Source organism: Dromiciops gliroides, chromosome 1 (genome assembly GCF_019393635.1).
Source record: "Dromiciops gliroides isolate mDroGli1 chromosome 1, mDroGli1.pri, whole genome shotgun sequence".
Taxonomy (NCBI): Eukaryota; Metazoa; Chordata; class Mammalia; order Microbiotheria; family Microbiotheriidae; genus Dromiciops; species Dromiciops gliroides.
This window is the reverse complement of record NC_057861.1, coordinates 22409201-22530409: the sequence shown is the minus strand read 5'-3', so window position 1 is coordinate 22530409 and position 121209 is coordinate 22409201. Positions and strand designations below refer to the sequence as shown.

The window sequence follows — 121209 nt, the reverse complement described above, 5'->3', positions numbered from 1 at the left end:
CATTCAAACCTAAATATGTGTATACTCCAAGGCTTTGTCTTGCCTCTTCTCTGTCTTTTCTTCTCTCTCTCTCTCTCTCTCTCTCTCTCTCTCTCTCTCCTTCCCTCCCTTCCTCCCTCCCCTCTTTCTGTCTCTCTGGTGTCTCTCTCTTTCTGTGTGTGTCTCTCTCTTTCTCTGTCTCTCCCTGTGTTTCTGCTTCTCTCTCCTCTCTGTCTTACTCTGTCTCTCTCTTTCCCTGTCTCTCTCCTCTGTCTGTTTTTGTCTCTCTCCTCTCTGTCTCTCTCCCTACCCATCCCCATTTAATCATCATCTCTATGAAGATGACTCCCATATGCAGATCTGTATGTCCATGTCTCTCAGCCCTATATCACTAATTGCCTATTGGCCATTTCAAATTGGTTGCCCCGGAAACACCTCAAACCCAACATTTCCAAAATAGAACACCGCAGCTCAGAATTCCTGTTCTTAATGTGATTTTAAAAAATCATTTATGAAACATTCAAACCTAAGTGTGGGAGTAGCCCAAGGCTTTGTCTTGAACCCTATTTTCTTTCTATTCTCTTTCTCTCTTGGCGATCTTATCAACTCCCCTGGACTTAATTACCATATCTATGCATATGTCTCACAGATCTGTATGTCTAGGTCTGGTCTCTTTCCTGAGCTTCAGTCCTGCAGCACCTACATCAATGCCTATTGGACATTTCAAACTGGTTGCCCTGGAGACATCTCAAACCAGCATTTCCAAAATATCCTGTATGTGAATAGCTGTTTGAATGTTGTTTCTCCCCCATTAGACAGTGCTCTCCTTGAGATCTTAGCATAGTGCCTCACCCATGGGAAATGCTTAAAAAATATTTATTGATTCAATTTGACATTTTCTCTATTCTGGACTGGGCCTGACTCAGGCCAGGCCCCTGGTAATATGTCTTATACAGCAACAAAATGCCAAAACACCTGTATGCCATTCAACATTAAAAAAAATAGAAAATAGAAAAAGATGGATATTCAAAAAGGATAAACAATGAGGACAAGTTGATTCCAATGAGTGAAGCTCTCTTCCCAATTTTGCCTATGATTTTTCATCAAGTATCGAAGTGCTTATGGAATTCCCTCGTGGTTGCTTTGTACTAAGATGACCAGGAAGAGATGGCAAGTATCCAAGTCTTAGATGAACAATATATGTACATATTAGATTTCCTGATAAAATAAATCCTCCTCCAGAAAGATGGTTTCTTTTTTTTTTGGTAACTACCCCTAATATTGAGTACAGCACCTATACACTGTGCATGATTAATAAATATAAGTTTACTAATTGACTCCAAGCCAAGTCTTCTTCTGTAGCTGGCTTACTATAGACATTATTGTTCAGTCATTCCAGTTGTGATCCTATGGTTTTCTTGGCAAAGATACTAGAATAGTTTGCCATTTCCTTCTCCAGCTCATCAAACAGATGAGGAAACAGGCAAATAGAGTTAAGTGATGTGCCCAGGGTCTCACAGCTAGTAAGTGTTGAGGATGGATTTGAACTCAAGAAGATGAGTTTTCCGATTCCAGGCCCTTTGCTCTATGCTTTATGGTGCCCCCTAGCTGCCCCTGCTAAACATTATCCTACACTATATTGCCTATCATCTTTTATCCTAGTTCTCTATAGTAGGGGCACTGACTCTGGAGTCGGAGGATCTGGGTTCAAATCCTGCCTCTCATACTTACTGTCCCAGTGACCTCAGGCAAGTAAATCATTTAACCTCTCAAGGGCTCAGACTCATCAGCAAAATAAAGGTGGTGGTGGTGAGGGTTGTTGGACTAGAATTCATAATTCATAGGTGTCAAACCCCGCCTGAGTGCTGCCTGAACCAGATTAAAATGTAATGGGGGGGGCAGCTAGGTGGTGTAGTGGATAAAGCACTGGCCCTGGATTCAGGAGGACCTGAGTTCAAATTCTGCCTCAGACACTTGACACTTAACTAGCTGTGTGACCCTGGGCAAGTCACTTAATCCTCATTGTTCTGCCCCCCCCCCATGTAATTGGGAAATGTTTAACAAAATAAATACAAATACAAAATAAAGTTAATCTGTGGTTTTCTAAGTCAATATGCTGCCTGCAAGGATCTCTTTCTCTTTGAGTTTGACACCATTGAACTGAGTGATTGCTGGGGTCCCTTCCAGGTCTGAATCTGTAGATTCCATCTTCTCTATAAAATGAAAGGGTTGGATAAGAATAGCTTTCAGGTCCCTTCTAGCTCTCATTCTAGTATGATTCTAGAAAGTGTTCTGGAGAATTGAGAGGTTCAGTGATGAACCAGGGTCACACAGCCAATATTTAGCAGAGAGGAAAGTCTTTCTGACTCCGAGACCACCTCTGCATTTCACAAGGTTGTCTCTGATAGTATTTCAGTAGAACCTAAACCCCTTGAGGGCAGGAGGGTTTATTCATTCGTTTGTTCCCTTGTTCATTCTTTCATTCATGTCTTTCTGTCCTACAGCAAGGTGTCTTGAATTTTTTCCCTTTTCGCCCCAGAAATTTTTATGCAACCCCGGGTATATAAAATAGGTATACAAATCAAACATTTACTGCCAAATTTTTTCTGACCCCCACATTCAGTTACCCATATAGGGTGGAGACCCACAGTTTAAGAAGCTTTGGCCTAGAGCACCATAAACAAGCTCATAGACTAAGAAGTGGAAGGACTTTTAAAGGCCTTTGAATCTCTACCCTCCCCCCCCTCCCCAATTTTACTTATGAGGAAACTAAGACCCTGGGAATCAGTGTCACCGTTTCCTAAATTGAGACCTAGAAGAGGACTTTAGAGTTCATGGAATAAAACCCCCACATTTTTCAGATAAGGAAACAGGTGTATATATAGAGAGGTGACTTGCTCAGAATCCAGAAGCGGAAGCTCAAATGTGTATGTGGAGGGGGGGGGACAAGATTTGAATTCAGGTCTTTCCACAACTTTGCTGTGTTATCCATCATGCTATGAATAACGTTTGCTGCATTAGTCTAGGATAATTCCTGCTAGCACTTGGAGAAACTGGGAAGCAGTGAGGGGGTGTCTGTCCAGGGCCTCTGGGCTTAGCTCAGTGCCCAGCACACAGGAGGAGCTCAATAAATGCAGGTTGACTGACTGACTAACACGGCCCAGCCTGAATTCCCATCACACCTCCCCTTTCCCTCACCCACGCTCCCTGAGATCCACGGCTGAGCGCTTACAAAGCCCCGCCCCCTTCCCTCCCAGGACTGACAGCCCCACCCCCTTCCCCTCCCAGGTTTGATAGCCTGGCTGGTCTCGCGCCCGCTGGGTCGGACTGCAAGTATCAGGCTGCAGAAGCGCCAGGGAGGTGGGAAGGGGGCGGGGCCGCGGCCGCGCGTGCGCCCAGAAACCTCCCGGAACCCGAGGACTTAGGTACCACCCGCGTTCCTAGAACCTGCCCGGAACCAAGGGCCGGGGCCTCGGTTTCCGGCTCTGGCGGCGGATCCTTGTTTTTGAGGGACAGTTCCGGAGGAGACCGAGGAAGACGCCGTCGCTGCTGTTGAGGAGACGCCGGCGCCGGCTGGGGGCGGGGGCCCGACCTCGGGGGCGCAGCAGGGACTTGGGGGGGATTCATGTGGGAGCGAGCGGAACTAGGGGCGAGGGAACAAAGTGGGGCCGGCCGGGCTTGGGGGCGCGTCCCCTCTCTGGGGGGTGGTGGTCCCATTTTGGGGTAGATGGAGGTCCTTTAAATTGGGAGTGAATGGGGGTTCCCCTTTTATCTTAGGTAGGACCCCCTTGTTCTCGGGGTGTGGGCTCCCTTCCTGTGATTTCCAGGTGAGGCGTCCCCCTTGATCTAAGAGTGACAGCTTTCCTCTTGATCTCCGGGTGAGGGTCCCCCTTTATCTTGGGGCGAAGAGCCCTTGATCTCATGGTGTGGTTCCCCACGTTTTAGGGGTGAGGAGTCCTGATCTTGGGGTGAGAATTCACCTCCCTTTAATTTGGGGGTTAATTCCCCTTGATCTCAGCGTGAGGGGTCCCCTTGATTGCAGTGTTAGTTCCCCTTTTGATCTCGGGGTGAGGGGCCCTCGATCTCAGAATGAGTAATCCTCTTGATTTTGGGGTGATGGGGTCCTTTTATATTTTACTGAGTTTCTTTCTGTGAGGACCTCCCACCCCCTATGGCCGAGGCCGGCCTGGAGGAGTTCCGCCGCCGCTGGCGGGAGGAGCTGGCCCTCCGAGAGGGGCCGGCCAAGAGGCGGCGGCCGGCGGGGCCGGAGCCGGAGCACCAGTGGCGGCGGCGGCGGCGGGGGAGCGGGGCGGAGGCGGCCCGCGAGCCCGAGCCCGTGTCGCAATGGAGCAGCTGCGGGGCCGTGCGCGCCGCCCCCGGGGGTGCCCCTGCCCAGCCGACGGGGGCTGCGGTCGGCTACTTCGAGCTGGCCAAGAGCCTCCTAGAGAGCGGGGAGTGTCCGCTGGCCCCGCCCCCGCCCCGGACCGCAGGAGGGCCCTCCTGCTCCAGCACGGGACGGCCTTCCCCGGCCGCCGAATCCCCCCAGCCCGAGCACCCCGAGAACGCCGGCGGCGACCGGCTGCTGGAGCAGCTCATCCGAGACCTGGTAGGTGCCCCCGCCTCTCCGGCCCTTCCCGGACCCGGCCTGGGTCGGCCTTTAAAACTCCCTCCCCGCGCCCCCGCCCAATTGGAGGCGGACAGCTAGCCCCGCCCCCTCCTGGGCCCCGCCCCTTCCCCCGCCCGCCGGTGGAGGACGACCAAAGCAAACCCCAGCATTCAAATACCCTAGAATGTAATAGAATGTAATGCGTGTTGTAGGATAAGTGTCCAGAATGTAACCAACCTGACTTAAAAGAAGCTTCATCCACGCGCTTTGCTTTTACGTTACCTGCATGTGTGAACGCGCCTTTATCCACGTTCATGGAATAGGCTTCCTCTTGTAACAAGTGTTTGGCAAAAAACAGTTCGGCAAAAGCGACCCACAGCACTCACAGAATGGGACATGCCGCCTGTAGCACCCCCCAGCCCAGCCCACCGAAATGAGGGAGGGGCATCTCTCTCCACTGCCCACCACCACCCCCTTGGTCGTTCAGCTAGGTCACCCTTTACACTGTTGGAGTCTTCCTAACTTCTCATGTCTTAATGCCTTAAGTGCCTGCAGCCTAGAAGGTGCTTGATAAATGTTTATTGACTTAATTGGTTATTAATGTGTTTCTCAGATTTCCTCCTTTTCATTTTGTTTTTAGCCCAATAGGAATCTGTTACATTCATGTAGCACAATTTGTTTAACCTTTTGCCCAGTTGTTGGGCACCCCCTTCGTTTCCAGTTCTTTGCTGTTACCCAAAGTCACTATGGATATTTTGATTTACATAGTGCTTTTCTTTCTGTTTTTGACCTCCTTCTACTATATCCCTATTGGTGGGATCTCTAGATTCTTTAATCTAGGTATCGGACATTTTAGTCACTTGAAAGCTAACATGTGTGCTGCTACTATATGGAAACCTCCATTAAAGGTGTGGTGCATTTTAAATCAGAAAGACCTGGCCTTTAACACTAACTCTGTGACCTAAGGGAAGTTATTTAGCCTGTCAAGCTTCATTTTCTTCTTCTGTAAAATGGAGGTAATAATATTTATCCAGTCCAATGAACATTTGTTCAAGGTATGGCTTTGGGTGCTGGGGATAGGAGATGAAGAACAAGAAGGAACTTAGCTACTTTTATTCTACTTGTAGTTACTCATTTCACAGAATGAAATGATATATGTATGTTAAGTTCTTAAACTCAAAGCGCCATTTATTTTATTTTTAAAATTACAAGTTTTTATTGGTCTTTTGCCTTTTATAGCACCATAATTCTTCAGTATCTCACCCTCCCCACACCGAAGAGCCATCCTATATAATAAATTTTATTTTAAAGACCAAAAAGAGAAAAAGAAGAAAAAATAAGCACAGTAGATCAACATCTGGGAAAAAAACCTAAAATGTGCAACACCTGGGCACCTCCCACCTCTCTGAATTCTCTTGTACCTGTTCTTTTGAGCCCTGCTTGATCTTCATTTTACAACATTTGCTTTGACATTTTGGGTATGTGGTTGTTCCTTCCATTTCAATTATTGCAAATGGTTGTGTATGTTGTTTTCTTGGCTCTGCTGACTTCACTCTGCATCAGTTCACATAGATCTTTGCATGCTTCTCTGTATTCCTCTCATTGATCATTTCTTACAACATGGTAATATGCCATGTACTACACTTGGTCTAGTTATTCCGAAATTGAGGGACATCTCTTTGTTTCCAATTCTTTGCTATTGCAAAGAGTGATTCTATCAATATTTTGTATGTGAATGGGGACTTTCTTCTTATCAATGCCTTCCTCTAAAAGTGGCTTTTAACATTTAAATGTTAGTGATGAAGATGGCAGTGATCGTGGTGGTGGTAGTGATGACCCAGAGTTCCTGAAGGCTTTGCTTTTGGAGTTCAAGCCTTGGAAAGTCCAGCTGGACCCAACAGGCTTTGTATTTAGTGATCCCTGTGAATATTTGTCGGAGAATTGTAGTTGAGGTCAGACCCTTAGCCAGAAGGTATGTGGCACAGTGGAAGGAATGCTGGGCCTGGCTGGAGTCAGGAAGACCCCGAGCACAAATCCAGCCTCAGACATTGCATGGTTGTGGGACTCTGGGCAAGTCATTGACATCCATTGGACTCAGTTAACATGCATTTATTAAGCACCTGCTATGTGCCCAGCCCTTTAGCTGGGAATATAGCAAAAGGTAAAAGACAGCCCCTGCCCTCAAGGAGCTCACAGTCTAATGGGGGAGACAACACGTAAACAACTATGTTTAAATAAGATTGATACAAAATACCTTTTAAATGAAGAGAGGAAAGGCACCAGCATTCAAGGGCATTGGGAAAGGCTTCTTGTAGAAGATGGCATTTTAGTTGAGACTTGAAGGAGAAGCCAGAGCAGTTAGGAGGTTGAGATGAGGAGGGGAGAATCCCAGCCATGAGAGACAGCAAATACGAATGCCTCCATTTGCTCATCCGTACAATGGGGACAGCACCTACTGCAGGAGTTGTTATGAGGATCAAAGCACTTTGGTGGTAGAAATACCCACCTTGTAGAATTCCTGTAATGCAAACTCTTCTAGGACCAGGACTATTTCATCTCTGTGTCATGAGCACCTAACCCATGCTTGTCATCTAAAAGGCACTTCATACAATTCTTGTTGAGGTTTGGCCCCAAATAAAAGATAGGAGGAAATACTGCCCCCTCCCTCTTTTTGCAGAAGTGGTGGACCACTAGTGTGGAATACTGCATATAATTTTAGACTCATGGATGTCACTTGGTTTTGCTGAAGTATTTTTCTTCCTCTTTTTTTCTTTCTTATTTTAGGCAGTAGCTCTCTGGGAAAAGAGGAAGAGAGGGATACAGTGAGGAGTGTACCCAGGTGATATAAAAGCAAAGGCTAGCAATACAAAGTTATTTAAATTTAAAACAAAACTTGTTGAATGAATGAATTTTTCCATGCATCTGAGGTAATGGGGATACAGGGATGAAGTAGGGTAGTCCTTGTTCTGAAACAGCTTATAATCTAATTATAGGGAAATTACTTGTGGACACACATATGACTATAATTCAGAGCAGACTGTGATGGGTCAGAGGTAATATCTAGAAAAAGTCCTCTGAGATTTAGGACTGAAATTGGCAAGTTACTCAAAGAAACTGTCCTTTAGGGGAGGAATTGATTCTGAGGCATGCCTAGCTGTGGTCTGTGTAGTAAACACTACAGTGGGTAATATCTAATATCTGAAAGTTATTAGTTATATTAAGACTTAGTGACCTTTAGTAGTGCCACTCTAAATGGAAATATAACTCTTAGAGAACTGTTGTTATAGCTTAGATGATCCTGGACTTGTTTGATTTCTTGAACTTGGGTGATAATATTAAGAGGTCTTGCTTTTTTCTCCATGTTTTCTCTACCAGAGAATCCTTATTTGAACCATTTATGAAGTGGAATTTATTTTATTCTTTTTTTGTTTGTTTTTTGGGGGGCAGGGCAGTAAGGGTTAAGTGACTTACCCAGGGTCACACAGCTAGTGAGTGTCAAGTGTCTGACTATGGATTTGAACTCAGGTCCTCCTGAATCCAGGGCCAGTGCTTTATCCACTGTGCCACTTAGCTGTCCCCTATTTTATTCTTAAAACTGAAAATACGTATTCCTTTTTGGGTCTATATAGAAACATCAGGGCAGCTAGGTAGCACAGGGGATAAAGCACCAGCCCTGGATTCAGGAGAAACTGAGTTCAAATCCAGACTCAGACACTTGACACTCACTAGCTGTGTGACCTCGGGCAAGTCACTTAACCCTCATTGCCCCACCAAAAAAAACCTCTTGGGTATATAGAAACATCAATAAAGTTGATTCTGGTGAAATAATGAAAGGAAATTGATCCCCATTAAAACATAATTGTGCATATGTAAGGTCCTTTCTCTAAAGTGCTTTCATTTTCTTTTAGCAGTTGTTGAGTTGTGTCTGACTTTTTGTGATCTCATTTGGGGTTTTCTTGGAAAAGATACTGGAACGGTTTGCTATTTCCTTCTCCAGCTCATTTGATAGATGAGGAAACTGAAGCAGACAGGGTACCAGAGTGACTTGCTGGGGGTCCTGCAGCTAGGGAGTGTCTGAGGCTAGATTGGAACTCAGGTGTTCCTGACTCCAGGCCTGGTGATCTATCTATTATGCCACCTAACTGCCCTTCTTTTAGTAGTAGAGAGACCCTGATTTTGGTTGTGAGTATTGTATGATTTTAAAATATATTATCTTTCAGGGTAAGGTTTTTACTAGACATGAAACTGCTAACATGGCAAAATAATTAAGCTTTTTTTGAGCTTTTATTTTGCCACTTTTGAGAACACGGGCAGGTCTCTGTAACTTGAGAGCTGTATCTTCATGGAGTGTGCTGTTGACTGGGAAGAGCTGTGTATTCAGAGAGGGACAGGGCCTGGATAGATAGTGACAACTCCATGGGAATGAAAACTCAGCCATGACTGCCTTTGAGTGTTGTCTCTGCCCATGAAGCTTTTAATAACAGCAGCTGGAAATCATCTCATCTTAGGTGGTGAGTTAGGAATATACTAAGTGAGCAATTGATCTTCTTCTTGGTATTCAGTTACTCAGATGGAGAAAAGACAGCCACACTCCTGGGCAGAATGCCACGGATAGCATGCGCCTTCCTTCATTTGCCCCTTTTCTCTTCTCTCTCCATGTGCACCTAGAAGTGTTGGGGTAGCCTCAGCAGAACTCCAACCCTTCTGCCTGCTTCCTCCTTCCCTCCCTCCATCCCTGCTGTGGTGAATTCTGCCTGCATTCCCCCCTTGCATTTTAGGCCAGTCAATGTGGGAAACAATGAATGAAGGAAATTGTTTATTATCATTATCAAAGTGTTTGTGCTGGGAGGGATCTTAGAGATCGTTTGGTCAAATTCTCATTATACAGGTTAGGAAACAGAAGCCCTGAGAGGTTCTGTGATTAGCTCAAAGGTTACACACCTGGAAAGCCACAGCACTCCTGTTTGTACTCGATATCTTCCAAGGTTCTTGTCATGAATAGCATCTCAAAATAGTATATGAGTGTGAATTGTTGCTGCAAGTGGAGGTGTACTGTCAAAAGTCCTAAAACCCACCCATAGGCTTGTTTATGTCCTTAAAATGTATGACATTCAATACAAACCTCCTTATGCCTGGGTACTAGTCTTTCTCGACCATCAGTATCATACAGAAGTTTAGGGTTAACATTTTAGAGCCAGGCAAAATATTTTATTCTAATTAATAAACACTCTTCAATATCAGCCTCTGAGAATACTTGAAAATGTCTGTAGTAGTAGAACATATCATCAGCATATTTATGATTGCAGATTAGAAAGTTAATTTAATTGTAATATTTGTCCATTCCTGAGGTAGAAAGAAATTATTTCCTTAACTTGCATATTTTAGAAATCACTTACAGGTCTGGGTGGTGTGAAATAAAAAAGTAAACCAATATTAATGATGAAACAAGAAACAATGTGATAATTTCTATCCTACATGCAAAGTTTTGCCTAACTCAGATGTCACCCTCTCCATAAAGCTTTTGCTAAATTCTCTAGTGCACGCTGATTTTTCTTTCCTCTGTAATCCAACATGTAATGTTTCTACTTCTTGTTTGAGTGTCATGTACAGGCAGTCCCTGTACTTATGACTCGACTCGTGAGTGGGAGCCCCTTTGGCCCTTCCCAATACCATCCAGTTGTCCTCCGAAGCCCTGGCTACAGCTTCCTCTACTCTTAGTGCAAGCCAGTGTGCTGGAAGCCATTGCCCTTTCCCTGGAGGGCTCCTGCTTCCCTAGAAGTTATAGCCCACTCAAGTCCTGCTTACCTACCTCCTAGGGAGACCCCATCCCACTCTCATCAGTTCCAGTGGAAGCAGTTGTGAAATGAACCCCAGGATTTTCTACCCCAGGACCCTTACTGGACTGGAGCTCCACCCTTTTTCAGGTGTCATACCTCTACTCTTCCCAGTCTCCTATGCTCTCCTCTCACCCTAGGAGGCTCCTGCTGGAGGAAGGTTGGTTTATTGGGACGTGTGTGTGTGTGTGTGTGTGTGTGTGTGTGTTCTATAGGTATGTGAGAGTTTTTGTGTCTTGGAAGGAATAGTATTGTGGTAAGGGAAGATATGTTCCTGACACCTCCAGGTGGAAATGGGAAAACATTTTCTTCTAGAAAGTGTGGAATGGTGATTAGGTTCTTCTGTATTATGAGTTAAATAGGCTTCGGTGGGCTAGCCTTGAAATGTAACACACACACACACACACACACACACACACACACACACACACACACTTTTATAACATTATTTCAGTGGTCCAATTTGCAAAGTTTGGTAAGGGAAATATATTCATGATTGGGGATTACTTATGTTGCCTTATATTCCAATTTAACTTTTGAAGTGTATACCTCTTGTTCACCTAAATTATAAAATTCCATAAATTAGGAATCAATAAATTAACAAGTATGTAGTAGGAATCATAGCTTATTCTTGTTCTGTATTGCTCAGAGCATCGAGCTCAGTGCTGAGCACATGGTAAGTACTCCATGTGTACTTGTTGAATGAATGAATTTCATCTCAGTTAGATGGCGCAGGGGGCAGAGCCCTGGGCTTGGAGGAAGGCCTGAATTTAAATCCTGGCTTCGACACTTACTGCCTGTGACTCTGGGTAAGTCACTTTGCTTTCTCAGCCTCAGTTTCCTCATTTGTAAAATACGGCTAATCAATCAATAAACATCTATTAAGTGCCTACTATGTGTCAGGCACTGTGCTGAGTACTGGATAATGCTAGTACCCACCTCACAGTGTTGTTGAGAATCTAATGAGATAACATGTGGTGCCATATAAATGCTGGTTGGCTATTTCTTTGAAGTAACTCTGTAAGTGGTGTGATGGAAACATATAGAAACTTTATTTTGACTGTTTGGGCCTTTTGCTATCCTATTGTTTTTCATCAGCACTTAAGAGGAGTGCTTTGGGGAGGCTGGCTTCATCCATTACATCTGATTGTAATATCATGCTTCCTTAGCTTTTGCCAATAGTGAAAGTAATCAAGATAAACTGCCTTAGAAAGGAGAAGCTTTTAGTCACATAGTATTTTATTGTAATTGCATGAACATTTTTTGATCATAGTTATAGTTACTTTTCTCTCTGTCTTAAAAAAAAAAACAAAACACTTAGGGAAATTTTCTCTTTGTCCTGTTTTCCCTGAAGGTTTACATTGGAGAAGAAATTAAGAAGAAAGTCAATTTCCTCATTTCTGACTGATTTGGCTCTCACTAATTATCCCTTTTTAAAAAAAAATGAGGGGGCAGATTAAATTTCTGACAGTAAGGCACAAAACTAATCCATTTACAGAATTAGTATTACATTAGCACATAGGAGTGCAACTCTCTCTCCCTGGGGATGGATCTATTTGCAATTTCTACCAAGCCTTTTGGAATAAGGCCAGTCGACTTTGGGAAAATCGAGTACTGAGTGACTTTGAAATAACAAAGTAACATTATCCTTTTGTGTTTTTGGCTTGACCTACCTACACAGGAAAGACTGAGGAGGCTTCTATACCTTTAAGTACAAATGTAAATGTGTTTGATTTAGGAAGAGAATAAATATAGGAGTCATTGGACAAAAACAGATTCCTTTTTTGCCATCAACAGTTAACATTTGGTGTATGTGCCACTAAAAATGTGTTTTTCTTAAGTTTGAAGAAATTGTCATGATCTAATGAACCCCTATAATTTTGATAATTCTTTTTTTTCTTTTTTTTTTTGTGGGGCAATGAGGGTTAAGTGACTTGCCCAGGGTCACACAGCTAGTAAGTGTCAAGTGTCTGAGGTTGGATTTGAACTCAGGTACTCCTGAATCCAGGACTGGTGCTTTATCCACTGCGCCACCTAGCTGCCCAGTTTTGATAATTCTTAATGTAACAGGATGATATTGATAGTAATTTCTATAGGTGTAATCAGTGTTTCATACACCTTATCTCATTTGGTTCTCCCAATAACCCTGGGAAGAATCTTCATTTTCCTGATGAGGGAACTGAGGCTTGCAGTGGTTAAGTGACTTTTGGAGGCAGGATTCAAATCTAAGTCTCTCCTGACTCCAAGTCAAATACTCTTTTCATCACGCCATGCTTGCACATATTCCTTAGAGGGATTAATTATTATTATTCCTCAAAAATATTGTGGTCACTGATGTTTTATCATGTGACCAATTGTCACTAAATGACTGTACTTAATAGCTCTATAATCTTTTTCTCTTTCTGGAGTTTTTTGGCTTAAAAAATTGTTGATTTTTTAAAGCTTACAGTTACTGGTGTCACCATTGGCTTGATGGTGTCTGTGGTGGACAGCAGTATGCTTCTCTTGCTCAGAAATGGTCTGAGTGGAAATGTGATAGGTAAATAAAGGAAATGTTTCTCAGAGCTAGTATGTGTAACAGAGACCCATATTCCTGTTTGTTGAAATGTAGCCCTCAGAAGCCACCAGGATGTACAAGACTGCCACTGTTATAATTTACTTCATAGTCTGGACCACAGCCTTGTTATGGGAGGGAATTCTCATGATCTTTTTTTTCAGATTGGTCCATCTGTAGTTGATAGAGGATTCTGGAAGAGCAGAGAACCACAAGACTTCAAAAAATTAGCTCTTGGGGCAGCTAGGTGGCGCAGTGGATAGAGCACTGGCCCTGGAGTCAGGAGTACCTGAGTTCAAATCCGGTCTCAGACACTTAACACTTACTAGCTGTGAGACCCTGGGCAAGTCACTTAACCCCAATTACCTCACTAAAAAAAAATTTTTTTTTAAAAGTTGTATTAAAAAATTAGCTCTTATAGCACTTTTCCCTTCCCTTTCACCATTGGGCTTTATGCATTGTAGAACTATAATACCTTTCAGATTATTATTATCTCATCTTTTCATCATTTTCTATGGAATTCAGATAGAAACAGTCCTGGCAGAAGTCACTATCCCATTTTTATTCTTTTATATTTAATTTTCGATGGACTATTTCACAAATGTATAAAATAGCTGCTTTTGTAGTTGAATATTAGTATGAAGTAAGCTCCTCTTCTGGATGCTCACTGAAAGCATTCCTAGTACAATCCCACTAGCACATAGGGCAACATGGATGATGTTCAGGTCCTAATGGACTTCTCACTTGATTTTGAGCTTCCTTGTTGCAACTCTATATTTTGCAAGTTTTTCATTCTTTGTCATTTTGAAATGGAGTATTTGGTGCAGTGAAATTTGTGAAAACATTCTTGAGGTATTTTCTTAAGATTAACATAACATTTGTATAGTGCTTTCAGGTTTGCACAGGGCTATATTCATATTGTCTTGTTTGAACTGAATTTTGGATTACTCAAAGTCAGTGACGGAAGGCCTCCTGTCTCCCAGTATAGGAACTCTGCTTTGCTTCTGTTAGACTCAGAAGAGATTTTGCTTTTTGGATAGGGAAGAGGAGGAAGGAGATAGTCAACCTTCAATAGAAGTGTTACCTGTTGTAGTGACCGGCCTGGTTCCTTTACCTCTTGGCTCTACTCCAGGCTCTGGTATCAGTCAGTACCCTAAGCAGAGGAAAAATGAGGACCCATGGATTTATAACTCAGGGCTCGATGTCAAGTAAGCCTGTTGCTAGTCTCATTTTGACCTTGTGTCCTAGCCCCAAGATTGAGATTCTTTTCTTCTTTCATCTGACCAAGTGTTTATAGCCCAGTTTTCAAAGTTCCTGTCTTATTGCTTCTCTGTTTCTTGCAGGACTGAGGCTTCTCTGCGTGGTAGGAAGTTCTTCAAAACTGAGGCCCTACCTTATTCTCTTCGGTCTTCACAGGGTTTGGAGTGTTATTCCTGAACCTCATTCTTGTAGCTCAGTCTTTATTGACTGTTTTCTTCTTTCTTCAGCCTCCTGCTTGCCACCACCCACACCCAATATTTAAACCCTCCCACTTTCTGAGATAGCTACCAGGTACTCATCTTAGACTTCCCGATGTCAAGCAACTAACTGCCTTTCCCTACCTCTTTCTGCTGCTGAGTGCTCCTAATCTTCTACCCACTTGTCCAAAATTCTTCCTTTTGCCCACTACTAGGATTTTCCTGGAATGCTTCCCCAGTCTCCAGAGGCTAGGCTCTGATTCTGAAGCCTAGTCACAATCAAGGGATTTGAATTTGTGAGTTGGAAGAGATCTCAGGAATCATCTAATTCTACCCATCTCAGCATTAGAATCCACACCAGATCACTTACAACAAATGGTTTTTCAGCCTCTGCTTGTAGAACTCTAGTGAGCCCATCCCCTCATGAGACGGCCCACCCCTCCTTGGGACAGCTGTCATTGTTGGGAAGATTTACTGACCAACCTAAATTTCCTTCATTGTCTGCTCTATCCCACTGCCAGCTAAGCTCCCGGGTCCTGCCATTAGTGTAAGGCGATCATAGATCATAGACCTGAGGGAGAAGGAACTCAACTGAAGGGATCCTCCTGTTTAATCCATCATTTTATTTACTGTGTGCCAGACACTGTGGATTAAAAAAAAAAGGCTGGAGCACTTCATGTCCTCAAGGAGTATTTTAATGAAGACAACTTGTCACTTATAGCTACATACAAATGTATAATGTAAGTAAGAACATCGAACATTTCCAGGAGCCTTTCAGGTTTGTAAAGAACCTTCTCTAGAAATATGTATATTATTTCATTCGCATTAGCATCTGGCAGACTGGGGAAAGGCCTTTGGTAGAAGGTGATGCTTTGAGCTCAGGCTTGAAGGAAGCCAGGAGTTGTAGGAGAGCATGTCAGGAGGAGCAGGTGAGCCAATTGGCTTTATCATAGCACAAGCAGAGGGTAGGACATTGAAGTCGAGAAGATTGGAAAGATAGGAAGGGGCAAGGTTCTGAAGAGCTTTCAGTGCCAAACAAGTGTTTCTCCTCAGAGTAATAGGGAGCTACTGTAGTTTATGGAGTAAAGGAGAAGGAGGTGAAGAGGGAGACATGGTCAGACCTATGCTGTCAGCTGTGTGGAGGAATTAGAATGAGAAGAGCCTTGTGGCAGGCAGATCCATTAGGAGGCCATTCCTGCTGTTTAGGCAAGTAATAAGGACTGGAACCGAGCAATGACTCTGTAATGGAGAGAAGACAGGAGTGAGAGTTGTTGTGAAGTTGGCCACAGTAAACTTTGGAAACAGGATACGTGGGGTGAGAGAGAGTGAGGATGTGAACCAGGGTAACTGGATGGATAATGGTATGTTCCAAACAGGAAGTTCAAAAGGGGAATGGGTCAGGGTGGGAGTGTGGAAGAAGAGGATTTCTCTTTTGAACATGTTAACAAGCCCAGAACTTGTGCTGGGTAAGCCACTTTGGAATAGTCAGTAAACATTTATTAAGCACCTACTGTATTTCAGGCACTATGCTAAGTACTGGGGATACAAATTTGAAAACTGAAAGGCAGTCCCTGCCTTCAAAGAGCTTACAATTGTGAGAAACAGGTGCAGACCACTTTCTCAAAATAAGTTCTTTCAGAGGCAGCTTTGGTACGACAAAAACCTTTTATTGCATTCTTATGAGAATGGGGCACCCACAGTAAAGCCAACTAGTGAGTGCCATATTTATCCTAAGCTAGGACTCGGTAAGTCCCTCCCCTGAGTTACTATAGGTTGCTAGGCTCAGGTTCACAATCTTTCTGGAAGAGTTCTAGCTAAATCCTCCTTGATATGTTACCCTCCCATACACATAGACCTTCCTGCAACCCATGATAGAAAATTTGGTGCAGATTTTAGACAGGGAAGGAGAAGTTAATATTCATAAGTCTATTAAGCAAGCACAGTAGTGACTACAGTTGAACTTTTACTAGAGCACTGGCGAGAGTCACCTCAAACTGGTTCCTATCTCTTTTCTCTTTCTCGAGTTGACAGAATTCACTAGATAATATTGCCCTGCTGTTTCATATATGGGCCTGCTTTTCCTTTTGAAGAGTCCACTATGTATCAAGTTATTACTGTTTCTCACACAATCTAATTGGGGGGGGGGAGGCAAAACAGGTGTGGGGATAGAGGAAGGAAAGGGGGAGGAGAATGGACGAAAATTGGGGACTTGGCAGAGAAGTCTCAAGGTAGAGCAGCCAGGTGAGACATGGGAAGATGGGCTGAGCTGAGCTCTTTCCTTCAATGGAGGGTTTAGAGTTCATGGCCCCACCCACCCATGCCAATCTCAGAGGCAGAGGATGCTGATGAGCTCTTATGGGATGATGAGGGTATCCCAATAATGAGCTTCTTGGGGCATGGTGGGGAAGTTAGAGAAATCCCAAAGTAGTGCAGTCCTGTGAACAATGAAGACTTTGGACGTAGATTCTCTGTAGGCTTTGATGAAAGAAGGCAGAGGCAAGAAAGCAAGCCCAGGCTTATCTACAAAGAGGGTGATGGAGGGACTTCCTTCAGCACATGCCCTGGTCGTATAATGAGAAGAAACATTTTCCCACCCTTAATTCTTCCCTAGCCTAGAGTTACCTGGGCAAGTCACTTAACCCACTTGCCTTAAACATCTGGGGCCATCTCCAGTCATCCTGATGTATCTCTTGCCACTGGACCTGGATGGCTCTGGAGGAGAGCGTGAGGCTGGTGACTTTGCACAGCCCTTCCTCACTTAAGTCCAATTCACTGCAAGTCATGACATCACCCAGATGGCACGGTTTTCTTTGGGAATGAAGGACAAACAACACCCTGAGTTAGAGTGGGGAACCTGGGGGTGTGCTGGTCAAGCCCAGTACTTAAGGAAAAGCAGAAACAGGGTTCCCTCTAGTTCCTGTAGTAGGAATGAACAACTGCTGCTGGCTTGGTGTTTTTTCCCAGAGGCCTAGGCTAGCTTTAGTAGTAACACAGAACATTCCTATTTATTTCCTCTACACATTTTCCTCTCTCACACGTGGACCCCTTTGGAATTGTTTTCTGACTCTCTTGGGGGCTAATAAAACAGTTGGAGAAACACTGCATTTCATGAAGGACTTCCCATGATTTTTGGTCAAGGCCCTTCCTTTGGCTTGTGATACATTCTTTTCTTGCACACCGAGTTCTCTCTCACTACAATATCTCTCTTCCTTTCTACTCCAAAACTTACTGTCAGATCTTTTTCCTTTCTTACTTGGCTACACCTTCTGGCCTGAATACTTGACCCTTTATGCTTTACTGTAGCAGAATCTTATTCTTTCCAGCATTCCTGGATATTATTTCCCCTCCTGCACTCGGTGATCCAATCAAACTGGCCTGTTCTCGTTTCCATGAACACAGCTCTCCTCCTCTTGTCTCTGTGCCTTTGTACTGCTGGTCCCACATGCCTCAGACTCCTACATGAACTGGAACATTTCCAGGTATTCTCCAGACTTAAAAGTGAGGAATGTCTGCTTTAGAATCATATTTTTTTAAGTTCACTTTAAAATATATATATATATATATTCATTTTATTAAATATTTCCCCATCACATGTAAAAACATTTTTAACAATTGTTTTTTTTTTAAATTTTGAGTTCCGTATTCTCTCCCTCCCTTCTACTCCTTCCCTCTCTTTGAGAAGGCAGGCAATTTGATATTGATTATACATGTGAAGTCATGCCAAACATTTCCATATTAGCTATGTTACAAAGGAGAACACAAAATAAAACAATAAAAATAGAGTTAAAAAATCCTTAAATCTGCAGAGTCCATCAGTTGTTTTTTTTTCTGGAGGTGGATGGCATTTTTCATCCTGGGTCATTTGGAATTGTCTTGGATCATTGTTTTGATCAGAGTGGTCATGTCTTTCACAGTTGGCCATCCTTACAACATCGCTGTTACTGTGTACAGTGTCCTCCTGGTAGAACCAAGTTTTCTTAAAAAGCTGAGACTTTGTGTCTGTTTGAAGCCTAGAGCCACGCAGTGAATAAGGCTATTTTCCTTGTAATGGCTTGGCGTGATGATAAAAACCACCAGTCAGCCAAAGCTGATTAAGATTGTATTTTATTAAGCATATACTTGCTGGTGGACTGAGAAGCATGATTTTTGCCCCGTATAAAATGAAATGAGGCAGGTGTGTGTAGAAGAGAGCATGGGATCTATTTGTCATTCTGTTCTGACACTTTGGTTTCTCTGTGCAGGCAGGCACCTCATGACAGCCTTTTCTCTCAAATAAAGCCTGTTACCTCATCTCTAATTGCTTAACTAAAGACGAGCAAGCTCTAATTTCTCAGCATTAATAAATGACACAGTAGAAGAAATGCTTTGTTTGCATTGGCCCACTCAGGTTAACCAGTGTAATCCCCTGAGTGCATTAGGAAACTGTGCTCTTCTAGCAGCAAAGGGAAGATGGTGTTTACCTCAATTAAGAGTAGCATTTTATTTATTTACTTTTTATTCCTTTTCACAACCCCGCTCTTTTTTTTTTTTCCTAATGAAAACACTTAGTGAATTAGATCAGCCTTTCTCAGTGTGTGGGTCTTACCCTCCAAGTTGGGGGTAGCAGCAGTTGTCTTGGAAGCCAGAGCTGTTTCTTGCTCTTGGATGCCTGGATTCTCAGGCCTCTTTTCTTCGCCACTGGCTACTGCAGCCTCTTTAGAAGCAGGAGGCGCTCCCCCCCTTGAAGTGGGTGAACCTTTGCATGGACTCCTGCCGTGCTCCCCAGCTTGTAATGTGGGAACCTGCTCTTGCTTTTTTGAAGCACTGTGGGAACGGGTCTCTAGGATTCTGGAAGTGCACAGTGGGGCTGGCCAGGGGCGATCTGAGAGGTCGGGATTTGAAAAAGGTTGCTAAGCCCTGAATTAGTTGCATACTTCTGATCTGTAGCATAGCAAGAATTTGTGTCTTCACTTAGAAAACAGCATGATCTGTAGTGTTTCTATGTAAGAATGGATGCCTAATAATTACCTGGCCACTAATTATGAGCTGTTTTCATACTGTGGAAGATGAAGTTTATGTTTCAATGCTTTTATTTTGTCCTTTTCAGAATGAAATCAACGAGATCCCCTTCTTTGATATCCAGCTACCTTATGAACTGGCATTAAAGATATTTCAGTATCTGAGCAGGACTGAACTCGGAAGGTGTGCTCAGGTAAGCCCTGCCTATCCCATGTAATTTTTCCCCAATCACAGGGATTAGCACAGATACCTGAATAATTTCAGTTTTGTCAGAGAACTCTTGACATTATTTTTCTTTTCTTTTTTTTTTTATTCCGGGCAATGAGGGTTAAGTGACTTGCCCATGGTCAAACAGCTAGTAAGTGTCAAGTATCTGAGGCTGGATTTGAATTCAGGTCCTCTTGAATTCAGGGTCAGTGCTTTATCCACTGCGCCACCTAGCTACCTTCGTGAGAGAACTCTTAAATAGCGTTGGCTCTATTCAGTAACATTTTTCTAAACAATTAAAAATTTATGGAATTAATGAATTAATGTGAATGTATTCTAAGGAATAACAGCCTCTCTACATTGAAGAATTTGGATATTCCATACTACCTCTTTGTCGATTCAATTCAGTAAGCACTTACTAAGTGCCTAGGTGGTGCAGTGGATAGAGCGTTGGGTTTGGAATCAGGAAGACTCATCTTCCTGAGTTCGAATCTGGCCTCAGACAGTTACTAGCTGTGTGACCACGGGCAAGTCACTTCAGCCTGTTTGCCTCAGTTTCTCATCTGTAAAATGAGCTGGAGAAAGGAATGACAAACCACTCCAGTATCTTTACTAAGAAAATCCTAAATGGGATCATGAAGAGTCAGACACAACTGAACAATAACAACAAAGCACCTACTGTGCATTTTACTTACCATATTGTCAGTGTTATAATGAGCTGTTTCCATCTCGGATACCTGTTCCCTTTGTTACGTGTGTTACAGCTTAACTAAGGTAATAGAAAATACATGACAACAATCACTATTTTGTAAGGTTCAGTAGCTTGTGCTGTTGATGTGCTAATAGTCCCTAATGGAGAGATGCCAGCCAATAGTTAAACAAAATGATGACGGGAGCAAAAATAGCACAGGAACAGGATTTAAAAAAAAAAAAATCATGGTCAGGCAGCCTGTTGACTAACTACCCACAGACTCTGGAGAGAATCTCCACTGCCAGGCAAGAATTAGGCATTTCGGGGCAGCTAGGTGGCGCAGTGGATAGAGCACTGGCCCTGGAGTCAGGAGTACCTGAGTTCAAATCTGGCCTCACACACTTAACACTTACTAGCTGTGTGACCCTGGGCAAGTCACTTAATCCCAATTGCCTCACTTAAAAAAAGAATTAGGCATTTCCATGGTATGCTTTATTTCCTTCTCCCATTCCTGATACTGTAACTGTTCATGTATTCCCAGGAAAAGATGTTACCATATAGTATGTTTAAACAGTGGGGAATTATTAATACAAAAAACCCAAGGAATATGAAGGTAGAAGTATTAAAAGGGTTTGAAACTTTAAAGAGCTTTAATGACTGCTACTTCTGCTATGATTGTACGTTGGAAACAATCTGGCAAGTCTCAGGGCTAGAAAAGTACTTCTGAGATTATCCAGACCCAAACACGAATTCCTTCTACAGCGCCCCAAAAGCGCCAAGGCAGAAGGGTCAAGTGACTTGCCCAGGGTTACACAGCTAGAAAGTGTCTGAGGCCAGATTTCAACTCTGGTCTTCCTGACTCCGGGCCTGGCACTCTATCCACTTATCGGCCACACAGTAGAACACAGATAATGTTAATGTGCGATGTTCTAAGTCCACATGCCACCATTAGGGATCCTTTATGTATGGTTTAATGGCCTTATTTCTATTTGGGTTTGATGCCACTGTTTTAAGCAACTCGTCAAGAATGTAAGACTCAGAGAAGCTACTGACCTGCATCAGTAGAGAGAGTTTCCTCACCTGGGAGTTTCCTATCCTGATGAAATCACAGGCCCAGTTCCCATGCCTATCCTGCCCCTTTATTTTAGAACAGTACTGTTTTTAACATTTTAATGGGAAGTTATGATTTTTAAAACATAAGTTTGAAAAGGTTTACTATATTCCAAAAGGTCTTTAAAAAATAAAAACAAAAACATCAGGGCTGGATTTTTGAATTTGTAGCGAATTCATACAGATTTTTTTCATAGCAAAAGTAGACAGCCTCTGATGACCCTCCCAGCTGTAGATCTGAGATGCTGTGAAGAATGCATCTTCAGAATATGATGAAGATGGGTTAGAAAAGAAGATTCATTTACTAGAAATTTACTTTATGGAAATCCTGTTGGAACGCCTCTTTTCCATTAGTGAAGAGAAACCTGTCCTGACTTTTATCCTCCTTGGACTTTGGATTTGTTAGAGTCTAACTTTACATACTGGCTCTCTTCCCAAAAGCTGAAAACAAGAGGGTGACTAGAAGGGTCCTGGTAGCTGTAATCTTGGGATGGGGTTTAATAGCCTCTTTCTAAAAAGTCAGCAGTAGAAGATCAAATCTTCCTCTTGATAGGGAACTGCTGTTTAAGAAATCATTTCTTTGAGCATTGCTTTCTGTTCTTCTGCTTTGTAGAGAGAGGGCCATGTGGCTTTCACATCTGCTGCTGCTTCTCTCGTCCAAAGAGTTTATCAGTTACAGATATCATCTTGTAGAAAAAGACATCCCCCTTTCTAGACAACAGGGCTGCATTTCAGGGTAGATTGGTTATGCTGGTGAGATTATTCTGCAGGTGTGAACAAGCTCATTTACAACACAGTAGTCCAATTGTCTACCAGAAATCTTCCCCCTTTGGCCAGTTGGATTTACTTCTTTTTTTTTTTTCCAGTCTGGTTTGGAGAGAGTATGTATAAGAATTGGAAAATATTCTTGAATACAGCTCTTGGATAATGTGCAGTGCCCCAGGTGGCCAGGATTTTGTGAGGCTTTCAGAGTAAATGCCTACTGAAGGCTTGTAGTTCATAGAATTGGCTTGCTTTTTGAATGTTAAAATAAAAGGTGAAGTAATAAAAATAAATAGCATTTTCATTTTTTCCCATGGCGTTTTTGTTTTTGAAACAAGAAAAAACCCTTCTGTCGGATGGAATGTCCTGCTGCTTTATATTTTTATTGTAGAGGTCTTTTTTATTTTTTATTTTTTATCAAGGTCCCTGGGGATTTTAATGAAATTGAGCCAGTTTTGTCGAATTGGCATTGTGAACTATATGAGTGCCCTTGGAGAAAACCTGTTTGCTCAGCTCTTTATGCCAAATTGGTAACTGACTAACAGTAAAGTAGCCTGATTGTGTAGGCCTTTGGAAATTCAAGTGTGCTGAAAATTAAGTAGTTGGAGAAATCCTTTTCCTTTGATTTTTGTCTCTCCTGTTCTCCCCTCTGTTTCTGTTTTATTGGGTTTTATAACCTAAGGTCTTACCATTTTGTGCTGGCTCATGATTTGTGTGAGTCCTAGACGGTTCACTCCTGAGGCCTTGGCTTTCTCTACTTGAGGGCTTAGTGGTCTCTAAGGGAATTGTGCTCTGTTGAAGAGAGGATTTGGTGTTGAAAAATCCACTCAAACAATCTCCATTTTTGTGGAATATGTAAATTTGCCAACCCTTTAAACTTCTTTGTTGGATTATTTATCATTTGTGTTACTCATTTGTGTAGTGCACACAGGATATGATACTTTGTTGACTATTTAAAAAATAACAGAATAACACAGTTCATTCATCAAGCCTCCATGAAACACCTACTGTGCACAAATGTACTTTGCTAAGCTCTGTGGGAGACACAAATAGAAAAATAAGCCTTTGGGAAGCTCTGGGTCTAGTAGGGGGATATAAGACACATCTATTAGTCAATCAGCAAGCTTTTATTAAGTGCCAACTATGAGCCAGACATTGTGCAAGGGGGCTCAGAAAAACAGACTATATATAATGTGATAATGGAATTGTCATTTATATTGTTTTCACCCTGTGTGAAAAATTAGAATGTTAGTTTAGCTGTTAGAATGCCAGGTAGTGCCGTGGAGAGTGATTTTCAGGTGTGTGTTGCCATTATCCACTTACATGAACTGCAGGTGTCAGTTCTTCTGTTGGTAACCACACCTGCATTAACACCTGTGAGGCACTCTAAACTCTAAGCCTGAAAATGATATGTGCAATGTCTAGGTCCACCTTTGTATATGAGAGAATTTAATTTCTTTGAGCTTAGCATAAGGAAACCAATAAAGAAAATTAAGGGATGTTAGAGAAATTGCAGGATCCAGTGATGGCTGATAGAATTGAAGAGGAGCAGATGAATCACACCAAGATAAACAAGCTGTTAGGTTTCTGATGTGAAGATATTACTGTTTTCTAGATAGAAAAGGCTGACGCATGAGCCTCTCTGGGGACTGCTTACTGAAATCTTTAAGTTAAGGAAGAACATCAAGATCAGATCAAGGCCCTGCTTATTCTAGACCCAGTCTTCTGTTCACATTGCCATAGGCAGATAGGACCTCAAGGGGATTAGTGATCTGTCGGCACTTAACTGTCCCCTCACACCTCCCTGCAGAGCATGAAGGGGGCAGATGCAGGGACCCTAGAGCCGACCTTTAACTTCCTGAGCTCTGACTGTGCCTCTCTTTCTGGAGGATCAAGTGGACCTAGCTGAGAGCCTCGAATTTGGTGGTGATGGATTAAGGGCATCCTCCTCCTTCTCTGGGGACAGCCCCAGTGAGCAGGTGAGGCTCTTAGGTGACCTTTACTGCCCTTGTTGGGTCTGATGGCAAAGCTGGCTTGTCCTCAGTGAGCAGACTTTGTGTGTGTGTGCATGTATAAACATGTAACTAGAACAATGGTTTTCTGCTTGCTGGGCCGCATCACCCCAACTCAGGCAGAGCTAATCAAGCTGATCTGGAGCCAAGGGCTGTTTTTTAACACAGCAACTCACAGTGGGGTTGTAAAGTGAAATGCTGGAGACATTTTTATTAGAGACTTCTTGCAGCTGAGGCTCGCTCAGTGGGGCTTTTACAGGGGAGTGTCGGGCCAGTTCTGGTGCATTAAAGAAAGGTCAGGTTAGGCCCTTTGGAAAATTTAAGCTTGTAAACTGTTTGGATTTAATCTAATTTGATTTTTAAAAATCACAAAATAAGACAGATTTCTTTTGGGGGGAAGACTTTTAAGCATTTGTGAAAGCTTTAGAATAATCTACATTTTTTCTTTTCTTTTTTCTTAATGGCTTAAAAAAACCCCTTAAAATGTATGTATTTTCTTTAAAAAGTTTTTTTCCTCACTCCTGTCCAGTTTATTTAAAAAGTTGGCAGCATTTTGATATTTGCAAGACTCATCTTACCATTATCTGGGAGTCGACTACTCCTAAAATGCTGCAGATTCTCAGGGGCTTGCCTAACAAAACCAAGCCACTCACTCAGCTCCCAACACAGTCGTAAAGTCTGCTCCCTGCTGAGCACATGAGTCTCCTGTCTCTCTCAGCACCTAGTACAGTGATAGGCACTCAATAAATGCTTGCTGTATGACACTTCACTGGAATGGAATCCTAGGACACATGCATTGATCTGGGCAGACCCCACAGTGGGAGAAAGGAGGGGGAGAACAAGGAGAGAAGGGAGGAGGGAGCTGATAAACCCATTGTACTTTGCCCTGGGCAGGCCACCCCTTGGAACTGTTATGTTCACATTTGAAATATTGTGGATGCCACTTTTGAGAAGGACATTCAGGATGGTGAGGACCAGAGACCATGCCAGACAAGCATCAGTTGGAGGAATTAGGAATGTGGGTGTGGGTTGGGGAGATATAGCTGTTAAGTATTTGAAAATTATGTGGAAAAGGTCCTAGAACCAAACCAATAGGTACAAGTCACTGGGGATTAGATTTCAACTCAACACAAGGAAAAATTTCCCAATTAGACCAGTCTAAAAATGGAATGGCTGCTTTGGGGGATAATGAGATCCCTATCACTGGAGCTGGAAGTTTGCTTGTTGGAGATGTTGTGGACAGAATTCATAATTACGGCATGGGTTAAATTAGACTGAACCTCATTCTGACTCTAAGAAAACAGATTTTCTCTGAGGGTCTTTCTAATTCCTTGAGTTTCTTTAAAACAATTATTTGATCTTTGGAGGCAGCAAAGTCTTAAATCTATCTGCCAGGTTTGGAAGTTTAGGTCAAGAAAGTGATGGAAGTAGCCTGAGACCCCTGCCTTTGCTATGTTCCTCATCTAACTTATTACAGCTTTTTTTTTAACTCTTTTTTTTTTTTTGGTGGGGGAGGTGTGAGGCAGTTGGGATTAAGTGACTTGCCCAGGGTCACACAACTAGTGTCAAGTGTCTGAGGCCAGATTTGAACTTCTTATATCTTTTGTGTTTGTTTATCTTCATTCATCTGTCTCACACACACACACGCACACGTGTGTGTGTGTGTGTGTGTGTGTGTGTTCAAAGTCTGTCTTTAAACACAAACACTGATTTTGCAGGCCCCATGTGAAAACCTGCTTCACTGCTTTACTTATGCCTTATATTTATACCCATATTCATATAGAAGGCTTTTTTTTTTTGGTCTTTCTTCATATGTCCTTTATTTTTAATTTGTGTATTTTTACTAATCAAAATTACTTAGACACTCAAAGTCCTTCTTAACACAATATTGCTGTTGCTGTATACAGTGTTCTCTTGGTTCTGCTCACTTTCTGTTCTTCATCATTTCATGCAAGTCTTTCCATGCCTTTCTAAGATCAATGAGCTCATCATTTCTTATACAGCACAGCAGTATTCCATCAAACCATGCTCCACAACTTGATCAGCCATTCCCAGTTGATGGAGATTTCTGCAGTTTCCAGTTCTTTGCCCAACAAAGAGAGCTGCTATAAACAGCCCCTTCACATTTAAAGTTATGATTACTGGGGCAGCTAGGTGGCGCAGTGGATAAAACACTGGCCCTTGGATTCAGGAGGACTTGAGTTCAAATGTAACTTTAAACACTTGACACTTACTAGCTGTGTGACCTTGGGCAAGTCACTTAACCCTCATTCCCTGCCCCTCCCAAAAGAAGAAAGTTATGATTACTATTTGTGAATTGTCCTCCATTTTATTTTTACTCACTATTTTCTTTCTCAGCCTCTCTTTTTACCCTGTCCCTGTTACTTTATCTTCTCCCCCCACCTCCTATTCCCCATCCTTCCCACCCTTCCAAGAGTCCCCCATCCCCTCATCTCAATCCACACACCCCTCCAAATGTCTACCCTCCACGCTCTCCCCCACCGCAAAAAAAAAAGAGAATTTGACAAACTGAAAGACTTTCAGGTATTTGTAACAAAAAGACCAGGACATAGAAGGTGTTTTTTTAAAAAGTGACTAGTGTCCTGGTCATTACAGAAGCCAGGGTAGGGAAGGTGATTTAGAGTTTGCCCTTGATTGACATTGCTTTGACATACCTTTGGATGCCTCAGACGTTATAATTCCTTTTATTCATTAGCTTACCTTTTTTGGTGTTTAATAAGTAGTTTATCGGTAAAAATATTTCAAACTGAGAGAGAAATGTGAGATTTTGCATTTTGATCTTCCTGTGCCTTGTTGGGTGGGTTTCATCCTGTGTCTTGTCACAGTGTAGGCCATGGATTGGCACTGTAGATACCAGTTCAACAAAAATCTCCTTCCAAAAAAATATTTCCAAGTTAAAAATAATATTTGATGTAATAAAACTTCAGAACAACAAAGGAATTTTTAGGAGTTATTTGGAGTTTATTGTTAACAGGGTTTGACTTGTAAGCAGTGTAGATTCCATCTCGCCTCGTCAGTTATTAATAATCACAACCATTTACATGACACATTAAGGTTCGAAGAGCTCTTTATAGGAGTCATCTCCTTTAATCCTCCATAATCCCATAAGATAGGCACCATGAATATTTCATGCCCATTCTACAGATGGTTAAACAGGCCTTGAGCCTAGGAAGTAGGAGCCACTAAAGCAAACTTCAGACCCAGATCTTTCTGATGCCGAGTCCTGCTCTGTTCCTTCTAGACCCCAGTGGAGAGAGTATGGCAGGGAAAACCCTGTAGGCCACTATGGGGCACCAGAATCGGGGAGCAAGTGGGGCAGTGCTGGAGGCAGGAAGAGTTGAGTTCTCATACAGCCTCAGATACTAGCTGTATGACCCTGGGCAAGTCCGGTCACCTCTGCCTCATTTTCTTCTTCTGTAAAATGGAGATAATAACAATATCTCTCAGGATTGCTGTGAGGATCAAATGAGACAATCTTTGTAAAGTTCTTAGCCAGTGCCTGATACCTGGGAGGTTTCCTATTCCAGCCCCCCCCCCCCCCCTTTACTTGGAATCAGGAGACCTTCATTCAAATCCCACCTCAGACACCTTATTATGTGACCCTGGGAAAAGTGCAGAGGCTCTCTGAACTTCAGCTTCATTTTCTATAAAATGGGCTTCCCTCATGCAGTTGTTAGGAGGAAAGTGCTTCGTGAAACTTGAAGTGTTATAGAAATGTAAGGTAACATTGTCATCCCCCACACATCCTTTCCTTGACAGATCTTGTGAGACTTGTTAAGGCAGGTGTTATTATTTCTACCTTCTAGGTGAGGAAATTTAGACTCAGAAATACTAGAATCTTGGCATTTTTAAGTTACAAAAGTCATTAGAGATGGTCAAATCCAAACACCTTGTTTTCAGAGATTTGGAAAGAGAAGTCCATAAAGAGGGATTAAGTGATTTATTTGCTCAATATCGTTAATAATGAAAGCTCTGAGACTCAAGCCTTTTCCTCATCTAGTCATTTTCTCACCATCCTACTTTGTTTTCTGATAATGCAGTTGACTTTTATATTGTAGCCAGTCAGCCAGCATTTATCAAGGGCCTACTATGTGCCAGGTCCTCCTGCTCTCAAGGAGCTCACAGTGTGATAGAAGAGACAGCAGGCAAACAGCTACATATGACCAGATAGAGACAGAACAAATTGGAGATAATCTCACAGAGAAAAAGAGTATTGGGAAAGGGTGAGGTGGCCCTGTGGCAGAGAGTTGAAAGATGCTTAGAGGCAGAAGAACACTGTTCCAGGCATGGGGGACAGCGAGTGACAATGCTGGGAAGTGAAAGACGAATATGTGGCCACGCCTGCTGTTACTGCGCATTGCTTTATTGAACTTCACCATTAGGTAGGGTTTTGTTCTAAACAAATCGAAAGTTGGCAACCCTGCGTCAAGTGGCTCTGTCACTGCCATTCTTCCAATGGCCTGTGTTCCCATCGTGTGTCTGTGTCACATTTGGGTGACTCTTGAAATGGTTCAGCCTTTTTCATGGTTACGATGTCTGGGATGGTCTGTGATCAGTGATCCTTGGTGTTACTGTATGGATTATTTGGGAGTGTCATGCACCATGCCTGTATGAGATGGCAAATGCAATCAGTAAACATGTGTGTTGTGACGGCTCTACCGAGCTTCCGTTCCCCGTCTCTCTCCCTGTTCTCAAGCCTCCCCATTCAGGATATTGAAAGTGAGGCCAGTGAATAACCCCACGATGGCCCGAGTGTTCAAGTGAAAGGAAGAGTCAGTCGATCCCCAAGCTTCATTGTTGTCTTATTTTAAGAAATTGCCAATGCCACCCCAACCTTCAGCAACCACCACCTGATAGAGAGTCAGCAGCCATCTGCATTGAGCACAAAGATTAGGGCTCAGTGGAGGTGCAGATGATGGTTTATTTTTAAAATAAGGGATATGCATTTTTCTAGACATGAAACTATTGTACACTTGATAGATTACACTGTGGTATAAATAGAGTTTTTATATGCACTGAGTCATGTGACTCACTTTATTGTGATACTCACTTTGCAATGGGCTGGAACCAAACCAGCAAAATCTCTAAGCTCTGCCTGGACTGAACACCTTCCCACCTCCCTCAACCTCCTCTCTCCTCTCATTGGAAGGCTGGTGGGCAGAACATCCAAATCTGCCCAGAGCTTTCCTTTAGCGAGGGCCATACGTGGCCTGTGCGGTGAGCTGCATGTTCTATTGGAAGCTCTGCTTGGTCTGAACTCCATGGAACAAGACGCTCCCAACCCTGGGCGCCCCCGGTTATTTCTCTCCGCATTCCATCCAGCTTCTTTTCCTGTGCTGCCTTCCTCCATTAGATTGTAAGCTCCTTGAGGACACTTAACACTGTACTTGGCACACAATAGGCATTTAATAAATGTTTATTGAATTGAATTGGAGGAATAGTACACAGAGGGAAGTAAGGTGGAAGATGAGTAGAAGGAAATCCGGCCTCAGACACTTAACATTTACTAGCTGTGTGACCCTGGGCAAGTCACTTAACCCCCATTGCCTCACCAAAAAAAAAAAAAAAAAAAAAGATGAGTAGAAGGGTCCCAAGGGGCCAGGTTATGAAGGGCTTTGAATGCCAAACACAAGAGTCATAGTTGATCTTGGAAGTGATACAGAGCCCCTGAACTTTATCCAGTAGGGGGGTGATGTGCATCTGAAAAAGCTGACTGTTAAATAATATATTTTGGGGGGGGGGGTCAGGGAAGTAATATTTTATACACACCAAAGAAATGTATTGTTTAACGAAACTTTGTGGTGAACCCTTTTGGAAAATGTGGAATCCTTCTCAGTGTGAATTTTCACTCCTTGACTTTTGCCCACACAGTCTGGGAAACATACACATATACATATGCAATTGCACGTACACCTTTAAATGGGGTATGCTTTTGCCTCAGTTCTTATAACATTCACAAGAACTCTTAGCTTCTGTCAGTCTTGTTCTTTCTCAGTCCCCCTATTCCTCCCCTCCCCCCAATATTTGATGTTTACAAATGCCCCTCAGGGAGTGTTACAGAACACAGGTTACTATCCACTGTAGGTCACTGTATTCATTTTATTAGATGTGAGTTGCAACCTTAGGCTTAAGAACAAGCATTAACCACTTGATCCTTTGTTACCATAATACACCATAGACCTCAGATTCCATTTATCTGTCTAAACCAGCCTTAGATTCTTGCCAGCAAAGTCCATCCCTTGCAGTCCAGCCAACTTTGTACATCATTCTGTTATATCATAAATCTCCTTGCTCTAAGTGAAGATTGAAAGAAAGCACCGGCATCTAAAATGGCTCATTTCCCCTGGATGCCAGTGGGTTTTAAAAAGGACCATTCTAGACGGAATCTTAATTTCTCTGTATCAGTCCTTTTTAGCAGCTTGCATTTCCCATAAAAAACCACGTGGGTAACAACATTTTAGTCTCATTCCTGCGAAAGCTCTACTTTCATATTCTGAAAGTATTTTTAGACTATGAACCTAATAGAATCCAAGTTCTCACAGTAGAGAGTATACATCTGAAGTAAAGAAGTGTGTTTTACTAATAGATGACAGAGTCACTAGTTGTATTTACTGTTCTTTGCTGTATACCTGCATCTCTGTGATCTTGGAGCCTCACTTCTCCTTCAGCCTTCTAAGCTCAAATCGAGGAGATATGATGCTTGTTGGCACTGACAGTCTCTTAGGAAAGATGTTATGTAACTACAAAATATAGATGTTAACACATTTGAAATTGCATGGATTTTGCATTTTATTTGGATCCCTAAAACCTCGCACATTTATATGTGACAATCTGATTAAATGTTCTAAAATGCGATTGTAGGTAGTAGTTCAACAGTTTTGAAGTCTTGGGAAAAAAATTGGAAACATTTTGCTTCTGTTTTTTTCAACACAAAGCATTTTGTTAACGAGGCGTTTTACACTGCCATAAATCTAGGGCAGTAATAAAGGTGTTGATTGATTTTTGGATGGCAGTGGGGCTTCTGTAATTGCATAATTTGACATTTATGTCACTTGGGCTGTTTTAGGTGAGCAAGATGTGGAAGGTTCTTGCAGAAGATGAAGTGTTGTGGTACAGATTGTGCCAACAGGAAGGGTACCTTCCAGATACCAGCATCTCTGATTGCTCCTGCTGGAAACTTGTCTTCCAAGAATCCCGGGCCAAGGAACACACGTTAAGAACCAACTGGAAGGTAAACAGTGCCCGGTAGTGTTACCTGTAGGAGACTAACTCAGGAGAGGATTAGGAAACTGAAAGCTTCGACCTTTGAATGGCAGCATGAGATCAAATGCCAGAAGTTAAGGTGGTGGGGGGATTGAAGAGCTTTTCCCTCAGCTGTTGGCAAATTGATGCCCATTTTGTTTGCGTTTAGAAAACCAGCTCCCATTTTCCACAAGAGCATTTAGGTGTATCTTCTAGCTCTTTTCTAAATTGGGGCTATTGAGTTAATTTTTGTTTATTAGCCCTTAATAGGAAGCATTCCTATTCACCTTCACCGATTCTTAAGTTAAATGGAAAAAATGAAAGTGTGAGCAGTTTGGAGGTGAGGGGTTGAAAAGAATATTCTTAGTACATGCAAGGAAGAGATTATTAAGGTCCTATTTCCTCTGCATCACTGGCTCAACTCCATATCATTTATCACTATAGAATTATTTTGGAAATATTAGATCATAGCTAGGAGTTTTCTTAAAGGTATTTTTTTCTTTTTGTAGGAAATAGCTGTCATGTACTCTGTTTTGGAATGAAGTTCTCAGTGTAGTAAGACAGCCTGTATTTTAATTTAGCCCCTGAATGTCTGCAAAGACCAGATTGTAAAGATATCCTGCCCAACCCCCCTCCCACCCCCAGGTTAAACCCACTTGGAATATTGGGCCTAGTAGATTTGTGGGTGAACACATTTTTGCTTACTACTAATGGTGATGGATACTTGTTTTTATGGCTAGTGCAGTGTTTGACTTTCCTGTTTCTCTTCAGTAAAGTCATAACTAGTTGAGTAATGGATACAACTGAAAATCGACCCATATAAACAAAACAAGAAGTACTTGTCCCAGAGGAGTAAGTGCATATTGTTGTTTTCTTTTGGAAAAAATAGCCGTACTGGTTCCATAGGCTCTGTGTGCATCCATTTCATAGACATCTAAAGCCATCACTTGTGGGGCCTTCATACGCAGCAGTCTAAAGGGGCATGGCGTGCTTAGAAACTATGAGGTCCCTTGAACTGCTTATAGTGAGAGCCTTCCTCTGCAAAAATATGTTGTAGATTTTATTTTAATCTTCACTATGGATGAGAAAAATTTGTCAGGTCTAAAATGTACTTTAGAAATGTTCATTTCAAGGGGGCAGCTCGGTGGCACAGTGGATAGAGCACCGGCCTTGGATTCAGGAGGACCTGAGTTCAGATCCAGCCTCAGACACTTGACACTTAACTAGCTGTGTGACCCTGGGCAAGTCACTTAACCCTCAGTGCCCCGCAAAAAAACCAAACCAAACCAAACAAAAAAAAAGAAATGTTCATTTCAAGATTGACAGGAAAACTGGGCAGTGATGCCATAGATCTGGGTCTGTATCTCCATCACTAAGCATAGGGCCTAGCACATAGTAGGCACTTCAGAAGTGTTTATTGATTAATATACTGTTTTTACAACGGGAGGCAGCTATGTCAACTGAGACAAGAACAGGGATGAAGAGTAAAAGGAGATTAAGTCAAATGACTGGGAAAGCAAGATGATGTAATTCGGGTTGTACAGTTTATAGCGTGGCTATGGCCTGAGAGTGAGGAATAACTCAGCGTAGCTGACTGAGGTCTTTGTGCCCAAGAACCATCCATGAATGAAGCCAGGGGAAGGGTTATCACTGATGAAGTCTTGCCTCAATTGCAAGATAGAACCTGTAGAATCAAACAGCTTTGGCCCTTGTTTTCTGAGTGTCCAGGAAGGCACGGCCTTTTCTGTGCAGCCTCCCCCCTTCCCATCAGGATCTCTCTAGCTGCTGAACTCGCATTTATTTGGTGCTTAATCATCTCGTGATAGCTCCTGGACAGCTCCCGTGGTTCTTTCAGTTGGCTCAAGTATATGCCTTCTCTCCCGTCTTGGATAGATAGGGAGCCTCTACATGTAGTAGTCACTCAATGGTTCTTTTTTTTCTAAAGGTTTGATTAATGCTTTTGTTTCTTTAATCTCATTGTCACTTCCCAATGCTCACATGCTGCACTGCCGGTCTAGAATCCTCCCTTAGGGCAAAACATTCCTTAAGTAAAATACACTCCTATCCTGACTGTCTTTGACAACATCACCCCTGCTCTGTACAACATCATGGGGTGCCACCTTTTTACTTAGAGAAGGCAGGCATGTTTCATTATCTGCCCTCCGGAATTAAGATGATTTTTCCCCAATACTTCTTGAAAAATCAGACAAGGTCAAATTAGAAATGGAAACTTCGCTGTGTCAGGACCCTGACACTTAGGGGTTGGGGTTGTCTTGGCTTCTCATCTCTCATCGGATTACTAGCGATTAAATGATAACTTTGCCATTAACGGGAGGAATCATTAAGTTTCATGTTGCCAGGTAGGATCTTATCTAAATTCTAGCATGATAAGCCAATAAATGATGATATTCCGTTGTTATATTTGCTTTATATTGGAATAGACTCAGACACCACTGGTCAGTTCAAGTCAGTTCAACTCAGCCACTTACCAGATGCTTAACGAGTGGTTATGTCCCCGGGCCAATCAATCCCTGTCCTCCTTTAAAGGTCTTGTGGAGTTGGCCTGCTGGTAGGTCAGCTCCATTTTGTTCCTGACACTTCCAAAGCCCGGGCTGCTATTTTTTGGGCGCAATCTATGAGGCTGCCCTAAAAGGGACCTCAGGGTCCCAACATTTGGGATAGACCTGAAACTAGAGCTAAGTCTCTGGACACTTGGTAATAATATTGTACAGCTATTCCAAGACCTTCTGAAGGGCCCAGACTACAGTGGCACCAGGGAAAATTGTTGGGCTTGGAGACATAGGCCTTGCTTCAGATTTCAGCCCTACCCCTTAATACTGCAGGGTCCTTGGAGAACCTATTTAATCTTTCCTGTTCAGGTTTCCTCATCTTTAAAATGAGTAGATTAGTCTAGGTCAGTGGTGCTGAACTCTAATAGAAGGATCTCCCTGCAAGCCCAAATTGACTTAGAAAATCATGATCTATCTTGTATTGTATTTTGAAGGCAGCTGGGTAGTACAGTGGACAGAACACCAGGCCTGAAGTCAGGAAGACTCCTTTTCCTGAGTTCAGATCTGGCCTTAGACACCTACTAGCTGTGTGACCCTGGGCAAGTCACTTCCCCCATTTGCCTCGGTTTCCTTATCTGTAAAATGAGCTGGATAAGGAAATGGCATACCACTCCAGTATCTTTGCCAAGAAAATCCCAAATGGGGTCACAAAGACTAGGACATGACTGAAGCAACAGAACAATAAAAATTTCATTTTTATTTATTTTGATAAACATTTCCCAATTACATTTTTTTTTTTGGTGAGGCAATTGGGGTTAAGTGATTTGCCCAGGGTCACACAGCTAGTGTTAAGTGTCTGAGGCTGGATTTGAACTCAGGTCCTCCTGAATCCAGGGCCAGTACTCTCTCCACTGTACCACCTAGCTGCCCCCTCCCAATTACATTTTAATTTGGTTACCAAGACACTGGATAATACTGCATCTGGGGTCCCTTCCAGCTCTATGATTACCCACATTACCTTATGATTACCCAAGTAGTGTTAAATGGGCTAGTCTTAAGAACTTTTATCTGTATGGGTTTGGGTTCTAAGGGAGAAAATGTGGAGGTGTATCTATAGAGATAACTGTATACACACATATATTTAAACCCCTCTATTTTCCTTATGGTTCAAAAGATTCTGAAAATGGCAATACAATCGAGGGCATGTTAAAAATTGCTGTGAGACTTTCCTAGATGTTTTCTTACGAGATGATCTCAACAATAGCTTAAAAAATATTCCCAATTTTTTTAATGCAGAATCGCAATGGTGCCGTGAGCCAGCTACAGTATGAGCTTGGGAAAGTTCTCTGCGATGTCCATTCCTGCGACGGTGTTGTTATTGCTGGGTGAGCAGAAATCATTTTTACTTTTTCCTCTTATGTCTCTTATGCTCCCTTGTCCTTTAAGATAGTCTCAGACATAAGTCTTTGACTGAGAGAACCTAATTCTTAGGATGAAAGGTTGCTTGTGATTAAGTTCTCTGCTATTTCCAAGATGCCTCTCACTGCCAGGGTTCTCCAGCTCATAATGAGACTCAAACTATAGAATCAGCCTCCTGTTGAGCGGGATCCTTAAGCCATTTGTCTTAATAAGACTTCCTCAGCTTTTAAATTACTCTTGTGGCATGTTGTGTTGGGTTTTCATTAGGGTAAATAGTTTGTATTTTATGAAGACATAAAAAAGTCAAATGAGAAGAAGAAGAGTTGGTACAGACCAGTGTCTACACTAATTCTTTCTTTTTGAAGCCTTTATTATGATGAAGGGCTGTGACCACACATTATCTTCCTTCCTCACCACATAGTATATATTTGCTGTTTAAGCTGCCTTGAAATAGTCTCTTTATGTATCTTGATGCACTAGAAGTCTAATTTCACTCTCACATCTGTAAATTTCTCTGCATTCTGCACAGAAAACCACTTATGAATTCTTCATAAATTGCTAGAGATTCCCACGTTTTTCTGTAACACCATACTAGGAAGACCATTTTTCTCTATGGATCAGGAATGTTTCTGCATTGTTGTCAAGAACAAATTAGAAGTCTTCAGAGTTTTATTTCAAATTTGAGTGACTCACCTAAAAGAATAGCTTACCCAGGGGAAAAGCACCTTAGACATATTTATATTGTAGTAGCAAATAGGTCCATTTCTTTAGTGAATATAAAGAAAGCTTTCCTTAAGTAGCATTCTCAAATGACACTCAAGTTTGGACTGAAATTCCAAATGGTAGGCAGGAAGGTTTTAATGGACAATTAATGTTTTGGGAAAAGCAGTATTGAGTAACTCTCATTGGCAATATTTGGTGCTTTTAACATACAACATATGCCCGGGAGGAAAGCTGTCTTCCCACTTTGTCCTCTTATTTATGTTTACTCAGATTTCAAGATTAATGCTGATCTTGAGCATCACAGAACTATTTTATACTCCAGACATTTGTAAAATGTCCTGCCAGTCCAAGATGAGTGCCACTGAAATATGTCCTACCTACTTATACTAAGTACCAAAAAGTGAGCCAGAAAGCACCTTTGTTTCGAACTAGCTGGGTGACCATGGGTAGCTCAGTTAACTTCTTTGTGCCTCATTTTCCTAATCAGTCCAATGAGAAGATTAGACGAGAATGCCTTCAGATGTCTTTTCCATTTCTGGCATTCTGTGATTCTGTGACACACCCAGAAGGCATACTGCTTCAGTTAAGAGGAATGTCTAAAACCCTAAAATATCTAAGACTCAAGGCCGAGACGTGGTCCCTTCTCTTCTCCTACTCTCAGGAAACCAAACATGGGCTTTTCATTCTCGAGATGATCTTTGTGACGTGAAGACCACCAGCACTGTGTCAGTCCTTCCTTCATTCCCTCTTCTGCTGTCCGAGATTTTTTTCTTCAGCCAGAGTTTCATGAATCGATAGCATGAAACTTGATCTGTGGGTCAGAGCAGGCTCCTAGCATCTCCTCTTTCTAAAAGAGCCTTCAGTTTATGGCCTAACATCAGATAATTCAATCTCGCCTGTATGTTCAGCATCTTGTGTTTATCATGAAAATTTTATCCAGTGGTTACGATGCTTGTTTTCTGGGTCAGAGCTTGAATCCCTTTTCATTTGAGACAGTGGTGTTTGTGGTTACCTCACTCCCAATCAATGTTGTATTCACCAGGCTTTCTACAGTTATGTTTCTCTGAGGATTTTCTTAAAGAGCCAGTAACCATTTCACTATTGCTTCCCTGTGTTTTTTTCTTTCATTCCTTCTTTTTAGTTTCCTTTGACACAGATGGAATCGCATGAGAATGTCCAGGTTTAGTAGTTTTTTGTATTTAGGCCTAAAGTGTATGTATCAAAAACTTGTCTTTTATGCACCAAAGTATCTTTTACTTTTTGGTCTGTAGAGACCACCTTTATAGTATCTATTGCATCCCTTCCTTCTTTTTCATTCCCTCCAGTAAAGGAGTTTGTAGATGTGATTGGAACCACTGCCCATTATCTTTGGGAAGCTATGGTGCATAAGGCAAGTCAGAAGACAAGAGATAGATAAATGTACTGATTTTTCAAAATGGGGATGGGAAGGGAAGAGGCAAAGGAAAAGCATTGACTTAAGATGGATTCCAGAAACTGCAGGAGCATTCATTCCTAGCCACATTCTGGATACTTGAAAAAAGAAAGTGTTGTGATCAGTTCAGGATTTGCTAAGAAGTAATTGTATCGAATGCCTGTCATTTCCTTTTTTGATTTGATCAGAAGAATGGTAGATCAGGAGGACACCATAACCTTCTTGTATCTTGATTTCAAGAGGACATTTGACTGGGTCTTTCTTAATTTCTTAGTAGACCAAATTGGAGCAGAATGAGCTGGATGAGGGGACAGTTAAGTGATTGAAGAATAGTTGAGCAATCCATGTTTATGGCTTGAGGGGCTCGTGTGGACAGCAGTTTCTCCCACTCCTAAAGCAACATTAGTGAAAGTTCAATCCACATCAGTAGGCAGAGAGTGTCCATGTTAAGGAGGACCTGCTGTTTTCTGTCCAGATCAGATCTGGAGGATTATGTCCACTTCAGGTCCCAGGGGTTGGCAAACTAGACTGGGCCTACAGAAGGGCCAGCCGCCTATAAGGAAAGCTTAGGAACTACTTCCTCTCAGCCACGACAGAAATGATCGCGCCCTTGATGCTGCCATTGTCCACAAGGGACCACTTCTGTGTTGGTGACCTCCCGATTCCTTTATCTGATCACAGTCTGCTGTCATTCTAACTGCCCCCCCCCCTTTTTTTAAAAACATTTTAAATTTTTATTTATTTATTTATTTCCAACTCCTTCTGCCTCAAGACCTAGCCTTCATCCTCACTCTGACCTCCAGTCCAAAAGAACCTCTCAGTTCTCTCCCAGGCTATCAGCCCTGCATTAGCGACACTCTCCTCCCTTCTCACCTTGACCCCTTGGGGAACCTGGTCAGCTCTCTACTGCCCTCTTCAGTCCCTTGCCTCCTTACTCTATTGCTGATCTTGCCTCGCCAAGCAGGCCTCAGCCTTGGATCACTCCCACCATCCACTGCCTTTGCTCTTACTCATCTGCTGCAGAATGAAGCCAGAGAAAATCACGAAATTGTGTTGACTGGGTCCATGACAAATGTATGCTATGTATTTTTTTTTTAATGGGAAGGGGAATTTTTGGTTTTTGTTTGTTTGTTTTGCAGGGCAGTGAGGGTTAAGTGACTTGCCCAGGGTCACACAGCTAATAAGTGTCAAGTGTTTGAGGTCAGATTTGAACTCAGGTCCTCCTGAATCCAGGGTCAGTGCTCTATCCACTATGCCACCTAGCAGCCCCTATGCTATGTATTCTTGACTGGGCCCTCGTTATAGCAAGGCAATCCTTTTATATCTCCCTAATTAACTCACTATCCCACTCATTGCCCTGGCTCTTCCAAACCTTTTCATCCCTCTTCAAAGCTCAGACGACTCCCCCTCCCCCATGTTCTCAGCCGGGACTTCGCCTTATATTTCCCTGAAAATATTGAGGCCATTTGCTTAGAGCTCTCTTCTCTCCTCATGATGCCTTCTGCCACTCTCCCCTCCTTCATCCCTGTCTCACATTAAGATGTGGCCTTTCTCCTTGCCAGGGCAAGCAAAAATCAGCTCATTCCATTCTGTCATTTCCAACAAGGTGCCCCTCTGTTACCCTACCCTCACTTATCTTCAATCTCTTCTTTCTATTTACTGCTTCTTTTTTAGCCTAGAAACCTACCACAGCCACCCCACCCTCAGAAAGGGCTCAGCTGATCTGTCCGCTTGCACTAGCTATTGCCCCATAGCTTCTGTTCCCTTTTGTGGCCAAACTCCTTGAGAGGGTCATCTTTCCTTCCTCTCCATTTCCTCTCACTCTCTTCTTAATTCTCCACAGTCTGGCTTCCCGTCTCATCAGTCTACTGAAACTGTTCCCTCCAAAGTTACTAATGGCCTTTTCTCAGACCTCATTCTTTTTGGCATCTTTGCAGCCTTTGACACTGGCAGTCACCTCTTCTCCTGGATCCTCTCTTCTCTTGAGATTTCTGTCACAATGCTGTGTCCTGGCGCTCCTCCTCCCTGTCTGACTGCTCCTTTTCAGCTTATTTTGTAGGATCTTTGTCCAGATCACATCCACTAAAGGTGGGCACATTGTAGGGCCCTGTCCTTGGCCCTCTTCTCCTTCTGTACTGTTTTACTTGGTGATCTCATTCGCTTCCATGGATTCACTTACCATCTCTATCCTTAGGATTTGCAGATCTACTTATCTGACCCTAATCTCTCTCCCAATTGTGTATCTATGACTTTAAACAATACACACTCTCTCTCTCTCTCTCTCTCTCTCTCTCTCTCTCTCCCTCCCTCCTGGTAGATCCTGTGTAGATACACTGTATATAAAGCTGAATTTAAAAGGGCTTCCCTACTGGAGTTAGCTACCACATTCTGGAGTGTCCTGCCTGTCCTGCTTGTGAGGTCGCTAGCTCACTTGTCCTGTGTCCAAGGTGCTTACTGCACACTTCCCGATAAACTGCAAAGCCACCTAACTTAGGTGGGATGACTGCATCAGAAAGTTCCCGTGTATAGAACATATTGTCACGGAAAGGCTGTTGTTCAGAACTGTTGAATGGCAGGCTCTCTGATCAGACACTGTGACTGAGGCAGTGAAGTAGATTTGACTTTTAAATGAAGGCGTTTTGCTTTTAATTTCTACAAAGACAGGTGAATTTAAAAGATGATTTAAAAAATAAAATATCTTCCATTGTTGTCGAAAAGAAGTCCAGACCAGATGCAAGTGCAGACCCACCTCCCCAGCTGCCTGTGGGTCATCTCATGAGCATCTTCAACTGAAAAGGTTCAAGCTGAGCTCATTGTCTTTCTCTGGTACCTTCCTCACTTCCACTTGTCCCCATTCCTGTTGAGGGCACCACCAAAATCCCTGTCCTCTAGGCTCACCAGCCAGGTGCCTTCTTTGCCTCCTCATTCTTTCTCATCCCTTGTTTTCAGTTCCATTCAATAAACACTTATTAAGTGCCCTCTGTGTGCCTGGCACAAGAAAGGCCCTGCCTTTGTGGAGTTTGCAGTCTAGTGGGGGAAGCAACCCAGAAGCTGGATGCAGCCTAACTGAGAAGTGATTAGCAGAGGGAAGGGGCTGGGATGAAGAGGGGCTGGGAAAGGCCTCCTGTAGAAGGGGGATTTTAGTTGGGCCTTAAAGGAAGCAAAGAAGGCCCGGAGTCACAGCAGAGGAGGGAGAGTGTCCCAGGCACGGGGACAGCCAGAGAGATGGGGGCCCTTGTTGGTGGAGCAGCCAGGAGGCCAATGTCTCTGGATCAGAGAGTGTGTGCAGAGGAGGGAGGTGTAAGAAGACCAGAAAAGTGGGAGGGGGTGGGTTATGAGGGGCTTTGAACCCCAGAGGATTTTGTATTTGCTCCTGGAGGCAATTGGGGGCCAGTGCAGTTTGGTGAGTACATGTCCGAGTGGGGGGTGATGAGTGGGGGGAGAAAGGGGTTGACATGATCTGACTTGTGTTTTAGAGAAGTCATTTTAGCAGTTGGATGGAAGAGGGACTGGAGTGGGGAGAGACGAGGCAGGGAGACCCCCCCAGCAGCTACTGCATGGTCTGGGGTGAGGGATACAGGACCTGTGCCAGGGAGGTGGCCTCATCAGGGGAGAGAAGCGCGAGTATTCCAGAGATACTGCTGATGTGGAATCACCAGGCCTTGGCGACAGCTCGGATCTGGGGGGTGAGAGATAATGAGGAATCCAGGATGACTCCTAGGTTGTGAGCCCGAGGGACTGGGAGGATGGCAGCGTCCTCTGTCTGTCTACTTTACATCTTCTAAATATGCCTCCATCTTTCCTCTGACGCTGCTATCGCCTTAGTACAGGCCACCTAGCTGCCCCCCAACTGGCCATTTTCGATGGCTGCCCCCCATGTCTAGAACGATTTTTTTCCTGATATCTGCCTCTTGGCTTCCTTTAAGTTCCAGCTAAAATCTCACTTTGTCTGAGTAGCTTTTCCTAATCCCCCTTAATGCTACTTTCTTCTCTCTGTTGACTATCTCCAGTTCGTCCTGTGTATATCTTATTCTACATAGTTATTGGCATGTTCTTTCCCCCATTAGGCTGTGAGCTCTTTGAGGGCAGGGACTGTCTTTTGCCTCCCTTTGTATTTCCTGTGCTTAGCATACCTGACACAGAGTAGGCCCTACAGAAATGCTTGTTGGCTGACTGACACCCTATGAGAATAGTAGAGGGAATGTCGAAGGATGTTTAGTCTGAGAAGAGAACACTTAGGACCATATTTGAAAGGTTTCTCTCTAGAAGAGAGAATAGACAGGCTTTGTTGCTTCAGGGTCTTATTCAGAAGTAGGACCAATGCAGGGAAGTTGCAAGGGAAGATTTCAGCTCAGTGTTGGGCTTTCTGACTTTCTTGTAGCCAGAGCTGCCATTTGCTTCATCACTTGTTTGTCCAGCATGCTTTAGAGGAGATGCTTCATGGACTGGAAGGTTGGATTAGATGACCAAGGTCCCTTCACATGCTAATGAGACACGGCATCATTTAAGATAAAACCGAAGCTTTTGTTTTAGGCTCTAGTAACATTTTGAGAAAAAATGTAATTGTCTTACTCCATAAGGTTCTTTAAAAATAATGTCTTCTTTACTCAGACATCAAAAAAGAGCTTTTCCATGAGCACAGCAGAACACAGAAAGAGGGTTCTTTATGAAGCTGTGAATATCCATCTCATACTGCTTGGGTTTGTTTTTTTTTTTAACCTGAATTTCCATTTCTAGAATTCTGTCCTGCTTGTCAGTGCTTCCTTCAGTTGTCTTCTGTGCGTTTAAAAAATGTCAGCGTGGCCTTGTTGCTGTAAAGTGTTGTAACCATATATGATTACCCTCTTCCATGAGGAGTTTTTCTGAATTAATTTCCCTCCCTCCCTTCCTTCCTTCTTTCCTTCCTTCCTTCCTTCTCAGGGCAGTGAGGGTTAAGTGACTTACCCAGGGTCACACAGCTAGTAAGTATCAAGTGTCTGAGGCTGCATTTGAACTCAGGTCCTCCTGAATACAGGGCTGGTGCTTTATCCACTGTACAACCTAGCTGCCCCCCCCCCCAATTAATTTCAGAAAAAGAACTGTACTAGAAAATTCAAAGTCATAGCTGCATTTTGAAATGTCTTTCTGGGAACAAAGATTTAGCACAGTTTGGGTATTTGTTTATTTAATCAGTAAATTTTAGGTGGATCAGTGAGAAAATTGGCCTTGGCCCTGCCTACAGAAGTACCTGGCGCACCGTATAGTTGGTGCCCTGGTTGGTTAGAGGCCATGCCTCCTCTGTGGGCTTTTGAGCACCCACCCAATACTAGGTACTTGGGTAATGTTAAGGAGACTTGGAGCATATCTCCTTTTGTCTGAGAAGAAGAGGTGCTTTCCTTGGGCTTATTACAGCAGCTGGGTGGTGGAGCAGGGATGCTTTGGGTGATGGTTGCCCCAGAATCAGGCAGGGCTCTTTTGGGTGTTCATAACCAGAGACAAGAAATGGAGGGACCAAGGTGAGACACCATGCCAGTCTTGATTCATGGGTCTCAAAAAGCTTCCCCTCCCCCCCACTTGCTGCCTCATAGTTAAAAGTGTGTTGAAAACAGATGACATCATGAGTTCAGAAAGGTCAAATTATAAAACCTGATCTGTCGGTCTGGTTACAAGTTGACATAAAGTGTATTCACTTGACTGCCACCTAGTGAAGGCAAGCATCTCAGGTGAAACCTGGAGCAGAAACTTGAGCCTTGTGCTCATCGGAGACCCCTGTGCCAGCTCAGCCTCACCATTAAGCTATTAGCTTACCCAAAGCTTTTATCAGATGCCCAAGAGTACGCTGGTGTTTGGCAATAAATTCCCTCCTCACTGGTGCTCCAGATTCCTAAGTCTGAAGCATTTCAGCTCTTAATAACAAAGCATGATTTTCTGCTCATCTTTGAGGGCCTCCTTTTCTTTTGGTTAAAAAAAAAATTAGCAGTCATTTATTTACAAAATGTTTTCTTTGCAACACTCATAATTGTTACTCTTTTCTCTTCCCCCATCTTTATTTTTGATCTAGTTTTTAGTCAACAATTTTCACTCTTCTTGGAAGGGACATTTAATTTATTCTTGCTTCCTTGCAGTCCCTGTAGGTGGGAAAATTCCTTGCCCTTCCCGTTTCTTCTAATCATCTCATGCCTTACAAGAACAATTATTTTTCCCTTTAAAATTTGTATTGCATTTTATCTTATAGTTTTCTTAGATTGTATCTCTAATTTATGTTCTCAAATCTCCACAGCGAATCTCTGATCCTTTAGTCACCAAGTAAGCCCTCGTGGGCCCAGCAGCCGTAGTTGTACCAGTTCAGGTTGACTTCCCCAAATACTGTGGACGCCAAAGTAGAGAACATTTCTAGTGTTCTGTTTAGCATCAGACATCTAGCTTACATGTCCTTGAATTTAGATGTCTGCTTCTCTAATTGATTCTGTTTGCCCAGAACAAGGACTTTATCATTGTCTATAATTAGGATTTGTTAGATGGAGGTTCTTTGCTCAAACATAGACATGAGTCAAAGATAACTTCCCCTATTACCTCATTTCCAGCTACTTCACCCTCCATATTTCCCTTAGTAGTAGGAGAAGTATACTCATTTTATGATTGAACAGTCTTTTGTATTCACCAAATTCTTTGGCATTTTTTTGCTTTCCATTTCAATATGAAGCATTCCTCCTTGGATTTCAAAATTTTGTACATGTGAGAAATGAAATTTTGGTTGGTTTGGTTGGCATCTCCTTTTTTTCCGGTTAAGTTAGATATTGTTTCTGAAGTCTTCCACCAAACTCCCCTCCAGGGCTTCATCATGGCATGGAATTAGCCCTAGATGCTTCAAGGGTATGCCAACAGAGCCCAACCTTTAGCAGATGCTACCAAGGTGGAAAATGACATCTTTTTTCTTAGGACTGGTCTAGCTGAGCTCAAGGAAGCTCTTACCAAGTTGGCCAAGGCTGACAAAGTTTTTGGTTATAGCAGCTCTCCAAGACCATCTGATGAGTTGTAAAGGGGTTGCTAAAGAAGTAGGAGAAATATCTTCACCATCAAAATCAGAGCTCCTTGGAGTATGGTGTACCTGGAATACAAATCCAGATTGGCGATGGTGTTGTACGTTTCCTTATACACATATTGTGTTGTTCACTCAATTTTCGAGATTCCTTCTTCTTTAAAACATGGCTTTATCCTTTGCTTTTGTCTCCCTTTAGAGCCTATTAAAGTGGTCCCTTTGTGACATGGAGGTGACCCCGTGTTTGCAAAGGCTGTGATAGTAGTGTAGGTACTGAGCCAAACATACTTTGAAAATGGGCCTGGGAGGACCAGCCTGACTAAATTGTGAGAAGTTCACCAGTTTGGTGGCAAAGGGATGACTTTTTCAGCCAGAGCAACTCGAAAAAGATCATCTAATGTAGAATGACAAGTGACTCGGTCACAGTGGTAAGATCACAAATCATTGGTGCATGGAAATAAGTCCTTGTTATTATGATGACTTTAGCCACTGTCCTATGAAGAATTTAATCATTCAATTAGATTTAATTCAATTAGTCATTCAATTCAGTTTGGAAGGAATGCTATGGCACATCTGGACAGTGTACTAAAAAGCAGAGACATCACCTTGTTGACAAAGGTCAACACAGTCAAATCTATGGCTTTTCCAGTAGCAGTGAATGGCTGGGAGAGTTCGGCTCTAAGGAAAGCTGAGTGCTGCAGGATCGATGCTTTGAAATGGTGATGCTGGAGAAGAGTTAAGAGTCCCTTGGACAGTAAGGAGATCAAATCAGCCAATACTTAAAGAAATGAATTCAGACTATTCGCTGGATGGTCAAATACTGAAGCTGAAGCTTGCATACTTGGGCCACCTGATGAGAAGATGGGGCTCGTTGGGAAAGATTGAAGGCCAAAGGAGAAGGGGATGACAGAGGTTGGGATGGATGGATAATGTCATGGAAGCAACAAACATGGGCTCGGACAGACTTTGGGAGAGACTGGAGGACAAAAGGGCCTGCTGTGTTGTGGTTCATGGGGTCTCAGAGTCAGACTCAGCTCAACAACAGCAGCGGCAGCAGCAACAACAATGTGTAGGGCACTGTGGGAGGCCCTGTGGAATATACAAAAATGAATGACATCTTACTTTCATAAAGCTTATGATCTAGTCAGGAGATAGGCCCCACAAGTCACTGTAATATAAAATACAGCATGTGTCTAAGAAAGGTGCAATCAATTACCATGTAATCACTGGCCTCCTTTTAGCCCCTTTAAAATATTTCTATATTTATTAATGTACTTCTGTTGTGAAGAATCTATAAACTTATAAATATGACTGAGGTAAGATATTGATAATGTCATTGAAAGAGCATTAAGTTTATTCTATCCATCATAAAAGATAGCCCAAATATCTTTAATAAATACTTGTGAACTCATTCCTGCTTTTATCCATCTCCCGTTCTCCCAGGAGCAATGGAAAGAGCCACAGATTCAATAACTCTGTGTGTAATCATCACTGACTTGGACTCTATTGATCGTGATTAACCAAGATGTATAGAAAATAGTTTGAAGTGTTCTGTGCATGCAGTCTCTTTGAGGGTCCATTAAAAAGTTCATTATTTTCCAATTGATGCCTTGTGAGCTCTACTTAATGGTGGTAGCAGTATGGTATGACAAAAATCTTTATTTGGGGATGAAGTTAATTTTTTGTTCATTGCATGATCTTTTATTAAAACAATATTCCCATTGGCATTGATTTGTTGTTTTTGATGTTATATAAAGAAGGTGCATATTGAAGAGGGACTATTCCTTTAAATTTCTACATGTCACGGAGAGGGGCCTGGTCTGCCTAGTGTCCCGTGGCTCTCACTCTGCATACAGCTTCTTGTACTGAGGAAGATAAACACCCTTTCTCTGTCTCTGCCCCCAGCAGATACCACTGGTCTTATCTTGGCTGCTCTCATAGCCTGCAAATTCAGTGATCCCTAAAAGTGTTTGGCTTCAGACGCACGGCTCTCAAGGCTTTCTTGTTGCCCATTTTGGATGTGTATGTAGATGTAGCGGTGCCGGTGTGCGACAGGGCTCGCCCACTTGGGTGGATTCTGCCCCGTAGGCACCATTTCTTCTAGTTCTATTTCAGAATTCCTTGTTTGTCACGTGTCCTGCCTTCTTATGGACATACAGTCTTTCCTCGAAACCATACAGCAGAATATTTGTATCAAGAAGATGGGCCTTGGATTCTGGGAGAATTTCAGGTTCACAGAGGCGGCCTGTCGGTTTCCTGAGGGCAGTACTGCCTGTTTGTAGCGCCCCCCCCCCCCCATTCCTCAGCCTCCAGGCTGGTGCCCAGACTCCAGGCCTTTCCTCTGGCTGTCCCCGTGCCCACAGTGCTCTCCTTCTCCGGCTCTGCCTCCAGGTTTTCCCGGCTTCCTTCAAGTCGCAACGGAAACCACCCCTTTTACAGGAAGCCTTTCTAGACTCCCTTTCATTCTGGTGCCTCCCTTATGTTATCTCCAGCATATCCTGCCTGTGTCTCCATTGTGTGTGGAGATTGGCGTGTGAGGGCAGGGACCCCTGGGGCTTAGGACTGGCACACAGTAGGTGCTTAATCAATGTTGATTGACTGAATTTAGTTACTTTGCACATACTTTGATTTATTCATCCGTGTATATATTGTTCTCAGCAACCTTAGCTCCTTAAGGCACAGACTTTTCATTTTTGTCTTTGTGCCTCCAGTGCCTCACATATAGTGCCTGGCACACAGACATGTAATAATAATAGGTGATGTTTATATAGCACTTCAGAGTTTACAGAGCACTTTGCATGTGTTATCTTATCTGAGCTTTGTGATGCCCTGGGACGTAGATACCATCATCACCCCCATTCTACAGATGATAAAACAGAAACGTTGAGAGTTTACGTGATTTGTTCAGCTGGTTGAATGTCTAAGACTGGATTTGAACTCAGGTCTTCTTGACTATCCACTGTGCCTCCTAACTGCCTCAGTCATATAAATTCTTGTTGAATTGACTTAAATTGCATATATTTATTTGTCTGTTTGCTTGTTCATTTATTTATTCATTCATTCATCCATTTAATTATTTAGTTATTTAATTATTTATCTATTTCTCTCTCTCTCTCTCTCTCTCTCTCTCTCTCTCTCTTTAGTTATTTGTGGGGCAGTGAGAGCTAAGTGACTTGCCCAGGGTCACATAGCTAGTGTCAAGTGTCTAAGGCTGGATTTGAACTCAGGTTCTCCTGAATCCAGGGCTGGTGCTTTATCCACTGCACCACCTAGCTGCCTCTCCATATATTTATTCATTCTTCTGCCTTCTCTTTTAGATAGTTTATCCATTCAGGTTCCCAGTTCTGATTGCTAATTGTGTTTTTCTCTCCATCATGTCCTCTCTTGGTCACCAGAGAGGATGAAGCTGGTAGAAGTGAAGGGATGTGGTTGACATTAGTGACTTAGAATCAGAAGATGTTCCTCCTTCCCACCATCCCTCAGTCAGAACCCCATAGCTGGTTCTTTCTTTCTTTCTTTCTTTCTTTCTTTCTTTCTTTCTTTCTTTCTTTCTTTCTTTCTTTCTTTCTTTCTTTCTTTCTTTCTTTCTTTCTTTCTTTCTTTCTTTCTTTCTTTCTTTCTTTCTTTCTTTCTTTCTTTCTTTTTTAGTGAGGCAATTGGGGTTAAGTGACTTGCCCAGGGTCACACAGTTAGTAAGTGTGTGTTAAGTGTCTGAGGCCGGATTTGAACTCAGGTACTCCTGACTCCAGGGCCGGTGCTCTATCCACTGCGCCACCTAGCTGCCCCTTCTTTCTTTCTTTCTTTCCTTCCTTCCTTCCTTCCTTCCTTCCTTCCTTCCTTCCTTCCTTCCTTCCTTCCTTCCTTCCTTCCTTCCTTCCTTCCTTCCTTCCTCCCTCCCTCCCTCCCTCCCTCCCTCCCTCTCTCTCTCTCTCTCTCTCTCTCTCTCTCTCTCCTTGTTTGTCCTGGCTTAATGCTTTCAGCCTCTGAGAGTGTTTACAGGTCATCCGAGTGAGAATGCTTTCTGGAAGCATTGTTTGTGGGAAGGCCTCACCTTTGGCCAGACTCCGGGCCTGGCCACTGGCATGTCCCCTTGGCTTTGGCTGAGTCAGTGACCATCGTGCTTGCCATGTTTGTTGGCTGCAGGATTTACAAAGGGTTCACACCACGTCTCCTCCAGATCTCTCCCTGTGAGGGAGGTGAGTCTTCTTGGTTATAATTGTCCCTGTTTTCCGGATGAAAGGATGGGCCTAGAGAGCTTCCACAACTGTGCCTGTAGGCCCCCAGCTAGTCAGCACTCACTCTGAGCCCAGGCACTTCTGGCTCTGGCACCTGAGCTTTCTATTGCCCTTTGTTTTCCTGATGCTTAGCAACTAAAATGTGCTTTTACCTAGAAAAAAGCCAGACACTGTGCTGTCCATGAGAAGGAAGGTTAGCTTTTGCCTTACAACTCCATATTTCTGTTTTGGTTTTTCTTCTCTGTTTTCATGTGAGATAAGTATCTGATTGTTTATTGGAGATTCACTACTTAGTCATGACTCCTGAGAGTTCAGGCCTGGCTCAGAAGTGATGAATTGCAAGAGGTCCATACCTGCTCTCTCCCTGCCCTTTTAACTGAAAATCAGGTCTGCTTTTCCAAAACCTGCCTCTGTATAGTTCAACAGTCCCAAGGCACATTAAGGAAATTGGGAAGAGCAAGAGGACCCCCGATTCTGGCCGTAGACTGGGACCCTTAGCCCCTGGTTTGGAAAAAGACTTGTTCTCTATTTTTGTCTTCCATGAATTCACGTCAGCTTATGTATTGTTGCAGTTGTACTTTGAACCAACACCAATTAGCCAGCCATCAAGACTGAGGTCCAAAGGCTTTCTGACAATGCCACTTCATAGTAGTGTCTTAATTGGTTGAGTGGAGTTGTCATTAGGCAATGATAAAGACATCTGGAGCTCTACAGAGAGAGCAGCCTTTGCTCCTCCCCCCCTTCAACATATATTCTGTCTTCTCCTGGCCAATATGGCTCAGCTTTTTTAGAGGCCATTTAGGTTTTAGTCCTGCCCTCCTCCCCACCTCCCAGCCTCCCCAGCCTCCCCAGCCTCCCCAGCCTCCCCACAATACTGGCTGCTTTTTTACCACCAGCTCATTAGAGCGAAGCTGGTCTCCCACCACCATGATTTCTTTCACATGTGTCAGATTGCAGTGCCAGCTGAAGTGGGGCATTTCTTGCCCCACCCCATTCTCATCAACTTAAGAGACCTGGAGACTTTGGTACTCACCTCTTGCGTTATTCTGCAGCAAAACCATTCTGTCATTAGCTTCCACTTCTGCCACAACGAGTGGAGATCACTTAAGCAGATATTTACCCCCAAAAGCTCATGCTTATCAAAACAAAATCATTCAGCTTATTTATTCCCAACTGATGGTGTCCTTTATGTAACGAAACATTTGAATAAGAAACATTTTTATAGATGGTTGGCTCTTGATTTCTTTCAGGGGCTGATTAATCAGCTTATGAGTTATTCAACCCCCTTCTGTTGTTTTTCTCTGTTCTCTGTCTTTGGGATGTTGCACTGATCATTAGCCTTGCTACTATAGAGGGAAAAGATGAGTCCTGCTGTGGACAGTTGAGTTCGAGATGTCTATGAGACATCTGGCTTTGGTTGGAGATTGCGGGACTGAATTTCAGGGGAGAGATTTGGGCTGGATATATTGTTTTGGGAGTCATGGACATAGACGTGATAATTAAAGGTCACCAAGAAAAAGGATCCAGGCCGAAGCCTTGTGGAACATCTGCAGTGAAGGTTCTACTATAGATGATGAGCCAGCAAAGGAGAATGTGGACTGGCCAGTCGGCAGGAAAGAAGAGAAGAAAAAAAGGAGGAAAAGGAATTTGACGTGTCTTGTACATGCAGTCTCTTTGAAGGTCCCTTAAGTTTCTTTTCCAGAGAAGAAAAAGTCTTCAGGAGCTGGGGGGTGCTCAGCAGGGTGAGATGCAGCAGAGGGGTCAAGAAGGATGAGGACTGAGAAAATACAGTTAGATTGGACAATTAGCACTGTAATGATTGGAATGACGCCGCCTACTGGAGACTTGCTGTGGAGAGCACCACCATGAGGAAAATGCCTCAGAGGCATTGTGGCTTTTCCTTGGTGTCAGGAAATGATGCTTGCTCATGGGTGTTGTCTATCAAGTCTACCAGCCAATCAACTGGAGGAGCCTCCTATGGTCTGGGAGGAGACAGGAAGGAGGAAAGGGAGCCTGCGCAGAGAGAGCTGCCCTTTTGGCTTCCGGACTTGATGGTGGTGGCGGCAGAGGACTTCACAGGAGATTTGAGGAAAGATAGGAATGCCAGGCTGTTAGAATTCTGTTCTCAATCTTTTTCTTTCTATTTTCCAATAAACCCTTAAAAACCTAAACTCGTTTTATCAGTGATTTTTAGTCAGTTTCCCCCAAACTGGGGGAACACATTAGAATCCACATTTAGAATCTTAAATTACACAGCACATAATGTCATACAAACATACCTCTCTGCATATAGAAATACGGACATACCTTAAGTTCAGTGCCATACCACTTCACATGTGGTATTAGGTGTATCATACTCACTCTGGTAGTGTGTAGCACAACTCCACGTATTATCTTTTTTTTTTTTTTTTGGTGAGGCAATTGGGGTTAAGTGACTTGCCCAGGGTCACACAGCTAGTAAGTGTTAAGTGTCTGAGGCCAGATTTGAACTCAGGTACTCCTGACTCCAGGGCCGGTACTCTATCCACTGCTCCATCTAGCTGCCCCCACGTATTATCTTTAATAAATGTTAAGGGAGTTATAATAAAACAAAAAATAATAGACTATAATAAAACAAATTAGGAGGGTGATACTGGGCTGCGACCTAGAAAGAATGGTGAGCCAAGGATTATGTGGTTTGGCTAGGAGAATGGCAGTGTTTCCCATTAACTTGTTGATCCCCAGTCCTACCACCACAAGCACAGTGAATGTTGCTATGTACTGCAGAATGGAGGAATAAGATGTACGTTAAACCCAGTATTAGAAGGAATCTACCTCATTTTCCTTTTGACTGTATGCGGTATAATCGCACACCTTCTAAAGTCACTCCTGCAGTGACGGACGAGTGACAAATTCTCTGATTTCCGGGAGTGGACGACAGTGCGACCTCTGACCCTCGAGTGGAGAATTGGACTGTGCATTTAGGATCATGATATTCCAGAGTTGGAAGAAATCTTCTAGTTTAGCTCCCTCATCTTACAGATGAGGACGTTGAAACGCAAGCTCTAAGGCCACTTCCTCTCAGCTGACCTCAGTTTATAGCATAATAGCTCACAAGTATAAACCACTCATACATATTCAGCTGATGTTTCCTTGGAAGTCATACAGCCGAGGCTTCTGGGATCAGTGCTACCATCAGGTCTGGGGAGGGCAATGAACCTTTACATATGGTATAGTCCCTTCACTCTCCCTGGCTCCGTTCCCACACACTGCTCTCTCCTCCGAAAGCAGGGTGACTCCCACACCATAAAATCTGCCCCAGATGGTTTTGGCCCCACTAAGAAATGACTTCACTGGTTAGGATTCACATAGGATGTATGCATGTGTGGAGAACATGGTGGGTGATGAGGGGCAGGGAATCCTTCCCTAGGCCTCATGGCTCAGAACAGCTCTAGGGCCCTGGGGACATTGCCATTCACTCTAGGTGACTGGTGGAGTGCAGATAGCCAAGGCTGGGGAGGGAGATTCCAGCAATCCCATTTGTTTGCTGACTGACATTTAGGCCTGGGGTAGTAGCTGCTCTTGTCCCATATCCAGCACTCACTTGTGGCTTATTGGTTGAGCAGTTCTGTGGCACCAGTCTGCCTCCTAGTTCCCCTGAACCATTCTGTGGAGTTTAATTTTTCTCCCTGCTCATGTAGTTACAAGTCTAAAATGACACGATGTTTTTTAAAAAGCCAAAACTGAAGAGAGAATAATATAGGAACTTTCAGAATATATTTATGTTGAGAGGCTATTATCAATTCAGTTTAACAATCCAATCCAATCCAATGCAATAAATATATGTGAAAGGCTCCTAGGCGCTAGAGATAAAAAAGACAAAATGAAAAAACAGGCCTTGCCTTCAAGCTTGTGTACTATTAGGAAACAGAATAAATTGTTCATTATAATAATTACAAAGGATCTTACCATGCAAACTTCCAGGGCAAGTAATGCCAGTCTCAGTAGACTTGACAGTTTTCCATTCCAATTACCCTGCTTTCTATCTATCTATCTTTCTTTCTGTGAGGCAATTGGGGTTAAGTGACTTGCTCAGGATCACACAGCTAGTAAGTATCGAGTGTCTGAGGCTGGATTTGAACTCAGGTCCTCCTGACTCCAGGGCCAATACTCTATCCACTGTGCCACCTAGCTGCCCCCATAGTGCTTTCTTAAGGAAGATCTCATTCTGAAAGTGCCTCTTATAAAAGTAAGTTTCACAATAATGCTACCACACCAATACAGAACTAGGTCAGTCAGTAGGGTCTTGGCTGAAAACCCTTGTAAGAGAATGATTCTAGAGGAGCTGATTATAAATGCATTTAAGTAGTTATAAGAGAAATTGAAAAAGTCAACTGGGTGACTTAAATGATAATTTTTCTCATCGATATAATTGCATTATTTGTGTTTGTTCAATTCTCAATTGATAGTACAATTTAAATCTTAAAAGAATTAATGCTAGTAGAAAACAGCATAAATAAAATTGGAATAAACATTTACTATTTTAAGGATTAAACATTTAATATTCAAGGATTATTAGCTTGCTACCTGTTACATATGAATAATATTTCAAGATAAGCTCAGAATATGAAACTATATCCTTGTGTTTTCATTGTTTTCCATTTCAATGCTTTTAGTACATATTGTACTTTTACTATGTATTATTATTGCCCTTAGAATGTGCAACCAAACACACTCTGGATTCTTTCCAGAAATAATATTTTTTTTAAAATAAGTCAGTCAATAAACTCAATTAGAGGCAGCTAGGTGGTGCAGTGGATAGAGCACCAGCCCTGGATTCAGGAGGACCTGAGTTCAAATCCGGTCTCAGACACTTAACACTTACTAGCTGTGTGACTCTGGGCAAGTCACTTAACCCTCATTGCCCTGCCATAAAAAAAAAAAACAAAAGAAAAACAAAACCAAAACCAAATAAACGCAATTATACACTTTATGTATGCCAGGCATCATGCTACCCATTGATCCCTTCCCTCAAGGAGTCCACAGTCTAACTGGGAGACAACATTCAAACAGCAATGTACAAACAAACTATACACAGGATAAATGAGAAAGAATCAATAAGGAGAAGGCACTAGAATTAAGAGGGATCAGGAAAAACTTGCTGTAGAAGGGAGAGCTGGGAAAGTCAGGGAAGCCAAGAGGCAGAGATGAAGGTGATCATCCCCTGGGGGACAGCCATTGAACATACCCAGAGTTAGGAGATGGCGTGTCTTGTGAGGAATAGCAAGGATACCAGTGTCACTGGATCTCAGAATATGTGGCAGGGTGGGGTGGCATAAGGCAGAAAATGCCCAGGAAGGAAGTGGAGAGGCAGGTTACGAGGGACTTTGAATGCCAACAGAAGGTTTAATATTTGATCCTGGAGGTGATAGAGAACCCCTGGAGTTTATGGCATAGTGGGGTGACGTGGTCAGGCCTGTGCTATAGGAAAATTAATTTGATAGATAAATGAAGGATGGACTGGAGTGAGGAAAGACTCATGGTGAGGAGACTGACGAGCAACTGTTGCAGTAGTCTGGGTGTGAGGTGATGAGGGCCTGAACCTAGGTGGTGGTATTGTCAAAAGAAAGGAGGAGGTGTGTTTAAGAAATTAAGAATAATAAAAAGTTGGCAGTGGGAGAAGGAGCTCAAAGGTAAAGTAATTGTAAAGTTTGTGTTCATGTTCCAGTGTGCTTTAGTTAAAATAGAAAGGGAAAGGAGTTTAAAAAACAAGCACACACCTACAAAACAAGGAACAAAAATGAGGAAAAGGAAAGGAATAAGATGATGAGTAAAGACTTTAAGCAGGGAAGCTACAAGTCATTCACATTTCCATTTCTCCTACTTTTATTTCATACTTGATCTGAATTCTTTTAGACTCCAGGTATATGGAGATGAACTTATTTCCAGATTTCGCGTACTATATAATCAAAATACATATGCGTCGCTTCAAGAGCTGGTAAAAGATTAATTACCAGGGTAATCACTAGATAATAACTTACTTGATAATGAGATAAAAATACTAAAACCCCCTTTCTTCATGTGAGCTTGGATTACTTAATTTCTTAAACACGCCTCCTCCTTTCTTCTGACAACTTAACAACCCCTAAAGATTTTATTGACAGTTTTTGTTTTTATATTTATCTCTCTTGATTCCCATTGAAGCTTCCCTTCTAACAAAGAAGAGTTAAACTCAACAGACCTGGTGACCATGTCTGACAGTGCTTATGACCTTCTGCATCCAAAACTCTCTAACTCTCCATCACAAAAAGGGAGATGTATCCCATCTTCTGTTTTCCAGGACCACGTTTAGGTCAGAACAGTTATTTAGAGTTCAGCTTGCTTTGAGTTTTTGCTTTGCTCCACATTTGTTCATATAAGCACTCATGTTGATTTGAATTTCCTACATTGATGACTTCTCATCTGGGCTTTTTCTCTGGCTGTCTCCCATGTCTGGAACTCTCTTTCTCCTCCGGTCTAACTAATGACTTCTTTGCTTCCTTTAAGGCCCCTCTAAAACCCCATCTTTTATTGGAAGGTTTCTCCAACCTCTCTTACTTCTGATCCCTTCCCTCTGTTAATTGTTTCCTATTTATTCTGTATGTAGTTTGCTTTGTATATATTTGTTTGCATGTTGTCTCCCTCATTAGATTATAAGGTCCTTGAGGACAGGGACTGTCTTTTGCCTCTCTTTGTATTCCCAGGACTTAGCACAGAACCTGGCAAATATTAAGTAAATGTTTATTGATTACACAATAATATTTATCCCATTACATTCATATACTACAATTTTTTTAGCCATTCTCCAATCAGTGAGTATCTACTTTATTTCCAGGTTTGCTGTCAAGAAAAGTGCTGCTGTGAGTACTTTGGTATATATTCAGGGACTCTCTGTCTTTGAGCTCTTGGGGCCCTTTGGTGAACAGTAGGCTGCTAGGTCAAGAGTATAAACAGTTCAGTGACTTTTCTTGAGTAGTTTCATTTTCCAGAATAGTTGAGCCATTTCATAGCTTGACCAACAGTGTGTTGGTGACCTGGTCTTCTCACAGTTCTTTCAACTTTGACAATTTCCATCTCTTACTGTCTTTGTCAATTTGATGGCATGTGGTAATACCTAGGACTTTTAATTTACATTTCTCTTATCAGTAGTTTGGAGTATTTTTTTCATATGGTGGTTGATAGTTTCTATTTTGTCTTTTGAAAACTGCTCCTATACTTATCTGTTGGGGAATGGCTCTTGTTTATACATTTATGTCAGTTCCCCATATATTTTGGATATCAGATTTTTACCAGTTATTACATATATATACATATATATGTAATGCATATATAAACCTACTGAAACTTTCTTTTATTCTGGCTTCATTGAATTTGTTCACACATGCCAAAAAAAAAGCTTATTTATTTGGGAGGATTGAAATTGCCTGTTTTATCTTTTGTGATCACCGCTATTCTGTACTTTGTTCATTTTGACCTGGGTCATAGCTGTGAAAATTACTTCTATCTTGTTCTCTTAATTAAAAAAAAAAAAATTCTATCACTTTCTGTAGGTTCATAGGCTAGAGTTGGAAGGCTTCTTAGAGATCATGTAGTCCAACCCCAGCATTTTGCAGATGAATATACCAAGTCCCAGAAAGGCCCAAGATCATATAGTGGCAGATCCAGAATTTGCTGGTCATCTAGTCCAACTCACCCCTGATCCAGGATTCTCTGCTGCCATTTCCTTAGCAAGAAATCATACGGCTTTTGCCTTTGAGAACCTCTCAAGGGTGCAAGTGCTAGACCTCCTGACCTTCAGATCAGGCAGTGAGCAAAATCACATATTCTTTAGTTAGTTCATCTTCCATAACCAAGTATAGTTAGACACACACCAGGAACGAAAGGGAAGATCTTGTTGGGTTGAAATAAAACTAGCTTTGAAGTGGACATGGTCATATGAATGGTGGGCCAGCAAATCAAGTCAGCATGCATTTATTAAGCACTCAGTGTGCCCAGCACCATGCTAAATATTGGGAATGCAGAGACAGGCAAAAAATTGCTCCTGCCCTTAAGGGACTTACATTCCAATGGGAGAGACAACGTGTGAAAAACTGAGGGGCTACAAGGTGCATACAGAATAGATGGAAGGCTCTCTGATCAGAGAAGTCATTCGCTGTTGGGCTAGGAGGAAGGATGGAAAAGGCCTCCTGGGATAAGTGGGATTAGAGCCGAGTCTTGGGAGAAGCTAAATGGTGAAGATGGTGAGGAGGGAATGCTATGGTTTGTGCCACCGAAGCCTCTTTTACTCCAAAATGGGTCATGTTTTCTATGGTAGTAGACTTAATGGAATAATTTATACTATCTGTAGGCTAAATAACCCTTAAAACTTTGAATGAGCCTCTATTCTCGAGTCAGTTTTGTAATAAATATTCATTCATATAAAGGAAACCATAAGGACTTTTGCCTATAAATCATCTTATTTATGCCCAACCAGGGAATAGAGCCCCAGGCCTGGAGTAAGGAAACCCTGAGTTCAAATCCAGCCTCAGACACTTATTAGCTGTGTGACCCTGGGCAGCTTTGTTTGCCCCAGTTTTTTCATCTGTAAAGTGGGGATAACTATAGTACCTGTCTACCAGAATTGTTGTGAGGGCCCGGTGAGATCATAATTGCAAGTGCTGAGCACAGAGCCTGGCACATAGTGAGCCCTACAGAAATGTTAGCTATTATATCATCACCATCATTCTCATCATTACTGGTGATGACGACGACCCTAAGTCATACTTATCCTCAAGTTCTGGCCTAGCCAGCATTTAACACAATGCCTGGCGTATCGTAGGCACCGTAATTGATCGTTGAGATTTGCCTTGATTGAGCCAGTCATGAGTTGAAGTGGCAGCAGTGTTAGGAGTAAGAGTTCTCCTAAAAAACGAAGCGCATTTCAGCAAGAGACCTTTTCATGAGAAGGCAGCATTGTCTGGCTCCTAAAGGCAAGATTTAATTGTATCAGCAAATCAATTAGTCTTTAGGGACTTTAAGCAGTCAAATCTGATGCATGGATGAAGTATTAGAAAGCCTGTGCCTACAAAGCCATTAGTTCTTAGTGTCTACACAGCATTTCTGCGTGTGTGTATGTGTATGCTTGTAAATACTGATGCTAATAAAGATTTCCATTAATGTCTCTTTACTGTGAAGATATATAAAAAATAGTTTGGTTATTGTTAAAGAAGAGGACTCTTTATTATTTTTTGGAAAGCCATTTTTTGCGTGGATAATCTTGTTAATCCTAGATGGTTCCTATTCTGCTGTGGAATCATAGATTTAGTTTGTTCATTTGACATTTTCTCCTTTGGGAATCACTCATTGGATTATCTTATTTGTGGGGAAGCAGTGAATTTGCCTTGACTATCTTATTCCTGTCGTGTTGTTTTAAGGCTCTTTCCATTTTCTCCGTAATGGTGCCCTCTGAAACATTTTTGGAACAAACAGTGCCCTTCTCTTCCAGATATACATCAGGGGATGTGCGGTTGTGGGACACCCGCACCTGGGACTACACAGCCCCCATCCTGGAACCAATGCATGGTGCTGCTGAGCCTGGATCTCAGCCACATGTCTCCTTTGTGAGGATAAACAACTCTCTGGCTGTAGCAGCTTATGAGGATGGTAAGTAACCACAACCCTCCTCCCTATTAAGAAAAAAAAAGCTTTACAAAAATTAAGCAGCTGTGGCTTGCTCTCCCCCCTTCCCGTAATCCTCTCTATATACACACTTGCACACACATGTTCACACACATACACATACATTTGCCTTTATGTGGAAAAGTTGGCCAATAACCCTAAATGCATTAGCAGGCATTGGAACATAGCAGCCATTAAAACTGGTGTTTAATTCCTACTGGAACTGTTGCATTGAATTAGAGTGCCAGGCAGAAGTCTAGCCAATCCATCTTAAGCAAATAACTTGTTTGCTGTAAAATATTAAATCTGCTTTGGCCTTCTTTGCCCTGGGGAATTGATTGGTCCAAAGGAAATGGTATATGGGTGATAGACACAAACTTTTTGAGATTGTGGGACATGGAAGACTACAAATAGGTCCTTTGCTCTGCTCTGCTCAGCCCTTGCAGTGCTGTGAAATCTTGGTTCAGTTTTTCCAGGTTCTGATCTCCATTATGGTCAGTGGTTCTGTGCAAGTCTTGCTTCACTTACCTCATGAGGGACCATATAATATTTCACAATGTTGGTATCCAAGCTAGAGCACCGCTGCTGATTTCCAGGCAGTGCAGAGTACAATACCATTAGCTGGCTCAGGGAATAAAACTGAAGACAGGCAACTAATGGGAAGCCTTGGACACACATGTTAGTTAAAAATAAAAATAAAAACCAGAGCTGAAATGATGAAAAAATTTCCATCTCAAGGTTTTATCTGCTTGAACTTTGTTCTTGTGGTTTGATTTTGGCACAAACCATTGAGGGTCTGGCTTTTTTTTTTTCCAAGCCTTATGTAAGTAGCCCAGCTAAGTTGCTTCTGCTGCTATCATTATTATTAATATTTCATAGATGCTTATTGAGACACTGCATAGATGCTGTAGCTTTCAGTGGCAGCTTGTGCTCACATGGACTTTCCAAATGTTTCCCCCCCACATAATTCTATGCAAATATTGTAGTGTTCGAAGTTTACTTTGGTGGTTCTAAAGCAGTTCTTGATGACTCTTGTGACTAATAGTGTCCATAGTAAAACGTGATTGATTTATTTTGTTTTTGTTGTTTTGGGGGGCAATGGGGGTTAAGTGACTTGCCCAGGGTCACACACCTAGTAAGTGTCAAGTGTTTGAGGCTTGATTTGAGCTCAGGTCCTCCTGAATCCAGGGCCTGTGCTCTATCTACTGCGCCCCTGTGACTGATTTTTTAAAACTTTTTTCTCTCCTGATGCACATCAGTGAAGTCTTCATTTTCTATCTGTGGTTGAAATCAGCTTTATCAGTGTTTATTGCTCTTGCTACTGAAAGCATGGATATATTGCAGAATTATGAAGGACATGTTTCCAAAGCTTGGGAAAAACTTTGCAGATACATTTCTTTTTTTTTTCCAAAAACTATTGGGTTTTCTCATCTCTCTCTTTGCCCCTGCTTTTCATCTTTGAACTAGACCTGTAAGTTTGCTGAGCTTAACATCAGCTTTCTCCCAACTCTTCCTCAGCACTCACGTGGAATCGTTCCTCTCAGATCATAGTAACAAATTAATACAATGTTAATGTGATTAATGTGTTAACCGAATAGCTACTCCTGGACAAAGACAATTTGAAGTGAGCACTTGAAATCAGGTGTACATTTTATCTTGCCTTTGTCTAAGGTTGCTGAAAGAAAATGAAGTAAAATGCGGCAGATAGGGAGATCATCTTGTAGGGGCTGCTCTTGAGAGTTTGTTTCTGTGCCCTACAGGAAAGAAGAGTATGATAATAAAATGGACTATTGAACCTCAGCTAGATGGTTGTGCCAAAGGGAACCTTGCAATCATTGAGACCCAGTTGAATATCTACATGCATTAACCACAGAGAAATCAGATTCAAAAGAGGAAGGGAGATGGAAATTGTATTGGGGAGAAAGTAAGTCACCCCCACCTCCTCTCCACTCTCATTGCCCAGTAGGAGCACTGTACACACACCTGGGGCGTTGAGATTTGGCAAGTTGATCCACAGTTGTGATTTTTGAATTCCAACCCACTGGCCTCATCTTTCTTCTGCCTTGTTTCCGATTGTCAGCACTGGCCATTCTCCAGTTTGATTTTACCACTAATTGTGTTGCACGTTACCGTACTGAAATGAATCAAATCAAAATGCTTTTCCTGGAGCATTAGATAAAGCAGGCGAAGGTTCTGAGTAATGAGCAGATGCTGCTAATGCAGGGACAGCAGAGACCTTGCCAGGACTCCATCTGCTCCACGCTTGCCTGACTTTGGCCTGGAGCCACCACTTTGGGGAATTGTAGTTTACTTGAAACCCCCTCCCTCCTCATAGAGTTTGTCTTGAAAACTTATTCTTTGGTGGTGAGATGGCACACGTCTTAGGTGAAAAAAAGTTCTCTTTTCTTTATGGAAGTGGAAGAAAGAAGAATCTGTCTTTATTCATGTTTGTATATTGATAGGGCAGCCAATAGATCTCTTTACCTTACTTAGCACTTTCACAACTCTGCTGCTACTATTCTCTCTCTCAATCTCTCATTCTGTATCAGTTTTTCTCAGTCTCTTTGTGTCTCCCTGCCTGTCTTTCTTTCTCTGTCCCTTGTCTCTGTCTTGACTCTTTCTGTCCCTCTGTCTCTGTCTCTCTTACACACACACACACACACACACACACACACACACACACACACACACACACACACACGTGCACTCACTTGTCAATGATGGTGCCTATTTGTGGCCTGAAATGTCAATTATTTCACATTATCTGACATTTTAACAATGGATGGTGTCTTTGAGCTTCTCTTTGGTTGTGTCCTGCATGCAGTACCTTAGACGTTTTGGATAAAAGCTTAACTTGAATGTTATGGAGGATGGGTCCTCTGAAGTCTTATTTTATAATCCCGTAGAAATGTCAGGGTTTTGAAGAACACTTTAGTGTTGCTAAAATGAGACAGTCACGGAGGCCAACATTAAAAGATATCTTACCCATAAAGTGAATGTGTACCTTCTCACTAAAGAGGGTTAGTCAAATTACATTCAGTAATGGAAATGGTTTTCCATAGAAACATGGAATTTTAAAACTCTTCAAAGAGATTTTACAGATTGATCATCTAGTGGTAATCTTTTATAAATAAGAGTCTAGAGGCCCACAGAGAGGGGGAAAGTCTTGCCTATGGCTGGACCCTTTTTGCTCGACTTGTCAGTTTTATGGTTTATAAGATATAAAGAGGGGCAGCTAGGTGGTGCAGTAGATAAAGCACCAGCCCTGGATTTAGGAGGACCTGAGTTCAAATCCAGCCTCAGACACTTGACACTTACTAGCTGTGTGACCCTGGGCAAGTCACTTAACCCTATGCCCTGGAGGACCAAAAAAAAAAAAAAAAAAGACATAAAGAGCCTCCCAGAGGCCAGCATTGGACATGTTGTTCCTGCCAGTCTTTTCCCCAGAATCCAGCCGCTGGTGCTTGAGGAGAACACTTCAGTGTGATGGGGGCCTCTGTCTCAGTATTTTAGGAGGAGGCTGTTGAGTTTCCAATGTCTGCTCCCCAAGCCTAAGAGGCTCAGACTTTAAGAGGGAAAAGGGGTCGTGGGGTCACTTAGGCCAAGCTCTCTGCTTTTCACTTGAGGACACTGAGGCACAGATTGTCTAAATGACCTGTCCAACCTGGGGCCCACCAAAGGTTGCTCAGCACGTCAGTCATGGCCGTGTGCCACGCTATCTGGTCTGCTGGAGCAGAACCTGCATTGGAGGCAGCAGAGGCAACTGCTGCCATTAACCATCTCCCATGTTTTTTTAAGGGGAGAATGTTCAAATTAGAGACTTATGCTCCCATGTACTATAACGTACATATACATTTTTTGGCTAGCAGAAGAGTCTAAAGTTGTTTTTCCCCCTACTAAACTTTATTGCCAACTTTATGAAGTAATCTTATAGAAACAGTATATTGATCCATTCCAAATGACTTGGTGATGATCCCCTGGCTTATTGCAATGGTTTTGCTAAATACTACGTTTTGGTAATGTTGGAAAGTAGGGTATTTTGTCATGTTAAGGAAGGAATCGCACAAATTGGCTTTCTGGAGCTGATCTAGAGGAACAAATTGTCCGTCTTCATATTTAGCTGTGCATAGCTGAGCGTGGTCTTTTTCTATTTTGAGATGTAAATGAGCAAATACAATTTCATTTTCCCAACAGTAACTCAGCTTTTGGTAATGTAACCCTTCCCAGGCTAAGCCCTTGAGCCTTAAATAAAGCAGAGATTTGCGCATTCAGGGAATCAACACGTTTTATTGCAAAAGTATCTCTCTGTAAGTTGATGTTGCACAGGTGATGTTTCACTTGGCAAATGATTCCTTTGGCCTCCAGAGGGCAAAACAAGGTGGTACAGACCAAGAGCCATGTAGGGAAGAAAACCGGCTCCTTCTACTTCCATTCTCCTTAATTTTGTGTGTGAATTGATGACTCGTTATCTGAGAAGAGGTAGGTAGTCACATTAGGTAGTGCCTTCGAAGCCCCTAGCTAATGAAGGCTCCTTAGTCTCTTTAGGAGGCTGTCAGCAGAGCCTGGGGCATAGGTACCAGAGCACTACCCTTCTGCTTCTAGGCAGGCCTCACTTGGGCTTTTATGCCAGGCTCTGAAGCCTGGATGGTGCAGCCCCTCAATGGTATGAGCAAGAAGGCAGGCTCAGAGGCTGTTTTTTCAGTCCTTGTCATGGAGCTCTGTGAAGTTCTGACCAAGATGAAGCATTAGTCTTACTCAAATAGGGCCTTACTACTAAGGGGAGACACTGTAAACCTATCACAGTGTAAAATTCTATCCACAGTGGTTGAGGTGGGTGGGGCACTAAGAGTGGAAGGGGGACCCAAGAAAGGTTTCTGGCATTTGAGCTCAGATTTAAGGAGAGCATGGATTCTGGGGGTTCCAAGAGTGGAATTGAGGAAGGAAAGCATTGTAGGCTGAGGGCCAGGGGCCAGACAGCCTGTGTTGAGTGAGACCCCGAGGCCAGAGCAGGAATGTCCTTTATGGGGAAGAGCAAGTAAAGGAGGCCTAGCTTGGGTAGGCGTGATGCCCCGGAGCCCTTTCAGTGACAAGCAGTGGAGCAGTGGGTCCTAAGGGCAAAAGAGAGAGGGCCCCCCAGAGCCTTGGGGGAGTGGGGGGTGGAATGTGCCTTACTTAGGAAGAGCCATTTGGCAGCTGGAGGAAGGACAAGGCAGAGGCTCGATGGAGGAAGGCCTAAGAAGAGCCTAGTCCAAGCACTGGGAGGCAGGCAGGGTTCTATATTGAAAAGAGCCTTGGATTTGAAGAGGGATGACTTGCATTGGATCCCGGGACCTCTGATATCATCTAGTGCAACCCCCTCATTTTACAAAGAGCAAACCGAGGTCCAGGAAGGAGACAGAGTTAGGATCTGAACCCAGGCCCTGTGGTGCCAGAGGTACCAGCCTGCCTCCACTTGGACCAATCACACGCCCTTTGGGGCTTTCCTGTCATTATCTACAAAGTGAGTGCTCTCTGAAGTCTTCCTTCTTCACTTTGACTTTGTGACCCATCGCATCCTATCTTCATTGCTGTAATTCAGATCCAGCTTCCCTTCTGCTAATGGCCCCACAGAACCTTCACTTAATTTGTCTGCCTGCCTGCCTCCAGCTTCTGTGTCCATTGGTTACCATGTCACCCCCTTGGATCCCATCCTCTATCCACGTCAGACTAGAGAGGTACCAGGAACACTGGAGACAGAAACTGAGAGGGCAGGAACAAAAGGCTCTCCTGAGCTTCGTTTCCACCCCTCACTCCTTTGTAGAAGTCCCCATATCCCACCCCTCGCTCCAAGCGAGCCCTTCCCCAGAGTAACAGTCCTTGAGAGTGATGCGGCAAACGAGCAGACTTGTGGCCCAGACCATTGAGTGCTGAGCTTGGAATTGGGATGGTCTGGGCTTCAGTCGGGCCTCAGATGCTCTCCAGCTGTGTGACCATGGGCAGTGTCTTCGCCTCTCTGAGCCTAAGTTTTCTCATCCAGTGAGACACGGCGGTTATCTTCTGGCATTGTGGGCATCAGATGAGAAAGTTTGCAAGGTGCTATGAAAATGTGAGCGGCCTCTATTGTTCCTATTACAAGAGGACCAGAGAGTGACTTGGGTCACATTTTAATTTCTCATGAATTTTCCCCTTCCCCTGGTGGGCCTGGGCTGATTGACTGCTTTTGTCAACTCTTTGTAAAGAGCCAGTCAGTTTGAATTGTTCTGACCACTAATTACTGATTTTAATCCTTAATCAGGATAACTGGGATCAGGCTCAGTGCTTATGGGCTAGTTGTGGGGCTCGGGACTCCTGCCGAGAATCAGTTCCTAGGCAAGTAAACCCCTCCCCCACCACTGGAGGAACCCAGGCCGAGAAGCCGCCAAAACCGAATAGCCCAAATTGAGAACTTGTTTTAAATGTATTTGTGGTTCATCAAAAAGATCAAAGGGGAGGGCTAGTGCCCATTGTCTTTTGAAAACCAGTTCAGCAGTTATTTACCTTTCAAGCAATGAACATAATTACCATTATGCTAAGAAGTAATTTTGGAAAGTTCTGCCCTGAACTCTTATGACTCCACCGGGACAGTTTTAGTGGGGACTTAGCTTTTTGATGGAAGCCTAATTGCAATTTTGGCTTTGTGCACAAAAACAGAGGCAGCTAATTGTTTAGGCAAATAGCAGATTAATTTAAATATGCATCCCTAATAAAACAAAAATGGTATCCATTATGGGCCTCGTTCCCATGACGAGGAATAGAAATATTCCGTGGAAGTGCCATTAGGCAGAGGGCTTAAGGATCGTCGACATTATTTCACAGTGGTAGCACTTTCCAGATATCAAGTAATCTTTACAAAAGCTAACATAAATCAGTTTAAACTCATTTATATCCCATTTCCACTATGTGCAGTTTCATTACCACACTCTGGCTCGCCTCCTTTGGGAGATGGGAGGAGCATGTTGCAAGCTGGCATGGGTGCCCATCCACAGCTGCTTAACAGGGCTTTACGTCTCTTCAAAAACACTCGCCATCGTTACCGATTTCATCCTTAATGAGCATTCATCGCCTTCATTGGACTAAACACTTCTCTGGTGCTGTAAGAGGGGCCTGTCAGGATGGAGGCTCACAGGTCCTCTGGGTGCTGTCCCAGGTACTATCTGCAGACCCTGACATGAAGCCTCTCTTTACTTTCCCGTGTTTGCATTCCCCCTCATTTTGGTTTGGCTCACCTAAAAAAGACCCAGCTTTTACTTTTGTGTATTGTTCTTTTTCTCTCTCTCACTAAATATTCTTATCATTAACAAATGAGATATTGTTCTCAGGATCATCTCAGAGAATTAAGCTTCTTTCACCTGGGCTAAGGAGATACTGTCAGGAAAAAGCCCCGACCCCTGTTTTTACTTTATTGATTAACAGCCCGTGTTCTCTATTTGTATTTAAACCTTGCCAAGAGGTCTGTCTAGACTTCATCTACCTTTTTGCTCGACCCCTGTGGAGGATTTTGGGAGGATGTGGACAAGGGTCACTCGGGATGGTGTCCACACCATGCAGTGCCATTGAAACATCAAAGAGAGGAGACAAATAGGAGGGCTCTGAGTTTGCTTGCTGTGCTATCATACCTAACCCAGAATACTTTGTGATAGAGTTTTTCATTGCTTTCATTGCACACAGCAGCCTACTGTTACAGGTGAGCTATATTTGTGTTGGATGGAAAGGTCTCTTGTGAACTTTGGAGTTGACTTGTCAGGTTATATTCATCTGATTTGGGGAATGATGGCTGCTCTTTATCCATTTGCATTACTTGTTTTCCATTTGCTCCTGGGGGAGGAAAAAATAGTTGAGGAATGACTCTAGTGAAAGGATTAGGGATTCAAAGCCTTCCATGCCATCAAAAACCTTCCTGATTAGCTGAGAACAAGCATGGGATTGTATGCAGAAATTGGTTGGTCCTTATTCAGAGAGTCCACGTGGGCAGACTGGACATGACTATATTTTTAGATGGGAATAGAAGCACTGGACTTCCCATCCCAGAGAAGATTACAAGCCAACATAGGCTTAGAAAACTTTAGTTAAGGCTTAGGTTGGAAAGCCTACTTAATACTTAATCTGAGACTGAATTGATTTCTTTTATATATACACTTCTAATTATTTTATCATACTACACTATTTCAAAAATTGGCATGTCCTCTTTCCCCTTACAAATAATCTCGAGAAAATATACTTCTGTGGTCTATAAAATCTGAAAATGAATTTCTGGGGCAGCTAGGTGGTGCAGTGGATAAAGCCCTGGATTCATGAGGACCTGAGTTCAAATCCAGCCTCAGACACATGACACTTACTAGCTGTGTGATCCTGGGCAAGTCACTTAACCCTCATTGCCCCACAGAAAAATAAAAAATAAATGGATTTCTGAAAATCCTAAAATTTCCATTGAAAACCTTGAGACCATTCATCAAAGATTACCCTTTACCTCCTCCTCATCTCCCATCACTCAGATGGTTTCTCCTGCTACCTCCTCCTTCATTTGTCTCACATGAACATGTGGCTCTCTTCCTTGCAAAGGCAAACCCTTTTGCATGTACACATGATTCTATTCCATCCCATCTTCTTTAATAGATTACCCCCTCTATTATCCCTACTCTCTCACTAATGTTCAGTCTCTCTTTGCTTACTGGCTGCTTTCCTGCCGCCTACAAATGTGCCCGTTTCTCCCCCAGCCTCAAAAAGCCCTCATTGATTCAACCTTCCCCACTACCTAAGGTCTTGTGGCTTTCATCCCTTTTGTGGCTAACCTCCTTCAGAAAAGCTGCCTATGATTAGTGCATCCACTTTCCTTACCCTTTTCTTTTTCTTTTTCTTTTTTTTTTTTTAAAGTGAGGCCATTGGGGTTAAGTGACTTGCCCAGGGTCACACAGCTAGCAAGTGTTAAGTGTCTGAGGCTGGACCTGAACTCAGGTACTCCTGACTCCAGGGCCAGTGCTCCATCCACTGCGCCACCCAGCTGCCCCTCCTTACCCTTTTCTAAACCCTCTGCAGTCTGGTTTCCAACCTCAGAACCTGCTCTCTCTCAAGTTGCCAAGGATCTCTTAATTGCCATCTACTGGCTTTTTCTCAATCTTCATCCTTCACCTCCCTGTAGTGTTTTACACTGAATCACTATTCTCCTTGACAGACTCTTTCCAGACTTTGTGACCTGGCTCTTTCCCAGTTCTCCTACTTGCCTGATCATTCCTTCTCAGTTTCCTTTGCTGGATCTTCCTCCAGGGCATACTGCTGACTTATAGGTGTCCCCTGAGGCACCTCTTCTCTCTCTGTACTGTTTCACTTGGTGACCTCAGCAGCTCTCATGGGGTTAGCTATCATCTGCCTCTCTGCTGATGATTCTTAGATGTATTTATCCAGCCCTAACCTCTCTCTTCACTTCCACGTGTCTTTTAGAGATCTCAGACTCAACATGTCCAAAAGAGAACTCATTCTCTCCCCCTCCTAAACTCCCTATTTCCAGTTTTCTTCCCAGTCTCCAGGGCTGGTAACCTTGGTGTCTTTCTCAGCTCCTCACTTACACTCACTCCACAGATTCAGTCTGTTGTCATTTTGTCTACCTTCACAACATCTCTTGTATATGCCCCCTTCTCTCAACTCACACAGCCCGTGGCCCCCCCCCCCCCCCCTGGACTGGCTCAGCTCAGTGGCCCCATTAGCAGGTCTCCCTGCCTGAAACCTCTCCTTATTTTTTTTTTTTTTTGCGGGGCAATGGGGGTTACGTGACTTGCCCAGGGTCACACAGCTAGTAAGTGTCAAGTGTCTGAGGCTGGATTTGAACTCAGGTACTCCTGAATCTAGGGCCAGTGCTTAATTCACTGTGCTACCTAGCTGCCCCCCCCCCCTCCTTATTCTAATGCGTCCTCTACTCAGCTGCCAAAGAGGTCTTCTGATGCATGGACTTGACAATGGCACCTATTCTTTTTTTTATCATAGAAGTATTTTATTATTTTCTAGTTACTTGTAGAGATAGTTTTCAACATTTGTTTGTTTGTTTTTTACATATAAGGTATTTTATTTTTTCCGTTACATGTAAAGATAGTTCTCAACTTTTGTTTATACAAGCTTTACAATTTCAGATTTTTCTCCCTCCCTCCCTTCCCTCCCCCCTCCCCTAGACAGCAGGTAATCTGATATAGGTTATATCTATATATCTATATACATATACATATAGATATATATACACACATATATATATACACATAATAACATTAATCCTATTTCTGCATTAATCCTGTTACAAGAGAAAAAATCAGAGCAGTAATGCAAAACCTCAAAATAGAAAAAAACAACAGCACCCAAAACAAAAGAAATAGTATGGTTCAATCAGCATCTATACTCTACAGTTCTTTTTTTTTTTTCTTGGATTTGGAGATCCTCTTCTATCATGAGTTCCCTGGAACTCTTCTGTACCATTGCATTGGTGAGAAAAATATAGTCCATCACAGTAGGTCAACACTCAATCAACATTTGTTTTTATAAGAGTTCTAGTTCCAATTTTTTCTCCCTTCCTTCCTCCTTCCCCAAGATAGTAAGTAATCTGATATAGGTCATACATGTACATTCACATTAAACACATTCCTGCATTAGTCATGTTGTGAAAGAAGATTCAGAGCAAAAGGGAAAAACCTCAAAAAAGAAAAAAAAATAAAAACAGTATGGTTCAATCTATATCTAGATTCCACAGTTCTTTTTTCTGGATTTGGAGAGCATTTTCAATCATGAGTCCTTTGGATTTATCTTGGACCATTGTATTGCTGAGAAGAGTCAAGTCTATCACAGTTGATCATCACACAATGTTGCTGTTACTGTGTACAGTGTTCTCCTGGTTCTGCTCCTCTCAGCATCAGTTCATGTAAGTCTTTCCAGGTTTCTCTGAACTCCTCCTGCTCATTGTTTCTTACAGCACAATAGTTTTCCATTACATTCATATACCACAACTTGTTCAGCCATTCCCCAGTTGATGGGCATCCCCATAATTTCCATTTCTTTGAACAGCACCCATTCTGATTCATTAAACTCCACTGGTTCCCCATTGCCTCCAAAATCCAATAGAAAATCTCCTCCTTGGCTTTTGAAGCCTTTTACACACCTTTCTGTTCTTATGCTTTTTCTCCCCTCCACAAACTGTGATCCAGTAACACTGAGCTTCTCGCTGTTCTTCTCACAAGGGCACTTTCATCTCCAGACTCTGGGCCTTTTCACTGAATGTCCTCAGGACCTGAAATACTCTTCCTCCTTACTTTTATCTCTTGGCTTCCCTGAATTCTTTTAAAACTCAGCTCAAGTCCCATGTTCTGCAAGAGACCTTTCATTGTCTCCCCCTACCCTTACCCCACCCCCACTTGTAGAGATTACCTTTTCTCGGTTTGACAACTTCATTGAGGTTTAGCCTAGGATTCTTTGGAATTAAGAGAGGATGATGTTATAAGGAGGCAGCTATGTGGAGCATCGGATAGAGTGCTGGGCCTGGAGTCAGGAAGAATCAGCTTTCTGAATTCAAATCTGGCCTCAGACTTGTCTGGGCAAGTCACAACCCCATTTGCATCCATTTTGTCATCTGAAAAATGAGAGGGAGAAAGAAATAGCAATGCACTCCAGTATCTTTGACATGAAAACCCCAGAGCCAGTTGCCAAAGAGTCAGAAACAACTGGAAAATGAGCGATATTAGTTACAAGATTTCCTTGATGCTTCAGAAAACATTTGTCCTGGCATTTTTGAAGCTAGAAGGGACCTTAGAAGTCATCCAGTCCATTCCAGGGAACTCATGATAGAAGAGGATCTCCAAATCCAAGAAAAAAAAAAAAGAACCGTGGGGCATAGATGCTGAATGAACCATACTATTTCCTATTGTTATGGTGGGAAAATGGGGTACGGGTTGGGGTTAGGGTATGGGGTTCTTGGGAATTCCTCTTTAAAGAATTACACCCTCTTGCACACAAAACTTAGTTAGAATAAGGTGATAGTTTATTTAGGAGCAAGGGAAAGGAAGGGTGGGGGGAGGGAAACCATGAAAGAAATCCTTGGACTTTTCATGGGAAGATTTGGCATAAAGCACATGGCTCAGAGGTACCAAATCTCCTCAAACAGGAGACTGGAAGGTACTTTTATAGAGGACTGATGGGGGTGGACCATCTGCCCGTGAAAAGTTCCTTTAGTGAGAGAGGACCATCCCCCACTGGTGGTAGCTGGGGGAATTGGGTGAGGGGTGGCTACTCTTCAGAACACAAAGGCCGAAGCCACACCCAAACTTATCTCCCCAGGGTAAGGGAGACCAGAATGAAGGGTAGGAATCCTAAGCTAGCTCAGTCCGGTTTGGTTCAGCTTATCTGTCCTCTGGTTTAATTTCTCAAGGAGAAGATTCCTTGGTGTGCCCCAGAGAACTTCTGGGGTGCTCTGCACCCCATAACACTATGTTTTTGGTGCTGTTGTGTTTTTTTTTCTATTTTGAGGTCTTTCATCATTGCTCTGATTTTTTCTCATAACAGGACTAATGCAGAAATAGGATTAATGTTATTATGTGTATATATATGTGTGTATATCTATATCTATATATGTATATATGGGCTATTTTTTTTTTCAGGGCAATGGGGGTTAAGTGACTTGCCCAGGGTCACACAGCTAGTAAGTGTCATGTGTCTGAGGCCGGATTTGAACTCAGGTCCTCCTGACTCCAGGGCCGGTGCTTTAACCACTGTGCCACCTAGCTGCCCCCTCTATATGTATATAGATATATAGATATATAGATATAACCTATATCAGATAACCTGCTGTCTAGGGGAGGGAAGGAGAAAAATCTGAAATTGGAAAGCTTGGATAAACAAAAGTTGAGAACTATCTTTACATGTAACGGACAAAAGAAAATACCTTACATGTAAAAAAAAAAAAAGTCATCCAGTCCAAATCCATCATCGGAAGCCTGTGGCCACAGGAATGAAGTCATTTGCCTAGGGTTCTACAGCTTATCCCTAGCAGAACTCGGCTCCAAAGCCAGTTCCTCTTACTTCAGGTCCATCCATCTCTCTACTGCACACTTTGCCAGTGTGCATGTGAAATCAGTTCAATTCAACAAGCATTTATTAGGCTCCTACTATGATCCTGGCACTGTGTTAGGTGCTGGGAATACAGTGGAAAACCCCCCCAAGAAAATAAGCTTTGTCTTTAAGTAGCTGACATTCCACTGATGTCGAAATAATACATACTAAGTAATCTATAGCATAAAAATATGAGTGGTTTTGGTCATGTGCATCAACCAAATATCCATGGAATTATAATCATTTACTAGGATATGCTTCCAGCTTTATGGAAGTAGTGGACATTGGACTGGAAGTCATTTTGCTTTCTGCCTGTTTAATTGGTTGTTGTGGCCCAAATATGATAAATTCTCCCAGGGGCAGTGGTGGGTATGAGGTGTATTCTCAGCAATGGCATCTGGGTAAGAAAGACCAGCCAACAAACATTTACCAAGTACCTACTCTGCATTGACCTAGATGTGATCCTCAAGCAGCTTGTGCTTTAGTAGGATAGAAAGTCTGAGTCCTACATTGGTACTTGGGGGCGGGCAGGAGAAAGGCCTCTGGAACTTTGGGGAGAAGCTCTTATGGAAGACTGAAGTGAAGGTGGAGTTTAGAGTTTGACAGTCAGAGGGGTGTGGCAGAGTCCAGATGGATGAAGGGATAGATCCAGGAAAGGCTCTTCTGCTGCCTGTGGGGCTGCCTCAAAATAAGGGCAGGAAGAAGCATTTGGAAATGAAGCATTAACTAGATTTTGGTAAACCACCGCCTTGGATTCATAGAGTCTGGTCGAATTTCAAAAGGTCTCCCTGCTCACTCCTCACCTCGTTTTGTTCTTTCAAATGAAAAAAGGAAAATAAAGGGCACATAGGACAGAATCAAAGAAGTGTGATTCATTGGCAAATGTAGGTAGTTTCCCATGTTCATCATGGTATGATAACAGCACACTGCACTGGAGAGTTAAAGCAACTCCTGACTCCAATAAGAGGGATCTTTGTCATTTCTGATCATGTCCTGATTCTGCTGTCAGAGGGAAATGCTTGTAAACCAACCTACGAGTTTACTCTTCTGTTGTTATTTCTATTGTTTTAGGACTGTATGTTATTTTGTGGTAAAAGCCCCTGTCCAAAGTACTTATAGTTGAAAGAAACAGTATATTGAACAGAGAACAAAAGACCGAGAAGAGACTGCCAAGGGAAGATAGATGTAAAGCCCACATGTATGTTCTAGGGATAAGAAGTAGCAGGAAAATAGACATAAATTTATGGATGAACAAAAGAGAAATTAGCAATGCTGAGTGGTTTGATATTTAGTGAGTATTATACGATATTATGTTATGTTATGTTATCTATTATTCCAAGCATCATATAGAACTTACAAAAATATAAAGTTCCTATTCAGATTCACAAAATTCTGGGTCATGTAATTGTCTCTTTTTTGTTTTTTTTTTTTTTTTTTTGAGGGCAATGAGGGTTAAGTGACTTGCCCAGGGTCACACAGCTAGTTAAGTGTCAAGTGTCTGAGGCTGGATTTGAACTCAGGTCCTCCTGAATCCAAGGCCAGTGCTTTATCCACTGCGCCACCTAGCTGCCCCCTATGTAATTGTCTCTTAATGGATTTGGGGGAACAGATCGAACTGGAACTAGCAGTGCAAGTGGGGCTAGTCTGGAGAGGACCCTATTTTATCAGTCCCATGCTCTGTTGAATCAGGATACATTTTTGGTAGTGGGATTTTGAATGGATAGGAAGACATGACTTGGTATAGAGGAACTAAACAAACTGAGTGGGTTTACTACTTGTCTGTCATTTACAAGCACTGTGACAGTGCTGGAGAGACAAAGATGGAAAACTCTGGGGGTCCTTCCCCGAAGGAGTTTCCAGTCAATTGAATGTCCTGTCCCCCGCCACCCCTCCCCCCCAGTCTAGCCCTGCCCTGGCCTGTAATAAGTAATTAATAACAGTCAGAAGGCTTTTATGTAATGCTTACTCTGACCCACACACTGTGGTGATAGCATAGAGATACCAAGACAAAATGGAAAAGTCCTTTCAGAGTCGGGGAAGTGATCTCTATACAGGAGGTGATCCATACAGAGCTACAAAATAAGTACAGAGTATTTGTGGGGCAGGAGTGGGGGACTGCAAATGAGGATCAGGAAAGGGCTTATGGGGATAGCTTTTGAATGCTTATTGAATTGAATTGCAGTCTTATGGAAGTAGAGTGGATAAAACATACTTGTGGGATAAGAAGGAGAAGGGTTGAGATCAAAGAAGAGATCACTTCCAGCAAAACAAATCAGGGTAAACTTCATGGACAAGGTGGCACCAGGCTAGGCTTAAGAAAGAGGACTCTATTCTTCACTTCCTTAAATGATTCTAGAACACAGATTCTTAACCTGGGATTCATGAACTTGTTTTTTAAAAAATATTTTGATAACTGTCTTTCTTTCTTTCTTTCTTTCTTTCTTTCTTTCTTTCTTTCTTTCTTTCTTTCTTTCTTTCTTTCTTTCTTTCTTTCTTTCTTTCTTTCTTTCTTTCCTTCCTTCCTTCCTTCCTTCCTTCCTTCCTTCCTTCCTTCCTTCCTTCCTTCCTTCCTTCCTTCCTTCCTTCCTTCCTTCCTTCCTTCCTTCTTTCTTTCTTTCTTTCTTTCTTTCTTTCTTTCTTTCTTTCTTTCTTTCTTTCTTTCTTCCTTTCTTCCTTTCCTTCTTTCTTTCTTTCCTTCCTTCTTTCTTTCTTTCCTTCCTTCCTTCTTTCTTTCTTTCCTTCTTTCTTTCTTTCTTTCTTTCTTTCTTTCCTTCTTTCTTTCTTTCCTTCTTTCTTTCTTTCTTTCTTTCTTTCTTTCTTTCTTTCTTTCTTTCTTTCTTTCTTTCTTTCTTTCTTTCTTTCTTTCTTTCTTTCTTTCTTTCTTTCTTTCTTTCTTTCTTTCTTTCCTTCCTTCCTTCCTTCCTTCCTTCTTTCTTTCTTTCTTTCTTTCTTTCTTTCTTTCTTTCTTTCTTTCTTTCTTTCTTTCTTTCTTTCGCAGGGCAATGAGGGTTAAGTGACTTTCCCAGGGTCACACAGCTAGTAAATGTCAAGTGTCTGAGGTGGGATCTGAACTCAGGTCCTCCTGAATCCAGGGCTGGTGCTTTATCTACTGCACCACCTAGCTGCTCCCCCCCTCCCAATAACTGTATTTCAGTAGAATTTGTTTCCTTTATAATACTATACATTTTATTCTATGCATTTACATATGCATATTATGCATGATTCTGAGGAGAGATCCATAGGCTTCAGCAGCATGAAAAAGTTAGAAATTAGAAAAGGCCTGGTGCCCACTCAGGGTGGGCAGCAGCAACTTTCAAGAGAACAGGATAGAGAAGCCTGCTGTAAGGGGGCTGGAGGAGAGAGTGCCTTGCTCTTGCTCTTCCTGCTTCTTCCAGAAATGCCCCAAAGAAAGAAACGTAAGCAAGAAGAAGGGATGCCCACAAGGTCAGTGGCCTTGTCAGAGGCCTGCAGCATGATACCCAGCATTACTCATTTATCCGTTCCATTGTCTTCAGCGTCCATGCGGCCATTTCTGTACTTGAACTCCAGGGTGCTTGTGACTGCAGATCCCCTCAGGGTTCACCTCTGTCTTCAGAAGTGATTTAGTCAGACATCCCCACCTCTCATGCACCTTGACCCAGGACTCTGCAGAGAGCTATCACCAAGGAGGGGTAAGGGCCTGTGCACTGCAGAGCCAAGGACCTAGAAGAGAGGTCAAGAAGGACAAGGGCAGAGGAGCGGATGAACCCTACTCTCACTGTGTACCATCACACAGTTAAAAAGCTGTCAGATAAACTGCAGAAAGTGTAACAAGTCTAAGAGGTGAAGCAAGCCCAGGCAGTGAGATAGAGTAAAGGAATAATTCATTTAAACATTAATTTTTAAAAATTCTTTAAATTCTTGTGAAGAAGAAGGCCTTGTCATGGATTCTTTTTTTGTTTGTTTTGTTTTTGTTTTTGTTTCTTGTGCCCAGCAATGAGGGTTAAGTGACTTGCCCAGGATCACACAGCTAGTGTCAAGTGTTTGATGCTGGATTTGAACTCAGGTCCTCCTGAATACCATGCTGGTGCTTTATCCATTGCTCTACCTAGCTGTCCCCCCTGTTGTCATGGATGAGAGAGAGAGAGAGAGAGAGAGAGAGAGAGAGAGAGAGAGAGAGAGAGAGAGAGAGAACAAGAACAAAAAAATAGGCCTCAGCCTCAAGGAATATAAGTAACAAACAGCAGAGAGGGGAAACCCAAGAGCTTTTCCTAATAAGGACATTATAATTTTGTTATATTTACCACTCTGATAAGTGTGAGGTGATACCTCAGAGTTGTTTTAATTTGCATTTCTCTGATCAGTAGTGATCTTGAGCATTTTTTTCATATGATGATATATCTATATATATCTTTGGTTTCTTTGTCTGAAAACTGCCTGTTTTTATCCTTTTATCATTTGGGGAATGACTTGTATTTTTATAAATCTGACTCTGTTCTCTATATATTCGAGAAATCAAGTTTTCTTGTACAAAATGACAAATACAGTAATGTTTTACATAATCATACATGTATAACCCATATATGATTGCTTGCTGCCTCAGGGAGAGGGGAGGGAAGGAAGGAGGGATAAAAATAGGAACCCTAAACTATAAATAAAAATATTTATTACATTAAAATAAAAGACATTACAGATATTTTGACAAAGATGCCTGTAAAGAAGACAAGGATTTCTAGAAGGAAAAGCAAAATGGTCTAATAAATTGTACTGGATCTGAGGAAATGAAGGTAGAATCACTTCAAGAAACACCAGAATGATCCAGAAATGCAATGAAAGAGTCAAAAGGAAAGATAACAAAAAAGTGAGGAAATTGGGATAGAAATTAGATTCTCAAAAGAGATCAGGAAAACAAACTGGAGTAGAACAGTGACCACAAAAAAGAAAGCAGAAGAAAAGCGAAAGGTAAAAAAGATGGAAAAGTTTGTAAAAAGGGTAGAAATAATCATTAATGAGGTGAACAAATAGCAAAGCTCTTTAGAAAATACAGTGGTTTGAGCATGGGTATCATGTACCAGTAAACTAAAGGTTAATTTCAGTTTCCTCTAGACTCTTTGGGAAACTTTAGAACTCCTTATATTTCAGTTACACAGAAATCAACCCAGTTTGTAGGTCCCTGTTTTTCTATCTCTGTCACGCTTAATTTTTTTTATTACTATCCTTTGTTTTTGTTATTTCCAAATATATCCCCTTCTCCTACCCAGAGAGCAAATACCTTGTGGCAAAGAATAAAAAAGAGAAGGGGGAAAGAAGCAAAACTAATCACTATATCAGTCAAGTCTTGTAGTATATGCCTTATTCCACACCCTTAGTCCCGTCACCTCTGCAAAGAAAAGTTAGCTATGTTTTGTCGTCTATACTGTATCATTATAATTACACAGAATTATTTTTCATGTTATTCTTTCCATTTACATTGTGGCAGTTATTGTGTATATTGTTTTCTTGGTTCAATTTATTTCACTTTGTATCAGTTCACATAGGTCTTCCCATGAGTCTCTAAATTGTTTATAGTCATTGTTTCTTACAGGATAGAAATACCCCATTTCAGTCATGCACTTAGCTCAGTGCCCGACACACAGTAGGTGCTAAATAAATGTTGATGGATCAATTGATTGATATACCACAACTTGTTTAGCTATTTCCCTGTCAGTGGGGATCTACTTTATTTTCCAATTCTTTGTTACTACAAAAAAACTCCCCCAAACCTTACTCTTTTGAATAATTTAATGCATTGCTTATATTTTCTTTCTGCTCAGGGACTGTTAATGTTTGGAGTCTGATGATTGGTCGTGATCCGGTCCATTGCTACCAGCACAACCTAAGAATACAGGCATTGGCACTCAGCCTAGAGGGTGCCACAATTGCTACAGCATCTGGCTTTGAAGTCAGAGTGGAATGCCCCAATGAGAAGGGATATTGGGAAACAGCAGCTAATTTTGAAGTTCAGAAGTTGGTGAGTTTCTAGTTCAGTTACATTCTCTTCTACCCATATAATTGGTAGGTAGAATTGGCCCTAGAAGAGACCTTCTAGACAGGAGGAAAATGTTGAGCAGACTGGGAGTAATCATAGCCATTGAAGGCCTTGGTGCTATCTGTGCCTTGATGGACTAGTCCCTCACCCCTAGAAATCTGAGATCAGTTTCTGGCCCCAAACTCAAGTGAAAATGAGTGTTATAGTGTCATTCAAGTCCATATGGTGAGGGAGATTTCCCTCCCACTCTTTAATTAAAATTTTTTGGTCAAAATTAGACTGAAAATTGGCTTTCTTCATCCTAAGATTTTCTCACGTGGAATTAGGAGTAACTCTTGAGTGAACACAGATTTAAGTCAGTGTTAATTGGTTAATTGGTTGCCACAGGATGCCACATCTGAAGCTGTATTTTCTTTAGATTGTGGCTTACTTCAGACTGGTTCACAATCTAGTTTTTCTTCCTCTTTTTAAAAAACATACATTAATATGGTTGAAGAGTATTTGGAGGTGTGGAAGAAGAGTTGGACATGATTTGAATCTCTTTGATGAATTTGGATCTAATAGAAACAATCGGATTTTCGCATTAGAAAGAGTGAGCAGGAAAAAAAAATCAACAATGAGGTCATGATTCATAGGCTTGGATAGGAATAAGCCCTGATTCCCATCTCCTTCCCTCCTGGCAGAGATCTTGTTATGGTTGTGTGTATCTTTAAGTTCCTGGTGATTGGATCACACACATATATTTCTAACCATTTCATGATTAAACTTGGGTACTCATTGTAACTGCTTAAGAAGCTGTTGTTCTCGAAGGTGTTGGAAGTCCGCTTTGGTTGGTTTCTGGATGAAAATGGAAGTCTCGTTGTTTCTAGCTACCAAAAGGTATATCCTTGGTCTTCTGTGAAAAAACACTTAGTTGTCATGGAAAGCTGTTGTCATTACGGGCTCTTAAGACATGAAACTCTTTAATGTATATATATTCTTGTGCTCTCTGAAGGGTTTGTAGCTAGCTACCCATAAATGTCACAACCAGCTCACTGATGATTGGGACACACTTTAATTTCAACAAATTTTAAATTATCAACAGAGAGCCAAGCAGCTATCTGTCTTGATTCTGTAATGGGAAGGAGTAGTTTAGCAGAAGGAAGAAGGAAAGATTCTTTTTTTTTTTTTTTAGTGAGGCAATTGGGGTTAAGTGACTTGCCCAGGGTCACACAGCTAGTAAGTGTTAAGTGTCTGAGGCCGGATTTGAACTCAGGTACTCCTGACTCCAGGGCCAGTGCTCTATCCACTGTGCCACCTATCTGCCCCGAAAGATTCTTACTAAGAAGAAAACAAGCAACTATATTATGCGACAGCTTCTAAAACATGTTTTATTTCCATTTCAGAATGGGGGGAGAGGGAAGTTGTCACCAAATATTGTACTTTCTGCATTCCCTCCATCATCATGGTGTGCCATTTGTTTTTGTTTTTTTTCAGATAAGCAACATTTCAATGTTTGCAATGTTAGCCTGGGAAGCACATCCTTTGTGCTAGTTCCACAGGTTGGGGTGTTAAGAGTGTCATTCACACTGTAGGGATTGAGGTTCAGCAAGATAACCAGTGTTTGCTATCTTTCAAGCCCTCTTGGGTGGCCTTCAGAATTCAGGCTTTTGACCTCTTGGCCTACTGAGAGGGTAATGACATTTATATTCTTTATTCTTTTAAGAATATACAGTTTTTTGGGGCGGCTAGGTGGCGCAGTGGATAAAGAACTGGCCTTGGATTCAGGAGTACCTGAGTTCAAATCCGGCCTCAGACACTTGACTTACTAGCTGTGTGACCCTGGGCAAGTCACTTAACCCCCATTGCCCAGCAAAAAAAAAAAAAAGAATATACAGTGGTTTATGTCGAGAATTTTTTTTGTTTACTACAGCCATTCTATATAGTGAAAATTTCACACTAGGAAAAAATGTAGAAGTAGTTATTTACTGGTCATGTAGAATCAAAAATAGAGGGGCAGCTAGGTGGTGCAGTGGATAGAGCACTGGCCCTGGAGTCAGGAGGACCTGAGTTCAAATCCGGCCTCCGACACTTAACACTAGCTGTGTGACCCTGGGCAAGTCACTTAACCCCAATTGCCTCACTAAAAAAAAAAACAAAAAACCAACAACAAAAAAAATAGAAGCGTGCAAGTAACTCCTGCCTATAAAAGAGGAAAATTGACCTCTCCACCTTAGCACTACTTATACATTCATATAGATTAAGGGTTAGAGCAAGGATTATGGAATGTTGAAGTCCATATGCATTGCCTTATCTGTCAGTGAGGTGCTGCTTTGGGATGTTGGGCAGATCACTTAATTTTGACTTTTAATTTTTCATCTATGAATGTGACATGAACACAGTGGTGATAGAAGGTTATTTATTTATTTCCCATCATATGAAGATAAAATCTTTGTCAGACTCAAGAAACCACATATGACATGTGAAGAGCCAAAAAGATGCTTTGGAAGCTTTTAACTACTCATTTTGGGGTTTTGCTTTGTGTTAAAACACTGTTTTTGTCAATGTGGACCTGGCTGAACTTTTAAACTCTGATGTTAAGAGCCATTTCAGCTAAACTGTTAAGGATTTTCAAAACTTTTCTTTTAATAGGTCAGCTTGCTTCATCTGATTCCAGATGCTGGAAGATATCCGGTTGCTGTTGCAGCCGCTGAAGATGTTGTCTACCTTCTGAAAGCAGAGAACCCGAGCCGCGTTCTGCATTCTGTGTATGGCCAGCCTGTCACGTGTCTGGATGTCTCTTCTAAGGAAGCAGCCTTTGGTGTCAAAAGCTTAGGATGGATGAATGAAGGAAACAAGGTACAGAGAAGAGCCAGATGGCAGTTTAGAAAGAGAGAACTTGCCATTCTTTCAGAAGCTAATGAAAGAAATGGAATGATTCTGATAACACTTAGACCAGGGTGGAATCTGGGTTTTTGAAATTCAAAGAATCTTAGATTCAGAAGCTTTTATTTCAGCTGTCTACACTGTATGAGAATTCCCTCTATCATATCCATCAGCCAAGCTGCCACTGGGGTAAATAGCTCGGGTCTTTGATAAAATCTTTGCTATCCTTGCAATAGAAAGAAAATACTTGAAGAGTAGTAGTGGGGTGTAATGGGATGAGCACTGGATTTTGCATTGAATCCCAGTTCTTTTACTTAGGCCTGTGTAATGTTGAATGAGTCATTTGTCCCTTCCGGTCCTCAGTTTCTTCCACTGTAAAATGAGGGGGTTGAATGAGATCCAGGCTTCCAAGCCTTTTTTAGTACTTATACTCCTTGGCTTTTAGGAGATGAAGATGGCAGAGAAAGTCAAAGGGAACCAGAAGGTCTTCTTTCTCTGAGTTATATTTGGAAAAAGAAAGAGATCAGAGAGATGCAGGGAAGGTTGCTCAGGGTACACGGGGCGATCAGTACAGAAACAGAGTCAGTGGAGTTTCTCAATTCTTACTTTGCTTCTCTTTTACCTGCCCAAAAGAATGGTATTTGGACTGGACAGGAGAGGATCAACTAGGGAACTGAAACTCAAGAAATGGAAGGAGACATTAAGAGAGCAGCTTGCTTCCCTTGGTCTATTTAGATCACCAGGCCTAAGTGGTGCTGAGAGACCTGACCAAAATGGTGATCAACATGGTGCTCCTGATATTGGAACAATCATAGAGTGGGATGATGCCTCTGCGGTAGAAAAGGTCAAATGTCCCTACTTCCAAAAAAGAAAAAAGGAGTGGATTTTGTCAATGGAGGCCTGATAGAATTCAAAGGGAAAACATTTCCGGTTTTGAAAGGGGAATGCTATAGTTACAGTTTACCTGGATTTCAGGGAAGGATTCGATAATGTCTCTTCTGTTGTTTTTATAGATAAGATGTAGAGATGTGAGCCAGATGGTAGTAGAATGGAGTGGGTTGAGAAGTGGTTAAAAGACTAGACTCAGATTAGTTGTCCTTGAGGCACTGTCTCCTTGTAGGTATGTACCTGGTAGAGTGTCCCAGGAGTTTGTGGCTGTTTAACCTTTTTTGTCATTAACTTGGCTGTTGGTGTGAATGTCACACCTATTTGGTAGTCTGCAGATGCCACAAAGCTGGGAGAGACAGCCAGTATGTCAGATGATCCTGGGGGGTGGGGGGAGGTTCGCTAAAAAGATCTCAACCAGCCACACTATTAATCCAAATCTAATTCATTAAAATTTAGTGGTGATAAAGGTCAAGTCTCACAGTCATGGATTAAATGTTTTGAGTCTACATAAAGGATCAGAGGGATGTCGGCCTCCTCCACTGGAAAGGACAGTGAATTGGGAGCCAGAACACCTGACCCATCACTCAATACTCGTGTTACCTTGTGCATGTCACTTTTCTCTTGCCCTCACTGTCCTCCTCCATATAGTGAGAGCATTGGACAACATGCTCTTTGAGGTCCCTGTCAGCATTAAATTTATGATTGTATGACCTGTGGAATTCTTCCTGAAATGTTTTTTATGTGACTTTTCTTTCTCTTCATGGGGAGAAGGTTAAAACATACACACACTCACATACACACATATACAGTATTCCCTGTGCTCTAGGTCTTGTTGACAGTGAGTAGAAGAGCCAGGAAAAATGTAGTATGATTCAGGGTGCCAAAGACTCCCTTCCCCACATTCTCCTGTAGAAGGAGATATATTTTCTATCTCTTTACAAGCTCCTCTCATTGCTAGACCACCATAATTACTAAAAGGAGCTGCTCTTGTGACCAACTTGAGTACAACTTATATTTTCTCCTGAAAAGAATTTATCTTTCCTTGTTCCTTCACTCTGGTAAATGGATTTTTGCAAGTCAATGAAATGGGAAAGCAACACTGAAGATAATATTGATTTTTTTCAACCTTTTGTAGAGCAACAAAATAAATTTTTTTTTCAGACTGTGCAATGTATTTTCTTAAAATTTACTTAGTTTTGATTGTTGCATTGAAAAACAGAATTACCTCAGATGGAAAAGTGCAACCAAATAATTTCTGAGGTAGCTTTTTTTTATGTCTCCAGTTCCTCATAAATTACATTAGTATCTAATCTGTTATATACTAATGTCCACTTCTTGAAGAACAACAGATCTTCTTGGTCTCTAGTTATTATGATTTTTAAAAATTTTATTTTATTTTTCTCAATTACATGTAGAAAATGTTTTAACATCTCTTTAAAAATTTTGAGTTCCAAATTCTCTCCTTCCCTCCCCTCCCCACATTGAAAAGGCAAACAATTTTATATATATTATACATGTGAATTCATGCAAAACATTTTTATTTTAGCCATATTGCAAAAGAAAGCAGACCAAAGAAATATCCCAACAAAAACCCCAAAACAAGAAAAATAAAGAAAATTAAAAAGCATGCTTTGATCTGCATTCATACTCCATCAGTTCTTTCTCTGGAAGTGGACAGCATTTTTCATCAGAAGTCCTTTGGAATTGTCTTGTATCATAGTATTGCTGAGAATAACTAATTCATTCACAATTGATCATCATACAACATTACTGTTATTGTGTATGTTGGTCTCTTGGTTCTGCTCACTTCCCTCTACATCAGTTCATAAAAGTCTTTCCAGGTTTTCTGAAACCATCCTGCTTATCATTTCTTATAGCACAGTAGTATTCCACTGCATTCATATGCCATAACTTGTTTGGCCATTCCCCAATTGATAATCATCCTCAATTTCCAATTCTTTGCCACCATGAAAAGAGCGCAATAAATATTTTTTGTACAAATAGGTTCTTTTCCCAAGCTGATTTTTTTTTTAAGTGAGGCAATTGGGGTTAAGTGACTTGCCCAGGGTCACACAGCTAGTAAGTGTTAAGTGTCTGAGGCCAGATTTGAACTCAGGTACTCCTGACTCCAGGGCCGGTGCTCTATCCACTGTGCTATCTAGCTGCCCCCAAATAGGTTCTTTTCCTTTTTTAAAAAAATCTCTTTGGGATGCAAACCTAGTAGTGGTAATTCTGGATCAAAGCATATAAGCAGTTTTATAGTCCATAGTTCTAAATTGTTCTCCATCAGTTCACAACTCCACCAACAGTGCATTAGGGTCCCAGTTTTCCCATAAAACCTCTAACATTTATCATTCTCCTTTTCTGTCATATTAGCCAATCTGAGGTGTGAGTTGGTACCTCAGAATTTGTTTTAATTTGCATTCTCTTGATTATGATGATTCTTTTTTTTTTTTTTTTGGTAGGGCAATTGGGGTTAAGTGACTTGCCCAGGGTCACACAGCTAGTAAGTGTCAAGTGTCTGAGGTCGGATTTGAACTCAGGACCTCCTGAATCCAGGGCCAGTGCTCAATCCACCATGCCACCTAGCTGCCCCAGTTATGACGATTCTTGACACATCAGTGTAACATGACTGAGAGACCATTGGACTTGAAGTCCAGCCCCAGCACTTACTAGCTGTTTGACCTGGGACAAGTCATTTAATCTTTCAGAGACTCAGTTTCCTCAAATACAAATTAGGATGTAGCATTAAGAAGCCTAGATTTGGTGTCAAAGCACTTGGGTTTGAATCCATTTTAGTCCATCTTCCAGTGCCTCCCTTTGTTGATCTTTAAAATGAGGGAGTGAGGCTAGATGATCTCCCATGACCTTTCTCCTGAAATGAAATGTGCTGGTTTCCACTCCAGATTTTTCTTTGGAGAGCTGACATGGTCTGGTACAGAGGGCTGGCCTTAGAAGCAGGATGCCCATGCTGGGGATGCTGGCCCTCAGACCCTGGGCAAAGCTGAGGAGTCTCTCTGGCCTTTTACCTCCAGGGGCTAATGGACTTGATGAGCTGGAAAACACGGTTCCTACTTCCTGGCTAATTTTATACTGTCCGTGAGGATGTGGTCTTTGTAAAACGGTCGTGCCTTTTTCTTGAATTGGGGCTTGACTGAGAAATCGCCAAGGCCATAAGCTTTTTGTGCACTTGCTAATAGAGGAGCTAGCTTCTCTCCCCTTGGAAAGGTGCATTAGGCTTGTCTTTGGACTGCTAGCCTAGGGAGATGTAGGCAGTATATTACCCTTTGCATTCTTTCATCCTTTGTACTTGCAGATTTTTTTTCATGACAGTTTAAAATTTTCATTTATCTGGCCCTCTAGTGGGGCTCTATTTACCTTTGATTTATTTGAATGGATTTATTCTTGTAGTGATGTAACTGCAGAAGATAAAGGGTGTGTTTAAATGAGAAACCAGTAAGAGCAGAGAATGCCCTATAAAGGTAGTGGGGGAGTGTTTCTTATATATATATGACCGAGGCTGTAGGTTCATCAGCTAACTCTTGAAAATGTCCACCCCAATGAAGAGTCTTATTTCACCTCCAAGAGTCCCCTTTCAAGCCCAACAAAAGATGAGTTCATTAACTTTATTGATCTTTCTCTTCAAAGGTCATAGTCTATCAGTTTCTCTGTTTCCTCCCTCAGACACTGATTTTTTTTTTTAATTAAGATTTGTAGCATAGTGAAATTACCTATACTGCAAGGATGTGTTGAACAGTCTGATGAAAACGGATAAATATCTTCATTTATTTGAATGCCTTTTGTATTTAGCACCAAGCAGCTGACATTTGAAAACATGTTAATGACTGTTAAAGAAAATAAATAACAAACAGAACCTTTTATTAGGATATTTGCCCTAAGTCAGGAGTTCTTGCTCTTGGGTCCATGATGGATGTCAGGGCATCTATGACCTTATATGAGAAAAAAAATCATGTATTTCTTGTCACCAACTCCAGTGTGACTTCTCCTTCAGTTGCGAATGTAGGCAACACATGCGATTCTGAGAAGGGTCTCTAGGTCTCACCATTCTCGGTGGATAGAGGGGGGCACACAGAAAGCTGAAGAACTCTTGCTCCAAATGGAATGGTAGTCCTATGGAGTTTTGAATGTTGGGCAGAATGACCCTTATGCTGGTGAATATCATGTTTTGGCTACTTGTATTTGTGTAACTGAGTGTATATTGCAAAACCTTTTTTTTTTTTTAATTAGAGTTTGTGTTTATTACATTTTGTATGAGACCAAATATTAGATCATTAGCTTCCGTGCCTCTGGTCCCCTCTTCAAGGACTCAGTGGAAGGCTCACGAGAGAGAAACTTGAGTCCAAAGCTTGACTTTATCTACAGTTCACTCCTGATTATCTGTGACATAGGGGACAAGACTGGCGTGGCCAAGTGAAATACGGATATGAAAATTGAATTTTGGTCTTTCTTTTACACTTCCCAATCTAATAATGATTTTATAAAAGTGTTAATAAGTCTCATACTAGGGGTATCTCTTATAATACCTTGATACATATTGTAGTTTGTAGCCTGATACAATTATCTGACCAGGTGATACTGATGTTGCTGAAATGGTTGGGAAGCATGACTTGAAGATCTCAACTCTTCAGGTACATAAATACTCATCACCTAGCCCATTCCTGTCATCCCTTGAGTTTTCCAAGGTAAGGGATTTTCCCTTACATACTACTTTGAAAATAGCTTCTTTTATGTTGAAATCAGTCATGCCCATGAATCAAATCATTTACTTTTCTAGTTCAGGTGGTAAGGATAAGAAAGAAAGCTGGCATAGTCCTCTGCCCATCTCTGTCCTCTTTTGCTAGGAATCAGGGAGAGAAGGCATAGAAGGGCTAAGGAAGCATGGGACAATGGGGTCCGCCTTGGGCCCTCCCTTTGCTTTCAGTTCAGTTCACCAAACACTAGGCAGCTGCCATGGTCAGGGCTCTTCCCTTTGTTCTGCTTAAGCTCCCACCTTCTAAACCAGGGCATTTGGAGTGAACACAGCTGTCCACAAAGCCTCGATCTGCTTGCAAGTCCCCTTTATCCAACAGGAAAGCAGCGGGTGAGATGGAGAATCAGCCTGGGGCTCATGTCCTGTCTCTGGCGGCACTCGAATGGCCTCTCAGGGTCCCCAGCAGCCTAAGGGAGTGGGTCGAGGTGTCTGGACTGGGTGTAAGCCAGTGCTCAGGTTCCAGCCCTGCCTCTGACTTTATCTCTTCTGAGACTGTCTCCTTCATTATAGAATAAGGATTAAGACACCTACTGTACCGGGAGGTGGTGAGGACACAGGCACAACAGCCTTGCAAATCTTGGAGGTCGCCTTCAGCTGTGGGGAATGTTTCCAAGCCAGAAGCCCCAACACCTGCAGATTCACAGATCTGGGGGCAGCTAGGTGGCACAGTAGATAAAGCACCGGCCCTGGATTCCAAAGGACCTGAGTTCAAATCTGGCCTCAGACACTTGACACTTACTAGCTGTGAGACCTTGGGCAAGTCACTTAACCCCCACTGCCCTGCCAAAAAAGAAAATCACAGGTCTGCACAGAGCTCCAATTAGGGCTAGCCATAGGCCTGCTCCCTGGGGGGGGTGGGGGTGGGGAGGGGAGGTTCTGCTAAGAAATCAGGTGATAAAGAAAGGTGGGAGGCATGTTGAGGACTGGGCCACTTTAGCCCCCTGCCCTTAGGCAGTCAATTCAGACAGCTTCGCTTTAGATGAAGGGAGGGATGAAGAAGCCCAAAGTAGACACCCACTCTGTGGCTGGGGCGAGACACTGGGGACACACATCCAGAAAGTGGCCTTCAAGGAGCTTACCACCGAGGCGGGGTGTTGTAGTGAAGGAGGAGTGTGTCAGCCTGGGACATAGGGATGGTGAATGGGCCCTCGGGCAGCTGATTGATGTGCCCTTTCCAGGAGTGGCCATCTTCATTTGAGATGGGGGTGTGTGAAGGCAGTGTGGCAGGAATGGGTATGGGGAACTCAGGGCAGGAGCAAGATGGACATGTGGACAACCCCAGCAGGGCCCCCCCTCCCCCCGCAAGTGAGAGGAGACCATAGAAATGGCAGCCAAGGCAAATTATTGCCACCTTCGTTTGTTCATTCAGAAAGCACCCTATGGGTGGGGCACTACTCCAGGCCTTGGGAGCTAGGCCTTGTCCTCACATTCTGCTGGGACTGATAGAGCACAACATGGCTAAGTAGGATATCAGGTAGGCTATGATTGGGGCAAAGCAGAGGTTCAGACAAAGGGATCTAGGACAATTTGAGATATGTAGGGTGGGTGGGGATCAGAGAAGGCTTCATGGAGGTGCCTAAGGTGACCTGAGAAGGAAGGAAGGAGGGAGGGAGGGAAGAATCCAAAGTGCAGAAGGGAATATGGGTGGGAATTTCAGGGGTCAGGGAGAGACTGCACAGATGTGCAACTGAAGTAGTAAATGGATAGACTGCTGCCTGGTCCCACAGGCAGTGCCTATTTACATAACTAGTTGTTTTTGAACAGGCCTTCTTTTCATTTAAACCATTTTCCCATCATCTGCTGAAATTGTGTTGGCCGACCCAGTGGGAAATGTTGTATAACAAAGGACTTCCATGTTAAGTGAGTGATTCTTTCTTCTAAAGCTTCCCCTTCAATTAGATCTCCCTACAATTAAAGGTTTAGTTTTTGGTTTTTGTTTTCTCCAAAAGAAATCATTGAGGGCAGCTAGGTGGTGCAGTGGATAGAGTACTGACCCTGGAGTCAGGAGTACCTGGGTTCAAATCTGGCCTCAGACACTTAACTAGCTGTGTGACCCTGGGCAAGTCACTTAACCCCAATTGCCTCACCAAAAAAAAAAAGAAAAGAAAAGAAATCATCTACTGTTTTCCATCAGGCCTCAAGTCCTTCTGGGAGACATCATGTGTGGGGAGAAGTCCTGTTAAAATGGCTTTTAATCTAGATGGAACCTGATTCATGTTCTCTGGGGTTTTCTCTTGGGTTTTCAGGCCCCGGTGACACAGAGGTATACTCTTAAAAGCAATAGCTCTTAACCTGTCACCTGATTTCAGCGTATAAAACCAGTTGCTTTTAATCTGAAAATTTCATCATAACGTGGAGTTAAAACAAGCGAAAAACCCATTAATGCAACCCCTTTTGCCCCAAATGTCTCTTTCAAATTTACTTTTACACCTTAGAGACCCTGAATCCCCCATAAATACTTCCAGTAGTGAGCTGTGCTCGTGATGCCATATTGTCTTTATTAATTCTTTTGTCGCTCTAATCTAATTTTGTTCTCAGAGGTGGGAGGGCAGAAGATAGAATTGCCTCAGTCAAGAGCTTTATCTTGGTGATGGTTCTCATGCTCATAAAGGAAGAAAGAAATCCACTTAGAGCTCCTAGCATCATTCTTTGGATTCGGACATATTTCCTAATTTAGTTCTGAAGTATTGGGCATTTGTTGGCAGATTGTATTAGGCAGCACATCCGCGCGCATCCTAATCAGGGAGATGTGAGTGAAGTAATCCAGACGGCTGGAATGTGTTTGACAAGGACGCTTGCTTGGCACTGCTACCCTAGCTGACATCACACTGGAAATTAATTACTAATGTCTATTATGATAATTATTCCCCACACATGTACGTGAAGAGATTTTGTATTGGTTGCTTACCCTGATCACGAGTTGAAATATCTGTCTGGGAGAGCCCTTGAAATCAGGAATTTATTACTCATGAATTTGATTATGTTTTTTGTATACATACCAGAATATACAGGCCACCTTTTTTTTTTTCCTTCATCATTCTGTCCTAGGGGAGAGTCAGAATTGCTAGTTCACAGCCTGACTGAGTTGTAAGACATTGGCAGTTTAGTAACTATGCTAATTCTTCTTCCTTGTTGGTTGAAATTAAAAAGAAAATTATTTTCTCCATGGTGAAATATCTGGCGTGTACACCAGTGTTTCCTGGCATTGTTGTGCTTTCCATAGAAACTAATATGGCCCATTAGGGTCTTTAGAACTTTTGGGATTGTGATATGATGGTAAAGAAAATGCATATGGAAAAAGGTTATTTTAAAAAATTAATTTCTCTGGTGATTGAAGAGAGAGACTAAAATCTGGTTGACTCTGAGGTTTCTTTGGACAGGCCTTGTGCCGCCTTGCTGTGACATTTTCCAAAAGGGTTCCCTGTTACCATCTTAGATGGGTTATTCGTAAGTTACTCTTTGATTTTGACCTTGTGTGGCTATAATATCTCTGGGATTTTTGGTCTCTGTTTTATAAACAGACTCGTGTAGTTAGAAAAACTTAATATGAAAGAATAAAGTAATTAGGTTACTGGATTTTGGTGTATCTGATATTGGTACTCTATATTTAGTGATAGCTTACTTCAGGACTTCCAGAAATCTTCTTTAGAATATGTTTAGGGAAATAAGGATAGATCTATTGAGATGTAGGAAGGGAACCAATACACTAAGTGGATTTCCATCCAGATCCCTGGAAAGGTGATGCCTTGCAAACAACAGATCTTCAATAACTATTTGTTGCGTTAGATGTCTGACAGTACAAAGCCAGATGAAGGTATGGCGAGTTCCTTAAACTTGCTGCCGGCCTTCCCTCTCTTGTGGTTTTCCAGAGTTAGGAATGACCTCACCACCTAGTCCCACACTTGACATGGATCTCCCACAAGATTGGCTTTTGACTGGCATGCACTAATAACAATGACCATTTTTATATTTTATGTCATTGACACTGATATTTGTCAGGCCCTAACCAGGTTTATAAGGCAATTACATTGATTTACAATGCACATCAGCCTTCTTAATCCATTTTGGCTCTTGGGTTGAGCCTTAGAACTTTATTTAGGATCTAATTTCTCTAATGGTTTCCCTAATCATTTATGTGACATTTGCATCTCCTCCATTTTGCTCGTCCATAACAAGCAGGTGCTCATGGGAGAGTCTGTCAGAACGTGTAAGAATTCTCATTTGTGTCATGGAGTTCTTGCTTGAAGGTGTGGCTGTTGCAGCAAAACAACGGGTGAACATGTGAATGAATACTGCCCAGGCAGCCCCTCTTCTGTCTGAGGGGGGTCAAGAAAGGGAATCACTCCTGCAGATCTCTTTGTTTTGTGATTTCTTGAAAGATATCAGGTAAAAAAAAGATTTAGGGTCAGAAGGCCCAGCTTCGTGTCTTTACAGACTAGCTGTGTGACAGTAGAGAGGCAACTGACCCTCTCTGAGCCTCAGTTTCCTCATCTCAAAAATATGGGACAACATGGCATAGTGGAACCAGCAAGACCTGAGTGCAAATCCTGTCTCAGAAACATATTGGCTGTATAACTCTGAGCAAATCACTCGTTCACTTATAAGTGCTGTAGGCCAGAGATGTCCAACATGGCAGCAGAGATCCCTGGGTGTGGTTTAGAGGCTCCCATCTTATACCACTTCTCTAGGCCAGTGGATGAAGTGGGGATGGGGAGAGAGGATATTTAGATTTAGAGAAGCATTTTCTGTGTTGTACTGTATTTTTACTTATTTTGCTAAGCATTTCCCAAAGACATTTTGATCTGTTTGGGGTCAGCTCTTGCAACCTGCTGGTGGAGGGGGAAGTTTGACATGTCTACTTTAGGTAGCTCCAAGAAACTCCAATTTCAGAGAAGGTGTCAACCTGCATTTATAGCAGAAGTGCCCTTATCTGAGAGTTCCCTGTATCAGTAAAGTCATAGGTCCCATCCCCATCACCCTCCATTAACAATGCGGTTAATACAGGATTGTGGTGAGGCTCAAACAATCTAATACTTGTGAGAAGGATTATTTAAATTATAATTGTGCCATTAATGTAATCGTTGGTATTTTAAAAGTGAGATAGTGGTCCATTTGCTATTAATGCTGAAATAGCTGAACCACAGTGATGCTGATGTTATTACTATAGATGAGACCAAAAGACACAAGGAAGATGGATTTCCCATAAGCCTTCTCGAGGAGGTGGGACAGAGTAGTTGGGCAATGAACCCTCTCCATTTGCATTGCTCATAGCGGGCACAGACAAGAAGACAACCAGGAAATTAACTGTAGCATATGGACGAATTCTTCTTGTCACTCAATCAATAAGCATTTATTTAGTGCCGGCTGTGTGCCAGACCCAGTGCTAAATGCTGAGGATACAAAGAAAGGTAAAAACAGACCCTTCTCTCAAGGAACTCCCATTGTAATAATGACAACAACAACATTTATGTAGCACTTACTGTATGCCAGGCCCTGTGCTTAGTTCTTTTTGGCTGTTATTTTGTTGGATCCTCACAGCAACCTTGGGAAGCAGTTGCTATAATGGTGCCCATTTTACAGGTGAGGAAACTGAGGCAGGCAGTAAAGTGTCTGAGGCTAAATTTGAACTCAGATCTTCCTTACTCCACACTCAGTGCTCTATTCACTGACACCTGCATAAAAGGTAATCTCAAAGGGAAAGAATTAACAGGGAAGAGGAGGGGAGCAATGAAGTAGAGAATCCTCTTCCTCTGAAGAAGAGAAATCCTCTTACTCTGAGGATCTTGGTAAGATCCTCTCAGTCAACCTGTGTCTCATGTCTTGATGACTTTAATGTGCGAGTGGTTACAGGGAAAGGGGAGAATATGCTGGAAAATCGGGTTCAGAATTAAGCAATGAAAAGATGGCAGAGACTTGTCAGTTACTGAGAAACCTGACACCTGTAGATCATGTGGACCTGCTTTTTGGTGGTCACTGAGCAAAATCACAGAAAATGCAATTAGCTTAACAAGAAACAACTGGTTACTGCTGTTGGGAGTCGCTCTTCATTAAGAGAGGTTGGAGTCCTCTCCCTCTTGATGGGGTCCCTATTTTCTCATAAATTTTTTATAGAGTATTTACCCAGGGCACTGACAGCCTTTCCTTTGTTCTTCTTCATTGAGCTCTCCATCTGGTGTCTCCTTCATGTCTTGTGACCCATCTAACTCAGTTAGTGGTTGTAGAGGTTCTCAGTAATGTCTTTGGGTCATACGTAAACTGCAGACAAACACTACTGTATTTGCTGTTTATTTTGTATTTTTTATTTCTTACCATTATTATTCTAGCTCTACACTAGGGTTTTGTGAAACAAAATCATTTAAATAACTTGGCATATAATCCCTGTCGTGTTTTTTGGATGAAAGAAAATTCTTCTTTCATATATATATATATATATATATATATATTCAAACATAGATACAGATATACACATAATATATGTAATATAACTATATATAATATACATTGTATATCTGTGGTTGTATATTTGTGCATATATAGACAGACATATGGATATGTGTTTCACTTGTAGATCTTTCTCAGGTCAGAGATTTTAGAATATTTACTGTGCCTCAGTTTCCTTGCTTGTAAATTGAGTAGAAGGGAATGGGAAAGTATTTATTAAATTCTTACTGTGTATAATGCACAGTGCTAAGGATCTAGGATACGGATGCTACCCAGGAACTCACTTCCTAATTGGATGAAACAATACATAAAGAAGTGTTTGTGTATCAGTTCATGGCTGATAAAAGGGCCACAAAGCACTTGCACAGCAGGGGGCACCATAGTTCGTGCAGCACCAGGCGTGGAGTCGGGAGGACCCGAGTCCAAATCCTGCCTCAGACATGTATTAACTGTGTGACCCTGGACAAATCATTTCACCTCGGCATGCCTCAGTTTCCTCATTTGTAAAATAGGGATAATAATAACATTTTCCTCCCAGAGCAGTCCAGATCATTAGAAAGCACTTAGCACAGTGCCTTGTTCTTACTGTTACGTGTGTTACTGTTACAGTTATTATTGCTTAGGTTCTGCCACAGAAGGTAGCAGGGTCGATGACTGGGCCCAGAGAACTTTGGGAGCCATGCTCAGGCTGATGCCCCCTGACTAGGAGGAGGGCGTGTTTAGGGTCAGGTGAAGGCATGTGGCCCTGGGAGGGAAGCAATAGGAAGGTGAGGGTCAGGAAGAGGCAGGTCTGTGGCTCCCCCTGGTGTTGGCAGGTGGCGCTGGTCTGTCACTGGGCAGCCCAGCACTGCTGGAAGCAGCACATCCCGTGGGGTGTTATTTATTACCGTGTTACCATGATCCCATCCTGGAAACTGCATAATGAGCAACTTGAGGCCCTGCTTCTGTGTGTGTGTGTGTGTGTGTGTGTGTGTGTGTGTGTGTGTGTGAAAGAGAGAGAGAGAGAGAGAGACACTTAGTCTTTTAATCTTTCCAAGTGCGTTTCGACATTGGATATTCTCCGCTCACTTCTCTACAACCATTTCATGATAAGGTCTGAATCACTTAGCCTCCCTGAGCCTCAGTTTCCCCATCCATAAAATGAAAATAATCCTAGGAGCATAGTTTGAGATCGGGAAGGGCCTAAGAATCCATGTCGTTTTGTTCTCGCCACTCTGGGCTGCCTCAGCCTGGGAGCCCTTATGTCACAAAGTCATTGTGACTGTACAAAAATATTTATAGCTGCTCTTTACGTGGTAGCAAGGAATTGGAAGTTGAGGGGGTGCCCATCAATTGGGGAATGGCTGGACAAGTTGTGGTATATGAATACAATGGAATACTATTGTGCTGTAAGAAATGATGAGCAGGAAGAGTTCAGAGAAACCTGGAGGGTCTTACGTGAGCTGATGATGAGTGAGATGAGCAGAACCAGAAGAACATTGTACACAGTATCATCAACATTGAGTGTTGACCTACTGTGATGGACTATATTCTTCTCACCAATGCAATGGTACAGAAGAGTTCCAGGGAACTCATGATAGAAGAGGATCTCCAAATCCAAGAAAAAAAAAGAAAGAAAGAACTGTGGAGTATAGATGCTGATTGAACCATATTATTTCTTTTGTTTTGGGTGCTGTTGTTTTTTTTTTCTATTTTGAGGTTTTGCATCACTGCTCTGATTCTTTCTCTTGTAACAGGATTAATGCAGAAATAGGATTAATGTTATTATGTGTATATATATGTGTGTGTATATATATATCTATATGTATATGTATAGATATATATAGATATAACCTATATCAGATTACCTGCTGTCTAGGGGAGGGGGGAGGGAGGGGAGGGAGGGAGGGAGAAAAATCTGAAAGTGTAAAGCATGTATAAACAAAAGTTGAGAACTATCTTTACATGTAACGGAAAAAATAAAATATCTCAAAATAAACGGGAATAAATTGTCAAACAAAAAAAAAAAAACAAAAAAACAAAGTCATTGTGACAAGGGACATAAGGAATAAGGAACACTTTAGAGCCCTTAAAGCACTGGGCGTGTCGGCTGTCCTCCCCGCTCTTTTTCTTCTTCCTCCTTTTGCTCCTCCTCCTCCTCCACCGCCACTGCTCCCCACCTCTGTCATGCCTAGCCTCTTTGTCAGTACCAGTGAGTTACCACTATCATTGTAATCATCCTGACCATTCAACCACCTTCCATTTAGTAGTAACAAGGATAACAAGCTGGTATTTCTTTAGTAGTACATAATGGTGCACACTTTCCTCACAGCAACCCTATGAGGGAGACAGTATAGATATTATGCCCATTTGTATGGATGGGGAAACTGAATCTCTGAGAGTTTATGGGACTTGTCCAAGGTCATACAGACTCATTGAACTCTCAGGAATCTCCAGACTCTCTCTTCCCTGACTCCTTCCCATCTGCCTGCAAATGGGCCTCACCTCATTTTTTTTTTTAACTTAAAATTTTTATTTTGAATTTTATAAAATAACCAACCAATATGAATATTTCCAAATATAGGGAACAAAAGAAGAGGAATGGGTATGAAATTACACAGTTTAAAAAAACCCCAAAAAACCTCCCTTGGAACAAAAAATCACAGTCAAGCAACACAAAGCCTAACAGTGTCTCATTCTGCCTCTTTTAGGAGGCAGGCAGCCTGTTTCATCATGGGTCCTTAGGAATTGTGGTTGCTTATTGTGTTGGCCAGAATTCTTCAGGCTTTCAAAGCTATTTGTATTTGTAATCACTGTACAATGTCACTTATTCTCCTTGTTCTGTGCTCATCACTCAGTTCATACAGGTATAACTAAGTTTTCCCCATATCCCTTTTGTTGTCACTTAGGGCACAATTGTTATATTGAATGCGACCCTCAAACCTGGGCGGGGAGTGGGGGGGACACCTTTTTATCATCACATATACCCCAACCAGCTACTAATGCATTCTTCTGCTCTCCTGCCAATAGTCTGGGAGTGGGGGTTCTACATTAATATCTCCGCTTCTTCCCTACCCACTTTCTCCCTAGCCATCTCTTCTGCCCCGTCATAAGCCATGCCTTCTCAGAGATCACTAATGATTTTCTGATGGCCAAATCCCATTGTCTTTTTTCTTTCCTCATAGCCCTTAACTTCACTGTGGCATATGACATTGCTGACAATGGCTGCATTTGGAGCTTCTCTCCTCCCTTGGCTTCAGAGAAACTGAGCCCTCCCGGTTCTTCTTGTCACTAACCACGGCTGTCTCCACTGGTACGGGGGCATGAACATTTTCAGAAAGCAGCAGTGACCAGAGGCAGCTTGGGGGTCCCACGTTTTTGGCTCCAAGTGTACTTTGTTGTTGCTGCTGTTGTTGTTGGAACCATCATAGCAATACCCATTCATTAGTTGAATTGAATTGAACCCGAATCATCTTACTCTTAAGTCAAGTACTCTTCTCTTTACAACCTGCTTAAGATGTCTTTGGATCTTTGATGGAGAATAAGCCTTTAAATTCCATACTCCTTAAATCTAGACCAGTTTTTTTTTTTAATCCCTTCATATGATTGTGTAGAGGGGAAAAACTTGAAGCTGGAATTGAGCTTACCTCTTGTTCCTTAGAGTTAGGTCATGCTACATCACAAGTCATCGATTTGGCCTCGGTCTAGCCCTTTGTAGACATCTGTCCATATCACAAAGCCCCCAAGCCTGGCACGGTCCTGAGAGGTTGGCAGCGCCTGCCCAGGAAGGGGCCAGGACTGGAACAGCAGGGGTTGCAGGTGCATTGGCAAGTGATGGTGGGGAAGCTTACCCAGTTCTTTCCTACACCATGCCTGGCTCCATTGAGTGATACTGTACCATCACTGAAACCTCTCAGCTTCACGGGCACTTTCATTCCAGTCAGAACTTTGAAAAAGGAAAAAGAAACCTAGGAGAGGTCCTGGGGCTCCTGTCTTGTGAGTCATTCAGGTGACATATGATGATTGTAAGTTACCAAAGCAGTATAACAGGAATTGTTAGGAGACTTCTGCTTAAGGGAGCTGAAAGGACATGCTTACTACCTCGCCATGCAAGTTCTTCCAACCTTACTGATTGCTAGTTAGTACTGCTAAGTGCACCTGAGATGCAGGTTTTTGTTTGCAGTAGAAAGTCACCTTTGGGATGGCATGAAAGTCCATTTTCCACATGTTCACAGACATTGCTGTGTTCCTAGCCCTTCTACTATGACTTATCTCTGGCAAGGACTTGCAAAATAGTCTCTCTGGCTGATTGTCAAAAATTACATCATATCGGAGTAAACTGCTTTTAAATCAAACATCCATTATTCATGTATATTAACTGCTTTTTTATTTTTTATTGGCTGTTTTGTGTATGATTTACTCTTTTCTCTCTGTCTCCTCCTCCCTCCCCAATTGTCTGTCTCTCTCATCTACTCCTTTTAAATCTTAGCTCATCTGTGAATTTATAAAGCCCATACACTTGGCTTTGTGTATGAACATCGATATGCTGACCCTGCGTTTGTTTGTAGTTAAATTTCTTATTTTCATAGGCCATATTTATGGTGGGTCAGAATAGCAACTTGGGACATTTACACTAGCAAATTGCACCCTAATGACCTGTAAACCATATTCTTTTGTGTCCTTCATTGGAAGAAAGAAAGAGAGGAAGAAAAAAGGAATGATACATGTGGCATTAGTAATTCTGTGCATCCTGGTGTCTACTAAAAATAAATTAGGAAAACTGCACTTCTGAATTGGCTAAATCTGCTGGTTAGTGAAAACCAGATTGGTTTGTACACATGAAAAGGCACTGACAGTAAAACTACCGTATCACTGACTAAGATAGAATCAATGGATGGAGGCAAAGAGGTGAAGGTAGCAGATATCAACAGAAGCATCTGTCCTTCGATGCTGAGAAAAGAAAAACTTGGAATGTGCCCCGTGCAAGCACTCTGGTATTTCTGACGCGGTGTACTTTTCAGCTATGTGGTCTGTTCTCTTAGATGCGGATTCAGAGACCAGATGAGGGCATGTATCTTTTTCTCTCTCTCTCTCTCTCTCTCTCTCTCTCTCTCTCTCTCTCTCACTCACACATATATTATGTATATATCCACCGAGGCACTTGTGTTTTTATACACACAAGCACATGTGTGTAGAAATATATGCGTACATTGTGTCTTCTTGTGCATACGCACATGTATGTGTACAAATGCATGCGCACATGTGCGCGCACACACACACTGAGTGGTCTAGAGAGATGTCTGGGCTCTCTTTCCTTCCTTGGGAGGAGCTGAAAGGATGAGCCATAGTAGAAGTGGGGACATTTTATGGCATATGGTGACATGTTGGGAATTCTTCAGCGTGTCTACTTGAAGGTCCACCCCAGATGCTGACTCGGTGTCTCTTTCCCTTACCATTTCACTCTCTTCACTGAAATAATCTATCCCCCATTTTCTCATAGTGCTGTTTGAGGATTGTAACTTCAGAACTAAAAGGGACCACAGAGGCTATCTGGTTTAGCCCTTTTATTTTTCAGATGAGAAAACTGAGCCCACAGAGGAGAACATACTTGTCCAGGGTCACACAAGGGATAGTATTCGAGCTGAGACTTAAGTCCAGGACCCTTACTCCAAATCCAGTGTGCCTCCCATCAGGCCATACTGATTGTAGTCTATAGACTTAGGGTGTTCTTTTTTTATTCATAATTATTTTCACCCTTATATTATATAGCCCATACTAGGTTAATCCACTGGAGAAGGAAATGGCAAACCACTCCCGTATCTTTGCCGAGAAACACCATGGACAGAGGTACATGGGGTCATGAAGAGTCGAGTATGACTGAACAACAAACACTAGGTTATAAGTTCTCTGAGGGTATGGATTGTGTTCTTCTCATCTTCTTGTCCTCTGCACTTTGCATGGGACCTTAGAGAGTAGGGTCTAAATAAGGGTTTGTTAAGTTTAATCGAACCTCTACATTTCCAAAGTGATGTAGGAGGTGAGAGGGATTTCTCGTGTAACCTAGCTTGATGAAAAGCCAAGTCGTCTAAGTAAGTCAGAGGTCCAAGAAGGTCTAGATCAAATAACTGAGGCTGCACTGTATTGTTAGGCAGGCAGGCAGCAAACATTTGCTAAATGCCATGTGTGTGTGCGTGTGCGTGTGTGTGTGTGTGTGTGTGTGTGTGTGTGTGTGTGTGTGTGTGTGTGTGTGTGTGAGAGAGTGAGTAAGACATCATCCTGGGCTCTGAGGATTGAAACAGCATGAGGCATAAATGAGTTTATGATCTAATTTATGAGCTCTGTTTATAAAAAGATGATATGGTAGAGACAGTAAAGGCTATAGAAATTCAGATGAGAAGAGATTGTATTATCATGAGCTGAAGGAGGCTTTGGGGAAGTAAGCTGGACTTAAAAGAAAGAATTTACTTTAGGGCGGTCAAGGAGCACAGAGGACATTTCAGGGAGAGGTAATGAAATGAGTAAAGAAGCCCAGAAGCTAGAAATTGCATGTTACATTTGTGGGCTGATGATCAGACCAGGCAGAGGGAGGGTAGGGGAAAGGAAGAGAGGGAAGGAGAAAAGAAGAGGGAAAAAAGGAGAGAAGGGCTGGGGAGGGGGACAGCTTGGGAAGGAGAAAGACTGAATGATAGAAAGCTCTGCATGCCTAGCTAAGGGATCTGGACTGTAGTCTCTTAGAACTTGGGAATCTTTGAAGGGTTTGAATAGGGCAGTGACAGCATCAAAGGAGGGTTTGGTGGAGGTGTAGAGAGTGAATTGGTGCAAGGTGCAAACTGTGTGAGAAAAGTGTTAGGAGCCTGTTGTGCAGGCATATGCAGTGAGAGGGGTCTGAACTAGGGGGAGATTGGAGGGGCATGAGGGGCGGTGGTAAAGGAAAGAGAGGGGTTAAAGGATTCAAAAGTACATGGAGAAGTTCAGAGTTGGGAGGGAATGATTTTAATTTGTCATTTAGGTGTGTACACATACACTCATAGGTATGTAGAAGTGTGTATCTATATATACAGCCAACTTTTCATATGTGTATATATGAACATGTGAATGTATATACATATACAAAAAGTTGTCAGTTAAATGAAATTCTGTACTTTGAACCTTATTGTTCCATTGATTCATCTTTTTTTTTTTTTTTTTTTGTGGGGCAATGAGGGTTAAGTGACTTGCCCAGAGTCACACAGCTAGTAAGTGTCAAGTGTCTGAGGCCGAATTTGAACTCAGGTCCTCCTGAATCCAGGGCTGGTGCTTTATCCACTGTGCCACCTAGCTGCCCCTCCATTGATTCATCTTTATAAAATCGGAAATTGTTCTTCAACAAAAATATAGATTTTTTAAAATAGAGATACAGATAGTGTTATAGGGAACTACCAGATGTGAAAACTTCCCTCCTAGTGCACTTTGGCATTTCCTGTGTAACCTGCAGTCTTGGAGAGTTGCCTGGCCACAGGGTATGCCTTAGAGGCAGGACTTGAATCCAGGTCTTTCTTGGCTCTGAGGCCATTTGTCTATCTTCTACTCTATGGGAGGTTTCTCTGGTAAAATAATATTAGCCAATACAGACGTATTTATTCAATGCCTCCTGTACGCCAGGCACTGGATTAGAAGCTGGGAATACAAAACCCAAAGTAAACCATTGGGGGCAGCTACATGGTACTACAGTGGATAAAGCACGGGCCCTGGAGTCAGGAGGACGTGAGTTCAAATCCAGACTCAGGCACTTGATACTTACTAGCTGTGTAACCCTGGGCAAATCACTTAACCCTCATTGCCCTGCCCCCTCCCCCCAAAAAGTGACCCATTCCTGTCCTCCGGGAGCTTCCATTTTATCAGGGAATACATGTACAGAAATAAGTTTGTACAAAAATACAAAATTCTAGGGGTAGGGGAAGGAGAACTCCAGGAAAAGAGAGAGAGCAGTCATTCATTTGTCTGCCTGTCTTTAGCCTTCTCCTAGTTTTTCACACCCCTTTAAGTTGTGGAGCCCATTTCTAGATAGACTACTTTAGTACAGAGTCTTTTTAAATAGAAAGAAAAAAAAGAATATTTAACTTTCTATTTACTGGACTCTAGTACCTGTATTGGTTTTAGATTTTCTTTTTGCTTTTTTGCCTTCCATGTTGGATACCCAGATCTGGGTAAACTTAACCCATATTGCCAGGTTAGACTGAGCTTTTGAACACTGGTGCATTCCTGTTGAATGTGACTTCTCCAGTGCTCCCTCTGCTTGGCTAAAATAAGTCTTCCATTTATCTGGTGTCTGGTACTTGGATTTCAGTTATAATGAAACCCCACCTTCTTCTGCAAGAGGCCTTTCTTGGCCTCCCTCTCTGCAAGTACTCCCTGAGATTGCCTTCAGTTTATATTGTATATATCTTATAGATACATCGTTATTTCCATGTCTTCTCCCCCTGTGAGCTCCCTGAGATCAGGGACTGAGCTTTGGCCTTTCTTTGTATTCCCAGGGCCTAACACAGTGTCTGACACGTTGTGACCCTGTGGACCATAGCACACCAATACCATCCCTGGGGTTTAATTGATGGGGGTTTCCCCCCTCTTTTTTGGTACCAATAGAACTCCATCCTACTTGTCTCTGTAACTCTTGTTCTCTGTCCCTCGTCCCCCCCAAAGCCTTCCCTTGTAACAACTATATTTAAGTAAAAACAACTCTGGTTTTTAAAGCTCTTCATTACCGGGCCCCAGCCTACCCTTCTAACCTTATTATCTATTATTTCCCTTCAGAAAATCCTCTGGGATGTTGGTAAGCATGTCTGTGTCCTTGTCTTATGCTTTCTTTAGTGTTACTAATCACAGGGTGGTTGAACAGTTACCTCTTCATTTTATGTTTAAAGGATTCTTTTATAATTCTGACATCTGCCTATGAGGCACATCATTGGGAGAGAGCCTTTTAAGACAGCATTTTGCATCGCCAAATTAAAATTTTAAATATATTAAACTAATAACAAGAACAGTACGATTGTGCATTCTCTTTACCTTTCAGTTAATTATATAATGGTAAAAATGCGGTCTGTTGGGGCAGCTAGGTGGCGCAGTGGATAGAGCACCGGCCCTGGAGTCAGGAGGACCTGAGTTCAAATCCGGCCTCAGACACTTAACACTTACTAGCTGTGTGACCCTGGCAAGTCACTTAACCCCAATTGCCTCACCAAAAAAAAAAAAAAAAATGCGGTCTGTTGTGGAATATCATTTGCAAAACCTTCCCTGTTACATTTTAACACCTTCACCAAGGATGTCATTGGTACGTGTATGTATATTATTCTCATATACATTTTATATAGAGATGGGAAAGTAGGTATCTTGGTTGGTAGTTGTCCATGTTCTGTTGGTTGTCTTTTTTTTAATTATTATTTAAAGAAAATGTGTGCTGAAAATGCCATGATTTTTACGGCACTAAAGGACAGGTTCTCCAGGCACCTGCCTTAAAAATCGTGTCTAGTCTAACGGCTTTTCCCATCCTTAGTTTCTCCACATCTCCTCTTGAAGCACGTCTGGGACTGATGTTTGTGTCCTTGCTAGTGAAATTGTGTTGTTCTAAGGAGCTTTGCCATCTTTCATGGGCGGTGTATATATCATAGGGCACAAACCCTCATCATTTCAGGGCCGTCACATTTGTAGATTTATCAAGTTTACCTTGTAGACTGCAGTTCTGCAGGGACAGAAGTAGTTCATTGACACAGGTCTTGTGTTGTATCTGCAGCCCCTCTGTGTGGCATTCTCACTGTTTCCTCCCCAGTGGCCATCGATAGAAACCAGTACTGGGGCATACTGGGTCATTCAGGGCACACCTCCATCAGGGCACTTTGGTTTTCCCCCCTCCGTTTGGGGCTTTGGCCAAGCTACCTCCTTTCCGGTTCTGAGCCCCTTCCCCTTGCTGCTTAATGTACCAGCAGCTGTGGCACGGGCAGTGGAGTGAGTCTCCCCAGAGAAGCAGGTTATATGTCTAGGCAGTAACCCAGAGGAGTGACAGCAGGTGGCGTTGGCCAAGTACACAAGGAGAGAGGTGGCTTTTAGCTGTTGGCAGCTGCTGAAGCTGTGCCCACCACCTCTGGGCATGGTCGGGATCACCCAGCACATCATCTCTGAGTCCTCCAGGGGCATGTGTAGGCAGAGAGGTGATGAGGACCACAAGAATTGTGGTAGCTGTGATAGGAGATCCCAGTGAGTTCTTTCCCATCTGGATTTATATCTGTGTAAAGACCCAATCCAATTTCTGAATTAGGAGCAGTGCCGGAACTGCCTTGCATTAAAATATGCAGCAATGGAAATATGGTTTTATTGTGCATCGGGATCATTCTGCTTCCAAAATTGTGTCTGTCTGTACTGGGGATGTGAAAAACTACAGGAAGAATTTGGGAGAATCTAAAACTGCCACGGATGGTAGATTAAGAGACTAGGATGGGGACATAAGTAATGAATAGTTGGGAATGATGGAAACCTTTCAGTAAAGTCTTCTTGCAAAGGTTAATGTCTCCTACAGCAACACTGCCTTCCATTTCTGTCTCCATGTAGAAATTTAGGACTGTGATGGGGAAAAGAAAGCCCTAACACTGTTTTCTATAGTTTGCTTTCCTCTACTCAGCAACAGTTGCAGGGCTTAGCTATGAATCGGAGTGAAATCTCATAATTTCTGTAGAAATGTGCCTTGTGCCCACTTTTTTCATTTTCATTTTCCTTTTAAGACAAATTTGTACTTTTAAAAAATTCCCTGGTATCTATTGATTTGGTGGTCACATTAGCGCAGAACATTTTCCCCAAGACTCTAGCTCCGGGTGGGTTTTTCCTCCTTTCTAACATATCTGCCCACCTCTTTCTCAGTGCATCTGTCTAAGGAGAGTGGCCACAAGTTTTAGACTCACCCAACTAGTGCAATAAAGAGAAAAATTAGTCTAATGCATGGTCTTAACAAAAGGGAGAGTGTGAGCATGAATAATTAATTTCACTAGTCTGTGGCAATCAGATAAAATGAAGTCCCATTTGCTCAGCCTTATTAAAAGAGAGAGAGAGAGAGAGAAAGGGAGGGAGGGAGGGAGGGAGTGGGGAAGGGAGGGAGAAATAGTAAAGGTCGTTAAGGGACTTGTAACATGGAACGAATCGCCTCTGAGATGGATAATGTGTTTTCTAATCTCTGTGGTCTTTAACTAAACATAATGGTAAAGGTACTCTTTGGATATTTCTAATTCATTGAATTATTAAACATTCCAGAGAATACTTGACTCGCAACTACTAACTTAGAAGTCTTTACAATGAAAATAGAGCAAGTCCTTTTGGAGAAGAGTTTAAGTCACACTCTATCAGTTAGGAATAATTTGGCTCCCCCTTAAAAGATCTGGGAGAAAAGATGCAGAGGCTTGTCTAATCAACAGATCAGATATCAATTCAAGATCCATCCTTTTTATGCCCTGGGCACTCACTCACTCAATGTGATTATTTCTCTTTTATCAATGAATACTTTATTCTTTGTAAAAACCACTTTGAAGAGGTATATAAGACATGTGGGTGATGCAAAGTTAAAAGAAGCACAGAATTACTTCTCATGGGCACAGTAACTAAAAGCAGAGCCTTTGAATGAACTCCCTAATTATATCCTCTTGGGTTATTAATTGTCAATGATAGTTGTTTCATTATTAGATTATCTACTTATTGATCTGGGAGAAAAATTACTGGGATTAGTTCAATTCACTGATGCACATACATTTTTTATTTTCAGATATTTCCTAGATCTTTTTCTTTCATCTTGAATCATAATAAACTTGCCCCTGTTTCTTTCAGAAATTCTCAACAGTAGTAGCCCTAATTTTATATCAAGATTTGAGGTATTAACAACTGTTTCTGTTGTAGATATTTGTGAGAAAAATAGACTTGACATGTGACAGCTGGTCCTCAAGGTAGGGACAGTGCTTCACTTAAAAAAGGCTGAGATCTGTTCGGTATATTTGTTTCTGTAAAATACTGAACCTCTAAGGTATACAGTATCCCCCAAAGCTGGTGGTTAATAAATCTAGGAATTGAAATCCAATACTTTGATTGCAAGGTCAAGCCCTCTAACTTGGTTTCCTAGTTCTTTTAAGAGAGAAAAGTAAATTATTCCATTCTGTTCAGATTGGTTGTCAGTTGATAGGAGAGGAGTGCAGTTCCACTGAAAACCAAAATGAACGAGCTAATTAATGCTCAGAATAATTTAGCATCACTTCTTGTGTCCGGCGTTTGCTGTATTGGCCACCAGAAGAGACCACTGAGCCAGGAATCTCCAGGTCTATTTGTTTAGCTTAGCCCCCAGCTCCCACTCTCACACCTTCTTTTTTTTTTAATCATAAAAGTATTTTATTTTACAGTTATATGTAAAAATAATTTTTAACATTTGTTTTCATAAGATTTTTAGTTCCAAATTTTTCTCTCACCCTCCCTTCCCTCCCCCCTCCCCAAGACAGAAAGCAACCTGATGTAGGTTATATACAATCACATTAAACACATTTCTGCATTAGTCATGTTGTGAAAGAAGAATCAGAACAAAAGGGGAAAAGCTCTAAAAAGAAAACAACAACAACAGCAAAGTAGAAACAGCATGGTTCTTTTTCTGGATGTGGAAAACATTTTTCATCACGAGTTCTTCGGAACTGTCTTGGATCATTGTATTGCTGAGTAGAGCCAAGTCTATCTTAGTTGATCATCACAAAATGTTGCTGTTACTGTGTACAATGTTCTCTTGGTTCTGCTCACTTCACTCAGCATCATTCCACTTAAGTCTTTCCAGGTTTTTCTGAAACTGCACAATAATATTCCATTACATTCATATACTACAACTTGTTCAGCCATTCCCCAATTGATAGGCATTCTCTCAAATTCCAATTCTTTTCCACCACAGAGAAATTCTATAAATATTTTTGTACATGTGGGTCCTTTTCCCTTTTCTGTGATCTCTTTGGGATAGAGACTTAGTAGTGGTATTACTGGGTCAAAGGGTATGCACAGTCCCATAGCTCTTTGGGCATAGTTCCAGATTTGCACCTTCTTTTGACGAATGGAGTATTAGACTTCCCACCATGAAGGAAAGTTTCCTTTGGCCTCAGGATCCAAACTCAGGCAAGAGCCTGCGCCTTACTCTGCCATACTACCATAAAAAGACTTAAGACTTATTGCCTTATCATAAAGAAACCGAGGTGATAATCAAGTGTTTTCTCTGGTGGTGCTTAGTTAAAGACTACTGAAAGATACGAGACTTGTTTTTGTATATTTTCTCTTCTCAGGAGGATGGAATGAAAATGCTTTATGAGGGGCAGCTAGGTGGCACAGTGGTTAAAGCACCGGCCCTGGAGTCAGGAGGACCTGAGTTCAAATCTGGCCTCAGACACTTGACACTTACTAGCTGTGTGACCCTGGGCAAGTCACTTAACCCCCATTGCCCTGCAAAAAAAAAAAAAAAATTTAAAAATGCTTTATGAGCATGGAATATAGTATTGTCTCTGGGGATGGGTAGAGATGCTATCCTACTTCTTCATACACACTCTATAGATAACTGATGGGTTCAGTGCTTCCTAAACAATAGATGAAGCTTATGGAGGCAAGGATGGGAAACTGAGCATGGGGGTAGTATTTGAAAAACAATCTTTTAGTTTCTTCCTGGGTACAGGTGGAGGGTTGTCTTAATCCAATGGCCTCACCCTAGAGCTCAGTCCTGATGCTATGAACACTACCTACAAAAGTGTTGTTGTTGTTCAGTCCTGCCTGACTCTGTGACACCATTTGGGGTTTTCTTGGCAAAGATACCAGAATGGTTTACCATTTCCTTCTCTAGCTCATTTTACGGATGAGGAAAGAGAGGAAAACTGGGTTAAGTGACTTGCCCAGTCATGCAGCAACTATGTGTATAAGGTCATATTTGAACTCAGGTCCTCTTGACTCCAGACCCGGTGCTTTATCCACTGTACCACCTAGCTTCTTTTTCATAAATTTAGACAACATATTAAATAACTGCTGTAGCTGCTTCTTTCAGTTCCAAAAGTACTATGGAAGATTTTCTTTTAAGCATTTCACTATTTATAAGACTAATTTCAGTAACTGGTATGGTGACTTATTTAGAAAGAAACTGTGAGATCCATTTCTCCCCACCATGTTGCTTAATATAATTCAGATCTTTCTTAGATATTTACATTCTCAGAACATAGCTTTTGCTTTCCTACCCCTGGGCCTTTGTTCATTTTTGTCCCTTCTTCTGAAACACTCTGCTCTCCTCAGATCTGCTTGACTTGGTCCCACACATTATAGGAAGGAAAAAAATTGCTTGGCAGCTAGCAAATACGGCCTCAGGCACTTACTTGCTGGGTGATCCTGACCAAGATATTTACCCTTGGGACAGCTAGGTGGCGTAGTGGATAAAGCACCAGCCCTGGATGCAGGAGGACCTGAGTTCAAATTCGGCCTGAGACACTTGACACTTACTAGCTGTGTGACCCTGGGCAAATCACTTAACCCTCATTGCCCTGCCTCCCCCCCCCCCCCCCAAAGATCCTTACTCTCCCTGCGCCTCAGTGTCCTCATCTATCAAATGGGGGTGATAATAGCATCTACCTTCCAGGTTTGTTGTGAGGATCAAATGAGATAATAATAGTGAAGTACTTGGCACAGTGCCTGGCACATAGTAGGTGCTATAAAAATGCTTATTGCCTTCCTGAGCCCTTCCCCTGCCTACATGACCATGGGCTAGTTGCATAAATGTTTGGGCCTCAGTTTCCTCATGTGTAAAATGAGGGGAATGGACCAGGTCATGGGCTCACAGGAAAGGACCAGGGAGACTACTGGGCCAACCCTTCATGTTATAGATGAGGATCCTGAGGCTGGGAGAGATTAACTTTGAGTGACTGAGCCAGGATTCTAACCCTGTCCTCTTTGTCCTAAGGCTGGCTACGGCCCCTTTTTTTCCTATTCTTACTCTCAGGCCTATCTCTTTAGTGTTGCTGAGTGGTGCTCGGCTTCCACTCTCCATAATCCTCTGTGCATGTGTCCTCTTGGGTCCATTCCAGAGATAGTTGGTTACTTTGGCAGTTAAAGTTTCTGCCCGACCTTTCCAAGACTAAGGGGGCAAGCACAATAGCTGCTTTCTCCTCATTTTGACTGCTTGTAGTTACTGTGCCCTTGGCCATCGAGAGTATCTCCAGTTTGCAGAGTCCCCATAGCATCATTATCCCAGGGAAGGCTGGGAAAATGACCTGTCAAACACCTGAAGAAAAGGCACTTGGGACAAGCCCGGTCCCTGGTCTGTGGGGTTCAAGTATGTAGGTGCTGTTCTTTTTCCCTGACAGATACTGCTGTACAGTCTTCAAACAAGTCAGTGCCTGACCACACTGGGCAGCTCCCTGGGTGACTTCACATGTGTCAACCTCCGGAACAGTCCCCCACACCTGCTGGTCACAGGCAATAAGGACAGGAGGTATGTTGGAACCAACAGCAGCCCTTTCACCTCCAAGATTCCAGTCGTTTCCCCCTCTCCCTCCTCCTGCTCCTCCTCCTCCTCTTCCTCTCTGCTCCTGCTGCTTCTCGGGCCCACATCTACACCCAGCCCCAGTTCAACCTAATGTTGTAAACGCTGCCTCCGTGAGTTTGGAGAGCCTGGTATTAGGTAATGGTTGGATGTCTCTGCCTCTCGGCTTTCTTTCTGAGAGCATCATGGGAAGATTTTCTTTTAAGCCATTTGGTGGACGCAGTTGGTGGAGGGTCCAGAGAGACCACTTGGAATATTTTTTCCCCCTGCTGCAAAATTTGTCTGGCATTTAAAAGCTCACTTTCTGATATTAAAAACAATAACCTAAGGGATGAATCATGTTCAGTGAAATGAGTTTGTTTGCCAAATGATGTCAGGAGTGTATTTCAGAACACTATGGTGTCCCTCCAGTGACCAAAAAAGAGAGCGAGAGAGAGAAAGACGGACTTTATATGAACAAGTTCCAGGCTCTATTTAGCTGATTAGCGGCCTTCCCTTTAACTCGTTGGCTTAGGGAGTCAGGTTTTCCCTGTACGGTGTTCTTTGCCAGCGATGGGCACACCGGGAACCAGCAGCACGAAAGGATTAAAGTGTTTGAAAAGACCCTCTGAGTCCAATTTTTAGGTTTTCTTTTTTCCCCCCTTTTTTGTTTTTTTGGCTAGTTATCTGCAGTGTCTGATCCAGTGCCCCAAAGAGATGTGCAATGGCGAGGGGCCAGTGTCTAATGGCACCCCTCCCTCCCCCAGTGCTCGGCACCGGGCTGCAGGTGGTGGTCTGGTTCGGTGGTGGGTATCAGATTGTGAGGCGGATACTTTCTCTTGCCAAATCCCAGACCTCTGTCCCGCCAGTGCAGCAGCTTGCAAAAATAATTATTTTATCAAACAATGTTTTCAGCACCCCCTCCCCTCACCAACCCCTCCCCATTTTTCAGGGCAAAGATAATGCAAGCGCAACGCATACGTTGTTGGTCAAGAAAATACTCACTCATTTTTCTTAGTCGCCTGAAGACAGCTGATGTTTTGATAGGTGTAACGCGATCATCCAGCAAACAGGCCAGGCTATTTTTCTCTTACAAAGCCAGGTTTGATGAGCAGCCTCCCCATGTGGCCGAGCAAAACCAAACAAATCAATTTATAGTTTTAATCTTGTGTATTAGTGTTACCAAAGCGAGCTATGTGTTGATTTGTGCAGGGGCTACAAAGAACACAAGCTTATCTGATACCCTTCTTCCCACTGGGACTTGGCAGCCACTTGTCTTCTAGGAGAGTAAATGCAGAAGGCCACTTGCGATGTCCAAATGAAAAGCTTTGGGATTATAGATTTATTCGTGCAGAGTTTGTTTACAACATGAGCATTTGGGTGTTCAGTCACAGCTAGATTCACAGGGAACCAAAACAGTGGAGCAGAGAAGAGACCCCTGGTCTCTGCATCCACGGGCCCAATTAGGAACCAGAGGAAGAGTTTTGAGCCAAGTTGTAATACCATTAGCAGCTGCACATTGGATTGTCAACTGGGAGGCCTATAGATCCTCAGCAGAGCAGACTTCTCCCCCCAGAGCAGGGATCCCTAATTAGGTGCTCTGTCCCCTGAGCAGGAGCCAAATGGCGTGTGTAAAAGGGGACTCTTGTCCCTCCGAAGTCTAACAATCTGACCTCATTATCTGTCACGGTAAGCCCATCTTAATAGATGATACACTTGACGTACACATCTTAAAATCTCTCTCCAAAGGTGTGATTGTTTTTGTGGGGCCCAAGAGATAGCAGCATCTGATCCCAAAGGGGGTTCCCACAGCAGTGTAGATGCTGGTGCATCACTGATGGGATGTGGATGAGGAGCACACTTGCTGGGATCAAAGTAGCGCCTTTTATGAAAGTTTATTTGAAAACTTGAAAAAGAAAGAAGTCTTTCAACAGTCACAGTAGCATATGTAGGAAAGGGAGGGAACTGATTTGGACTGAGGCATCTTGATATCTCAGGACCAGGAAATGTGAATGTGTTGTGAAAAAACAAACCTCAGTGAAGGTAATGAAGATCCTTTTTATTAAGGAATGCAATAATGAGCATAATAATGATAGTAGGAACATTTATATAGTACCTACTGTGTGCTGGCCATCATGCTAAGTGCTTTACCAGTAGTACCTACTGTGTGCTGGCCATCATGCTAAGCACTTTACCAATATTATCTCATTGGATCCTCACAACAACCCTGGAAGGTAGATACTATTATGATCCCATTTTGAAGGTTGTGGAAACTGAGGCAGAATTGGAGTGACTTGCTAAGTGTCTGAAACTGTATTTCAGATTCTAAGCCCAGCACTCTATCCACTGTGCCACCAGCTGCCTCATAGCTAGCCCCCCTCACACACACACACACACACACACACACACACACACACATATATGTACACACACACATTTATACATTATCCCATTTGATCCTGATACAATTCAATTCCACCCCCAGCCATCAAGGGGGGGGGGGGATCCACAGATAATACCAGAAATTCAGCCCTGTTCTCTAGGAGTTTAATGCTTTATTTAAAGAAGAGGGAAATGTTCAGTGCTCTGACAGGAACAAGAAGGACATCCTCAGGTATCATTGGAAAAATCCAAAATCACCTTTTTAATGTGAAAAAACAAGCCCCCATTGAACCATAATTGTGCTTTATGAATAGCATTAGAGTAAAAATCCATAAAACCTTCCAAATATTTTAACATCCAAATTAGGGCCAAATGTAGAAAAAATGATTCGGTGTGAGTAATTTTCAGTATTAATTAAAATAGGGAGGACCTTTTCTGGGAATGTTAAGCTTGATAAAAACAACAACAACAACAACAACAAAAAAACAACAACCCTCCAGGTTTCCAAAACAAGTACTCTCCCTCCCAACCACCTGGTGAGTCATTTGCTCATCAAACGCCAGGGAGGGTTGGAGGTGTGGGATCCAGACCCCGTGGCAGGACTCTGTCCCATGCCGCCTCTCATGTGTCATGTTTTTTTTAAGAGCTCCCATGGTGCTCTATGCTTTTTCAGTTCCTTGCAATAACTCTATGAGGTGATAGTGTGAGGATTCTTCTCCCTGATTTACAGGTGAGCGGTGAGGGAACTGAGTCTCTGAGCTTCAGTGGCTTGCTGGTTAGCTGCAAAGCCCAGTTCACAACCCCCAGGCTCCTTACTCCCACGTCCAAATCCAGTATCCTTTCCCCACTACATCGTGCTGCTTTTTGAAACTCCTAATTACTGATTAAATCAATTTCTAGAAAAGCAGGGGGCAACCCCGTGTGTAGATGAAGTCTGATGGCAGAGGAGTCACCAGGGAGGACCCTGGGTGGGGCTTTGCCAACTCCATTCCTTGTCGGCTGTTGCAGCTGAGTGGCCCGGAGCCCAGAGCTGGGCCGGGGGCTCCATTAAATCAGATGCAACCTGGGCTCTTTTGTTTGACAGGATCTTCGCCTTTTCCCACTGAGACTGGGAGAAGAGAGAATGGATGGAAAGTGTGACAAGAGTGAGCTTAGTGAGGGCTTAGATGAGGAAGGACCTCAGAATTACAGTATTTCGGAAGCACAGAGAAGTGGGGGAAGCAGGCCCCCTTTTGTCAGCAGGGATGGTTTAAATCCAGTGTGGCTGGAGAACAGAGGTGGCCTCGTGAAGTTCCTTCCAGCCCTTCCTCTATTTCTACAACCGCCTACGTGTTGCTGATCTCTCAAATGAAGTTGGCACTCTGGGGAGGGGAAGCTTATCAGGGTCAGGCTCTCAGCACAAGCAGGAGGCAGTGACTGGGGCCCACCTCAGGGACAGCAGCAGGTTGCCAAGGTAACCTCGGCTAAGCTGACGTTCTCTCCGTGACAATCATTTCTCTTTCAGTTATCTTGTTTCTCAGTAAACTTAGGATCAGGTGCATTGAATCAAATGGCGTTTCTTAGGAAATCGATGTAGCTGTATTGGACTCTTTAAAGTCACAGGTCTCTGTGTTAGTGGGACCTGTGAAAAGTACAGCATAGATAGCATTCATAAGTATACCATTAAAACGAGCACAAGTGAACGCGTGCCTTGCTGAATTTTAGTAATGACACTTCAGCTTATTCAGCTTTGTTTTTAGAATTTCCTTCTTAGGCCAGCCATCCTAGTCAAACACCATATGAAATGACTATCCAGGCCCTAGAACCAAGTCTTCAATGCAGTAGGGCCTCAATAACTTTATTGAATTGATGTCATTAGACATAGTAAGCCTTTGCTGAAGGTTTGTTTGGTTAAAAAAGCTTCTAGTCTTAACCTTCTTCAATTAAATGGGCCAGTGTTTCTTTAGAATATGTTGGGTTTTTTTACAAGGGAGCAAAACTGCTATTTAAAGGGGCTTTTTAGACATCTCTTTATGTACCAAAATAAATAGCTGTAACTACTTACTGTCACTGAAACCAAACTGAGGCGTGCTTTCATTCCTGTTGTGTATTTGGTGGGGATTTGGGGTGGGGAGAATCTTTTGTTTTGAAAAGCTAAATTTGAATGCCTTACTACTTCATCTCCCCTCTCTCCTGGATGCTTTTTTTTTGGATAGAAACGTAGCTGAAGGTCAGATCCTTAATAAACCGACCAAGCCAGAGTCTGAATGGGCTTCAGGTTTGTCGCCAGCTATTCTATCAAATACAATGAACCTTTATTGTCAGATGGGACTTTCCAAGCCAAACCAATGGGAAGGAAGCCCCAAGTTGTCATCTCCAATTAAAGAGACTCTGAGCTCCCATCTTGCCCTGTTAATGTTACATTGCGGTGTGCTCATGGCATGGCCGGCTGTCAGAGGGAGCAGGAGCCGGCAAGCTAAATGCTCTGCTGACTCCATCTGTAAGGGTCAGAATAAGTTATTCAGCGCTCGGACGATAGATCCACCCAGAGCGTGCCTCCATCTCGGTTCCAGCATGTTTTCCTGCCCATCAGATGGATGCGACTCAGTTGGAGTCTTTGGATGGGGCTGGTGTCTTTTGTTTTAATTGGCGGAATAGAGCAGGCTCCTATGGAGTGATTTTCATTAGAGAGGGGCTGGGAGGGGGAGCTGTGGAGCAGTACTCCAGCTAGACCATGAATATTAAACATAACACAATTATAGCTTTTGCACCAATTATTTTTCTTTTCAGCAGACCACATTGATGAAACTCGAGCTAGCTGTGCGCCCACGATATCTACCCCAGCCTCTTTTTTGCCTCTGGACGCTGTCCTGTTGGCGTATCTGTGTGTGCGTTGGCTCCGTTACCTGGGTCTTGGTCCATGGAATGGATTGGTTTATTGCTGAAGTGTAGGCTTTACCTCCCAGGTTTGAAGGTGATTATTGTGCTCACCTGAGATTAATCTCTAGTCGATTGAGTTAACAGGAGCCAGTCCATGCCCTCAGTACTGTCCACAGGAAGGAAGCTACAGCTTTGCCTCTTGGAGTGCCCTCCAGAAATGTTTTCCTTTCCTCGCACACTTGGGGGGGGGGCGCTCCCCTTGGTCGTATTCATTTAAAAACCCAGTAATGGGATCTTTTGGTCTATTTGTTTATTTTTTTGGAGTCATTCATACTGCCATCCAAATGGAAAACAGACGGCAAACTCTGAACTCGTAGACAGATTTGTGTTTGCCTTTGTCTCCCTAAATGAGGGAGCCTCACTATCCATGGAGTAGCCCTTTGCAGGAGCCACTAGGGCAGCTAGACTCTTATTCACCCCAAACACTCCCGAGGACTCAGGCCTGCACATTTCCTTCTTTTCCGTTCTCCAGTTTTAGAGTAACTCTCCCGTTAGACCAACTCTCTCTGTGTAGCCAGGGCACGTGGGAAACGTTGCTCTTCCCCAAACAATCCCAGTCCTAGATTTCTCTAAGTCTGCTCGAGAGCTGACCTTCCATAGGGCCATCCCCCTCACCCTGCCACTTGCCACTCCCAGGGTGTCACTGGGCAGCATTACCAGAAACAATGAATGGCAGCGTGGACACGATCCCATGTGCTCCTCCGGACAGATCCGTCTGGCCTCTAGGGGGCTATGGCTCTAAGAGGGTAGTGTGGCTGTTATTGTCCCCATTTTACTGAATAAGAAGCCAAGGCACAGAGAATGGATTGATTTATTCACGGTCCCCCAGCTGATAAGCAGCAGGGTCAAACTGGAACCTGGGCCTTCTGTTTTCTGAAAGTGAAACCCCAGCTGCATCGTCCTGGCTCATCCTCTGATGAGGAGATCAAGTCCACCCCTCTTTAGTGGGTGGGCGGAGCCAGCACCCAAGCGCTCAGCAGGCCTGGAGAGTCACTTTCCATTTCTGAGCCGCAGTTTCCTCCTTTGTAAGAGGGAGATCATGTCTTCTTATGAAGGTAATTGTCAACAACCATCGAGGGGACATAGTGCAGGAAGCCAAGACATAAGCCTTTAGCTTGTGGTCCTCTCGGAACTTCTTTTGTCTTTCTTCTTTGCGTGTGCTTCCCACTTCTCATGGCATCTAGGTGTGTATTCTGCTTCTCTTTCTTAGTCAAGAGCTTCATTTGCATTCACTTCAGTAAGCCGGCCTTGTTTGAGTTTGGAAATGGACTATTCATGACTTACTAAATGATAGAGCCAGTCCATTTGACTGGTGCTCTGGCGCCTGACAAAATATGGTGCTGCTGGCAGCCCTGTTGTCCTCATGCAGCTCATGGGTGATTAGCTTGTAAACTGGCTGTTTGAACACATTCGCTGTTCATGGATCACCTAGTGGTAAGTTCTCCTTCACCTCTAAATCGAGCCCTCAGCAGGGACAGGTAGGTGCTGCTAATCTCCAATCAGCAGATGAAGAAACTAGCCCCATATTACAGACGATACGAAGGAAGGAAGCTTTTCCAGCTCTTGCTCCAAGTTCATTTATGCCTTAGATGACGCTGTTGAGATTGGGTTTGGAGTCGTTTGATTAATTAAACGTTTGCAGACCAAGGCAGGGGGAGATACATTAACACAGCCACATGCCAACATTGCGTGCCAGTGGGTTCTCATGTTTATGCAGAATTCTCTTATCTCCTTTCTCTGGGTGTCTGTAAGTGACGTTATTCTCTATTTTTTCAAAACCTAAAGCCGCAAAATTGACAGTGCGCTTCCCTTCCCGCGTTTATCACTTTCTCTTCAGGGTGAGGGTGTACGATCTACGGAGCAGTACGTCCTTGTGTTCACTCTATGCTCACCAATTAGGAGTCTCTGCTGTTCAGATGGATGACTGGAAAATTGTCAGTGGAGGCGAGGAAGGCCTGGTTTGTGTCTGGGACCAGCGGATGGGCAACAAGCTATGGGAAATGCACGCCAGGTAATTTCATTCCTCTAGGCGGATGAGCTAAGAATGTTCATCTGTGGCTCCTCTGTATGGCACATGTAAGATTTTAGTCCCTTTTCTTCAGATGTCACCAGTTCCAAGTTAGTAAAAATGTACTCATTCTTTCAAGATCCATCTTAAGTGAGGTAGAAAACAGAGGCTTTTACCTCAGACGTACTCAGCTTGTTCTAAGAACAAGGACTCTTAGTGAGGACGTTTGGGATTGCTGACCAGCCTTCATGTGTCACATGGACAGTCATCTCCAGCTGTGATCTCTGTCCATGACTTCAGTGAACAAGGGCTGCAAGGATGAGTCATTGGCATAGGTGGCTCCCTCTCCCTTCCTCGCTGCTTAAGGCCTCAGAGAGGTGCCTGGTGCACAAGCAGGCCAGTGTGTGCCTCAGAGATGACTTTAATCCCAGTTTTCCCGGCTTGGAGGCCAACTCTGTCCACCACACCAGCCTGCCTCTTGATGCCAATGGAAGCCCTGCTACATTGGTGTGGGACAACAGCATCTTCAGATAGTGTTTCTAATTGCATGTTTATGTGTGGGCTTATATTCCTTCTGGAGAATTTTGTTTAGAAACTCATGAATAAAAGATTGTTTGGAGGAGAATTCTCACTGAAAGTCTGCCCTCAGAACTGAGAATCATTTCCTTTGCCAGTGAACTAGGAGAAAGTTGGGATTTTAAGTATGCCATTCAGAACTGAGGCCAAGTGGTGAATAATATCCTGGAAATAGAAATCATTTCAAGGATTTAAACATTCGCAGTGGATGGGTCTATAGAAAATGATTAAGGAGATAATGAGCAGGAATAAATTCCTACTACTTAAAATAATGACCCATGCCAGCGTGTTTCACTGGGTCTGACTAGGTGGGGCATTTCTTTTTTCTTTTTTTTTTTCTGGAGAGCCACTTGTGTTTTTTTGTGGGGCAATGAGAGTTAAGTGACTTGGCCAGGGTCACACAGCTAGTAAGTGTCAAGTGTCTGAGGCCAGGTGGGGCATTTCTGAAGTTGTTGATGCTCTTTTGGAGCAGTTGATGAAATTCTTAATAGTCTGAAGTTAAAAGACCCAAGTTACTTTTATTGCTACCATAAGTAAAACACAATCGCCAGGGCAGCTAGGTAGCACAGTGGATAGAGTACTGGCCCTGGATTCAGGAGGACCTGAGTTCAAATCCAGCCTCAGACACTTAACACTTACTAGCTGTGTGACCCTGGGCAAGTCACTTAACCCCCATTGCCTCACTTAAAAAAAACAAAAACAACTACAATCGCCAAGAATGTGTAAAGTGGAATTTCACTTTGGTGTAGGTGTTAATGTACTGCGTCAGGTACCCAGAGCCAGTGTTTTCTTTTGTTGTGTCTCGTCATTGAAAGCCAAAGATGGCTTCAGCATCCACGTGCAGAGTGGCTCATACCTCACACACATACAGCCACGAGAGGAAGGAGGGTTTTAATGAGAGCAGGTGGTTGCTGGAGCCCTGGTATTGGAAGCCTGGCCTTCCCCCTAGTGTTTACCATCTCTGGTGCTCCCTCTACCTTTCAAGAGAAACTCCTCTTCAGGGTTTCCTGTTTGTGGGGTGTTTCTCATGTGATGCACTGATTTTTCCACCAGGTGGTGCTAGAAGCTGTCTAAATGTCTAGCCTTGGCAAACCAGGACCATAGATTTAGACCAAGGAATGGCTTCATAGATGCACTTAGTCGAATTCCTCATTCATTTTATAGATGAGGAAACTGAGACCTAGGAAAGGGAGGTGACACCCCTGAGGTTGTGCACAGTCCTAGAAGGTGTGATGGAGATCTGGTGACAATGGATCCTCTGTGACACTGTTTACTTTCCAGAGTAATCGACCACAACTTGAAGTAGCTGGTTACCCCAGGCACTCTTCCAAGAGCTCCTACAGCCTCCTGGGCTAGCAGTGCTGTCCCCATAATGGGCTTCATGGATTCCTCTGCACAATCACAAATGACCTTAGGGGGCAGCTAGATGGTGCAGTGGATAGAGCACTGGCCCTGGAGTCAGGAGGACCTGAGTTCAAATCCAGCCTCAGACACTTAACACTTACTAGCTGTGTGACTCTGGGCAAGTCACTTAACCCCAACTGCCTCACTAAAAAACAACAACAAAAAACAAAAACAAATGGCCTTAGTTTTATTCCACTACAGCTGAGGTTTCACAGTTGATGCCTCCAGCAGATCCTAGTTAGAACTTATTTCCTTAACTTCATAAGAGCGGGGTCTCCTAGTAGTGAATGATTCAGATGAAGGGAGATTTGTGTCTTTTGGTGAGGCTGTCTCAGCTTTGGCTTCCCTGGCTGGCTTACAGAAGGATGCCCGATTAATCCCATGGATCTTTGACTCTTCTGTGACAAAGGAGCTACTTCTTTCAGAATAAGGTTTAGATCTCAGCCCTCTACTCTTCTCTTTTTATGATCTCTTCTTTGGAGAATTCATCCCCTTTCACAGCTTTGCCTATTACCTCCTTTACTCCAAATACTGTCTTTATGACTGTGACTTCTCTTGCAGGCTGCAGTATTCATTTCTACCATCCTTATAGATATCTCAGACCCAACATGTTTACTAGACTCGTCATCCTTTCCCTGTACCAGCTAGCCCTTCTGATTTTATTCCCCTTCCATCTCAAATTAGATGCTTCATCCTGTCAATTCTTCCTCTTTAATATCTCTCATATCTATCTCTTTGTTCCTGTTGTCAGTGCTACCCTTGGCACTCCACACCAGCAATATTCAGTTTAATTTTTAAAATATTTGGATGTCTGCCCTTTGCAAGACATTCTAAAATTCATTTTTATTCTCATTCCATTGATGAGGAAACTGAGGCACAGATTTATAAGACCATAGGCTCTCTCCTCTCAAGATGCTTAGTTAGCTTCTAGGCCTGGCTCTTGTGCTCTCGCTCTCACTCACACTCTCTCTCTCGCTCGCGCTCTCTCGCTCTCGCGCGCTCTCTCTCTTGCTCGCACTTTCTCTCTCTCTCGCTTGCACTCTCTCGCTCGTGATCTCTCGCATTCTCTCTCTCTCTCTCTCTCTCTCTCTCTCACACACACACACACACACACACAAGTTGTATGAATTTGAGTCAGTTGCTCAATTTCAGTTTTGCCTCATTTGTGAAATGGGGCTTGAGCTGTGCAAACTCTCAGGTTCCTCCTAGCTCTAAGTTGTATGCTGCTAGACTAGTGCTGAATGAATGGTAAGGTGTGAGGTTGTCTTAATTGTAGTGGAACGTGTCTGTTCAAGAGTTGTCTTCTCTCCCTCACCCCCCCCCCCCTTTGTATTCCAGACACCCCGTGCGTCACATCTGGTTCAATACACACAGCCTTATTACAGCCAACATCCCTGATGAGAAGAGCCCCCGGGGCGCCAGCCTTCTGGATGATGACTTGACTGCTCACCGAAGGTCAGTTGGCCAGCCTGGCCTGGGTAGGGCTTGCTGGAGATCTGGGACTTCCCAGGGGCAGAAAAGTTTGGGAGCCAGTGTGGTAGCATAGCAGGATGGGGATGGCTGCTTTTAACTCAAGCCAGCGGAGTTCCCAGCTAGACTCTGCCACTTATAGGCTGCTTCCTCCTGACATGTAGCTTTTGTGCCCAGAGAACGTTCATGTGCAAGTGACCACAAGGGAGTCACTGGGGGCCTGGAACCTCCCTGTCAATCCAGGTACCAGAATAAAATCACCTGTTTGGCAGCGAGGTCCCCAAATTGCAGATATAGAGCAAAGACTTTATTTTAAAATTTCTACCCAATGAATTAATTTCTCGGCCTGTGTTCTTTGCCCTCACTCATCAGTTCATAATGGCATAGCCACAAATACTCATCATGTTACAGGCTCCTAAAGAGGAGATACTGGAGCAACATAGGCAGGGGGCAAAGGAAGCCTTGTATTTCCATCCACCATCAGTACTCAGAGACCTGGGCATCAGATAATAATGCAAGACGGAATCCTATTTCTAATTATTGATCTTTGTTACTAATAATGTCTTTTTAAAAATCCTCTATTATTAACAATTTGCATTTTTTTTTCTGTCACATCTTTTCTATGCTTTCTCCAGGCATCGAGGAATCATCTACGCCTATGAGTTTTCCACGGACCAGTTGGCTCTTGAAAGCATTCTTCCCATTTGCCGTTCATCTTATGATGAAGTGGCTGGTTACAACTACAACATTGGCCTGGCTGTCCCTTATGACAACATTTAGGGAATGATCTCTCCATTTGGAATGGAGAGGGCGGGAAGAACTTAGAGCCACTGCCCCACGTTGACACGTCAGAACCTACAGAGACCAACCTCTGCCAGACCCAGGCCCCGGCACCTTGGCGATAAGTGGCCCTTTTCAACCCCGGCCTCACCTGGGCCAGCTTAGGCCCGGCAGTGGCATCAGACCTCCAGAACAAAGAGTTGCTGAGGTACCGGCATTGGACCCTAGACAAGAGAGATTGATCTGCTCAGCTCTGGGTCTGTTCCAGAGTGTCCATGACCATAGCCCTCTGTGTTATGTCCTCCAGCATAAGCCGGCAGCTCTGGAGGGATCGGCTCCCAAGCATCGGCTCAGCTTTATTCAGAATAAAGAATGTATCAGTACAAGGACCTTTTAAAAACAATCTGCAACGAAACTGTTTCATGCTTTAGATTAAATTTTCTTCGTAAAATAAGCAGCTGCACAATGGGATAACTTTTCTGTTTTGGTCAAGGAGAGTTCTGGATTTCCTGTCTTTTAAGAGGTCTTAGAAATTCAGGGTAGTGTTCATCCTGAAAACAGCTTTGTCCCATCCAGACCTTTTGGTTTTTCAGATGAGAGAATAGAGAGAGACAGAGAGTTGGAGGATGGGGGAAATACAGAGAGGGAGTTGAGAGACCCAGCTGAGGGCAGGGGCCCAGGTCCCCTCCAGGCTGCAGCTTTGTTTTCTTTCAGAACAAACCACCTTTTTTGAAGATTACTCTGAGCTTCCTTTCAACCCAAAGATTCCACTAGGGTAACATCAGCCATCTAAAATACTGGGGTGTTGGAGAGGTATTAACTGTACTGGTCATGGGTTGGTTTGACCCCCAGCTGGCCTTCCTCTAATAACATTTGACTTCTGCCATGTTCTTCGCCCATGCATTGTCTTAATGAGAACTGCAAATGGACCTTTGGGCAAAAGTCAGTGCATCTCATCATGCATCGTTTCCAGTTTCTCTGCCCTGTTGTTTCCTGTACTGGAGCTAAAATGTCCTGTCTGTTCCTTTCTTCTCTCTCATTTCCTTCGTAAATATATGTTGCTATTTCTTTAAGTCTGTCAGGACTCAAACTATTCCACCCAGGACATTGCTTTTTAAAATATTTCCGAATTTCTGGTAATGACTGGTTTACAAAATGAGAGCAGATAATATGGGCGTCTCTACTGTCTAATGGGTCTAGTCTAGCATATTGCCTGGCATACTTACACAGCCTGTCATAAAATCTATTAGGTCTCTCATCAGGTCCCTGAACTATATCTATAAATTTTTGCCAGTTATCAGTCTTTCTAATACAGGATTCCATTGCCTTCAGCAATGTTTCCCTTGCATCTTTCAACATATCAAAATGCTCAGGGTTATTGGGGTCCCAGTCAGGGTCTTGAATAGGCCACCCAATATCAACCTTTCCCGTGGCTTCCAGGCTGTTTGCTGCAGCTACTATATCTGCTCTTTCTCCTGGGGACAATATTATTTCCATAAGGTCAGTAACATCATTCCAAGTGGGCTGATATGCTCTAAAAATTGCTCTAAACTGCCTGATAACTGCTGTGGGATCTTCATCAAATTTAGGAGTGCTTTGTCCCCATAAAGCCAAATCCT

General features: G+C 42.7%; 1 protein-coding gene across 3 annotated transcripts; it reads left to right on the top strand.

Annotated features, from left to right (window-relative positions):
- The first annotated feature begins 3350 nt into the window (after positions 1-3350).
- FBXW8 (F-box and WD repeat domain containing 8) lies at positions 3351-120681 on the top strand. 3 transcript variants are annotated; one of them, XM_043976824.1, is made up of 11 exons: positions 3355-4585; positions 19517-19621; positions 31298-31462; positions 35280-35368; positions 58313-58470; positions 77370-77566; positions 80216-80422; positions 107894-108021; positions 115190-115363; positions 118679-118795; positions 119446-120681. In XM_043976824.1, the coding sequence occupies exons 1-11, from the start codon at positions 4151-4153 to the stop codon at positions 119588-119590; spliced, it is 1920 nt and encodes a 639-aa protein (XP_043832759.1). In that variant the 5' UTR covers positions 3355-4150; the 3' UTR covers positions 119591-120681. The 3 variants fall into 3 exon arrangements, with proteins under 3 accessions (XP_043832761.1, XP_043832760.1, XP_043832759.1); XM_043976826.1 differs by lacking the exon at positions 115190-115363 and having other exon boundaries at positions 3351-4585; XM_043976825.1 differs by lacking the exon at positions 31298-31462 and having other exon boundaries at positions 3353-4585.
- Positions 120682-121209: the final 528 nt, after the last annotated feature.

Excerpts from the sequence above, each read along its gene's own strand:
- FBXW8 (XM_043976824.1), top strand. The coding sequence starts at position 4,151 with ATGGCCGAGGCCGGCCTGGAGGAGTTCCGCCGCCGCTGGCGGGAGGAG. Across the intron at positions 4,586-19,516 it reads AGCAGCTCATCCGAGACCTG|AATGAAATCAACGAGATCCC; the intron begins GTAGGTGCCCCC and ends TGTCCTTTTCAG. Across the intron at positions 19,622-31,297 it reads AACTCGGAAGGTGTGCTCAG|GTGAGCAAGATGTGGAAGGT; the intron begins GTAAGCCCTGCC and ends GGGCTGTTTTAG.